We start from the raw sequence: 144179 nt of genomic DNA on the forward strand, positions 1-144179 counted from the left end.
AGGCATTAGCTACGAAACCATAGAGAACATACTTCACTAATTTCATACTCGAAAATATATAAATCAAGTGATATTTATATAGAGATGAAATCTGCATCAAAATTTTGCCAGAAGCGAATACAAATCATATTTTGGTCTTGGATTGTACAGATCGGTTGACAAGGACGATTTATTGTGGAAGAATGAATGACCCCTTTTATGCTTAAGAAATTAAAAGTGGAAATCTGTCCATATGCAACATTAGATATTTTGGAAAAAGCTTATGAGTACATTGCTACAAGACATTTACATTAAAAAAGGTGCACCAACCAGGAAAGAAAATGTTGTTGTTTAGTTAGCAATGTTTTACAAGCGCCTATATCACAAAAACAAGTAAATAGGTTAGGTTAAAGTGGCAGCCCGATTAAGTTTCAGGCTCACTTAGACTATTCAGTCCATGGTGATACCATAGACTGAATGAAGTGCCCATATGTAAAAGTACCTATTACATATGGGCACTTCTAGTTTTAACCACTGAACCATCTCAATTATTTTCTTTTGTTGAACCAAAAACAAGTAAATATTTGTCGACGAAATCAATAAACATTATTAGACATAATTAATTTTGTTGCTTGTTAAATTAAATTTCGTAGCTCAATGGAAAAAATTGGAGTTCGAAGTAGCAAAAATATGTTGAACGTAATACAAAGTTCCAGACCGGCATTTGTGTACATTAAAAATTTAGTTACTTTTATGCATCCTTTTTTTATATATTTTTATACCCTCCACCATAGGATGGGGGGTATATTAACTTTGTCATTCCGTTTGTAACACATGGAAATATTGCTCTAAGTCCCCATAAAGTATATATATTTTGGGTCTTGGTGAAATTCTGAGTCGATCTAAACATGTCCGTCACGCTAACTTTCAAACGAAACAAGCTATCGACTTCAAACTTGGCACAAGTAGTTGATATTGATGTAGGTCGGATGGCATTGCAAATGGGCCATATCGCTCCACTTTTATGTATAGGCCCCATATAAATGGATCCCCAGATTTGGCTTGCGGAGCCTATAAGAGTAGCATATTTCATCCGATCTGGCTAAAATTTGGTACGTGGTGTTAGTACACTGAAAAAAAAGCATGCACGGTTCCAAAGATTTTGTCTTTACTTAAAAAAATTTGGTATTGATTCCGAGCCAAAGAAGCGGAGAATACAAGTAAGAATACTTTTAAGACACAATTCTCTTTTAAATATGGGTTTTGTGTACTTGCTTCTAGGAAGCAAATTTAAATTTTTTCGGTTTCTCAGGTTTTTTTCTTCATATGCTATCAAAGTCCTTTAAAAACGAGTTAACGACAACTTTATTTTCCAAATTAAGACTCTACTTCCAGTAGGAATTATTCTATGTTTCAAATAAAAAACTTCTTTAAAATAAAGTATATTTGAACGATTTTTTGCTTTATAGTCAGGAGGCAAAAAGACAACAAACTTAAAGACAATTTCATTAAATTTAAAGGATTTTTCTGAATTATTAATGTCAAGTTGACTTTAGCCCAAACATTTTTATACCCTCCACCATATGTATATTAACTTTGTCATTCCGTTTGTAACACATCGAAATATTGCTCTAAGACCCCATAAAGTATATATATTCTGGGTCGTGGTGAAATTCTGAGTCGATCTAAGCATGTCCGTCCGTCCGTCTGTTCAAATCACGCTAACTTCCGAACGAAACAAGCTATCGACTTGAAACTTGGCACAAGTAGTTGTTATTGATGTAGGATGGATGGTATTGAAAATGGGTCATATCGGTCCACTTTTACGTATAGCCCCCATATAAAGGGACCCTCAGATTTGGCTTGTGGAGCCTCTACCAGAAGCATATTTCATCCGATCCGGCTGAAATTTGGTAAATGGTGTTGGTATATGGTCTCTAACAAGCATGCAGAAATTGGTCCACATCGGTCCATAATTATATATAACCCCCATATAAATCGATCCCCAGATTTGGCTTGTGGAGCCTCAAAGAGAAGCAAATTTCATCCGATCAGATTTGGCTTGCGGAGCCCCTTAGAGAAGCAAATTTCATCAATCCGATTGAAATTTGGTACGTAGTGTAAGCATATGGTCTCTCACAACCATTCAAGAATTGGTCCATATCGGTCCATAATTATATATAGGAACCCATATAAACCGATCCCCAGATTTGACCTCCGGAGCCCCTTGGAAGAACAAAATTCACCCGATCCGCTTGAAATTTGGTACGTGGTGTTAGTAAATGGTCTCTAACAAACATGGAAAAATTTATCCATGTCGGTCTATAGTTATATATAGCCGATCCCCAAAAATAATCTACCAAAATTTTATTTCTATAGAAAATTTTGTCACAATTTTATTACTATAGAAAATTTTGTCAAAATTTTATTACTATAGAAAATGTTGTCACAATTTTATTACTGTAGAAAATTTTGTCAAAATTTTATTACTACACAACATTTTGTCAAAATTTTATTACTATAGAAAATTTTGTCAAAATTTTATTACTATAGAAAATTTTGTCAAAATTTTATTACTATAGAAAATTTTGTCAAAATTTTATTACTATAGAAAATATTGTCAAAATTTTATTGCTATAGAAAATTTTGTCAAAATTTTATTACTCTAGAAAATTTTGTCAAAATTTTATTACTATAGAAAATTTTGTCAAAATTTTATTACTATAGAAAATTTTGTCAAAATTGTATACTATAGAAAATTTTGTCAAAATTTTATTTCCATAGAAAATTTTGTCACAATTTTATTACTATAGAAAATTTTGTCACAATTTTATTACTATAGAAAATTTTGTCAAAATTTTATTACTACACAACATTTTGTCAAAACTTTATTACTATAGAAAATTTTGTCAAAGTTTTATTACTATAGAAAATTTTGTCAAAATTTTATTACTATAAAAAATTTTGTCAAAATTTTATTACTATAAAAAATTTTGTCAAAATTTTATTACTATAGAAAAGTTTGTCAAAATTGTATTACTATAGAAAATTTTGTCAAAATTTTTATACTATAGAAAATTTTGTCAAAATTTTATTTCTATAGAAAATTTTGTCAAAATTTTATTACTACACAACATTTTGTCAATATTTTATTACTATAGAAAATTTTGTCAAAATTTTATTACTATAGAAAATTTTGTCAAAATTTTATTACTATAGAAAACTTTATCAAAATTTTATTACTACACAACATTTTGCCAAAATTTTATTACTATAGAAAATTTTGTCAAAATTTTATTACTATTAGAAAAGTTTGTCAAAATTTTATATCTATAGAAAATTTTGTGAAAATTGTATTACTACACAACATTTTGTCAATATTTTATTACTATAGAAAATTTTGTCAAAATTTTATTACTATAGAAAATTTTGTCAAAATTTTATTACTATAGAAAACTTTATCAAAATTTTATTACTACACAACATTTTGCCAAAATTTTATTACTATAGAAAATTTTGTCAAAATTTTATTACTATAAGAATTTTTGTCAAAATTTTATTACTATACAACATTTTGTCAAGATTTTAATTCTATAAAAAATTCTGTCAAAATTTTATTTCTATAAAAAATTTTGTCCAAATTTTATTACTATACAACATTTTTTCAAGATTTTAATTCTATAGAAATTCTGTCAAAATTTTATTTCTATAAAAAATTTTGTGAAAATTTTATTACTATAGAAAATGTTGTCAAGATTTTATTTCTATAGCAAATTTTGTCAAAATTTTATTTCGATAGAAAATTTTGTCAAACTGAATTATTTATGTTACGTATTTAATCGGCCTTTTTTGTTTAATATATACCCCGTATGGACTAACTTACAATTGAGAAGACAGTGTTAAGAAGTTTTAAGATACCTTGCCATCGGCAAGTGTTACCGCAACTCAAGTAATTCGATTGTGGATGACAGTCTTTAGTGCAAGTTTCTATGGAATCCATGGTGGAGGGTACATAAGATTCGGCCTGGCCGAGCTTGTGGCCGTATATACTTGTTTTTATCTAACACAGACTCCATATGGAATATATTACAATTTAGAGGACAATGTTTAGAAATAATCTTATATTGTGCCAACGGCAACTGTTATCACAACCCAAATAATCCGGTTGTGGATTACAGTCTTTTGTGGAACTTTGTACGCCATCCATGGTGTAGAGTACATTAGATTCGGTTGGGACTAACTTTCGGCCATAATACGTGTTATTAATATGATATTTTCTATTTTGTCACTCTAATGCAATAAATATGACTTGAATTTTGGATTAGTAACAACATACAATTTCACATGTTATCAATAACTTAAAATTGTAACACAAACATGACCTAGATCGTAAGATAAAAATTTAATTCATTAGTTCGAAAATATTCAGTACAAAAACAAGAAATGTTTCTCAGTAATTTGTGTTGATTTTGTGCTGATGCAAAAACAGACAAAAATATTTCTCGAATATAAGAGGCTATGTCAATTAGGAACAAAAATACCCTTTGGTATTTTTTTTTTCGTTTCATTTCATTTCTTGCCTTAGGCTTTTCGAAGACATGCTGTTTGTGACTACACAAGACCCCGGAAGAAACTAATTCATGTTAATAAATAATAAAAAAAATATATATACCCATTATTGTAACATATTTCATATTTAGACACATTCACATACATTCCAACCTAAATATATTTCGTATATACTAAATAAATAAATAAATTTGCTTAAAATACAAATAGAAAGCTTAAGCCATCATAATTCATAGAGAAAATTACTTCCTTCAATTTTGAGGGAAATATACAAGAATTTCTACCCCCCATTAAATTTTGTGTTAGCGAGAAAGGCCTTAGACTTTTTTTTTGGAAATATATATTTTTTTTTGTATCGCAAGGGGGTATATCATATATGTGGCAAAGGCAGTAGTAGGGGTGCAAACGAAAAAGAGAGAATCATAACAATTTATACATTCATTATTTGTTGTTTATTTTGTAGTTTATTTTTGCTAGTCCTTTTTAGTGGTTCGTTGATTCTAAGTACTTTTTTTTTGCTTTCAAATTTATCTATGTTTTTGTACTCGTATTTGCTCCTTTACTGTTATCGTGTGTATGTTCTCGTATGTTAGTGTATTTAGCTACAAGAAAATATTTCTTAAACTAGACAACAGCTTTCAGGAAAGACGACCATCTAGCCATCTAGGCAGCCAGAAAGGAACTCAAATATGCCATAGTAATAACAATAATACTAATGGTTATAATGAACATAAATAATCATTAATGAAGGCGAGAGTTTGTAGGCGATGATTGGTTGGATGGCCAAGAGAGAGAGGCAGGGAGAAAGCAAAATTTTCTATTTTAACTAGAAAAACATTTGTAGGACGTGCAAATCACAAACTAAACTAAAAGATTGTTGCCATTTTATGTACATAAACATACATAGAAGGGAGCTAACTAGGGTTGGCAGAGTGGGCTAAATTTGAATAGATTCTGTTAATGACTCCATAAGAAAATCTTGATTTTGTACTCTATACATATGGTGAGGAAAAAATAATTTGCATTTATAGCTTGGTCTTGGACCCAATATTATGATCGTTTCAGTGCATACACTCAAAAAAAAAAAGTGTACTTGGATCCAAAGATTTTGACCTTCCCTTAAGGATTTTGGTATTGATTCCGAGCCAAAGATGCGGCTTCTTTAAAATAAGTCTAGGACCACTAAAATTTAAATTAGGATACAAATCTCATTTATTAAATTTTCATTCTCTTTTCGCGGTACTCACATACAAACAAATGCCAGTTTAAAAATCCAAATTATAACCGATACTTCAAAGTGAAAAAGGTTTTCTTAATTCAATAAAAAAACTTTAAACCAAAGACGTTAAATCCTCAAAATAAGTCTTAGTCTATATTTAAATCGTTTTTATGTTAAATCTAAAGTTTCAATATTTCAGTTAATTTAAGGACAATTTTATTTAAATCAAAAATGTGTTTCTTTACTTTAAGGAATATTAGCCTTAGTTTAAAGACATGCGACATTAACGGAGGGAAGCAAATTTAACAAATTTTTGTCCTAAATTTAATGAAAAAAAATTGAAGCAAATTATTAACAGGTTGGATGATAAGTCCCCGGTCTGACACATAGATGGCGTCGCTAGTATTAAATGCATATTATATTTATATAGTACCAACCTTCAAATGATTCGTGTCAAAATTTGACGTCTGTAAGTCAATTAGTTTGTGAGATAGAGCGTCTTTTGTGAAGCAACTTTTGTTATTGTGAAAAAAAAAATGGAAAAAAGGAATTTCGTGTTTTGATAAAATACTGTTTTCTGAAGGGAAAAAATACGATGGAAGCAAAAACTTGGCTTGATAATAAGTTTCCGGACTCTGCCCCAGGGAAATCAACAATAATTGATTGGTATGCAAAATTCAAGCGTTGTGAAATGAGCACGGAGGACGGTGAACGCAGTGGACGCCCGAAAAAGGTGGTTACCAACGAAAACATCAAAAAAAATCCACAAAATGATTTTGAATGACCGTAAAATTAAGTTGATCGAGATAGCAGAGGCCTTAAAGATATCAAAGGAACGTGTTGGTCATATCATTCATCAATATTTGGATATGCAGAAGCTCTGTGCAAAATGGGTGCCGCGCGAGCTCACATTTGACCAAAAACAACAACGTGTTGATGATTCTGAGCGGTGTTTACAGCTGTTAACCCGTAATACACCCGAGTTTTCCGTCGATATGTGACAATGGATGAAACATGACTCCATCAATCGACATTCGGATGAGTGGACAGCGGCCGGTGAACCGTCTCCGAAGCGTGGAAAGACTCAAAAGTCCGCTGGCAAAGTAATGGCCTCTGCGTTTTGGGATGCGCATGGAATAATTTTTATCGTTTATCTTGAGAAGGGAAAAACCAGCAACAGTTACTATTAAATATATGGCGTTATTGGAGCGTTTGAAGATCGAAATCGCGGCAAACCGGCCCATATGAAGAAGAAAAAAGGGTTGTTCCACCAAGACAACGCACCGTGCCACAAGTCATTGAGAACGATGGCAAAAATTCATGGATTGGGCTTCGAATATTCTCCAGATCTGGCCCCCAGCGACTTTTTCTTGCTCTCAGACCTCAAAAAAATTTGGCTGCTATGAAGAGTTGATCGCCGAAACTGAGGCCTATTTTGAGGCAAAACCGAATATATACAATTTTGACAAAATTTTCTTAAAAACAAGTATATACAGCACTAAGTTCGGCCGGGCCGAATCTTAAATACCCACCACCATGAACCAAATATTAGGGTTTCCTTTGAAATTTCAGGAGGGCTTGAGGACTTGAGGACACTTCCCGAAGATAAATTTAAAGATTTCACCTATGAGGACTATATCAGATTCTGGATTTATAAGAACCATTTTTGTTTGAGTTTTAGAGGAATCATTAACATCTCTTTTAAGTGTGCAAGAAAATTATAAAATAACGTCTTGATTTGAAATCTTAAATCTGTAGAAGTCAAATCTAGAAATTTTACATTGAGTTTCAAGCAAATTTCATGATCAGTGCGCCTTCTACACCCTCAAGAAGTGAAGTCGGTCTATATGGAGGCATTACCAAATGGACCGATAAAAACGTAATCCGATACACGTTTTTGTGAGCCTAAAATACCAGAATATTTACTATTTCAGGCAATTGAGATAAAAACTACGGTTTCTAGAAACCCAAGGAGTTAAATCGGAAGATCGTTCTTATGGGGGCTATACTAAAATATGGACCGATACTCACCGTTTTCGGCACACCTCTTTATGACCCGAAAATACCTCTAGATTTCCAATTTCAGGCAAATAGGATAAAAACTTCGGATTCTAGAAGCCCAAGAAGTAAAATCGGGAAATCGGTCTATATGGGGGCTATACCAAAATATGGACCGATACTCACCATTTTCGGTACACCTCTTTATGGTCCTAAAATACCTCTAGATTTCCAATTTCAGACAAATTGGATAAAAACTACGGTTTCTATAAGCCCAAGACCCCAAATCGGGAGGTCGTTTTATATGAGGACCATACCAAAACATGGACCGATACTCACAATTTTTGGCACACGTATTGTGGCCCTACAATACCTCTAGATTTCTAATTTCAGGTAAATTGAATAAAAACTGCGGTTTCTATAAGCCCAAGAAATAAAATCGGGAGATAGGTCTATATGGGGGCTATACCAAAATATGGACCGATACTCATCATTTTCGGCACACGTATTTGTGGTTCTACAATACCTCAAGATTTCCAATTTCAGGTAAATTGAATAAAACCTGCGGTTTCTATAAGCCCAAGAAGTAAAATCGGGAGATCGGTCTATATGGGGGCTACACCAAAACATGGACCGATACTCACCATTTTTGGCACACCCCTTTATGGTCATAAAATACCTCTAGATTTCAAATTTCAGGAAAAGTGGATAAAAACTTCGATTTCTATAAGCCCAAGACCCCAAATTGGGAGGTAGGTTTATATGGGGACTATATCAAAACCTGGACCGATATAGCCCATCTTCGAACTTGACCTGCCTGCAGACAAACGACGTGTTTGTGCAATATTTCAGCACGATTGCTTCATTATTGAAGACTGTAGCGTGATTACAACAGACAGACAGAAAGACAGACGGACAGACGGACATCGTTATATCGTCTTAGAATCTCTCACTGATCAAGAATATATATACTTTATATAGTCGGAAATCGATATTTCGATGTGTTACAAACGGAATGACAAACTTATTATACCCCCGTCACCATTCTATGGTGGTGGGTATAAAAATTGGAATTAAAAATTATTAAATTATCTTTAGCGCTATGTATAGTTCTAGACAAACACAACTTAAGTAAAATGTACTCATTGGAGAACATATGAACTCAGTTTCAGCAAACTTCAACCATTTTAGGAAAATATGAACTATTTTCATATTTTTCTCTTTTCATAAAAAAAATGTAAAAATAAATTTTGTTTAATGTAATTATTTATCTAACATATTGTGGAGAAAAATTTGCAGGAATTCCCGAATTTACATTCCCGGGATTCCGTTTATGGACCTAGGATGAAAACATAGATTGTATTTAAGTTATATAATTGCAGATAAAAATAACTTTTTCTTCTTCACCTATTCAGACCAGAGTCGACATAAAAATATCCATATTTTGTATACAACAACCCCTGAAAAATTACTTAAAATAGAACAAAATATAACAATCACCCATGAACTAACTGGGGAGTATCTTACAAATTAAACTTAAATACAAAAAGAAAAACAAATAATTCAAATAATAAGTCAATGGAACTAGAATAGCATGCATTAGAGACAACACAAATACACATACAAATACAATATAAAATGCCAACAACAAATCTGAAACAAAACAATATGATTTATAAACCCCAAGGAGGGATAAAACCAATCACATCAATGACCATAACAAGACAAAAAAAAAAAACAACAAGAGAACACAAAAACGTTAACAACAATTTTGGCTTAAAGACAATGGGGGCCACCCGACAATCACAAAGTGTGATCGGGAGGAAACAATAACCATCTTCATATTGTACTATGGTCCATATGCGAGTAAATATTTCCGATTTTGGTTTCATCATCTCCATTCCAAATCATCAGCAAAAAACGGTTTGAAAAGGGAACCACATGCTGGGAAACAATCAAACATACGAAATAATCCCAAGTGGAGAGTTGAATGGTTTGGATCTATTTGTACGTGCTCAACATAATCAAACAATCATTTGAGGTAATTAGGGTATTTTTTTTCGGGGAACTATAGAAGATAGAGTACAAAGAATATATGTGTGTTGAGTTCAACTCATACACTGAAACAAAAAATTTACTTGGATCCAATGATATTCGTCTTTATTTATATTTCCCAATTTTTCGCGATTACCATATTGTTTTCAATAGATTTTTGGATGAGGAAGCGGTTCAATATGGTAATCGAAATATTGATATATTATTCAAAAAAGGTCGAAGAAATTTCTAATAACTTAAATACTTCAAAATAAAAAAAACCTTTTCTTAATAAAAAAAGTTTTTGAAAAAACCAAACAACAAAAAATGTTTTTTTTTTTTTACTTGAAGGAAAATTTGCACACATCAAAGACATACACCCTCAGAAACATCGCTTCAGTAACATACACCCCAAACACATTTTGCTTCAATCATATATATTTTCAAGATTGGTCCAAACAAATATTGCTTGTATTGTTCATATATGTTATGTTTCAACTTTAGGTATACACTGGTAGAAAAAAAATTAATGAAATTTTCTTAAGGCGTTAATGGTTACTTGCATTCTGTTACTTGCAGCATATTTTCTAGGTGTCTCTTTCTAAACACATATGTGTTTATAGGCTACTTTTAAATAAATATATGTTTGTATCCAAACATATTATATTTACAAAAATGTTATATGCCAAACATAATATGTTCTAACATATTAACATATATATGTCACAAACATGTTATGCTAGTTTATGAAAATTGTATGCTTGAACTTAAAAATAATGTGTTTAAAAATTTGAGTTCCAAACAACTAATGTTTACACCCAAACATATGAAAAACAGCCTTTTTCTTCCATGTACACTCTAAGAGAAGCACATTTCATCCGATGCGGCTGAAATTTGGTACATCTCATTTATTGAATTTGCAGTCTTTTTATACCCTCCACCATAGGATTGGGGGCATATTAACTTTGTCATTACGTTTGTAACACATCGAAATATTGATCTTAGACCCTATAAAGTATATATATTCTGGGTCGTGGTGAAATTTCAACCTAAATTTTATGACAAAAATTTTAAGAGCTAAGATTATGGACTTTCTTTTAATTAATATTTATTCATGTTAAATAAATTTGTCCCCAATATTGTCTAAATTTCGTGCCCTAAAATTTGGTTAACATAATCTTTCATATTAAGTTAATATTTTTTGTTCAGTGTACTTATATCTGACATTCATGCAAGTCTATTTTACTCTTAAGCAATCGAAAAGTTATGGACACATATTGAAGTAAGGACACAATAGATGGATTTGCAAAATCACTATTGTTCTGAAAGATTTATTTGCTGATGTGCTTGAATGAGGTTAGGTTTGGTTATTTGTTGATTTATTGTATTTATTTTTTTGGTTTGAAAGCTTTTGTTTTTGGAAGGTTAAATGATCTTCTTCTAAATTTCCCTAAAAGGCTATGTGGTCAGGTTATATTAACTTTAATTTGTATTAAAATATGCCAAACGAAATATTGATCCAAATATTATAAGAAAATTATTAAGATATTGTGATTTCCTTCCCAGCAAAAAACAAGTATATACGGCCGTAAGTTCGGCCAGGCCGAATCTTATGTACCCACCACCATGGATTGCGTAGAAACTTCTACGAAAGACTGTCATCCACAATCGAATTACTTGGGTTGTGGTATCTTAAAACTTCTTAACATCGTTTTCTAAATTGTGATTTAGTCCATACATGGTATATATTAGACAAAAAAGTTGTGTATAGTTAAGTCTACAAATAATTACGAATCGATATGGACTTTTTGTACGCAGAGAGCCAGAATTGAAATATGGGGGTCGCTTATATGGGGGCTATATACAATTATGAACTTGATATGGACCAATTTTTGTGTGATTGGGGATCGATTTATCTGAGGGCCATATATAACTATAGACCAATATGGACCTAGTTGTTAACGACCATATACTAGCACAATGTACCAAATTTCATCTCACTCGGATGAAATTTGCTTCTCCAAAAGGTTCCAAAACCAAATCTCGGGATCGATTTATATGGGGCTATGTACGATTATGGACTGATATGGACCACTTTTGGCATGGTTGTTAAATATCATATACTACCACCACGTACCAAATTTCAAGAAGATCGGATGAATTTTGCTTCTCCAAAAGGCACCGGAGGTCGAATTTTGGGATCGGTTTATATGGAAGCTATATATAATTATGGACTGATAGAACCAATTCCTGCATGGTTGTTGGATACCATATACTAACATCACGTACCAAATTTCAACCGAATGGGAACAATTTTGCTCTTCCAAGGGGCTCTGGAGGTCAAATCTGGGGATCGGTTTATATGGGGCCTATATATAATTATGGACCGATATCGACCAATTTTTGCATGGGAGTTTGAGGCCATATATTAACACCACGTACAAAATTTCAACTGAATCAGATGAATTTTGGTCTTCCAAGAGGTTCCGGAGGTCTAATCTGGTGATCGGTTTATATGGGGGCTATATATAATTATGAACCGATGTGGACCAATTTTTGCATGGTTGTTAGAGACCATATACTAACACCATGTACCAAATTTCAGCCGGATCGGATGAAATTTGCTTCTCTTAGAGGCCTCTCAAGCCAAATCGGGGGATCGGTTTATATGGGGGCTATATATAATTATGGACCGATGTGGACCAATTTTTGCATGGTTGTTAGAGACCATATACTGACACCATGTACCAAATTTCAGCCGGATCGGATGAAATTTGCTTCTCTTAGGGGCCTCGCAAGCCAAATCGGGTGATCGGTTTATATGCGGGCTATATATAGTTATGGACCGATGTGGACCAATTTTTGCATGGTTGTTAGAGACCATATACTGACACCATGTACCAAATTTCAGCCGGATCGGATGAAATTTGCTTCTCTTAGGGGCCTCGCAAGCCAAATCGGGGGATCGGTTTATATGCGGGCTATATATAATTATGGACCGATGTGGACCAATTTTTGCATGGTTGTTAGAGACCATATACTAACACCATGTACCAAATTTCAGCCGGATCGGATGAAATTTGCTTCTCTTAGGGGCCTCGCAAGCCAAATCGGGGGATCGGTTTATATGGGGGCTATATATAATTATGGACCGATGTGGACCAATTTTTGCATGGTTGTTAGAGACCATATACTAACACTATGTACCAAATTTCAGCCGGATCGGATGAAATTTGCTTCTCTTAGAGGCCTCGCAAGCCAAATTTTGGGGTCCGTTTATATGGGGGCTATACGTAAAAGTGGACCGATATGGCCCATTTGCAATACCATCCGACCTACATCAATAACAACTACTTGTGCCAAGTTTCAAGCCGATAGCTTGTTTTGTTCGGAAGTTAGCGTGATTTCAACAGACGGACGGACGGACATGCTCAGATCGACTCAGAATTTCACCACGACCCAGAATATATATACTTTATGGGGTCTTAGGGCAATATTTCGATGTGTTACAAACGGAATGACAAAGTTAATATACCCCCCATCCTATGGTGGTGGGTATAAAAAAAAAGCGTCGCCAAAAAAGTAATGAAAGTGTTCTTTTTGGATTCGGAAGTGGTGCAAAATTGACGCAGAAGCGATGCATTTAACATGGGCTTGTCATAGGACAAGCCTTTATATATAGCACCCAACACTTTTGACGGATGTGATATGGTATCGAAAATTTAGATCTACAAAATGGTGCAGGGTATAATATAGACGGCCCCGACCGACTTTAGACTTTCCTTACTTGTTTTTTTTTTTTTTTTTTTTTTTTTTAACAAACGAAGAGTCGATGTTCGTCTTTTATACCTTTACAAGGTATGTTAGAAGTAGAAGCAGTATTCATAAAAGCTTCAAGTAGAACGAGTAGTTTTTTTTTTTTTTGGGGTTTTAGAATAAAGAGTCATTTGTTTTAGGATTTTTAGTTCTGATACAAAAAGATCCCCTCTTTATAGTAAGAGCATAACATGATAGAAAATATTAACCTTAGACGATATTATATATAAAGAATAACAATATTTCATACATTTATCTAAGAATGATAATTAAATTAGAATTTTTATAGCATTCAAAAAACATTTTCGAAATATCTCAGTATTATACTCACCACTAGATTATTTAACTAAAACACGTAATATGTATTTGAGTTTGAAATTCCCCATGCAATTTCAAAACTCATCAAAAAAAAAAAATAAATAAATAAATATAATAAACAGTTAATAAAACATGCCACACAAAACGAACAAAATGCATATGCAAAGATAAAATAACACGAAAATTATAAACAAAATAAAAAACACAAAACACTAAAAAAAAATACAAACATTTAACGAGCAACAAACATTTGTGAGACAACACGCCGTGCAATACACCATACGTAATTCCACTAACTACGGCACTCCATAGTAATGGGCAATACTCACGGTCTGGTTATTCGTGGCTGTAGTATGCGAAGCGGTTTGTTGTTGAGCCGATTGCTGTTGATGTTGCAAGAAAACCAAAGGACCGATATTATGGGCAGGTGATCCCGTATTATTAGCCTGGGTGGATTTGCCATGAGGGCCCATTCCTTTTGGCTGTTGCACAATGGGTTGTGTTTTGCTGGAGGGGGGAGCCACACAACTATTATCAAATTGATAATACATGACATCAGTGGCTGGAGCTGCTCCGGCATAGAGATTACCATTACCACCACCACCACTTGGATTTGAGGCCGTTGCATTGGGTTTATAAAGATTACAAGGCATGGGGTCGGCAGTTTGAGCCCCGGAAATATGATAGGCGGTAGGTTGTTGTCCCGACTGTTGTGTTGCATTGGATGTGGTCTGTTGTTGTTGCTGTTGCTGTTGCGTTTGAGGCTTTACTGCATTCCTAACAAATTCTGGCATATGTGGCATTTTATAGTTGTATATGAACGGTGGCTCATATTCATTGTTTGTGGGATAGGCCAAGAAAAGATCCGATTTGGCTGGATGTAAACGTGAATTATAACCTATACCAGGATATGAAGGACCCATCAAGGGATAACCCATACTACCCAAAGGTGGATAATTACCACCTCCGGTTAATAATTGTGTTTTGGTTATGGGAGCCTGACCCGACAAACGTCGTGTGGGTACTCCCAAATCAGATTTGGCATCACGTTTTTTGGCATGTATCGATGCTGTCGAAGGTCCCTGATAATAATAGGGGGCAGCTGGAGTATTTGGCCATTCTACAAAATGATCCATTGTATGATAAGAAGTGTTAGTAAGAGAATTATTTGCAATACCCGTACCACCACCACCACCGCCGCCGCCATTACTACTATTGGCACTAATACTACCATTACTGCCCCCTGGGCCAACTATGGAACGACCCGCATTGTTGAGACTAAATTTATACTGATTATTCTCAAAAGTCGTATAATTCAATAGGCGATGACTGGGTATTGATTTTTCACCTCCACCACCACCATTGGCTCCCTCTTTATCCGATGATCGGTGTTTCGAGCCATTCCCTGTCTGTGTAGTCTATCCCAATTGGGGGTGGAATAGAAATTAAAGTAGCAGTGGGAGGATTTTAGTGTGCATGATGGTAGAGCGTAGTTGGTTAGTTAGTAGCATGGAATATAAAAATGTGGTCATATGAAAATAAAGTTAATTTAAAAAAGTTCTTCTCCCAAGCTAGGGATGGGGGTTAAGGGTAGATTTTTGTTTTTCATAGGAAAATTGGTGGGAAAAAAAGGTAAAACTAAACAATAGAGAGATTAAAATAGGGATTCATTTACCGTTACTAGATGACTGTTAACTGCTGAACCACAGGATGTATTAACGGATTGATGTTGCAGATGGGATTGTTGGTGTTGCATTTGCTGCTGCTGATGCTGTTGCTGCTGATGTTGCTGTTGTTGGTTAGTGGTTGTGTATTTGCTGTAATTTGGTTTGGTTTGATGGTTAGAAGTCTCCTGGCGTCTATTGCCATAAAATGAGTTTTGCCTTTGCTGTTGTTGTTGTTGCTGGTGCTGTTGATGTTTTTGATTACTCACAGTCTGTTGCATGAGGCTGTTGTAAGCTTGGGAATTACCACCTCCATTAATAGAGGATTTACGATGGCTACCGCTGGATGCCCCAGAGGACTTGTTAGTACCATACCGTGTACTATCACTTGATCTGTTTGATGATGTAATGGTGAATATGCCCATACCACATAAAGTTGGAAAAAGTGCGTCCAGTTCATTTGGTTTGTTTTGTAAAGGTTGGAAAGTCGGCGGGATAGAAACAAAAAATATGTGTGTGTGTGTTCAAATTAGTAAAGGTAAGAGGATAAATTTTTCATTTAGATGCCCATGCTTATGTACATGTGGGTAAATGGTCTATGTGCAATTTCTAAATTGGGATTTAGTGTTTTTATGGTAATACTCCTGTGTATATATATATTTCGCAATAACCAAAAAAAACAACAAAAAAACATTTACCTTTCAGATGAATAGGCATAATCCTGATCGGCTCCCAAACCAGAGTCTGTATGCTCATGTGATACCCTTAATGCTGAATTTTCCATTGGGCTTAAATTAGAACCGGTCGGTGATATGAAATCACCCATACTCATGCTGGACATCATGCTGTAGAAAAAAGAAAGATATTCTTTAACTTAATGTCGAACTTTTATTTTATATCAATTAAAAAATTTTGAAAAGGACTAAAATTATAAAGTATACATAAAAAAAACGTTTAGAAAATGGGCGTAGTAAACGTTTCTCTCTGAAAAGTTCAATCTTTTATGAAAAAAATGTGTTTATCTCAAAATTATTTTTGCCGTGTATAACAACATTTTTATCCTACACTAAAAAAAAGCATGCCCGGTTCCAAATATTTTGTCTTTACACTATTGATTTTAGTTTTTATACCCTTCACCATAGGATGGGGGTATATTAACTTTGTCATTCCGTTTGTAACACATCGAAATATTGCTCTAAGACCCCATAAAGTATATATATTCTGGGTCGTGGTGAAATTCTGAGTCGATCTGAGCATGTCCGTCCGTCCGTATGTTGAAATCACGCTAACTTCCGAACGAAACAAGCTATCGACTTGAAACTTGGCACATGTAGTTGTTATTGATGTAGGTCGGATGGTATTGCAAATAAGCCATATCGGTCCACTTTTACGTATAGCCCTCATATAAACGGACCCCCAAATTTGGCTTGCGATTGCTCTAAGAGAAGCAAATTTCATCCGATCCGGCTGAAATTTGGTACATGGTGTTGGTATATGGTCTCTAACAACCATGCAAAAATTGGTCCATATCGGTCCATAATTACATATAGCCCCCATATAAACCGATCCCCCGATTTGGCTTGCGAATCCTCTAAAGAATCAAATTTCATCCGATCAGGCTGAAATTTGGTACATGGTGTTAGTATATGGTCTCTAACAACCATGTAAAAATTGGTCCACATTTGTCAATAATTATATATAGCCCCCATATAAACTGATCCCCCGATTTGACTTGCGGAGCCTCTAAGAGAAGCAAATTTCATCCGATCCGGCTGAAATTTGGTACATAGTGTTGGTATATGGTCTCTAACAACTATGCAAGAATTGGTCCACATCGGTCAATAATTATATATAGCCCTCATATAAACCGATCCCCAGATTTGGCTTGCAGAGCCTCTAAGAGAAGAAAATTTCATCCGATCCGGCTGAAATTTGGTACATGGAGTTAGTATAGGGTCTCTAATAGCCATGCAAAAATTGGTCCACATCGGTTCATAATTACATATAGCCCCCATATAAACCGAACACCAGATTTGACCTCTGGAGCCTCTTGGAAAACCAAAATTCATTTGATTCAGTTGATATTTGGTACGTGGTGTTAATATATGGCTTCAAACACCCATGCAAAAATTGGTCGAAATCGGTCCAAATTATATATAGCCCCCATATAAACCGATCCCCAGATTTGACCTCCGGAGCCCCTTGGAAGAGCAAAATTCATCCTATTCGGTTGAAATTTGGTACGTGATGTTAGTATATAGTATCCAACAACCATGCAGGAATTGGTTCATATCAGTCCATAATTATATATAGACCCCATATAAACCGATCCCCAGATTTGACCTCCTGTTCCTTTTGGAGAAGCAAAATTCATCCGATCTGGTTGAAATTTGGTACGTGATGGTAGTAAATGATATTTAACAACCATGCCAAAAGTGGTCCATATCAGTCCATAATCATATATAGCCCCCATATAAACCGATCCCGAGATTTGGTTTTGGAGCCTCTTGGAGGAGCAAATTTCATCCGAGTCAGTTGAAATTTGGTACATTGTGCTAGTATGTGGCCATTAACAACCATGCCTAACAAGGTCCATATCGGTATATAGTTATATATAGCCCTCAGATAAATCGATCCCCAATCACACAAAAATTGGTCCATATCAAGTTCATAATTGTATATAGCCCCCATATAAGCGACCCCCATATTTCAATTCTGGCTCTCTACGTACCGTGCAAAAGTCCATATCGATTCGTAATTATTTGTAGACTTACCTACACATACCCTTTTTGTCTAATATATACCACGTATGGACTAAGAATTTAGAAAACGATTTAAAATACCACAACCCAAGTAATTCGATTGTGGATGATAGTCTTTCGTAGAAGTTTCTACGCAATCCATGGTAGTGGGTACATAAGATTCGGCCTGGCCGAACTTGCGGCCATATATACTTGTTAATTTTGATTGCACATTACTCAAAAGTACTATAAACTTTACCAAAAAACAACTTTTTAAAAATAGCGTTATGATGTTTTAAATGCATCAAACTTAATTTCATAGAATTCGGTCAAAGTTTTAAGACGTAAGAATTTATTTTCTGGTTGAATCTTAGAAGATACAGTGTATATTTAAGGGTTGATAATTTTGTAAAATATTACTTTTCGTTCAGACGGAGAATCGAACCGTATACAATACAGTTTGTATGGCAAACGCACTATCCGCTGGGTGAGGTTAGGTGGCGGCCCGATGTATCAGGCTCACTTAGACTATTCAGTCCATTGTGATAGCACATTGGTAACTTTTCTCGTATCACTGAGTGCTGCCCGATTCCATCCCAGTAAACAAAGCGTCGCCAAAAAAGTAATGAAAATGTTCTTTTTGGATCCGGAAGTGGTGCAAAATTGACGCAGAAGCAATGAATTTAACATGGGACGGAAGTCCTCTATTTCAACAGCCGTTGCACTGAATTTGCATCACTTCTTTTGGTGGGATCCGAATTCAATGTTTTGGATGTGAATTATGAAATTTTGTAATATTTTGAAAAATAAATAATTTTTAAATTTTTTTTTTATGAGTTTAAATGCATTCTTACGCTTATATGGAAGGCTTGACATCAAATATTTAAAAAAATTGCAATTTTTCAGATTTTTTCGACAAAATTTAAATGATTTGTACCATTTTAAGAATTCTTACTCTGTTTTTAACCTATTTGAAACAAAAAAGTTGAAATTTCCCATTAAAAGTCGTTTAAGATTTTCTTCTATGGAAACGCGATTGCCGAAACATTCTTACACAGTAACACATATTTCAATTTTTCTTAAAACTTCGCATTTTTCCATCAGTTAGGGTTCATTTTCACAAGGACATTTAATTAAAAAGTTAAAATGAGCCATAATTTTATTTTGGGGTCGATTTTCATGTTGCAGTTACATTTTATTGGGGCTCATATTTTGGTATGAAGCAACGCCTCAAATTTGTGGCCCTGTTCCATTTAAGTTTTGTGGCCCATTTTCCTGCGTCCATTTTCATACGGACAGAAGCCTCTCTATAGCTCTAATGTTATGCGTGTTATGTGGCATCGTCTGGTTTCAACAAGATGTCATGCAATGCGGGCTCTTGAATTTTGGGCAAAAAAATTTGATTACATCCCACGGTAGCGCTCACCATTCTCACATATGTTACGATTTGCATCATCTTTGAAGAAGTACGGCAGAATGATGCCACCGCACCAAACTGTGGCTCTTTCTGGATACATTGATAGATTTTGCAATGCTTTTGGCTGATCGTTACCCCAAAATCGACAATCGACTGCTTATTTATGTTCCCAAAAAGTCGAATAAATAAAATAAATCGAAGATGTGCGCCATGAACTTTCTTAACAGAACATGCATTTTAATATAAAATTCAATAATTTGTAAGCGTTGTTCATTTTAAAGACCCTTCATGGTTAAATTATAGGCCAAACTAAAGATGGTTGACATGGTAAAACAAAACATAAAACGTGCGTCAATCAATAAATCAGTTTTGCCAATGAGATAATAGCTAAAAATCACCCATTACACGAAACCTCAAAATGTATCTTATTTAAGACATAAAGTCGGAAAAGAACAGAGTTTGATATAAACGAAACGGACTGTGGAATGAACACATGTTTTAATTGCAAAAATAAAAATAAAAATTGTAACAATAATTTTTTTGTGGTAGTAAAGGACATTTAAAAAATTTACCAAAATAACAATGTTTGCTATACTCATTTTCCAAACGTTTTTTTTTTTTCATTGCATGTATTGGTTACACCACTTAATACTATATGAATAATTTCAACTCTAATACTCACCGAACCAGACCACTATTTCGATCACACTCCCTCGATGATATTGTACTGGCCGAACGTATTGAACCATTTTTGGCACCATTACTATCATTGGGATTAGAATTTTGGTAACATAAGCTACGGTATACGTAATATGATAACAACACAATAACTCAAAAAATATGCTGGCCTCCAAAAGGCCTAAGCTTCACGGCAATACTTACCCTCTAATACGATCTACACGATTTTTGCCATGACCACTAATGGAACCACTACCATTGGTAATGGTATTACCAGATCCTGTACTTTTGCCGCCCACACTATTTTTGCTATTGCTCTTGTGTATGCGTATATTCGAGTTGGAACGTTTCGATGTTGTCTCCACCACAGTATAGGGTATTTCACGTAATTGATCCTCGGTCATTCCAGCAGTGTCCACTAGATCAAATTGTAAATGTTTCGCCAACTCACTGTTCCAAATACGTGTGCGAGAATCCGAGGGTGATCTGTGGATAGAATGAACAAAAAATGAAAGGAAACTGGATTATGGCATCTTTCAGATCGTCCCCATACTTGTTCTTTTTGTGTCTCCTTGACTTATGATGGGAATGCGTGTCTGAATGCGAATCATTACTATGTAGACTACGTGCCACCATACTGCTCTTCGATACCGAAGCCTGTTGAACTGAACTTTGGCCTAGACTAGCTTCTTGTTGCCTCCTTTGCGCCTCACGCCATTGTGTACTTGAATCTACCAATTCTGAATGAGATCCCACAGCACTGGCACTACGTGCCGCCGACGATCGATGACCTGAATAGCTGCGTCCACGTGTACTTTCATGATCGGATCCACCAGAATCACGTCGATGACGTGACCTTCGATGCTTTCGATGATGTGAACGTCCCGAACGACCAGATCCACGTGATAATTCACTCTCATTATCTGAAGTTCGTCGATGGCGATGTTTGTGCCTGTGTAATTGAAAGAAGAAAGACAAAAAATGAAAAAATGCTATGCGTTTTCAACAACAAAGGAAGAATAAAGTTTTAAGGATGGGCATATTTTAAATAAGCGGTTTGACCCAGTGAATGAATATATATGTACACACTGAATAAATTCAAAGAGAACTATCTTTTATTTCTTGGATAACCGAATTTAATTCAGTTTAATTAAATTTAATTTAATTTAAATTAATGTAATTTAATTTAATTTAATTTAATTTAATTTAACTTAATTTAATTTAATTTAATTTAATTTAATTTAATTTAATTTAATTTAATTTAATTTAATTTAATTTAATTTAATTTAATTTAATTTAATTTAATTTAATTTAATTTAATTTAATTTAATTTAATTTAATTTAATTTAATTTAATTTAATTTGATTTAACTTAATTTAATTTATTTTTTTAATTTAATTCAATTTCGGGGGGTTTCCCAATAATTTTTGTATTATTCTAATTTTTTGTTTCTCAAATAATGTTTAGAGGATGGGCTCTTTTTTCCTTGGTGTGCTTGATTTTTTTTTATTTTATTTTATTTATATTTTTTTATTTTATTTATATGGTGTGTTTTTTTGGAATTTAACTTAAATTCAATTACCTTCGTGTTGAACGTGAATCATTGGATGAATGACTTTCCACTGAACTAGATCGATAGCGTTGCTGATGCGATGCTGACGATGATACATGATCACGCTGTGAAGATCGCGAATGCGAGTGATGATGATGGCTACTATTGCTGCTAACGCCATGGATAACACTACCTCCACCACCTCCTCCGCCAGCATTTACACCATTACCACCTGTGGTGCTGGCCGATCGTACAGAACGTGGACTGGACGGTTTATTGCCAAATAGCGAACGTTGTTGGGTCCTTGGCCATGGGGCACTACGGGTGCTACGCGGAGAATCAGGTGCCTGCATGTGATTGTTATTGCCACTGCCACCACCACCACCGACGTTGTTATTATAATTACTCTGACTATGCGGCATTGTATGCTGTGACGGCTGATGGTGATAGGGATTTATACCCAGACTAGTTGGTATACTGTATGTTGATCGATAAGGACTCTCGTAATTGCTGTAATCATAAAACGAAATAAAACTTGGAATGGTGAGAAAGAAGACACGTCAAATATTACAAGTAATCATATATTCGTCTATAGCCCATTGATCATAGAATCATGATCGATTTGTAGGCATTGGCTTGTTTCGCGTTCCAGACCAATAAAAAATTGATCAATTACATTGTCATAAAAAACAAATTGTTTAATCATAAATCTAAATTAAAGGTTGTTATGTACAAGTGTAGTCTAAATTGGCCAATATTGGAAATGATACCACCGGACCAGTGAGTATGTTTGACTAACTTGATGGTTTGCTCAACACATCAAGCTCCAAACATAGAATCAATTGGGAGGAGAATGCGCTATTTTGAGATTAACAAAGAAACAAATGCAAAACGATAACTGCATATCTCTTGACCACATTTCGATATAGTAAATTTTAAAATTATATGTTTATGTAATTGAGTAATTACGCGAACAATTTGTTTCTTTTCGATTTGAGTGGTGGTACAGTGGTTTTGTGGTTAATCATGAACAAGAAGGAACTAAATTTTGAGTGGCCTCGAATATCATTCATCGTCAATCAATCGTTGAAGTGTACAATCCTTTTATTCGCATATTTAGTTTTAATGTTGCTGTAGTAGGTACCTATTACGAATTTATAGGTTGGTGAAAAAACAAGATATGAAGAAACTCCGCATGATCCACTGGTCAACCAACTTCAGGGTTACTTTCCACTGGTCAACCAACTTCAGGGTCACTTTCTACTGAAACTACAAAAATTGGACATGGCTAAGAATTGTCGACTCTTTTCAATTATAAAAGGAAAGGAAATATATCTTATTTTCCATGAAAGATGTTCTAACCGGAAATGAATCACGAACAAGGAGTTAAATTTTTGGCGGATATGTTATATCACAACCCACAATTGTGACGCCGATAGTCACATCATTCGTTTTCGGCTTCACATTTAATTTTTTTTATTTTCCCTTTCTTTGATTTTTACCTGAAGTTGATTTATATTTTGTTTTGTAATTTGAATTTAAATTGTTTTGTTATCTTATATGACCTATGAATTAAAGTTATTTTATTTTTAACGAACAATGAAGTATTAGATTTTAAGTTAATACTCTAGTGTAAGTAATTGAAGTAAATAAGTTGCCGTTAGAAACAACAACATAACAGGTGACCATCACCTATTACGCAGGCTGGGGAACGGTATAAAAGGCCGGCAGCATGTGAGATCGGGGACAGTCAATCAACAGCAGCGAAGGAGATAACATCAACGAGGTAAGTGAGCACCACAGTAGATATTTGAAATCGGTAGCCTAATTTGTAGAGTAGTAATAATTCAGCTAGAGGTGTGCGACCACTCTGGCCACGTGATCCTACTCCTCCATACTCTTTCCCTATCCCATAGCTTGAGGTGTGCGATCACTCTAGCCACGTGTTCCTATTTTTCCTCCGTTCCTAGCCCATAGCTAGAGGTGTACGACTACTCTAGCCACGTGTTTCCCCCCGTTTCTCCTTTCCCTACTCCTAGCCACGAGCTCCTACCGTTCCTACCCCATAGCTAGAGGTGTGCGACCACTCTAGCCACGTGTTCCTACCTCTTCCCCTTTCTCTACCCCTAACCACGTGCTCCCACCTGCCCTCCTTTCCTATCCCATAGCTAGAGGTGTGCGACCACTCTAGCCACGTGTTCCTACCTTTTCTCCTTTCCCTATTCCTAGCCACGTGCTCCCACTTTTCCTCCTTTCCTATCCTATAGCTAGAGGTGTGCGACCACTCTAGCCACGTGTTCCTACCTCTTCCCCTTTCTCTACCCCTAACCACGTGCTCCCACCTGTCCTTTCCTATCCCATAGCTAGAGGTGTGCGACCACTCTAGCCACGTGTTCCTACCTTTTCTCCTTTCCCTACTCCTAACCACGTGCTCCCTCCGTCCCTCATTTCCTACCCCCCTAGCTAGAAGTGTGCGACCACTCTAGCCACGTGTTCCTACCTCATCCCCTTTCTCTACCCATAACCACGTGCTCCCACCTGTCCTCCTTTCCTATCCCATAGGTGGAGGTGTGCGATCACTCTAGCCACGTGCTCCTACCTCTTCCCTTTTCTTTACCCCTAACCACGTGCTCTCACTTTTCCTCCTTTCCTATTCTAAAGCTAGAGGTGTGCGACCACTCTAGCCACGTGTTCCTACCTTTTCCCCTTTCTCTACTTCTAACCGCATGCTCCTACCTTTCCTACCCCCTAGCTAGAGGTGTGCGACCGCTCTAGCCACGTGTTCCTACCTTACCTCCTTTCTCTACCTCTAACCACGTGCTCCTACTTTCCTCCTTTCCTATCCCATAGCTAGAGGTGTGCGACCATTCTAGCCACGTGTTCCTACCTCTTCCCCTTTCTCTACCCATAACCACGTGCTCCCACCTGTCCTGCTTTCCTATCCCATAGCTAGAGGTGGGCGACCACTCTAGCCACGTGTTCCTACCTCTTCCCCTTTCTCTACTCCTAACCGCATGCTCCTACATTTCCTATCCCATAGCTAGAGGTGTGCGACCACTCTAGCCACGTGTTTCTACCTTTTCTCCTTTCCCTACTCCTAGCCACGTGTTCCTACCTTCATCCATTCTCTAATCTTAACCACGTGCTCCCACCATACCTCCTTTCCTTCCCCTAGCTAGAGGTGCGCGACCACTCTAGCCACGTGTTCCTACCTTACCTCCTTTCTCTACCCCGAACCACGTGCTCCCACTTTTCCTCCTTTTCTTTCCCATAGCTAGAGGTATGCGACCACTTTAGCCACGAGTTCCTACCTCTTCCCCTAACCACGTGCTCCCTCCTGTCCTCCTTTCCTATCCCATAGCTAGAGGTGTGCGACCACTCTAGCCACGTGTTCCTACCTTTTCTCCTTTCCCTACTCCTAGCCACGTGTTCCTACCTTCCTCCATTCTCTAATCCTAACGACGTGCTCCCAGCTGTCCTCCTTTCCTATCCCATAGCTAGAGGTGTGCGACCACTCTAGCTACGTGTTCCTACCTTACCTCCTTTCCCTACTCTTAGCCACATGCTCCTACCTTTCCTACACCATAGCTAGAGGTGTGCGACCACTCTAGCCACGTGTCCGCATTTCTATCGAGTCTTTCCCTCTCTCACAGCTAGAGGTGTGCGACCACTCTAGCCACGTGTTCACCTTTCCCATTCATCCTCCCTTTTCCCACAGCGAATCCAGCCCACATAACCCTGCCTACCCACAGTCCTGCCCAGCACCCGACTAGAGGTGTGCGCGTTCACTCTAGCTCTAGTTGTACCGCAGTTACTAACACTCCGTAACGTCGCCGGCCCAGTGTTCCTCCAACCGATACAGCATCACTGCCGCTATCATACCAAATTAGTATTAAGCCCAAATTCTAAATACTGCACAATAAAGATATTTCACTGTAAACGAAATATCTTTCTCTTCTTTCCCCTGTTTAAAAATAAATATTTTCTGTGACGTACCCTGGCCATCGAGAGCCTTACCCCAGCTAGTAGTGGGAAAACCCGTCGTTACACAATTGACCACATATCTTGGTGAGATCTACTAACCAATATCCTTTTAAAATGGCCACTGCTAAGTAGCAAAAATTGTAAAAACTACTCAAATTGTCCTATATCTCGAATACATATGTATTGTCTGATAAATCATAAATGCTATTTTGTACAATTGCATTCAAATTGCTCTAGCTTTATATTTCCCATGTTTTTTTTACTAACATTGTGTTTCATCCCAGGACGTTAACCGTTTTAAATTTTAATTCTAGAGATTTTGTTGAAGTATAAAAAATTGTCTCCAAATCGATTAAGATATAAATATTTATATATGGGAATATAAACATTCATAATAACTCCCAACAAATTGGAAGGAGTTGAGATGGTAACACAAATTTTGGTCTACATAGTGGTAAAGGGTATAATATAGTCGGCCCCGCCCGACTTTAGACTTTACTTACTGGTTTTTACTAACATTGTGTTTCATCCCAGGGCGTTAGCCGATTTAAATTATAATTCTAGAGATTTTGTAGAAATACAAAAAAATGTTTCCAAATCGGTTAAGATTTAAATATTTGTATATAGGATTATAAACCTTCATAAGTCCCAACAAATTTGAAGGAGTTAACACAAATTTTCTACATAGTGGTGAAGGGTATAATATAGTCAAGCCCGCCCGACTTTATACTTTACTTACTTGTTTTTCTTTAGAAAAGATATACATAAATAAAATTAAATGGTTCTAAAAAACTTATACTGTGAACTTCTTCTCTCTTAAGGCCGGTACTATGTTCAATTTCAGCTGCAAAATCCCATACAAAACCAAAAATGCGAAAATATAGCGAAATTTTTTCCATTCGTGGTACTTTATTTAGAACAGAACATTTTCATTGCTTTTTGGGTTAAACTTTCCACGATTGTCGTTGAATTTTACAAACCAACTAAATAGCTACATTAAAGAGTAAAGATTCATTGTTTTTTGGCGGCCTATTAAAGATGCCTTAAATCACTGTGAACACGTGGTAACTTTTTTTTGCCATATCTGGTATGGCACCCGTTGAATGATAATTATTAGCCTGGTTACACAATAATTATGGTTGAATATTGGGTAGTTGTCTTGCATTCCACCCTGCCATTTTCTGTGGTCATTCATCGATGGAATGAAGGGGCAAAAAAAAGCGAACTTGCTTCAATTTTTCTTACTATTATTATGGCTACAATCTGGGATATTTTCGGTGCGGGTTGTTTTAAATATTTGTAATTTTTCAACCATTTGGCATGTTGTTGAAACGAATGAAATGTAACAAGAAAGTGCAAGGAGAAGTAAGCAGCTACAGCTCCAATCTGCCACTTAGTCTTCTCTCAATGATGGCTGTTCATTTCAGATTCGCGGTTTCTTCGTTAGTGTTTTTTTTTTTTTTTGCTCAACTTGTGTTTTACCTCATTTTCATTCATTCGTTTTTGCCTATGATTTATTCGAGACTATTTAAAGTAAATTTGTGTGCTTTGGTTGTTCTGTTGCATCAGGAAGTTACTCAAGGGAAATCTATAAGTCTGTTGTAGCTCTTCTTATTTTTTTCACATTGTTGTGGCGTCCACTTCTTTTGGCCAGTTGGTGATTTAATGTTATTGGTTTTTAAGTTATGGCCAATTTACATTACAATGCAAGCATACTTCCTCCCTCCATCATTGCATTGATGAACAATTTTCCAAAAAGAGAGAGGATATGCTGAATCACAGATCTTCAGTTGATGCTATGAAGAACTATTTTTGTATTTGGTTAGGGAGGAGGATATGATGTTGACGACTATAATCGACATTTTGTCCATGTCGACAAATCGACACATCAGTTAGAAATATAATCTCCGCCATAACAACAGGTGTTGCAGTTAGATGGAAAGATTGCCTTGTCAAATGTGATTTCAGCATGAAAATTATAAACGATTAGGATTATCAAGATGGATATTTGTGAAACGTTACTTTGATTGTATTGTATTTTCCATCAATAATGGTAGACGAGGTATTATGGGGTTGAACATTTGTATATAATCCCTAGAAACAGTCGTCTGATAGTCTTACTAAGGAACGAACTACAGATTGTATTTACAATCACAAAGTCTACTGCCCAAGTTTTCGATTATTTGTTCATTTCTATAGAAAACTTCGTCAAAATTTCATTTCTATAGGAAATTTTGTCAAAATTTCATTTCTATAGAATATTTTGTCAACATTTCATTTCTATGGGAAATGTTATTAAAATTTAATAAGAAATTTTTCGAAAATTTCATTTCTATAGGAATTTTTATCAAAACTTAATTTCTACAGGAAATTTGGCAATATTTTACTTCTATAGGAAATCTTGTCAAAATTTCATTTCTGAAGGAAATTTTCTCAAAATTTCATTTCTGAAGGGAAATTTTGTCAAAATTTTATTTCTATGGGGAATTTTTTAAAAATTTAAATTTTATAGGAAATTTTATCAATATTTCGTTTCTATAGTACATTTTATCAAAATTTCATTTCTATAGGAAATTTTGTCAAAATTTTATTTCTACAGGAAATGTTGTCAAAATTTCCTTTCTATGGGAGATTTTATTAAAATTTAATTTCTATAGGAAATTCTGCCAAAATTTCATTTCTATAAGAAATTTTGTCAAAATTTCATTTGTATAGAATATTTTGTCAACATTTCATTTCTATGGGAAATGTTATTAAAATTTAATAGGAAATTTTTCGAAAATTTCATTTCTATAGGAAATTTTGTCAATATTTTACTTCTATAGGAAATTTTGTCATGAAATTTTGACTGGAGGAAATTTTCTCAAAATTTCATTTTGGAAGGAAATTTTGTCAAAAGTTTATTTCTATGGGGAATTTTGTAAAAATTTAATTTTTATAGGAAATTTTATCAATATTTCATTTCTATAGGAAATTTTATCAAAATTTCAATTCTATAGGAAATTTTGTCAAAATTTTATTTCTACAGGAAATTTTGTCAAAATTTCCTTTCCATGGGAGATTTTATTAAAATTCAATTTCTATAGGAAATTCTGCCAAAATTTCATTTCTATAAGAAATTTTGTCAAAATTTCATTTCTATAGAATATTTTGTTAACATTTCATTTCTATGGGAAATGTTATTAAAATTTATTAGGAAATTTTTCGAATTTTACTTCTATAGGAAATTTTGTCAATATTTTACTTCTATAGGAAATTTTATCATGAAATTTTGACTGGAGGAAATTTTCTCAAAATTTCATTTTGGAAGGAAATTTTGTCAAAAGTTTATTTCTATGGGGAATTTTGTAAAAATTTAATTTTTATAGGAAATTTTATCAAAACGCCATTTCTATAGGAAATTTTCTCAAAATTTCATTTCTATAGGAAATTTTGTCAAAATTTAATTTCTGAAGGAAATTTTATCAAAACGCCATTTCTATGGAAAATTTTCTCAAAATTTCATTTCTATGGAAATTTTCTCAAAATTTGATTTCTATAGATTTTTTTTTCCAAAATTTAATTTCTGTAGGAAGTTTTGTCAACATTTCATTTCTATAGGAAATTTTGTCAAAATTTTATTTCTATGGGGAATTTTGTAAAAATTTAATTTTTGTAGGAAATTTTATCAATATTTCATTTCTATAGGAAATTTTATCAAAATTTCATTTCTATAGGAAATTTTGTCAAAATTTTATTTCTACAGGAAATTTTGTCAAAATTTCCTTTCTATGGGAGATTTTATTAAAACTTAATTTCTATAGGAAATTCTGCCAAAATTTCATTTCTATAAAAAAATTTGTCAAAATTTCATTTCTATAGAATATTTTGTCAACATTTCATTTCTATGGGAAATGTTATCAAAATTTAATAGGAAATTTTTCGAAAATTTCACTTCTATAGGAAATTTTGTCAATATTTTACTTCTATGGGAAATTTTGTCATGAAATTTTGACTGGAGGAAATTTTCTCAAAATTTCATTTTGGAAGGAAATTTTGTCAAAAGTTTATTTCTATAGGGAATTTTGTAAAAATTTAATTTTTATAGGAAATTTTGTCAAAATTTTATTTCTACAGGAAATTTTGTCAAAATTTCCTTTCCATGAGAAATTTTATTAAAATTCAATTTCTATAGGAAATTCTGCCAAAATTTCATTTCTATAAGAAATTTTGTCAAAATTTCATTTCTATAGAATATTTTTTCAACAGTTCATTTCTATGGGAAAAGTTATTAAAATTTAATAGGAAATTTTTCGAAAATTTCATTTCTATAGGAAATTTTATCAAAATTTCATTTCTATAGGAAATTTTGTCAATATTTTACTTCTATAGGAAATTTTGTCAAAATTTCATTTCTGGAGGAAATTTTCTCAAAATTTCATTTCTGAAGGAAATTTTGTCAAAAATTTATTTCTATGGGGAATTTTGTAAAAATTTAATTTTTATAGGAAATTTTATCAATATTTCATTTCTATAGCAAATTTTATCAAAATTTCATTTCTAAAGAAAATTTTGTCAAAATTTCATTTCTGAAGGAAATTTTATCAAAACGCCATTTCTATAGGAAATTTTCTCAAAATTTCATTTCTATGGAAATTTTCTCAAAATTTGATTTCTATAGATTTTTTTTCCAAAATTTAATTTCAACATTTCATTTCTATAGGAAATTTTGTTAAAATTTCACATCTATATGAAATTCTGTTAAAATTTAATTTCTGTAGGAAATTTTTTTATCATTTAATTTCTATAGGAAATTTTATTAAAATTTCAAATCTATTGCAAATTTTGTCAAAATTTCATCTCTACAGGAAATTTTGTCAAAATTTCATTTATATAAGAAATTTTGTTAAAACTTCGTTTGTATAGGAAATTTTATTAAAATTTCGTTTCTATGAGAAATTTTGTCACAATTTCATTACTATAGGAAATTTTGTCAAAATTTCATTTCTATAGAAAATTTTGTTAACATTTCATTTTTATAGGAAATTTTATCAAAATTTCCTTTCTATAGGAAATTTTATCAGAATTTCATTTCTTTATCAAATTTTGTTAAAATTTTATTTCTATAGGAAATTAGGTCAAAATTTCATTGCTATAGGAAATTTTATCAGAATTTCATTTCTATAGAAAATTTTATCAAAATTTCATTTCTGAAGGGAATTTTATCAAAACGCCATTTCTATAGGAAAGTTTCTGAAAATTTCATTTCTATGGAAATTTTCTCAAAATGTCATTTCTATAGAATCTTTTTCCAAAATTTAATTTCTGTAGGAAATTTTGTCAACATTTCATTTCTATAGGAAATTTTGTTAAAATTTCACATCTATACGAAATTCTGTTAAAATTTAATTTCTATAGGAAATTTTGTTATCATTTAATTTCTATAGGAAATTTTATTAAAATTTCAATTCTATTGCAAATTTTTTTAAAATTTCATCTCTACAGGAAATTTTGTCAAAATTTCATTTCTATAGGAAATTTTGTTAAAATTTCGTTTGTATAGGAAATTTTGTTAAAATTTCGTTTCTATAAGAAATTTTGTCAAAATTTCATTTCCATAGAAAATTTTGTTAACATTTCATTTTTATAGGAAATTTTATCAAAATTTCCTTTCTATAGGAAATTTTGTCAAAATTTCATTTCTATGGAAATTTTGTCACAATTTCATTTCTATGGAAATTTTGTCAAAAATGTCATTTCTATAGGAAATTTTGGTCAAATTTCGTTTCTATAGGAAATTTTGTCAAAATTTCATTTCTATAGGAAATTTTATCAAAATTCCATTTATATAAGAAATTTTCTCAAAATTTCATTTTTATGGAAATTTTCTTAAAATTTCATTTCTATAGACATTTTTTTCCAAAATTTCATTTCTATAGGAAATTTTGTAAAAAATTCATTTCTATGGAAATTTTGTCACAATTTCATTTCTATGGAAATTTTGTCAAAAATGTCATTTCTATAGGAAATTTTGTCAAAATTTCATTTTTATAGGAAATTTTTTCAAAATTTCATTTCTATAGGAAATTTTATCAAAATTTCATTTCTAAAGGAAATTTTCTCAAAATTTCATTTCTGTGGAAAAATTTGTCATAATTTCAGTATTAAATATATTTTGTTATACTCCAATTTCGCCATATGCTTTACTTTTAAAACAACATTAACTAGAACTTTAATACCAAATTCCAAAGAACACAGAAAATAAATTGAAACAGAAATTCAAGATTATCAAAATGAATTTCCTTTCTATGAATTTTGCCACTCAACCAGACATTTGCAATTTCTTCGCAAAAAAAAAAATCTCAAACCAAATTCGGCAAAACGATTGAAACCTTTTGTCTATTGTCTAGACATGACAGTAATATGTCATGGCACTGCAACAATTGAATTTCTTCCAAAATGACTTTGAGACACGAAATCGTAACTTCAGGCGTAACCACCGTACCCTATGTACCACTAGGCAGAAAAATAATAAAGGCAGAAACGAAATATAAAAGCCCCAAAATTCTTAGGAATAGGAAAACAATAAAATTCCATTCAAAATGAGAAAAAAAGGTAATAACAATAAACTAATAATTTGTTTTTGTGTATGGTTGTATATACGTACATATATGTGAGTGTTTGTGTGTGTGTGTACGTTTGTATCGTATAAACCTTCTTGGAACTAAAGAGAAAATCTCCCCTTTTATCGCATAAGAAAACGATTATGGCAATAGAATCGTAATGAATACAATTTCTTAGTTATTGTTCTTTTATTTTGGCAATTTGCCCTTAATCCACCCACGGTGAGCAAATGACTTACCTCACATTTTTGGCATTTAAGAATGCTGAACTTCCAAAGTCTGGCTTCTTGCAACCACTCAAAAAATCATCCATAATACGACGGGGCTGTCGCTTTGAGGGGACACGCACAAATGTGGGAGGTGAGCGATTAATAAAAAGGGCTTCTTTTGATGATTTCTCTTTGCTGTGGAAGAAAAATAATAAAAAAAGCAAAATTGAAAAACAACCATAAAATAGGCGTTTCATAAAAATATCGATAGTAAAATAAGTAAATCATAAAATGGATAAAGTGTTAACTAACAAATATAAATTTTTGGAAAACAATTAAAGTTGCTCAAGGACAAGCCTGTAACAGGTTCATACTCGTCAATGAATAAAAAGCTCCGGGTTTTCTACGAGTGTATAGTCAGAATCATAGAGTATCCTTTTTTATAAATTTTATAAAGTTGATTTTTCGTATTAATTCAATAACGAAAATTTGCTTCTTCGACGAAAGTTGTATAGTTTGACTATGGTATGCCAATGGTGAGGTCGGTAATGTAAAAAGTACTGGATTGGTTCCATATTCAACGGCTAATTTTCATTTAGAATTTGTCGGCATCATTTAAGGATTTTCTATATGCCAAGCATTGTTGCCAGTTGTTCGAAAACTCCCCAATTATAACTAAATTTCCTTACAAAAATCCCCAATAAATTTCTGACGACAATTTTTTGTTTTACCATTGACATTTAAATTTGTGGAACCGTCGATTGCTGTACTGGATTGATTTTAAGTTCAACATTTAGAATTTTGCGGCGTCATCCAGCAGGATTTTTTTCAATGCCAAGTAGGGTTGCCAGTATTTTGTTTACCCTGCGCCACACGGTGGAACACGGTATTATAAGTTAGTGTATATGTTTGCAACACCCAGCAGGAGACGAGATAAACACATGGTGTCTTTGTCAATAATGCTCAGGTAGGATCTCTGAGTCGATCTAGCCATGTCCTTCTGTCCGTTCGTCCATCTGTCTGTGAACACATTTTTGTGATCAAAGTCTAGGTCGCAGTTTTAGTCCAATCCACCACAAATTTGGTACAAGTTTCTGTTTTGGGTTAGAATAGAACTCTATTGATTTTGGAAGAAATCGGTTCATATTTAGATATGGCTCCCATATATATCTTTCGTCCGATATACACTTATATGGGCCCAGAAGTCTGAGTTTTACCCTGATTTTTTGGGAGCAACCGTTGTGCAATGGTTAGCATACCCGCCTTGCATACACAAGGTCGTGGGTTCAATTCCTGCTTCGACCGAACACCAAAAAGTTTTTCAGCGGTGGATTATCCCATCTCAGTAATGCTGGTGACATTTCTGAGGGTTTCAAAGCTTCTCTAAGTGGTTTCACTGCAATGCGGAACGCCGTTCGGACATTGAGCTTAACATGGAATCGGGCAGCACTCAGTGATAAGAGAGAAGTTCACCAATGTGGTATCACAATGGACTGAATAGTCTAAGTGAGCCTGATACATCGGGCTGCCACCTAACCTAACCTAACCTAACCTACCGTGATTTTCTGAAATTTTGCACAAGCATGACACTTGGTCGTGTAGTCACGTGAGCGAAATTTGATTGAAATCGATTCAGACTTAGATATAGCTTCCATATATATCTTTCGCCCGATATGGACTTACATGGCCCTAGAAGCCAGAGTTTTACCCTAATTTGCTTGAAATTTTGCACAAGGAGAACAATTAGTACTATAGTCAAGTGTGACAAATTTGATTGAAATCGGTTAAGATTTCGATATAGCTCCCATATATATCTTTAGCCTGATATGGACTTACATGACCCCAGGAGCCAGAGTTTTACCTTAATTTGCTTGAAATTTTGCACAAGAAGAACAATTAGTACTATAGTCAAGTGTGACAAATTTGATTGAAATCGGTTAAGATTTCGATATAGCTCCCATACATATTTTTCTCTGATTTGCCTGGATTTCTAATACATATCTATCAACTGATAAGTCATAAATACACTTTTGCGAAGCTGCCTCAAAATTGGTTCAGATTTACATGTGTTTTTACTATCATAGTGTTCCACCCCAGGGCATTAGCCGACTTAAATTTAAAGTCTACAAATTTTGATTGAAATCGTTTCAGATTTAGATATAGCTTCCATATATATGTTTTCCGATTTGGGCAAAAATGGAGCGAAAATATCCATATTTTCCTTATAAACTCGTCACTGCTAAGTCGAAAACTTGTAAAAATTACTCCGATTTTCTGGGACTTCTAAATAATACATATCTATGAACCGATAAGTCATAAATACACTTTTGCGAAGCTGCCTCAAAATTGGTTCAGATTTACATGTGTTTTTACTATCGTAATGTTCCACCCCATGGCATTAGCCGACTTAAATTTAAAGTCTACAAATTTTGTCCAGATCGGGTCAGATCAGGTTGGCTGATAAGTCCCCGGTTTAACAAAGAAAAACACATTTTTCGTTTTTATTATTCAACATAGTTCCCTTCAAGAGCGATAAAATGATTATAACGACCTTCCAATTTTTTGATACCATTTTGGTAGTACTCCTTCGGTTTTGCCTCAAAATAGGCCTCAATTTCGGCACCTCTTCATTGCAGCCAAATTTTTTTCCTGCGAGCATCCTTTTGAGGTTTGAGAACAAGAAAAAGTCGCTGGGGGCCAGATCTGGAGAATACGGTGTGTGGGGAAGCAATACGAATTCATGAATTTTTGCCCTCTTTCTCAATGACTTGTGGCTTGGTGCGTTGTCTTCGTGGAACAACACTTTTTTCTTCTTCATATGGGACCGTTTTGCCGCGATTTCTACCTTCAAAAGCTCCAATAACGTCATATAATAGTCACTGTTGATGGGTTTTCCCTTCTCAAGATAATCGTTAAAAATTATTCCATGCGCATCCCAAAAAACAGAGGCCATTATTTTGCTAGCGGACTTTTGAGTCTTTTCACGCTTCGGAGGTTCGCCGGTCGCTGTCCACTCAACCGACTGTCGATTGGATTCAGGAGTGTAGTGATGGAGCCATGTTTCATCCATTGTCACATATCGACGGAAAACTCGGGTGTATTACTAGTTAACAGCTTCAAACACCGCCCAGAATCATCAACACGTTGTTGTTTTTGGTCAAATGTGAGCTCGCGCGGCACCCATTTTGCACAGAGCTTTCGCATATCCAAATATTGATGAATGATATGACCAACACGTTCCTTTAACATCTTTAAGGCATCTGCTATCTCGATTAACTTCATTTTACGGTCATTTAAAATCATTTTGAGATTTTTTTGATGTTTTCGTCGGTAACCACCTCTTTCGGGCGTCCACTGCGTTCACCGTCCTCCGTTCACCACGCTTGAATTTTGCATACCAATGAATTATTGTTGATTTCCCTGGGGCAGAGTCCGGAAACTCATTATCAAGCCAAGTTTTTGCTTCCACCGTATTTTTTCCTTTCAGAAAACAGTATTTTATCAAAACACGAAATTCTTTTTTTTCCATTTTTTTCACAATAACAAAAGTTGCTTCACAAAAGAAGCTCTATCTCACAAACTAATTGACTTACAGACGTCAAATTTTGACACGAATCATTTGAAGGTTGGTTCTATATAAGAATAATATGCATTTAATACTAGCGACGCCATCTATGTGTCAGACCGGGGACTTATCAGCCAACCTGTTATGTATATGGGAACAATTTTCCGGTATGTTGAGGAGAAGGATACATTTCTTTGACAAAGCACGCTTAAAATGCACAAGAAATATAGAAGATTGTCCAACTACTTGAATACAGAACATTATTTAAAAAAATTGGTGTAAAGGAGACGCCCTCTCCCCGACATTTTTTAAGGCGGGCCGTTTTACATCTGCATATTCGCCGTGTTTCTATCTATAAACAAACAATCAAATAGTACGATTTGTTTGAAAGAATTCAAATATTTTCCAATTTATTTTCAGCAAAAAGGATATGGTTGACAAAGTTAATGCAAAATGTTCCTACAAATACGCTTCGGAAGCCGCGGCGAAGCGGGCCGGAATACACTAGTAAATTATATACTTTTGATCAGGGTGAAATTTTGAAACGATATCCGACCGTCAAACTATTGTGCAAAAATTTTGCACATGTTCGTGTTTTGCTCCAGGCAGGTCAAATTCAATTTTTTCCTTAAAAAAAAGATTTTGAAACACTGTACCCAAGAGAGGAAAGTCCACCTGCACTTCACCGTTCCCATCGACAATAGCCCACCTCCTCCTTAAACTATCCCAAGTACAAATGTATTGAAAATATGCATCACAAAAGTCACATTTCTTTTTTTGCTCTCAACTATGAAAATATTTTCGTTTGCTCATCCCGCCCAAACAAAAAAGTTGCTCCTTTTATTTTCTTAAGTAATTTAATTAGGAAATGCATGTTTCACTTTGTTGTTACAGTTGTCATGTTTCCAGGATTTACACATCCTTTATAATCTGCATACATATGTTCGTATGCGTTTGGTTATGGTGTTTTACACTCTCCATGGGTGAAGAGAGAGAGAGGGGGAGCGAGAGACCGGTGTATGAGTAGACTCTAACTGACTCTTATGCTTTTCTCACAGACTGACAGGCAGACAAACACATGGATGGACAGACACAGTTGTTGAAGTAAAGTTTTCACTTCAATTACCGAAGTTTGTCAAACAAATTATGTTGTTGGAAACTTTTTGGGCTTGGTATTCCTTAAATATATCATTAAGATAATTAACTGGGTAATGTTCTCTCTGTGTGGAAAATTTTGGAATCACAAAAAAATGGTTGTTGTCCGCATGAATGTTCTCTCAAAAAGATCAAGATAAATGCTAGTCTCAAAGGGAATTGCATTTCATTTAGGAGAAAAGGACTTAACAACCAAATTGATTGATGGATAATGGATAGGTAATGCATTGAAAATTGTCGAAAATGTATAAAGTATGTGGGATGAATTATGTTCATAGGGCTACCAGATGGTCTAGCTTCATTGGGTTTTATTTTTTTACAGAATTAAGTCATTGAAACTTGGTACAAACAGTTGTTATTGATTATATTAGAAATGGGCTTTATTGGACTACTAGACTATACCTAGACTCCATATAAACAGTCCCCACACATTTATCTTTCGGAGGCTCTTGAAAGAGCATATTGCATGCGAACCGGTCGAAATTTGTTACGTGACTTCTAACAACTATGAAAGAATTGGTCCATAATTGTATGTATCCCTCATATAACTCGATCCCCAATTTTTATACCCTGCGCCACACTGTGGAACAGAGCATTATAAGTTAGTGCATATGTTTACAACACCCAGAAGGATACGAGACGAGATGCTTAGGGTGGCCTCCTGAGTCGATATAGCCATATCCGTCTGTCCGTGAACACATTTTTGTAATCAAAGTCTAGGTCGCAGTTGTAGTCCAATCGACTTCAAATTTGGCACAAGTATGTGTTTTGGCTCAGAACAGAACCCTATTGATTTTGGATGAAATCGGTTCAGATTTAGATATAGCTCCCATATATATATTTCGCCCGATATGCACTTATATGGCCCCAGAAGCCAGAGTTTTACCCTAATTTGCTTAAAATTTTGCACAAGAAGAACAATTAGTACTATAGTCAAGTGTGCCAAATTTTATTGAAATCGGTTCAGATTTAGATATAGCTCCCATATATATCTTTCGCCCGATATGGACTAATGCGGTCCTAGAAGCCAGAGTTTTACCCCAATTTGGTTGAAATTGTGCACTAGGAGTACAATTAGTAGTGTAGTCAAGTGTGTCAAATTTGGTTGAAATTGGTTCAGATTTAAATATAGCTCCAATATATAGCTTTCGCCCGATTTACACTCATATGACCACGGGGGCCAATTTTTAACTCCGATTTAGTTGAAATTTTGCACAAGGAGTAGAATTAGTATTGTTGCTATGCGTGCCAAATTTGGTTGAAATCGGTTCAGATTTAGCTATAGCTCCCATATATATGTTTTTCTGATTTCGACAAAAATGGTCAAAATACCAACATTTTCCTTGTAAAATCGCCACTGCTTAGTCGAAAAGTTGTAAAAATGACTTTAATTTTCCTAAACTTCTAATACATATATATCGAGCGATAAACCATAAATAAACTTTTGCGAAGTTTCCTTAAAATTGCTTCAGATTTAAATGTTCCCCACATTTTTTTTACTAACATTGTGTTCCACCCTAGTGCATTAGCCCACTTAAATTTTGAGTCTATAGATTTTGTAGAAGTCTATCAAATTCTGTCCAGATCGAGTGATATTTAAATGTATGTATTTGGGACAAACCTTTTTCTATAGCCCCCAACACACTTGACGGATGCGATATGGTATCGAAAATTTAGATCTACAAAGTGGTGCAGGGTATAATATAGTCGGCCCCGCCCGACTTTAGACTTTCCTTACTTGTTTTTTATAATGTAGTGCAAACTTGGATCATCTCCAAAAAATTTTACATGGACTTGTCATAGGACGGAAGAAATCCATTTTTGGATTCTTTGCATTGCTTTAGAAGTTGGACCTTGGTAGTTCATTTGGATGAAGAAAAACTAAAAAACAAAAATTTTTTATCCAATTTCACTTTTTATTGTGATGAGTACAAATTGAAAAACTTCTTCGCTTCCGCCGGGGGTGGAACCTTGGTCCGTTGGCACCATAACAGAAGCTTTAGCGTTTGCTCAGCCATTGAACACGACGCACCAAAAGATCTATTCGAATGTTTGTGTTATGAACCGAATATGACCCCACGGCATGACATTCTAACTAGTGCTTGAGATGTTCTTTTTTATTACGAATGAAAAAACTAAAGAACGCTGGTTCAAATTTCACCAGCTTTAATTTTTTATCAAATATTTTTCTAGAAAAATATGTTTCTATGTTATAGATCGTTTTTATTTTGTTTTCGGCATACATTTTTTTATACCCTCCACCATAGGATGGGGGTATATTAACTTTGTCATTCCGTTTGTAACACATCGAAATATTGCTCTAAGACCCTATAAAGTGTATATATTCTGGGTCGTGGTGAAATTCTGAGTCGATCTGAGCATGTCCGTCCGTCCGTCTGTTGAAATCACGCTAACTACCGAAAGAAACAAGCTAGTAGTTGTTATTGATGTAGGTCGGACAGTATTGCAAATGGACCATATCGGTCCATTTTTAAATATAGCCCCCATATAAACGGACCCCCAAATTTGGCTTGCAGACCCTCTAAGAGAAGCAAATTTCATCCGATCCGGCTAAAATTTGGTACATGGTGTTAGTATATGGTCTCTAACAACCATGCAAAAATTGGTCCACATCGGTCCATAATTATATATAGCCCTTATATAAACCGATCCCCAGATTTGGCTTGCGGAGCTTCTAAGAGAAGAAAATTTCATCCGATCCGGCTGAAATTTGGTACAAGGTGTAAGTATATGATCTCCAATAAGTATGCAAAAATTGGTCCACATCGGCCCATAATTATATATAGCCCCCATGTAAACCGATGCCCCGATTTGGCTTGCGGAGCCTCTAAGAGAAGCAAATTTCATCCGATCCGGCTAAAATTTGGTACATGGTGTTAGTATATGGTCTCTAATGACCATGCAAAAATTGGTCCACATCGGTCCATAATTATATATAGCCCCATATAAACCGATCACCAGATTTGAATTCCGGAGCCCCTTGGAAGAGCAAAATTCATCCGATTCGGTTGAAATTTGGTACGTGATGTTAGTAAATGGTATCCAACAACCATGCAAAAATTGGTTCATATCAGTCCATAATTATATATAGCCCCCATATAAACCGATCCCCAGATTTGACCTCCGGTGCCTTTTGGAGAAGCAAAAGTCATCCGATTCGGTTGAAATTTGGTACGTGATGTTAGTACATGGTATCCAACAACCATGCCAAAAGTGGTCCATATCAGTCCATAATCATATATAGCCCCCATATAAACCGATCCCGAGATTTGGTTTTGGAGCCTCTTGGAGGAGGAAATTTCATCCGAGTCAGTTGAAATTTGGTACGTGGTGTCAGCATATGATATCGGTTCACATTCATGGTTGCCAATCGAGCCAAAAATAATCTACCAAAATTTTATTTCTATAGAAAATTTTGTTAAAATTTTATTTCTATAGCAAATTTTTGTTAAAATTTTATTTATATAGAAAATCTTGTCAAAACTTTATTTCTATAGAAAATTTAGTCAAAATTTTATTTCTATAGAATTTTTTTTTCCAAATTTTATTTCTATAGATTTTTTTCCAAATTTTACTTCTATAGAAAATGTTGTCAAAATTTTATTTCTATAGAAATTTTTTTCCAAATATTATTTCTATAGATTTTTTTCCAAATTTTACTTCTATAGCAAATGTTGTCAAAATTTTATTTCTATAGAAACTTTTTGTTAAAATTTTATTTCTATAGAAAAGTTTGTTAAAATTTTATTTCTGTAGAAAATTTTGTCAAAATTTTCTTTCTATAGAAAATTTTGTGAAAATTTTATTTCTATAGAAAATTTTGTTAAAATTTTATTTCTATAGAAAATTTTGTCAAAATTTTATGTATAAAGACAATTTTTTCAAACTGAATTATATACGTATTTGATCGATTTTTTTTTTTTTGATTTAATATAACCACGTATGGACTTACATACAATTTAGAAGACGGTTTTAAGACACCTTGCCATCGGCAAGCCTTACCGCAACGTAAGTAATTCGATTGTGGATGGCAGTGGTTAGAAGAAGTTTCTACGCAAGCCATGGTAGAGGGTACATAAGCTTCGGCCAGGCCGTACTTGTTATTTTGTTATTTTCGCCATATATAAAAAACTATATTTTTTCCATTAAAACTCAATATAAAAATTCTTGTAATTTGCCAAAATAACTTCCATGGAAGTGAAAAGTTGAACGGCACAGGTTCAAATTCCAACGGGGATGAAAATTATTTTTATTTTTTTTACTTAAAATATCCCAATTGCGTACTTTCTAATAGTTGTCCAAAAGAACTAGATCGGAAGTGGAAAAAATCAATTGGGGATCCCTCGTTGCGCTCTAAAAGAAATGTTGTCCAAAAGGAAAGTTTAAAAATCGATTAGGGGTTCCGGGATGGGCTTGTGGACCAATTTCCAATTTTTTGCCTGGGAAGTCTATAATTTGATTCAACATCTTTATACTTGATATGCTTTTACAACCGCCCTATTTGTAATAAGCACTTATTGTCAACCCATGGATGCTAAAGAAAACACGTATTTTACTCTTAAAATTGAAAATAATCGCAACAAAAAAAGTTTATAGTTGTCACAGCTCCTCCTCTTAAGGAAATTTCTCCTTGTTATGCATGATATTGTCAAGTATCTCAAATGACTTTCAGTATAAGGAAAAATTTCTCACATAATACCAAAAATATCACCTTTAAGTTTTTCATCTTCGTCCTTTTGTCAAAGTAAATAATTTGCATCTTCCACAGCACTTTGACATGTTGACATGATATCAAGGTTTCTGTACTCAGCTAACAATTTTAAGAAAATTTCCGCGAAAACTTTTCGTAAATACATTAGAGGATCTACCCATACACTCCCCCAACCCTCAAACGCTATGAAATATCTTAAATAAGAGCTCCTCTGTGCGGTTGTACTAAAACTTACCTGCATTTCAGTCTCGAGCCCAATTGAAAAATATCTGAAGTATTTGTTGGTGAATTTGGTAAAGATGGTGGTACACGCATCAGACGAAAAAATGCATGATGCTCCACACAGCAACGCCACAAATGTTTACAGGCTGATTTGCGAGGTGTCTCAAAGCCATAAGTACTCAACTCGTTCTAAAGAAGAAATAGAAAAGAAGAAAAATATGAAAGATATTAAGGGAATTCAGTTTTTTTTGGAAAATTCTTCACATCAACAATACTTAAACTATAAAAAATCTTATCATAAAAAGTCTTTTTGGCTTCTTAGCTGTATAACAAGCCAGATAGCATCGAAAGTTTGCGTACAAGAAAGCTGAGTTTTGAGTAATGGTAACCTTTGAAAAATATCCAAAAGTTTATGACAAGAAAATTTATTACCCTTAAACGAAGGAAATTTCGCAACTCTAAAGTTGAAGACGAAAATGAAAATTTATCATGGGACATATCAAACTATTTCTTCAATTTAAAATGAGAAGAACACTATTACATCTTTAGTTGAAAGACCAAAGGACAACATTTAACAAATGTTCGTACATGATTAAAGATATTTTAAGACACATTTTTTCAAGGATTAGATTGAAGGCATGGGGTCGCACAGGATTTGGAAAATTTTATTCCATTTTCCTGGACAAACGTGTTTCTTCTGAAAAGTTGTCTTTTAATAATTAACTATAAATGCATATTATAAATTATATTGACATTAATTTATTAAACTAAATTCAAATCAAAAAGATGCGATGCTTTGTACACAGAAAAAAAGTAAACTACATTATGGGAAAAATGAATTATCTCGTGCGAAAATTGAACTAAATTGTATTCCAAAATTTTGAGATTCATTAAATTAACGAAAATTTTCCGACATTTTTGGATTTTTAATTACCATTTACGAAATGCAACTTTCTCGAAAAGAAAAAATGAACTAAGAATAAAGAAAAAACCTTAGGCGGCAGATCATTCTCATTTTAAATACGCTGTAGTTCATATTTACTATTTTTGAGAAGTGTACGAAAAACTTCTTCTGTTTTAGTTCGAATTGAACTAATTTGTATATCATTGGAATTTTACTGCATTTAGTTCATAACATTTTTGAGACATGCTTGGAATAAAGAAAAAATCGTTGGGCTGGGGAAAATTTCTTACAAAATTTTAAAACTAAACTAAAACAAAATAAAATGTTTGGAATAAATATTAGTTCATTTTAGCAGCAGTTTTAGCAGCAGTTTGAGCAGCAGTTTTACATCAGATAATTTTTCTGTGTAGATACAAGTGTTTTTTAACCAGGATATGCCAAATAATGACAACTAGAAATTTCAACTCAGTCTGCAAGGAATGTATTGCATTTTTCAGGATTTGGATGGAATTTTGGATTTTTTTGGGCGATCGCGAGTTAATCAAATTTTCGCGGGAATTTTGGATATTTTGTGTATTGAATAAATAAAGCTCCTTTTCAAGATATAATCTCTTTTCGTTGTAGGAGGCATAGTTTAGGAGATATGAGAAAACAAATTTTTATATAAAAATAAAGATTTTTCAGGATTTAAATGGAATTTATGATTTTTTTTGGTGATCAATCACGAATTAAGCTCCTTTTCGACGGAATTTTAAATTTTTTGTGTGGTAAATAAATTAAGCTCATTTACGTTCTAGGATGCATAGTTTAGGAGATATTACCAAAACAAATTTTTCATAGAGAAATTTTGTAGTTTTTCAGGATTTGTTTGGATTTTTGACGCATAGCTTAGAAGATATGAGCATATAAAAATTTTGATTTTTTTCAAGAATTGGATGGAATTTTGAATTTTTTGGGAGGTGAACAAATTATGCTCCCATCGCTCTAGGAGATATGGGCAAAATAAATTTTTCATAAAAAAATTTTGTTTTTTTCAGGATTTGGGAAATTTTGGACGAACTAAGCAACTTCTCATTGTCGTACACACAAAGAAATTTTTTTCTAAATTAATCGCGAAATTAATTGATCCAATTAATTTTGTAATTTAAATGTCTTCAATCACAGAAATGATAATATCAATTTAAAAATTTATTGAAGGTCAATTAAAAATTTAATTGATCCAATTAAAAAATTAATTGATACAATTAATTTTTGTGATTGATTTTTGTTTCAATAAAAACAAATTTGAATCAACTAAATTTTTAATTGAATATTTTTTAAAACTCAATTAAAATTTTATTTGGAAAAATTTTCGTGAAATTTTTTTTGTGTAGGCATAGTTTAGGAGATATGAACAAAATAAGTTTTTCGTATACAAATTTTTTGAGGAGATATGAATGAATAAATTCTTCATATAAAAATTCCCATTTTTTTGAAAATATGAGCAAAATAATTTTTTATAGATTTGAATGGATTATAAGGATTTGAATGGAATTTTTGAAAATACATTTGTTCCCCTGGAATGTAGTATTTTTTGGGGGTGATTACTAATTAATATTTTTTTCACTTTAGGACTCACAATTTAGTAGATATGTGATAAATAAATTTTTCATATAAAAAATTAAAATTTTTTTTAGGAATTGGAGGAATTTTGATTTTTTGGATGGTGATCACATTAAGCAGACAAAGTAACATTTTCGCATAAAAATTTTGATTTTCCAGGATTTGGATTGAGTTTCGATTTTATGGGGGTGATCATGAATAAGGACCATTTCACTGGCATGTAAGATTTTTTGGGAGTGATCACGAATTAAGATTTTTTCACTGTGGGACGACTAACAGTTCAGGAGATATGTGCAAAAAAAGATTTTCATTTTTTTAGGAATTGGATGGATTTTTTTTGGGGAGATATGAACAAAACAAATTTTTCATATAAAATTTTTGATTTTTCAAGACTTGTACAGAATTTTCGATTTTATGGTGGTCATTATGACTAAGGCCCCTTGTCGTTGGAATTTAGGTTTTTTGGGGGTTATCACAAATTAATGGCGATTTCGATTGGGAAAAAAGGGGCAACATCCTCGAAATTGATTGCAAAATATGAAGGATACTATCATAGATTTTGGACCCTGTATCCTTCAAAATATTATGAATTAACAATAACTTTGGAATGATACTGTCATTTGGGCGAAAATACAATGAAGAAAAAAGTAATGTAGCACCAAGGCAACATATTTTTTGCGAATCGAAAACGCCATAAGCTTTTTTAAGCACAATACATTTTTCATAAAGATATTTTGATTTTTTCAGGATTTGGTCTAGACTTCAGAATTATTGGGGGGTGATCATGAATTAACCTCCTTCTCAATATAGCACACATAGTTTAGGCTCCTTTTTGCTCTAGGAGAAATTTTTGAATTTTCAGGATATTGACGGAATTTTCGTTTTGCTTAATTGGAGTTTTTAGGGGTAATCGCGGAATTTGGGTTTGATCACGAATTTACCGCTTTTTCAATGTGCAAAACATTCTTTAGGAGATATGAGAAAAATATGGTTTTCATATAAAAATTATTTTTTTTAAGCTTGTGTGGAATTTTAGATTGGCTAGTAAACATTTCATCTTTGAAGAACTCGATGAAATTTGTGACTTTTTGGAGAAAATCACGAATTAAGGTTCATCTTGAATTTACTTGTACAATCATTGAACTTTATACCCACATTTAGTTCATAAAATGTTTGAGATATACTTGAAAAAAGTAAGATTTCATTAAGCTGTGGAAAATTTCGAAAAAAAATTATTACAAAAAAATAATTTTTTGCAATAAAACTAAGTTAAATTTAGCGTTAGTTTAACTACGGATTATTTTTTTTTTTTTTTGGTGTACGGTCCGCACTAGCAACGAAATCATAATTGTCTTTTACGACAAACATTTTCAAACTGTATAATCCCTCAAGGAGATGTTCTGACGATTTAACACTTGGCGATTTCTTTCTTGTAAAAAATAAGGTCTATCCTAAGAGTTCAGAGTCGATTCAATACCTCAAAGATAGAATTTCCAAGACGCAATAACCTGATAGTAGGAAAATATATTTAGAAGCCAACAGAGGTAATTACTTCTATCATTTACGACAAACAAACCATCGCGAATAATGTCGATAATATTTTCTATAGAGATTGCCGTTGGCGTTGAGAACTAGAAATTAAGACCGATTAAATACGTACATATATAATTCAGTTTGACAAAATTTTATATGGAAATAAAATTTTGGCAAAATTTCTATCGAAATAAAATCTTGACAAAATTTTGTATAGTAATAAAATCTTGACAAAATTTTGTATAGAAATAAAATTTTGACAAAATTTTGTATAGTAATAAAATTTTCACAAAATTTTCTATAGAAATAAAATTTTGGTAGATTATTTTTGGGGATCGGCTATATATAACTATAGACCGATATGGACCAATTATGGCATGATTGTTATCGGCCATATACCAGCGGATCGGCTGAATTTTACTCTTCCAAGCGTCTCCGGAGGTCAAATATGGGAATCGGTTTATATGGGGGCTACATATAATTATGGACCAATATGGATCAATTCCTGCATGGTTGTTAGAGACCATATACTAACACCACGTACCACATTTCAACCGAATCGGATGAATTTTGCACACCCATGAGGCTCCGGAGGTCAAATCTGGGGATCGGGGAAAGTTATCCGATGTGACCCAGTTGCAATACCATCCGACCTACATCAATGACAACTACTTGTGCCAAGTTTTAAGTCGATAGCTTGTTTTGTTCGGAAGTTAGCGTGATTTCAACAGACGGACGGACATGCTTAGATCGACTCAGAATTTCACCACGACCCAGAATATATATACTTTATGGGGTCTTAGAGCAATATTTCGATGTGTTACAAACGGAATGACAAAGTGAATATACCCCCCATCCTATGGTGGAGGGTATAAAAATCGATCAAAAAGGCTCGGAAGTGGAAATCGTACGTGGAGTTGAATGGGGATTGATTTTTAGTCGATATCGTCTTTTGTAATGCAAATTATCAAATCAAAAACATTCTATTAAATTGCAATAAAATAAATTAAATTAATTTCAATTACATCCCAGCAAAAAAAGAGCTTCCAAAAAAGTAGTTTGGATCCCCAATCTGTGATCCGGAAGTAGTGCAAACTTGGATCATCTCCAATGAATTTTACATGGGCTTGTCATAGGACGGAAGTACTCCCTTTTTGGATCCTTTGCATTGCTTTAGAAGTTGTTCTCTGGAAGTTAATTTGAATGAAGAAATTTACAAAGCGAAAAAAATGTTTTTTCAGCCAATTTCACTTTTTTTCATCCATATGTTTTATTACACTATTATTTTCCTATTATCTAATTTTTACAATTCGAAAAACTTTTTCGCTCCGACCAGGGATTGAACCTGGGTTTACTGGCACCATAACAGAACGCCTTAGCACACTCAGCCACAAACGCCATTGAACATAAAGCGTCGAAAGGTCAATTCAAATGTTTGTGATATGATCGTAATACGACACCAAGGAATAACATTCTAATTGCTTCTGGAGATGATCTTTATTAGTATGAACGAAAAAATAAGAAACGCAGGTTCAAATCTCACCAGCGGCAATTTTCTTATCAAATATTTTTCTAAAAAAATATTTTTTTATGTTATGCATCATTTTTATTTTTTATTTTCGGCATATATTTTCGTATAAATATATTTTTTCCATTAAAAAATCAACAAAAAATTAAAAATTCTCGTAATTTGCAAAACCTTCTCAAAAGAACTTCCATGGAAGCGAAAAAGTCAAATAGCACAGGTTCAAATCCCAGCGGGGATGACATTTATTTTTTATTATTATTATTATTTTACTTTTTTATTTATTTTCTATTTTTTTAAAAATTTTTTATTAGTTTTCTATTATTTTGTAAAATTTAATTGTTCAAAATTTGCACATAAAATAGCCTGATTGCGTTCTTTCTAATACTTGTCCACAAGGACTGCATCGGAAGTAAAAAAAAATCATTGGGGGATCCCAAGATGCGCTTTAGAAGAAATGTTTGTGTACTTGTCCAAAAGGACTGCATCGGAAGTGGAAAAAAATCATTGGGGGATCCCGCGATGCTCTTTAGAAGAAATGTTTGTGGACTTGTCCAAAAGGACTGCATCGTAAGTTGGAAAAACTCGATGGGGGATTCTGGGATGGGCTTTAAAAGAAATGCTTGTGGAACAACTTCCAATTTTTTTGCTGGGATTTAAATAAATAATTCGAAAATTTTTGATTAGTTTCAATCTATAGTAGTTTTGGACAATTTTACATCCCGTCTTGTCAACTTCAAAATTTCTTTTAGCCTAAGGGTAACCAAACTCTATGCATCACCATTTAACCACAAAGATAATAGAAGAAGTAGAAGTGAAAACTCTATAGATAAGAAATAATTTACATACATTTTTATCACTTATCCTTAGCATAAAATAGCGTCCTTTGTAATAGACTTTAGCTATGCGTGGCCAATAATAATGAGCCACTGTTGTTTTGTTCCTCAGCACCACAATTCCACTTGGCGTTAGACCAAGAAAGTACTCCACACTGTCTTCACCCTGCAAAGAAAAAAAAATGAAACGAGAAGTTAAGGATAAAAGTAGCTCAACTTTCGAAAAGAATGACAAAGAGGTAAAACTTAAATATGCATTATCCTTAGTAAAGGCGAAAATATCTCCATAAATTCTTGTATTTTGCATTAGCATAGACCAACACAAAGACCCAAGCCATTGTGGGTTGTGTAAAAGTTTCATGGGATCTCTTTAACACTGTTCACCACCGCACAGCCAGCACTAGCTACTTAAGAAGCCTTTGTGTGAAAAAAATGCATTTTTATTTAAAACAGCTTCATGAAACACGTAATTGAGTTTCGAGGAAAGTTTTCATCGCATTTCATGAATTAAAGCGCTAAGAAAGGGAATTCTCCGGTGAAAGCATTTCAAATTTATTTATTTACTACAAAATTATTCTATTTTTGTCGTGGGACTTTAAAAACATCAACATACACTCATAGAAAAAATCATGACCGGCGTGGACATTTCGAAACGATCCGTTCACGAAAGTGAATCAACACACATGTGCTGTCAAACTGAGAAGAAATGGGGTCAATATGACAATGGAAAAATGACACCATACGTTGCCAAAACAGCAACCAGCGTTCACGATCTGAAAACGTAATGGTTGCGAATTTATAAACAAAATTAAAAAAAAAAAAAAACAAGTAAGGAAAGTCTAAAGTCGGGCGGGGCCGACTATATTATGCCCTGCACCACTTTGTAGATCTAAATTTTCGATACCATATCCCATCCGTCAAATGTGTTGGGGGGCTATACATAAAGGTTTGTCCCAAATACATACATTTAAATATCACTCGATCTGGACTGAATTTGATAGACTTCTACAAAATCTATAGACTCAAATTTTAAGTCGGCTAATGCACTAGGGTGGAACACAATGTTAGTAAAAAAAATATGGGAAACATTTAAATCTGAAGCAATTTTAAGGAAACTTCGCTAAAGTTTATTTATGATTTATCGCTCGATATATATGTTTTAGAAGTTTAGGAAAATTAGAGTCACTTTTTCAACTTTTCGACTAAGCAGTGGCGATTTTACAAGGAAAATGTTGGTATTTTGACCATTTTTGTCGAAATCAGAAAAACATATATATGGGAGCTATATCTAAGTCTGAACCGATTTCAACCAAATTTACCACGCATAGCTATAATGCTAAATCTACTCCCTGCGCAAAATTTCAACTAAATTGGGTCAAAACTCTGGCTTCTAGGACCATATTAGTCCATATCGGGCGAAAGATATATATGGGAGCTATATCTAAATCTGAATCGATTTCAACCAAATTTGGCACGCATAGCTACAATGCTAAATCTACTCCCTGTGCAAAATTTCAACTAAATTGGGCCAAAACTCTGGCTATTAGAACCATATTAGTCCATATCGGGCGAAAGATATATATGGGAGCTATATCTAAATCTGAATCGAGTTCAACCAAATTTGGCACGGATAGATATAATGCTAAATCTACTCCCTGTGCAAAATTTTAACCAAATTGGGCCAAATCTCCGGTTTTTGGGACCATATTAGTCCATATTGGGCGAAAGATATATATGGGAGCTATATCTAAATCTGAACCGATTTCAATCAAATTTTGCACACTTGACTATACTACTAATTGTACTCCTAGTGTAAAATTTCAATCAAAGTCGGCCAAAAATCTGGTTTCTGGGGCCATATAAGTCCATATCGGGCGAAAGATATATATGGGAGCTATATCTAAATCTGAACCGATTTCAATCAAATTTTGCACACTTGACTATACGACTAAGTGTTATGTTTGTACAAAATTTCAAGCAAATCGGTGTAAAACTCTGGCTGCTGGGTCCATATTAGTGCATATCGGGCGAAAGATATATATGGGAGCTATATCTAAATCTGAACCGATTTCTTCCAAAATCAATAGGGTTCTATTCTGACCCAAATTAGGAACATGTGCCAAATTTGAAGACGATTGGACTTAAAGTGCGACCTAGACTTTAATCACAAAAATGTGTTCACAGACAGACGGACGGACGGACGGACGGACAGACGGACATGGTTATATCGACTCAGGGACCCACCCTGAGCCTTATTGCCAAAGACACCATGTGTCTATCTCGTCTCCTTCTGGGTGTTACAAACATATGCACTAACTTATCTCTTTATACCCTGCGCCACATTTCTGCTAGCGTGACTCGAACCTGTATTTTCTGCACCATATGCGTTAACAGTCGCTTTAGCACATTGCACTATCGAGGGAGTTGCCATATTAACGTCTAACGATTATTTAAAGACTTCTCATGGCCAAAGAAAAACGGATACCGTTCATGAAATCGTGAACGCCCATGGACGAAATTGTAAACATTCCGTTTTGATTTTTTGTGAATGTTTCCGTTTCATTTTGTCACTGTCCCTTCACGACTATGGAACGTAATTTTTTCTATAAGTGTACAGAAGTAAGTTCAGCGGGGCTGAATTCTAAATACCCACCATCTATGATTTGGAATCTAAATCTCGTAGATCTTTACTTCATTTTTCTAAAATCAATTTACATATTCACTGCGCTTTCTATCCCGACAAGAAGATCGGGAGGCCGATGTATACAAGGCTATATCAAACTCTTGCCAATATAAATCAAATTTGAAATATCTTTTTATGGACCCCAAAATTGTGGTGTCTATAGGTCCACGAAATAAAATCATGATATGGGTCTATATGGCTATGCCAAATCTGTTTGACAAGGGACATCTTTTTTATATCCGAATGGTGTTTCACATTACGGTGAAACAATTTAGGAAAGCTTTGAAATACTCGGAAATGTCACCAGCATTAGTGGAAGGGGATAATCCACCGCTGGAAAATTTTTTGGTATTCGGTCGAAACTGAGATTGAATCCACGACCATCTGTATGCAAGGCGAGTATGCTCTCCAGCAGCGGTGCCAACTCTGACGATTTTTCGTCATTTTGACGATTTTTGATGGTAAATTTGGCCTCTGATGATTTGACGACGATTTTAAACAACGTAACTGACGATTTTTTACTCGACACAAGTGTTTTTTTTTAACGTTTTTTATGACGATTTGACGATTTTCAAAGTGAGATAAGTTGACGATTTTCATAAGGTGTAATGTAAACAAGCTTTTTTAATCTCAAAATATGACAATTTATATGTAGCTTGCTCCCAACCCTCTCCAATGCAGAAAGAAATTTCAAAGCAATTAATTTTGTGTTTGTGTTTTGCCTCAGAATAGAACCCTAATGATTTTGGAAGGAATCGGTTCAGATTTAGATATAGCTCCCATATATATATTTCGCCCGATATGGACTTCTATGGCCCCAGAAGCCAGAGTTTTACCCTAATTTGCTTATAATTTTGCACAAGACGAACAACTATACTATTGTCAAGTGTGCCAAATTTTATTGAAATCGGTTCAGATTTATATATAGTTCCCATATATATCTATCGCGCGATATGGACTAATACGGTCCCAGAAGCCAGAGTTTTACCCCAATTTGGTTGAAATTTTGCACTAGGAGTACAATTAGTAGCGTAGTCAAGTGTGCCAAATTTTATTGAAATCGGTTCAGATTTAGATATATCTCCCATATATAGCTTTCGCCCGATTTACACTCATATTACCACAGAGGCCAATTTTTAACTCCGATTTAGTTAAAAAGGAGTAGAATTAGCATTGTAACTATGCGTGCCAAATTTGGTTGAAATCGGTTCAGATTTAGATATATCTCCCATATATATGTTTTTCCGATTTCGACAAAAATGGTCAAAATACCAAAATTTTCCTCGTAAAATCGCCACTGCTTAGTCGAAAAGTTGTAAAAATGACTCTAATTTTCCTAAACTTCTAATACATATATATAGAGCGATAAATCATAAATAAACTTTTGCGAAGTTTCCTTACAATTGCTTCAGATTTAAATGTTTCCCATATTTTTATACCCACCAACATAAAGGGTGATTTGTTAAGAGCTTGATAACTTTTTTTTTAAAAAAAACGCATAAAATTTGCAAAATCTCATCGGTTCTTTATTTGAAACGTTAGATTGGTCCATGACATTTACTTTTTGAAGATAATTTCATTTAAATGTTGACCGCGGCTGCGTCTTAGGTGGTCCATTCGGAAAGTCCAATTTTGGGCAACTTTTTCGAGCATTTCGGCCGGAATAGCCCGAATTTCTTCGGAAATGTTGTCTTCCAAAGCTGGAATAGTTGCTGGCTTATTTCTGTAGACTTTAGACTTGACGTAGCCCCACAAAAAATAGTCTAAAGGCGTCAAATCGCATGATCTTGGTGGCCAACTTACCGGTCCATTTCTTGAGATGAATTGTTCTCCGAAGTTTTCCCTCAAAATGGCCATAGAATCGCGAGCTGTGTGGCATGTAGCGCCATCTTGTTGAAACCACATGTCAACCAAGTTCAGTTCTTCCATTTTTGGCAACAAAAAGATTGTTAGCATCGAACGATAGCGATCGCCATTCACCGTAACGTTGCGTCCAACAGCATCTTTGAAAAAATACGGTCCAATGATTCCACCAGCGTACAAACCACACCAAACAGTGCATTTTTCGGGATGCATGGGCAGTTCTTGAACGGCTTCTGGTTGCTCTTCACTCCAAATGCGGCAATTTTGCTTATTTACGTAGCCATTCAACCAGAAAAGAGCCTCATCGCTGAACAAAATTTGTCGATAAAAAAGCGGATTTTCTGCCAACTTTTCTAGGGCCCATTCACTGAAAATTCGACGTTGTGGCAGATCGTTCGTCTATTCATGATGAAATGTCAAAGCATACTGAGCATCTTTCTCTTTGACACCATGTCTGAAATCCCACGTGATCTGTCAAATACTAATGCATGAAAATCCTAACCTCAAAAGAATCACCCTTTAGAATGGTGACGGGGGTATAATAACTTTGTCATTCCGTTTGTAACACATCGAAATATCGATTTCCGACTATATAAAGTATATATATTCTTGATCAGGGAGAAATTCTAAGACGATATAACAATGTCCGTCTGTCCGTCTGTCTGTCTGTCTGTTGTAATCACGCTACAGTCTACAATAATGAAGCAATCGTGCTGAAATTTTGCACAAACTCGTCTTTTGTCTGCAGGCAGGTCAAGTTCGAAGATGGGCTATACGGTCCAGGTTTTGATATAGTCCCCATATAAACCAACCTCCCGATTTGAGGTCTTGGGCTTATAGAAATCGAAGTTTTTATCCAATTTGCCTGAAATTTGAAATCTAGAGGTATTTTATGACTATAAAGAGGTGTGCCAAAAATGGTGAGTATCGGTCCATGTTTTGGTATAGCCCCCATATAGACCGATCTCCCGATTTTACTTCTTGGGCTTATAGAAACCGAAGTTTTTATCCTATTTGCCTGAAATTGGAAATCTAGAGGTATTTTCGGGTCATAAAGAGGTGTGCCGAAAACGGTAAGTATCGGTTCATATTTTAGTATAGCCCCCATCTATCTCCCGACTAAACTCCTTGGGTTTCTAGAAACCGTAGTTTTTATCTGATTTGCCTGAAATTGGAAATATTCTGGTAAAATTGTAGATATTCTGGTCCATTTGGTAATGCCTCCATATAGACCGACTTCATTTCTTGAGGGTGTAGAAGGCGCACTGATCATGAAAATTGGTTGAAACTCAATGTAAAATTTCCAGATTTCACTTCTACAGGATTAAGATTTCAAATCAAGACGTTATTTTATAATTTTCTTGCACACTTACATGAGATGTTAATGATTCCTCTAAAACTCAAACAAAAATGGTTCTGATAAATCTAGAATCTGATATAGTCCTCATAGGTGAAATCTTTAAATTTATCTTCGGGAAGTGTCCTCAAGTCCTCAAGCCCTCCTGAAATTTCAAAGGAAACCCTAATATTTGGTTCATGGTGGTGGGTATTTAAGATTCGGCCCGGCCGAACTTAGTGCTGTATATACTTGTTTTTTAATAACATTGTGTTCCACCCCAAGGCATTAGTCGACTTAGAGTTAAGTTCTATAAATTTTGTAGAACTCTAACAAATGTTGTCCATATCGGATCAGATTTAAATATATGTATATGGCAACATAAATCTTTATATATAACACCCATCACATTGTACCGATTTGATATGCTATCGAAAATGGGGATCTAAAAATGATGCAGGGTATAATATAGTCGGCCACGCCCTACTTTTGCTTTCCTTACTTGTTTTTATATGTCTTTCTGAAATTTCCCGATCAATCTAAGCATTTTGTAGTTAACGATACATTTCTTATTAGTAACGACCGTTTTCATTGTATTAGTGAACATATTTCGTTAAATTTATTCAAAATCTTTCGTTGGCTCAATTTTAATGAGATTTACTGTTTGTAAACTTTGAAATTTTGTTCAGCATATCCCATAAATATATGCCTCATGTCTTGGCTTCAAACAAATCATGCGGAACTGATGGACCAATAAAAACGAATAGATTTATAAGCTGCTTCCACATAAATATTGTATGTGTCCCATTGTATCGTTATCTTTCCACTTACCCACTCCCCATATTTAAGGCTATTAAGTATTTTGTTTCCTGAGAAATGTTGGGAAGTTATCAGGTCTAATGTTCTAAGTGTTTTCTGTTCAGTTAGAACAAATGATAGATTGGCTACTAGACCAATTACAATAATTCACTTGCAAGGACCACATAACTATGTGTATGTGTCCCTTTAATCTGCTGGTCAAAGCGTTTCCTGGACCAGTTCAAAATAATCAACGCCAGATTACAACACTTGATCTATGCTTATCCTGACAATAATTTCTCAAGAAATTAATTAGCCTTTAATAGACAGACTATGGTATGTTATAAACAGCTGGATGGTTGCCACCCTTACCACCGGGGATTGTTACACAATACCAATGAATATTTTCCCATTTTCTTTCCTTGCCTTCCTCATCATAGTCATAAATATGCCTTTGGTCATTTGTTTAGTAGGCTGTTGTTGCTGTTGTTGTTGTCCTCTTAACTGTTCCGTAAATCAAATTAATTGCTTTTTTCCATTAACAAACAACTTTGATCTTTGTTGTTGTTTTTGTTTGCGTTTTTTTTCGAAAAACTTGAATTGTCATTAAATCTCAATGAACAAACATAATTCTTGGCATATGACTACACTGAAAGAAATACACCACAGGAAAATATCTAGTTAAACTAGCCTCAGTTCCCTGTAGGGTTCGCCGTTTTTTGAATGTAGACACAAAAATACATTCCATTTGCTCATTGATCATTTTTTCTCTGAGTGTATTTATTCCTTATGTTTTGTTTTTAACTGAATTATTTCAGGCGAAACAGTCCTCGTGGCCACCACCACATTCTTTCCTTCCTCACCGCCATACATTCAGTATGCTAGCGTGTAAAACATAATTTATATTTTATTACAGTACTTAATCTTGAAAACGAAGAAGAAAATATCTCATAAACCTTATGCCCAAAAACAGGCTGAGGGGCGAAAAAAATTTAAATTTACTTAACAATGTGCTTGGTGTTACTTTGCCAATGACCACCAATGACAGTGCTAGACCGGCCCTATTTCACATATATTTCAACCAAACACCCCCACCGCTCTCCATTCATGTCTTCTTCGTGATTATCCTTAATATTCGAGAAGCGTTGGAATTTTGTCTCCTTTTACAAATTTATGAAAATTGTAAAAGTAATAAATTTCATCGATGGCAACACCATGATAATATTTATTTTAGTAAACATATACATACATAGTTGTACAATGCTCCGTCCCTATTGGAAGCAGGATCATAACCGAAGGACCAGGTTTTCAATAATTCTTACCATACACATGGACAATATGTATATGAGATCATTATTATGTACTTTACTGAGATTGTTGATGTGTAGGTATGAGAGAGCTAATGCCTGGTACTATTGAAGATGGTGGTGGTGGTGGTTCTATTGTTCACTTATTTGTTATTTATTTACATGTTTTTATTATACAAATAAAGAGGCAACATTTCCTTATCGTCGCAGAACTAGTAAACAAATCCCCCATTCCCCGAAAGTAATTCCTAACCGACTGTCGAATAAATCAGTCTCTACTGCACAGTGGAAATTTAAGAGTTCAGGAAGGGGAAAGGTGAACTTTTTCACGGTACTAGATGCTAACTTTCTGCAATGAATGCTCTAAGAAGCGAAAGTGGATCTACAAGTCTTTTGAATGGACAAAAACCTAATTGACCATAGGAGCCACCATAGTGCAATAGAAATGAAATTTTGACAAAATTTTCTATAGAAATGAATTTTGACAAAATTTTCTATAGAAATGAAATTTTGACAAACTTTTCTATAGAAATGAAATTTTGACAAAATTTCCTATAAAAATGCAATTTTGACAAAATTTCCTATAGAAATAAAATTTTGACAATATTTCCCATAGAAATCAATTTTTGACCAAATTTCCTGTAGAAATGAATTTTTGACAATATTTCCTATAACATAGAAATGATTTTTTTTGACAAAATTTCTTATAGAAATGGAATTTTGGCAAAATTTCCCAAAGAAATAAAATTTTAACAAAATTTCCTATAGAAATGAAATTTCGACAAAATTTTCTATAGAAATGAAATTTTGAAAATATGTCCTATAGAAATAAAATTTTGACAAAATTTCCTATAGAAATGAAATTTTGACAAAATTTCTTATAGAAATGGAATTTTGACAAAATTTCCTATAGAAATGAAATTTTGATAAAATTTCCTAGAAAAATGAAATTTTGACAAAATTTCCTATAGAGATAACATTTTGACAAAATTTGCTATAGAAATGAAATGTTGACCAAATTTCCTATAGAAATGTAATATTGACAAAATTTCCTATAGAAATGAAATTTTGACAAAATTTTTTATAGAAATGCAGTTTTGACAAAATTTCCTATAGAAATGAAATTTCGACAAAATTTATTATAGAAATGAAATTTTGACAAAATTTTCTATAGAAATTAAATTTTGACAAAATTTCTTAGAGAAATGAAATTTTGACGAAATTTCCTATAGAAATGAAATTTTGACAAAAATTCCTACAGAAATGAAATTTTGACAAAATTTCCTATAGAAATGAAATTTCGACAAAATTTTCTATAGAAATGAAATTTTGACAAAATCTCCTATAAAAATGAAATTTTGACAAAAATTTCTTATAGAAATGAAATTTCGACAAAATTTTCTATAGAAATGAAATTTTGACAAAATTTCCTATAGAAATGAAAATTTGACAAAATTTCATACAGAAATGAAAATTTGAAAAAATTTCCTATAGAAATGAAATTTTAACAAAATTTCCAAAAGAAATGAAATTTTGACGAAATTCCTATAGAAATAAAATTTTTACCAAATTTCCTATAGAAATAAAATTTTGAAAAAAATTCCTATAGAAATGAAATTTTTACAAAATTTCCTATAGAAATTAAATTTCGACAAAATTTTCTATAGAAATGGAATTTTGACAAAATTTCCTATAATATGAAATTTTTACAAAATTTGCTATAGAAATGATATTTCGAAAAAATTTTCTATAGAAATGAAATTTTGACCAAATTTCCTATAGAAATGAAATATTGACAAAATTTTCTGTAGAAATGAAATTTTGAAAAACTTTCTTATTGAAATGAAATTTTCTATAGAAATGAAATTTCGACAAATTTTTCTATAGAAATTAAATATTGACAAAATTTTCAATAGAAATAAAATTTTGACAAAATATTTTATAGAAATGCAATTTTGACAAAATTTCTTATAGAAACGAAATTTTGACAAAATTTTTTTATTGAAATGAAATTTTGACGAAATTTCCTATAGAAATGAAGTTTTGACAAATTTTCCATAAGAAATTAAATTTTGACAAAATTTCTTATTGAATTGAAATTTTGACGCAATTTCCTATAGAAATGAAATTTTGACAAAATTTCCAAATGAAATGAAATTTTGACGAAATTCCTATAGAAATAATATTTTTACCAAATTTCCTATAGAAATAAAATTTTGAAAAAATTTCCTATAGAAATGAATTTTTGACAAAATTTCCTATAGAAATGAATTTTTGATAAAATTTCCTATGGAAATGAAATTTTGAAAAAATTTCCTATAGAAATAAAATGTTGACCCAATTTCCTATAGAAATGAAATTTTGACGAAATTTCCTATAGAAATGAAATTTTGTCAAAATTTCCTAACGAAATGCAATTTTGACAAAATTTCTTATAGAAATGAAATTTTATTAAAATTCCATATAATATTAAACTTTTGACAAAACTCCCTATAAAATTTTGACAACATTCTATACAAAAATTAAAATCTGAGAAAAATTTCCTATAGAAATAAAATTTTGACAAAATTTCCCATAGAAATGAAATTTTGACAAAAATTCTTATGGAAATGAAATTTTGGCAAAATTTCCTATAGAAATGACATTTTGACTAAATTTCTTATAGAAATGAAATTTTGACAAAATTTCCTATAGAAATGAAATTTTATTAAAATTCCCTATAATAAAATTTTGACAAAAAATAAAATTTTAAAAAATTTCCTATCGGAATAAAATTTTGACAAAATTCTATACAAAAATTAAAATCTGAAAAAAATTTCCTATAGAAATGAAATTTTGACAAAATTTCCTATAGAAATGAAATTTTGACAAAATTTCCCATAGAAATAAAATTTTGACAAAATTTTCTATAGATATGAAATTTTGACCAAATTTCCTATAGAAATGAAAGTTTGATAGCATTTCCTATAGAAATGAAGTTTTGACAAAATTTCCCATAGAAATGAAATTTTGACAAAATTGCATATAAATGGACACAGGTTCAATCCCAGCTTCGACCAAATACCAAAAAGTTTTTCAGCTATGGATTACCCCCTTTCAGTAGCGACATTGCTGAGTGCTTCAAAGCTTCTATAAGAGGCCGTTCGGACTCGGCTATTGAGGTTAACATATAATCGGTCAGCACTCAATTATGAGAGAGATGTTCACAACAATAGACTGAATAGTCTAAGTAAGCCTTAAAGAACGGTCTACCGCTATACATAACCTTACCTGGAACTCTTTGATAAATATAGGGTGTATGATATATAATGCAACAAAGTAAACTGAAGTATTTTATTTAATTGTTTAACTTTGGCATGAATTATGCGCTTCAAACGGCCTTTGGTTCTGCGGTATTTTGGTCCATTCCCGCACATGGACTTTAGATGATCGATACTTTTGTATTTTTTCAGGGCCAAGATTACTCTCCGTAATTCCCAGGCACAAAAGTCCATCGGATTGTGATTAAGGAATTTTGGGGGCCAGTATAAATGAAAGGTGGAACAATTTTAAAGCCATGCTTTTTGACGCGTGATGAGTGTGCTGAAATTTGGTCTCCTTCCGAAACGTTTATCTGTCTAGGGATTCAATACTATCTTTAGGACATTTTTCCGTGAATATTCGATATTTATATTCACACTACGGCCTGGTTGTTATGCCGGCCAACACCATTACCATCGGCGGCGCTCGACTTCTGGTGGCCAATAAACCTGATTATTTGGTTTACTCACAAACTGCTTAACTTCGAAAGGCTGCTCTCATCGGAGGTAACCAAATTCTGTAAATCGCACGTTTTTTGTGCATCAGTAGGTTCTTGTTCCGATAGACTCACCTCCGGAATCGATCTATCCCTTGGAGTCCGTCCGTCCATGTATTTATTGTCCGCTCGTAATTATTAACCGATTTAGATGAAATTTCGTACGGGGTGTTATTTTTTTTTTTACTCGAGGACGAACACTTTTGAATTTTCCCAGCATGGTGGTGTGTATTAAAAACTTCGGCCGCCCCGTCTTTTGACCATATATACTTATTATTATTAAGATTTTCTATATAAGAGTCTAAAGGCTTAATTTCTTGGCTGGTTGGATATGATTTTCGAATAGTTCGTTGATAGTTTCTATTTAGTTGACATCTGTTACAGGATATTTTTGTTAGACACGGACATGGACATTAATACTAATGTCATAAATTAAAGATTATTTAATAGCTGCATAAATCTTTGCCACAAAGTTCTCTAACCACTGTACTATGGCGAGACAAAAATTCTTCAAAGAGGGTAGAACAAACAAATATGTTTGAGGGGATAGAGTCACACCCGCCCACACAAAACAAACCAAGGAAAGGCCAGGATAAACGTTTTCAACTCCTTTTGTTTTTTTTTTTTTTTGCTTATGTATATTTTAATGTGTTAGTGTGTAAGCATTCGCTATAAACTACACAGCCCCCTGTACCTCAGCCCGTGCAGTCAAGGTCCTAAGTAAAATAGGAAAACTAACACAAGGTGATTTATACGATATGGTTGGTCTAATGCCATATCATGAGCAACCATAAAAAATGTAAATGAACCAAAAATTTCAATAGACCCCATTAATCCTGGCTTTCATGTGTGCTAGTGTGTGTATCATGGGTGCGTGCCTTTGCCATTTGTGTGGCCATTGAAAACATTTTGTGGACTTCCTTTTTTGTGGCCAAAATATATTTCGTTTTTTGTTGTTGTTGTTTTGCTTTGTTTATTCTGTTTGTTTACTTTTTGCCTGGGAAAAGTGTTAAATGGCAAAAATGTTTCGTGTATTTTTCTATTCATTCATATGGAAAAGGAGACCAATAGACATTACTCAAAAATGTCGCTACTTGCAGACATATTTCTTCAAGTAAAAGCTCACATTAGGGTAAATGCTTTGTAATGGCATTCCATATGGTAAATTTTAGGAATTAGTTAACATAGTTGAACTAATGCTCTAAACATGCTCTTAATGTTGAAAAATGTTATTGGTTTAATAATGAAACCACAAACACACACACACACAAGAGTTTAAGGGAGTATCTGCAGCAAAATACGGGGAGAGGGTTAGAATACCATCAGGGTCCATTAACTTGAGAATCATTTGAAATGAGGGATAAATATGGGGTAATTATTTCTTAATACCCTTATCAAAGGTGTATACTAATTTTTAGATACAATACACGATGTATTAAGAGTCAATATACAGGGTAGCTGATAGGAAGTTTACACTGCATTCAACGCTGGTAAAAATTCCGTTCAAGAATTATGTTGGTCCCTTTGGAGGCATACCCTTGTCCTGTGATCGCATATTACAACTTCTTCCCACTAGAATATATTAAAATTTGTTCGAATTGGCCACTTTTGGCACGTTACACGTAAAAGCAAAGCCACGTTACACGAAAATGAATCTACAGTATTTTGATTTATTTCACACAAAGCGCCGTCTTGAGCTGGTAGACTCCTTCGATTTTTTACTATCAACTGGATTACTCACCAAAATCCTTCATTCGGAAAAATCCAACGGATTGGGATCAGTAGATTTTGGTGACCCTTTGTGCAGTAGAAATGAAGAAATCAACCTTTTTTAAGCCATTCTGGGTCCACGCGTGCGGAGAGTGATGGTGTTGAGTCCTGTTAAAATGTCCATGGTCTACGGCGGCCCATACCATACCATCGGTTGAGCTTGACTTGTGGTGGTTAATCGAAGTTGTATAGAAAAATAATTTTGACAAAATTTTATATAGAAATACAATTTTGACAAAATTTTGTATAGTAATAAAATTTGGACAAACTTTTCTATAGTAATGAAATTTTGACAAAATTTCCTACAGAGATCACATGTTAAAATATTCTATAGAAATAAAATGTTGTTGTGTTACCATGGTCTACGGCGGCCCATCATAACCATCGGCTGAGCTTGACTTGTGGTGGTTAATCGAAGGTGTACATTTTCAGCTGGCCTCTCTAGTAAGTAGTATCTATAATTCAGTTTTTTTTCCCAAAACTGACCAATCGTTTCCGCGATTTTTCTAGAAGTTCCAGAAGTCATATCGGAATAACGGTCAATATGGGGACTATACCACAATTTGGACCGAAAACCCAATACTCGGCACATTTATTTGAGGACCTGCTGCCACAGTTTGTAGAATTCTACCAAAAATAGTTTACTGTTTGGTAGATTGGAAGAAGTTTTTTTTCAATTTTCTATAGAAATAAAATTCTGACAAAATTTTCTATAGAAATAAAATTTTGAGAAAATTTTCTACAGAAATAAAATTTTGACAAAATTTTTCTATATACAGTTTTGACAAAATTTTCTATAGAAATACAATTTTGACAAAATTTTCTATAGAAATAAAATGGTGACAAAATTTTCTATAGTAATAAAATTTTGACAAAATTTCCAACAGAAATCAAAAGTTAACAAAATATTCTATAGAAATAAAATTTTGACAAAATTTTATATAGAAATACAATTTTGACAAAATTTTGTGTAGTAATAAAATTTGGACAAAATTTTCTATAGTAATAAAATTTTGACAAAATTACCTACAGAGATCAAATGTTAACAAAATATTCTATAGAAGTAAAATGTATATACCATAACCATCGGCTGAGCTTGACTTGTGGTGGTTAATCGAAGGTGTAAGTCAGCTGATCTCTCTGGCAAGTAGTATCTATAATTCAGTTTGTACCCAAAACTGACCAATCGTTTCCGTGATTTTTCTAGAAGTTCCAGAAGTCAAATCGGAATAACGGTCAATATGGGGACTATGCCACAATTTGGACCGATACACCCCATACTCGACACATCTATTTGAGGACCCGCTGACACAGTTTGTAGAATTCTACCAAAAATTGTTTACTGTTTGGTAGATTGGAAGAAGTTTTCTTCAATTTTCTATATTAATAAAATTTTAACAAAATTTTCTATAGAAGTAAAATTTTGACAAAATTGTCTATAGAAATAAAATTTTGAAAAAATTTTCTATAGAAATACAATTTTAACAAAATTTCCTATAGATATAAAATGTTGACAAAATTTTCTATAGAATTAAATTTTGGTAAAATATTATACAGAAATAAAATTTTGACAACATTTTCTAAAGAAATGATTTTTTTTTTGACAAAATTTTCTATAGAAATAAAATGTTGACAAAATTTTCTATAAAAATAAAATTTTGTATAAAAATAAAATTAAAAAAAATCTATAGAAATAAAATTTATACAAATCCTTCTATAGAAATAAAATGTTGACAAATATTTCTATAGAAATAACATTTTCTAAAAAAATAAAATTTAAAAAATAATTCTATATGCTCAAAAAATAGTTTACTTCGATCCAAAGATTTTGACCTTCCTTTAAGGATTTTGGTATTGATTCCGAGACAAAAATGCAGGTTCGTGAAAATAAGGAAATTTTCTATAGAAATAAAATTTTCTATAGAAATAACATGTTGACACAATTTTCCATAGCAGTAAAATGTTGACAAAATTTTCTATAAAAATAAAATTTTGACAAAATTTTCTATAGAGGTAAAATGTATACAAATATTTTTATAGAAATAAAATTTTGACAAAATTTTCTATAGAAATAAATTTTTAAATTTTCTATAGAAATAAATAAAATTTTGACAAAATTTTCTATAGAAATAAATTTTTAACAAAATTTTCTATAGAAATAAAATTTTGACAAAATTTTTTATAGAAATAAAATTTTTAAAAAATTTTCTGTAGAAATAAAATTTTGACAAAATTTTCTATAGAAATAAAATTTTGACAAAATTTTCTTTAGAAATAAAATATTGACAAAATTTTCTTTAAAAATAAAATATTGACAAAATTTTCTTTAGAAATAAAATATTGACAAAATTTTCTATAGGAATTCAATTTTGACAACATTTTCTAAAGAAATAAAATTTTGACAAAATTTTGTATTGAATCGGATAAAAATTGCGGTATCTAGATGCTCAAGACCCTATATCGGGGGGGGGTCAGTTTATACGGGGGCCGTACTTGACCTGCCTGCAGACAAAAGTCTGAGTCTACTCAAAATTTCAGCACAATAGTTGCATTATTGAAGGCTGATTACAAAAGACAGACATACCGTCATCATTATATAGCTTTTATAGTCTATAATCGATATTTATATGTGTTACAAATTGAATCACAAGCTTATTATACCCCTATTATCATTCCATGGTGGTGGATATGGAAACTTTGGCGCCACGCTGTAGAGTTCATTCTTACTGATGACAATGTACGAATTTTTTTTTTCTGATTAATTAGCATTGAACTTATTCGTGCGGTCATTGAAATTTAGTATATAAAAGTTTTGAGACATTCTTGGCATTAGTAAAGTTTCATTGTGTTAGAAATTAAAAAAAAATTAAAAATAAATTAAAACAAAATTAATTTATTCCAATAAACATAACTTAGTTTTGGGATCCCTTTAACAATGTACTTTTCCCCAGTTCAGGATAATGCATGTCTATTTTGTTTTTTTTTTTTTTTTGGATTGTAACTTACATCTACCATACTTACCAATACCGGATGAAGATCGACACCATACATATCATGCCATTTTACTTTATCCAAATAATTGAGCTCAGCAGCAGCTGGTGACATACCCTTCAACTGCTGATGTAATTCTGAGACTCGATTTTCCAATTCACTACTTTGATTTGGTAGTAAACGAAATTCGGATACATAACCTTTGGAATGGCGTCTTTGGTCATAATCACCCAGTTCAGCTGCAATGGAAATGAGAAGAGAATTTACACAATAAAGTAAATATTGAGAATTTAAGTGACCACCGTATGATAAGGATGTCATATGAAGGTATCTGATAGCTAAATTAAATATATATTTAAAATAGATATTTAAACAAGCATACTCTGAAAAAATATGGTCGTCAGAATACAAACAAAATAGCACCTATATTTTTTCCATTTAAAATTTTAATGGAATTTTAAAAAATTTTCTAAATAAATAATTAATTGATTCAACAAATTCCTCTCTTCTGTGAATCTGAATCAATACCAAAATAATAATTGACAAGACCAAACGGGACAATCACTTTTTTTCAGTGTATGTTATGCTTCATTCGACTTACATTGCACCACAAATGCTCCCAATTCAGCTGCCAGCTCAAAGGCCACTGGTAATCTTCCTTGTAGCACATCTTGTTTAACTTGAAGGAATAATTGATACCTGTAAATAAGATATAAATAAACAAGGACATACACATTAGTATCAGGGTAAGTGGAATGTATGGTTAGTAGTTTCAAATAAGTAATTAAATAAAAATAAATATACACGAAGTAGGAAAAATGAATGCGGTAAAGTAGTTGCCCAGCAAACAATTTGGGAGTGTGTCAAAAGAAAATAAAAAAACTAATTGGTTTTTATACCCTACGGAGATCAAAGTGAAACTTCTCAAACTTGGACACTCTGAAAACCGGCTACCTCCCAAAAGTGGACAGTTGTCTGGGGACGTTCACATTAAAATTAACCTCTCATACCTGAATACCTCACAAATGAGGACAAAATTTAGACGACCGTGGGTGTACACTTTTTATAGGTTTCATTGTATAAAATAATCTATAGATGTCCATTTGTCTATTATAGTCATACATCCAACAGTTCTTACAAAGAGTTCTCGACCGGATCAATTTAAACATGGATTTTCTTTGAATATTTTTGACTCGTTACGAAATGTGCAAAATATTGTAAAGATCGTCTTTTTATACCATCCACCATAGGATGGGGGTATATTAACTTTGTCATTCCGTTTGTAACATATCGAAATATTGCTCTAAGACCCCATAAAGTATATATATTCTGGGTCGTGGTGAAATTCTGAGTCGATCTGAGCATGTCCGTTCGTCCGTCCGTCCGTCTGTTGAAATCACGCTAACTTCCGAACTAAACGAGCTATCAACTTGAAACTTGGCACAAGTAGTTGTTATTGATGTAGGTCGGACGGTATTGCAAATGGGCCATATCGGTCCACTTTTACGTATAGCCCCCATATAAACGGACCCCCAAATTTGTCTTGCGATTGCTCTAAGAGAAGCAAATTTCATCCGATCCGGCTGAAATTTGGTACATGGTGTTAGTATATGGTCTCTAACAAACATGCAAAAATTTGTCCATATCGGTCCATAGTTATATATAGCCCCCCATATAAACCAATCCCCAGATTTGGCTTGCGGATCCTCTAAGAGAAGCAAATTTCATCCGATCCAGCTGAAATTTGGTACATGGTCTCTAACAACCATGCAAAAATTAGTCCATATCGGTCCATAATTATATATATTGCAAATTTCATCCGATCGGGCTGAAATTTGGTACATATATATATTCTGGGTCGTGGTAAAATTCTGCGTCGATTTAAGCATGCCCGTCTGTCTGTTGAAATCACGCTAACTTCCGAACGAAGTAAGCTATCGAATTAAAACTTGGCACAAGTAGTTGTTATTGATGTAGGTCGGATGGTATTGCAAATGGGCCATATCGGTTCACTTTTACGTATAGCCCCCATATAAACGAACCCCCAGATTTGCCTTGCGGAGCCTCTAAGAGAAGCAAATTTCATTCGATCTGACTGAAATTTGGTAGATGGTGTTAGTATATGGTCTCTAACAAACATGCAAAAATTGGTCCATATTGGCCCATAAAATTCATATAGCCCCCATATAAACCAATCCTCAGATTTGGCTTGCAGATCCTCTAAGAGAAGCAAATTTCATCCGATCCAGCCGATATTTGGTATATGGTCTCTAACAACCATGCAAAAATTGGTCCACATCGGTCCATAGTTATATATAGCCCCCATATAAACCGATCCCCAGATTTGTCTTGCGGAGTCTCTAAGAGAAGCAAATTTCATCCGATCCGGTTGAAATTTTGTACGTGGTGTTAGTATATGGTCTCTAACAACTGTGCAAAAATTAGTCCACATCGGTCCATAATTATGTATAGCCCCCATATAAACCAATCCCCAGATTTGAACTCCGGAAGAGCAAAATCCATTTGGAAGAGCAAAATCCATGATGTTAGTATATGATCTCTAACAACCAAGCAAAAATTGGTCCATATCGGTTCATAATTAAATATAGACCCCATATAAACCGATCCCCAGATTTGACCTCCAGATCCTCTTGAGGGAACAAAATTCATCCGATCCGGTTGAAATTTCGTACATTTCGGTAGTATATGGCCGATAACTACCATGCCAAAATTGGCCCGCATCGATCTATATTATATATAGCCCCTAAATAAACCGATCCTCAATCACAGAAAAATCACGATTGCCACTCGAGCCAAAAATAATCTACCAAAATGTTATTGTGATAGAAATTTTTGTCAAAATTTTATATATCTATAGAAAAATTTGTCAAAATTTTATTTCTATAGAAATTTTTTTCAAGATTTTATTTTTTTAAGAAATTTTGTCAAAATATAATTTTTATACAAAATTTTTTCGAACATTTATTTCTATAGAAAATTTTGTCAGAATTTTATTTCTGTAGAAAATTTTGTCAAAATGTTATTTCTATAGCAAATTTATGAAGCATTTCATAGTTGGAGAGGAATATTTTGCAAAATCTTCCAATACATCAAGAATTCTACCAATCTACCAAACAGTAAAAAATCTGCCAATTTGCCATCGGCCGTACCCCAAGTAATTCAATTGTGGATGACCGTCTTTGGTAGAGGTTTCTACGCAATCCACACTGAAAAAAATATTGACGTGATATTAAAGATTACGCAACCTCAATTTTGGGATTCGCAATTTACATACTATTAAGGACAAATTTCTTTAATATAATTACATTTTAATAAAAGAAAGTTTATAATCTTTGCATCAAATTTTTTTTTTCATTAAATATAGGACACACAATTTTTATGTTAGCCTGATATCAATGCAGGCTGGTTCAATGTCCAAATCATTTAAACTAGAAGTTATTACAATATTTATTCGAGCTTATTGGACAGGAAGATTAAGGGAATTGACATCATTAAGTTACTGAAAAGAAAATGCCAGATACCCATCTCGCAAGCCCGACTATACATATATGTTTCAGTGTTGGCCACTACACATTTCCATAGTCTTTAGCGAGATCTGGCCGGGTGAGATGATCCAATTTGGTTCTTTTATGTTAATTTCTTATGAAATTTACATACGAGAATTATTTTTCCCAAACTCAACCATTTTTCACCCGCACTGTGCATCATCTTTTCGTATAACTTTACAATCCCTTAATCTTATTTTTAGATTTCGATTTGTTACTACACTAATGTACCAACAAATCGAAATCTATTTTTAAAGACATTGCTGAATTCACCTGATTGGCGAACGATCACACAATGTCTCGTTTCTAGTCAACAACAATTACTGTGATAACTATATGAAACTGGTTTCTAAGGACACAACAACAATTCTAACGACAATATTAGTAATGTTTTTTCCTTATTTACGACGGGCTCCTCGTAGCTTACTATTTTTATGTTAGCCTTTTTGAAAATTTGTGTGCCTTCGTTTATTTTTAAGCTGGCATGAAAATTCGATAAATGAGATCTGTATCCTAATTTTAATTTTATAGATTCTAGATTTAAACCCAGATAGGTCGCAAAAAGATTTCCTTATTTTAAAGTACCCCCATCTTTGGCTCGGAATCAATATCAAAATCCTTAAAAGAAAGTCAAAATCTTTGGATCCAAGTAAACTTTTTTTTTTTGAGTGCATAGTGGAGGGTACATAAGATTCGGCCTGACCGAACTTACGGCCACATATACTTGTTTTTTTTTTTAATATTTTCTCAGATACTATATAGGGTACCAAATAGCTATAAAAATCAATAACTTTACATTGATATAAATATTGATCTTATATGAAAGATTAAACAACCTTAATGTTAGGACACTCAATTTACACGATATTAACGCAATTCTTTTAATATAAGTTTCTTAAAATAGTTTCTGAATATGAATTTAGTCTTCTTCGTTGCTGGGTTTATGATTTCACATTTCACAAATATTTTTCATTATAGGATATTTATCTTATTTATCTTATAGAATGGTACAATTTCGTAACAACTTCCATAATCCTTTAAATTATATTGAAATATGTGATTTAGCAGACGCCAATATTGATGTAAGATAAGAATTTGTTTGTGTTCCTGTCGACCACACAACAAAATCCAAATTAAAACTATTTTATATATAAGCAAAGGACATAACCTAAACAAGGTTGTCCATTGGTTTATTTGTGGGTTCTTGTGTGTGAACATATTCTTTGCTCTGCTATATGCTAACATAGATTTAACATATGTGTAAAGTTAATATTTATACAGATTCTATTATACGGAGTTTAACTTTTGAGCAGACACTTAACAAATATCCTTTTGGAAATGCTTCAATAACATTGAATGCAAGAGCAATGGTGAACCAAAGTAACCCAAAATAACTTGACATTATCCCTTCCATGTTAGTTCACATTTGCATTGCTAATGTATTATCTACAACACTAATATTGTCAGTATACAGTATGTCAAGAAAGTGTTTTGACAATAGGATAAAAATTATGTTTTGTTCCAAAATTAAATATAATGAAATTTAAACAAAAAAAACCAAACATTTTATTCAATTTTTTATTCAACTATTTATTTATTATTATATTTTATTTTATTATTTATTATTTATTTTATTTAGGTTTTGTTATCTGGATTCATTACTACCACCATTTCTAATACAGTACTTTGAGGGTTTGTCAGGACTTGTGCTAAATTTTAATGACCCCCATAATTTTTGATCTGTTTGTCTTAGTTCTATATATATATCTAACCAAACTCCTAGAGACATTTTGATGGCGTTCGTAATTCTAACATAACGGTCATAGTCATATCGGGAAAACGATCACGTGCTACTGCTTCCAAGCAAAAAAAAGCGTCGCCAAAAAAGTAGTGAAAATGGTAATTTTGGATCCGGAATTGGTTCAAAATTGACGCAGAAGCGATGAATTTAACATGGGCTTGCCATAGGATGTATGTCCACCATTTAAATAGACGTTGCACTGAATTTGCCTCACTTCTTAAGGTTTGATCCGAATTCAGTGTTTTGGATGTGAATTAGGTTAGGTTAGGTGGCAGCCCGATGTATCAGGCTCACTTAGACTATTCAGTCCATTGTGATACCACATTGGTGAACTTCTCTCTTATCACTGAGTGCTGCCCGATTCCATGTTAAGCTCAATGTCCGAACGGCGTTCCACATTGCAGTGAAACCACTTAGAGAAGCTTTGAAACCCTCAGAAATGTCACCAGCATTACTGAGGTGGGATAATCCACCGCTGAAAAACTTTTTGGTGTTCGATCGAAGCAGGAACCGAACTCACGACCTTGTGTATGCAAGGCGGGCATGTTAACCATTGCACAACGGTGGCTCCCAAAATTTTGTAATATTTTGCCAAATAAATAATTTTTATAATTTTTTATGCATTCTAACGATTGTCTGCTACGTTTGACCTCAAATATTTTCAAAAATATGCACTTTTTTGTAGATTCAATTTAACATTTTTCACCAAAATTTTAATAATTTGTACTATTAATTTAATTAATAAATTCTTACTCTTTTTTAACAAACAAAAAAAGTTAAAGTTGCCCATTAAAAATATGAAAAAGCGGGTTATAAAAAATTGTATTAAAAGAACTTCCTGTGTACTTAAAATAGAGAACATCTTTGGGAGAACATTTTCGGAAGTGCTTTTAAAGTTGTGCCTTAGGAACATCTTCCAAATTTTTTTATGGGTGCTTCAGCAAATGATTGGGAACAATGATTGATGCGAAATCTGACCAAGCTTGGAAAACAAAGTCGCGAATTTGTTAACGACACTGAGTTGCTGGAAACAAGAAAGGGTACGATGGAAAACGAGGTGGAGCACAATATGCTGAAAATTGGCTTATGTCGATATAAGATAGGGGAAACTATGTCTATATATATCTGTATCTATCTATATATATTCAAAGTATGTTTGTTTATTTGTTTGTATGTTCCGGGTAAGCTCGGGAACGGCTGAACCGATTTACTTGAAACTTTCAGAGATCGTAGGGGGCGCTCATGGGATGAAAATAGGGCACATAATTTTTTGATACTTGGTCGCGGAGGGGGACCTCCCTTTTGTCTGAGTTTTTGAAAATTGGACCAAAGTTGACCGATTTGCTTGAAGTTTTCATTGAAGGTTGGGGTTGGCATCTACACTGTTAGAAAAATATGTTTTTCATATGTTCCGATATAAACAAAATGTGTTTCGGGCACAATTTTTAATCACAATATATTTAAGAGCAAACATGTAATGTTCCTAAACTAACACTAAATGTTTGGGACACATATGTTAATATGTTAGAATTTATTATGTTTGGGGCATGAATGTTTCATAAAAATAATATGTGTGAATGTAAACATATATAAATTTACAAATTTCGAGTAAACATATATATGTTGTGATATTTCATTCAGAGAGCGACAGAGAGAGAGTTAGTATAGATGAGTTTAACATGGAATCGGGCAGCACTCAGTGATAAGAGAGAAGTTCACCACTGTGGTATCACAATGGACTGAATAGTCTAAGTGAGCCTGATACATCGGGCTGCCACATAACCTAACCTAACCTAGTATAGAGAAAGAAATAGAGATGGAAACCGGGAGAGTTGACGAAAGATATCAACATAACACAGCGAAAGAATCAAAAGAGAACAATTTCTGTGAAACCGCTTGTATGTTGTTTCGGAAAACTGTTTTATGATAAGGCCAAACATTTGATATGCTTAAGTCTAAAAATTATTTAATTTGAATAAAGAGAATAGACATTCGGAATCAAGAAAATATACATTTGAAAAACAAACAGCATATGTTTTCGCCTTGAGAGCAGCATTTTATGTATGTGTGGACATGTGTTTTGTTTATCATTTTGGCATTATGGGCACAATTTTTTTCTTGGTTCGTTAAAAGAAATCAAGGGTCTTCATAAAAATAACGAAAGGGCACTATACTCTTTTTAGAGTTGGGACAGTAAAATAAAATAAGGAGGAAATAGTGAAAAATTACACAGTAAAATGTATAAAAACAAAGTTTAGTTCCTCTTTATTAATAAGTAGTCCACGAGGAGTTGACGGACACCTTCAAATATAAAAGCGGGCATTAAGTTCGAGTTTTGCAGCTAAAACAATTTAAAAAGTTTTTTTCTTTAAAATGAATTATTAAAGAAAAACAAAGACAGTTTTTTGTTACAAAATTGTTACTTTTGCAATAAAAAAAATAATATTTTATCCAAAAATCAGTCAATTTCGTTTATATCAAGCACTGTTACTGACTATAAATCTTTAATAACCCACATTTCGAAGTTTTATTATAAAAATTTAATATAGTATAAATATAAATGTGTAAATTAAAAAAAAAAAAAAGTGTTCGGTCGGAGCAGGAATTGAACCCACGACCCTTTGCATGCAAGGCAGACATGCTAACCACTGCTCCACGTGGCAAACAAATGTATGTTTCTGTTAAATATTGTTATGTTTGCATAGGCTCGTGGGCGCTGCAAACTATGCTATATAAATGTAACTTATAACGATAATTATTTACTGGTGACTATAACAGCTACATAGCCCAGTGGATAGTGTGTTGGCTTACAAACTGTATGGTCCTCGGTTCGATTCTCCGTGCAGGCGAAAGGTAAAATTTAAAAAATTTATAAAAGTGAATAATTTCTTCAACATTATTTGTATTACAGAAAAAGGTGACAAGAACTAAAAAATTTCGTGGAAGTGAAAATTACGAGTATGTTAGGGAATGAGCACAATCGTCTTTGTGAAAAATTCTTCCAAGCATATACTATTTTTGGGCTCAAAATGCTTCCAAACATATAATATGTTCACATAAAACAAACATATTAATATTTCGGCAGTATCCAATAATATATGTGCTTCCTGCAAAATATGTTTGGAACATATGTTAAAGAAGCGAGTTTTTTTGAGGGTGTAGACAAAGATCCGCTACTTTATTTTTCAATAATAGGTCTGAGATTTACAGATAACAGGCTGAACCGATTTACTTGAAACTTTCAGAGATCGTAGGGGGCGCTCATGGGGTGAAAATAGGGCACATAATTTTTTGATACTTGGTCGCGGAGGGGGACCTCCCTTTTGTCTGAGTTTTTGAAAATTGGACCAAAGTTGACCGATTTGCTTGAAGTTTTCATTGAAGGTTGGGGTTGGCATCTAGACAAAGATCCGCTACTTTATTTTTCAATATTTGGTCTGAGATTTACAGATAATATGCGATGAGATTATAAAATTAATATGGGGTACCTGATGTGTTCATATGTGGAAGGGGAGGGGGACCTCCCCTTTGCCACAATTATTGAAAAGTGGATCAAAGTTGATCTATTTGCTAAAAATTTTCATTGAAGGTTGGGGTTGGCCCCTAGACAAAGATCCGCTACTTTATTTTCCGATATTTGGTCGCGGAGGGGGCCCTAAAGGGTGATACGGTCAAAATTTGTTCAATATAAACTTGACGTATTTCTTTCAATTTTGCATTTAAAAAACCTGAACACCCCTCATTTTGAAGGTTTGTGTATGTAGAATGTTGCTCCTATTTTGATTTTGGAATTCACTCTTCAGTTGTCAAAATGCCGTCCAAGGAAGAAGAGCAGCGTATCAAAATTTTGCTCGCGCATCGCGAAAATCCGAGCTACTCGCACGCAAAGCTGGCAAAATCGCTAAAAGTTGCCAAATCAACAGTTACAAATGTAATTAAAGTGTTTGGTGAACGTTTGTCGACAGCCAGGAAGTCTGGATCGGGGGAAATCGGAAGCCGCTGAGACGACAAAGAGAGTTGCCGGTAGTTTCAAGCGAACTAACCTCTCTCTCCGAGATGGCGCAAATAAGCTGGGTGTATCGTCTACAACCGTGCATCGAGCCAAAAAACGAGCCGGACTATCGACTTACAAGAAGGTAGTGACTCCAAATCGCGATGATAAATAAAAGACGACGGCCAAAGCGCGATCCCGGAGGCTGTACACGACGATGCTGACGAAGTTTGACTGCGTGGTAATGGACGACGAAACCTACGTCAAAGCCGACTACAAGCAGCTTCCGGGACAGGAGTTTTATACGGCAAAAGGAAGGGGAAAGGTAGCAGATATTTTCAAGCACATAAAACTGTCAAAGTTCGCAAAAAAATATCTGGTTTGGCAAGCCATCTGTACCTGTGGCTTGAAAAGCAGCATTTTCATAGCTTCCGGGACTGTCAACCAAGAAATTTACGTGAAAGAGTGTTTGAATAAACGTCTGCTGCCTTTCCTGAAGAAACACGGTTGTTCCGTACTGTTTTGGCTGCATTTGGCATCTTGCCATTACGGTAAAAAGGCCATGGAGTGGTACGCCGCCAACAACGTGCAGGTGGTTCCCAAGGACAAGAACCCTCCCAACACGCCAGAGCTCCGCCCAATTGAGAAATACTGGGCTATTGTCAAGCGGAACCTAAAGCAGACCAAAAAACTGCTAAGGACGAGCAGCAGTTCAAGGCAAACTGGCTTTCTGCGGCGAAGAAGGTGGACAAGGTGGCTGTACAAAATCTGATGGCAGGTGTCAAGCGTGAGGCCTAACTGAATATTTTTCCTGAATTTTATACTAATTGAACTTGAAAAAGAAATTTAATTTGATTTTTTAAATAAACGATTTCACCGATTTACACGTGTTTACACGTGTTTTCCCTTCCGACTTTTTGAAACTTGGAACAAAATTATCCGATTTGCTTGAAATTTTTAGGGAGGGCTGAAGGGGGGGCGTCTAAACAAATAACTGCTACTTTATTTTTCGATATTTTGGTAGGGGTGGGTGGCCTCTTCTTTGCCCGACTTTTTTAAAGTACAGTGAAAACAAAACTAAATCCTCCGACTGACATTTTATGGAAAAACTGGGCGAGGTTATGAAATTTATATCAGGTTATTAATATTTTTTTATTTGGTCGGGGAAAAATAAAAGGGCATAATGAGACATGGGCAGAGGTGCCGCCCCTTGCCCCCCTTTTTCAAAATTGGGCTTATAATTTGCTGGACATTTTCCGGAAAGTTTATACAAGATACGCTACATAACTTTTCGATATTTGGTCAGGAAGGGGGGACCTCCTCTAAAACTGAAAAAGTTAAAATTCTCAAGTTTTCTTGAAATTTACAAAGGCTTTGGGGGAAGGTTATGAAATCAATATGGTGTATGGTGTTGTTTGGGTATTTAGTCGGGGATGGAACCTTCTCCTTGCCCCACACTTGAAGGAAAGTTTCTAGATTTACTTGGAATTTTCAGGGAAGGTTAAGGGTGCTATCCACTTCGCTGTTTGTCGATATTTTTATCGGGTCCCTTAAAAACAATTAGCAAAATTTAACCTTCTCAGATTTACTTGACATTTACAGGGAATGTGGGAGGAGCTAATTAAATTAATACAGGGTACACGATTGTTCGATATCTGGTTGGGGAAGGGCAATAGTGAAATAAACTTTGTCGATTTACTTGGAATTTATAGGGACCGTTTGGTAGTTTGTGAAATTAACATAGTGTACGTGATTTTCCGATATCATGTCGGGGTGGGCATTTGTATGCACAGAAAAAAATTTCCGTAGTAAAACTAACGCTAAATTTAACTAATTTTTATTGGAAAAAAATTTTTTGCTTGTAGTTAAATTTTATTATTTTTATCGAAATTTTCCACAGCTTATTGAAATCTTACTTTTTTTAAGTATGTCTCAAAAATTTTATGAACTAAACGTGAGTATAAAGTTCAATGACCGTACACATAAGTTCAATATGAATTAAAACAAATGAAAATTTTCGTACGATTCCCAAAAATAGTAAGAATGAACAACTGTATGTTTAAAATGGTCATGATGTGGCGCCAATGATTTTCTTCTTTACTTTTAGTTCATTTTTTCTTCTATGAGATGATGTAATTTCGTGAGCTGCAGTTAAAAAGTACAACAGGGCATTAATTTCCTGGTTATAACAACGCTTTGTGGAAATCTCAAAATGTGGAGTAAAATTTAGTTCAATTTTCGTGCGTGGTAGTTCATTCTTCCTATAAAACAGTTCACTTTTTTTCGGTGTGTGTTCTGTTTAAATTTCTTTGCCATGATTACACGAAGTAAATGTTTGACTTCTCTTTTCTACTCTCATATTGTAACACCTACAGCAATTGAAACTTGAGTTTTAAATATATTTCCAGAGTGCTTTCAGTATCGAATTTGTTCTATACTTTACAACAAATAATTTATGGTCACGTACACTCCACAAGTGAAATCCTTTAATACGGATGCCTTCAATGGCTTCTTACATTGTCGAAGAACCACAAATTATTGCTGTCAATGTAGCATTTAAATTAATGTCCTTTTTAGTCACCATCATCATCGACATTCCAAGAACTATGAAAACCGCCTACAAGCTATTAAATATCCTGAAAGGAGTTGAGACACAACTACCCAATGGCACAGATGCACATCTCAAGAAAATCGCCCACTCCCTCCCGCATTAATGTGTATGGACTTAATTTGTTCGTTTGAGATTTTGCAATGGTAAATGGAACGAATATGCTGTTTCATTGGAGAACTTTTCAATAAACGAATACAAATTCATTGGTTTTATGTTAATGACACGGTGTCATTGTAGGCGTCATTACTTGTACAATAACACATTTAATGGCTCTCTTAATGGCAATTTATAGAACATCAATATATTTAAATTGTGGACTTAATGTGAAATATCATGCCATATTAATTTGATATGTCTGCGTATTATGACCGACCCAGAAATATTCAATTTGTTTTTTTCTTTCTTTCTTTCACAAATTTGGAAATATTCTAGCAATCTTATGTGAACACCAATGACACGAATGTGTTCATATGAGGACATGTACATATGTGAAAGGTTCAATTTAACTTTTCGGGTTTTCCATTTCGATTTCCCATTCATGAAAAAAATTTGTGTTTTCTTTTTAAGTTTGTCAATAAACCGCAGACTTTGAACAGGAAACAAATCACAAGTAGAACTTTTATTTTCAATACATAAGACTTGTTGTCTTTTAAAGTACTGGGTAGCCAAACACGAAATGAAATGAAATTTGCTATAGAAATAAAATTTGACAAAATTTTCTAATAAAAATGAAATGAAAATTTTCTATAAAAATGAAATTTTGACAAAATTTTCTATAGAAATAAAATTTTCACATTTTCTATAAAAATAAAACTTTGACAAAATCTTCTATAGAAATGAAATTTTGACAAAAGTTTATATAGAAATAAAATTTTGACAAAATTTTCTGTAAAAATTAAATTTTGACAACATTTTCTTTAGAAATGAAATTTTGACAAAATTTTCTATAAAAATTAAATTTTGACAAAATTTTCTAAAAAAAAATAAATTTTGACAAAATTTTCTATAGAAATAAAATTTTGACAAAATTTTCTATAGAAATAATATTTCACAAAATTTTCTATAGCAATAAAACTTTGACAAAATTTTCTATAAAAATAAAATTTTGACAAAATGTTCTATTGAAATAAAATTTTGACAAAGTTTTCTATAGAAATAAAATTTTGGCAAAATGTTCTATAGAAACAAAATTTTGAACATTTAGAAATTAAATTTTAACAAAATTTTCTATAAAAATAAAATTTTGATAAAATGTTCTATAAAATAAAATTTTGACAAAATTTTCTATAGAAATAAAATTTTTACAAAATTTTCTATAGAAATAAAATTTTGACCAAATTTTCTATAGAAATAAAATTTTGACAAAATGTTCTATAGAAATAAAATTTTGACCAAATTTTCTAAAGAAAAAAAAAAATTTTGTCAAATTTTTCTATTGAAATTAAATTTTAACAAAATTTCCTATAAAAATAAAATTTTGACAAAATGTTCTATAGAAATAAAATTTTGACAAATTTTTTATTGAAAAAAATTACAACATTTTCTATACAAATATCATTTTGACAAAATTTTCTATAGAAATAAAATTCTGAGAAAATTGTCAATGGAAATAAACTTGGTTACAAAGTTTTCAATTGAAATAAAATTTTGACAAAATTTTCTATAGAAATACAATTTTGACAAATTTTCAATTGAAAAAAATGACAAAATTTTCAATACAAATAAAATTTTGACAAAATTTTCTATAGAAATAAAATTCTGAAAAAAATGTCAATGGAAATAAAATTGGTTACAAAGTTTTCCATTGAAATAAAATTTTGACAAAATTTTGTATAGAAATACAATTTTGACAAAATTTTCTATAGAAATACAATTTTGACAAAATTTTCTATCGAAATAAAATTTTGACAAAATTGTCTATAGAAATAAAATTTTGACAAAATGTTCTATATAAATAAAATTTTGACAAAATTTTCTATAGAAATAAAATTTTGACAAAATTTTCTATAGAAATAAAATTTTGACAAAATTTTCTATAGAAATAAAGTTTTGACAAAATTTTCTATAGAAATAAAATTTTGACAAAATTTTCTATAAAAATAAAATTTTGGCAAAATTATTTTTCATAGAAATAAAATTTTGACAAAATTGTCTATAGAAATAAAATTTTGACAACATTTTCTATAGAAATAAAATTTTGACAAAATTTCCTATAGAAATAAAATTTTGACAAATTTTCTATTGAAAAAAAATGATAACATTTTCTATACAAATAAAATTTTGACAAAATTTTCTATAGAAATACAATTTTGACAATATTTTCTATTGAAATAAAATGTTGACCAAATTTTCTAAAAAAATTAAATTTTGTCAAAGTTTTCTATTGAAATAAAATTTTGACAAAATTTTCTATAAAAATAAAATTTTTACAAAATTTTCTAAAGAAAATAAATTTTGATAAAATTTTCTATGGAAATAAAATTTCGACGTAATTTTCTATAGAAATGAAATTTCGACATAATTTTTAATAGAAATAAGATTTTAATTAAATTTGTTATAGAAGTAAAAAGTAAGAAAAATTCTTTTGGAAATAAAATTTTAACAAAGTTTTCTATAGAAATAAAATTTTAACAAAATTTTCTATAAGAATGGAATTTTGACAAAATTTTCTATAGAATTAAAATTTTAACAAAATTTTCTATAGAAATAAAATTTTACTTAAATTTCTATAAAATTAATATTTCGACATAATTTTCTATAAAATCAAGTAAGGAAAGTCTAAAATCGGGCGGGGCCGACTATATTATACCCTGCACCACTTTGTAGATCTAAATTTTCGATACCATATCACATCCGTCAAATATGTTGGGGGACTATATATAAATATTTGTCACAAATACATGCATTTAAATATCACTCGATCTGGACAGAATTTGATAGACTTCTACAAAATCTATAGACTCAAAATTTAAGTCGGCTAATGCACTAAGGTGGAACACAATTTTAGTAAAAAAAAAATATGGGAAACATTTAAATCCGAAGCAATTTTAAGGAAACTTCGCAAAAGTTTATTTATGGTTTATCGCTCGATATATATGCATTAGAAGTTTAGGAAAATTAGAGTAATTTTTACAACTTTTCGACTAAGCAGTGGCGATTTTACAAGGAAAATGTTGGTATTTTGACCATTTGTGTCGAAATCAGAAAAACATATATATGGAGCTATATCTAAATCTGAACCGATTTCAACCAAATTTGGCACTCATAGCTACAATGCTAATTCTACTCCCTGTGCAAAATTTCAACTAAATCGGAGTTAAAAATTGGCCTCTGTGGTCATATGAGTGTAGATCGGGCGAAAGCTATATATGGGAGCTTTATCTAAATCTGAACCGATTTCAACCAAATTTGGCACGCATAGCAACAATGCTAATTCTACTCCCTGTGCAAAATTTCAACCAAATTCGGTCAAAAATCTGGCTTCTGGGACCATATAAGTCCATTTCGGCCAAAGATATATATGGGAGCTACATCTAAATCTGAACCGATTTCAATCAAATTTTGCACACTTGACTATACGACTAAGTGTTATGTTTGTACAAAATTTCAAGCAAATCGGTATAAAACTCTGGCTGCTGGGTCCATATTAGTGCATATCGGGCGAAAGATATATATGGGAGCTATATCTAAATCTGAACCGATTTCTTCCAAAATCAATAGGGTTCTATTCTGACCCAAATTAGGAACATGTGCCAAATTAGAATGCGATTGGACTTAAATTGCGACCTAGACTTTGATCACAAAAATGTGTTCACAGACAGACGGACGGACATGGTTATATCGACTCAGGGACCCACCCTGAGCATTATTGCCAAAGACACCATGTGTCTATCTCGTCTCCTTCTGGGTGTTACAAACATATGCACTAACTTATAATACCCTGTTCCACAGTGTGGCGCAGGGTATAAAAAAATTTTGACAAAATTTTCTATAGAAATAAAATTTTGAAAAAATTTTCTATAGAAATAAAATTTTGACTAATTTTTCCGTAGATGTAAAATTCTGTCAATACTTTTTTATAGGAGTAAAATTTTGGCAAAATTGTCTATAGCAATAAAATGTTGACAACATTTTCGATGGCGATGAAATTTACTATAATGTCTATAAATGTCTTTAGTCGATACAATTTATGCTAGAGGGTAAGATTCAGTCTTTCCGAAATTTCGTTGGTTTTTTAATCTTAGCTGGCTCATTTTAATAAAATTGACTATGTGTGACCGTTGAAAATTATACCACTATTTGGACACTAAGATTTTTTTTGGCTCTTCTGCCGTTTGCTCTTAATAAATCTCAATTTTGAAAATGCTAATTCTAGCCGGAATCAATTTATTTGGGTATGGTTATCACATACTTGATAAACGGCATATTTTATATTGTCCTCTTATTTTTCCATCGCGCAAAGGATAAAAATCATATTTACTCTAGCAACATGCGAATGTGTGAAATGCAATTTTTCTGCAATATTTTTTGATTATTTCCATTTGTATGTTAGTATACCGCATGAAATTCAATGGTTGGTTGGATCCTTTAATTTCCTAGTCCATATGCCCATGTGAATGTTGCTGATGTCTAGTTGATGTCCGCTTGTCTACTATTCCGTGTGTTTGCTTTCTAAAACGAGTGCATCAACATTTCAATTGCAATCGCAAACATTTCATTAAACATCTGTCGCCTGTAAATATCACCATTGATGTTAAATGTTTGCACTTCATGGTGATTCCCCCTTATGGGATTGGGATCTCTATGGCATATCAAATGAGATATGAGGGAGATGGTGATGATGCAATGGTAGAATATTGTGACAACCGTATGATTTGCACACAAAGATTTAATGAAATGACCAGAAAATGTGATGATATTTTGACCACTAGTTTACCTTAATTTTTCATTTTCTCTATTGAATTGTGAGAATCTAATGGGAAATTGAATATTTTAAAATGACAAGTCGTGAGATAAATCCACAAATGCTATCAGCTATTCATATCGCTTATTTAAGAAATTCATCAAAGTCGAGCATTGCGTATTAATTTCTAAGGCTTTAATTTTACATAGAATCTTGATGCTGGGGACAAGAGAGTTTAAAATCTGGCAAATGTAAAAAAAACCATGGCCGAAAGAGAATTTTCTCTAACGAGTTGAACAGAGAAGTTTGGTAAATTGGAAGTGGCAGAAATCTTGACTCAGCATTATAAATTTACTACAGCAACGAATTTACGGCTTAAGTGTAATATGCACACATTTCTGGGAATAAAGGTGATTTAAATTATCATACCGATGATTCCAAATTGGTGGTAAATGTTTGTGTCTACTCAAAATAACCGATCCGGTTGAAATCTGATACGTGGTATTAGTATATGGTCTCTAACAACCATGCAACAATTGGTCCATATCGGCTCATAATTATATATAGTCCCCATATAAACCGATCCCAAGATTTGACTTCCAGAGCCTCGTGGAGGAGCAAAATTCATCCAATCTGGCTGAAATTTGGTACATAGTGTTAGTATATGGCCTCTAACCAATATGCAAAAATTGGTCCATATCGGCCCCATATAAACCGATCCCCAGATGTGACTTGCGGATCCTCTCAGAGAAGCAAATTTCATCCGATCCGGCTGAAATTTGCAACGTGGTATTAGTATATGGTTTCTAACAACCATGCGAAAATTGGTCGATATCGGTCCATAATTATATATAGCCCCCATACAAACCGATCCCCAGATTTGAACTCCGGAGCCTCTTGGAGGAGCAAAATTTATCCGATCCGGTTGAAATTTGGTACTTGGTGTTATTATATGGTCTTTAACAATCATGCAGAAATTGGTCCATATCGGTTCAAAATTATATATAGCCCCCATACAAACCGATCCCCAGATTTGACCTCCAGAGCCTCTTGGAGGAGCAAAATACATCCGATCCGGTTGCAATTTGATACATGGCGTTAGTATATGGTCTCTAACAACCATGCAAAAATTGGTCCATATCGGTTCAAAATTATATATAGCCTCCATATACACCGATCTCCAGATTTGACCTCCAGATCTTCTTGGAGGAGCAAAATTCATCCGATCCGTTTGAAATTTGATACGTAGTGTTAGTATATGGTCTCTAACAACCATGCAAAAATTGGTCCATATCGGTGCATAATTATAGATAGCCCCCATATATAAACCGATCCCCAGATTTGACCTCCGGAACCTCTTGGAAGAGCAAAATTCATCCCATTCGGTTGAAATTTGGTACACGGCACTAGTATATGGCCGCTACTAGCCATGCATCAATTGGTCCATATCAGAGAATGAAGCCGCCGAGTCGCGCCGCCGATTTTAGCCGCCGCCGACCCGTTTTTAGCATTCGACGCCGCCGCCGAATATGTCGACTCATCTCGACTCAAATTTAGCCGCCAATTAATCTAAAATATTGATTTATATCAGAAAAATTTAATAATATTTGTTATAGTTTTTGCCTAAATTTTGAACTTTCCACTTTCAATCAATTAGTATTAAGTTGCTATAATAGTTTTACAAAAATTTAGCTCAAAAAATTTGAATGAAATGTAAATTTGATTGTAAGATTGGTTGTACAACTAATCTCATTACAATTCGGAAAACTTCAAATTGATTTTATAATAGATAATTTTGCGCCGCCGAACAAACAATTTTTTATCGGCTTAGCCGTCAAGCCGCCGCCGCCGGAGTCAAAAATTTAGTGTTAGCCGCCGCCGACAAAAATGGGTCGGCTTCATTCTCTGGTCCATATCGGTCAATAATTATATATAGCCGATCCCCAATCACACAAAAATTGGTCCATATCGCCAAAAATAATCTACCAAATTTTATTTCCATAGAAAATTTTGTCAAAATTTTATTTCTATAGAAAATTTTGTCAAACTGGCTTTTTTATACCCACCACCATATTATGGTGACGGGGGTATAATAAGTTTGTCATTCCGTTTGTAACACATCGAAATATCGATTTCCGACTATATAAAGTATATATATTCCTGATCAGGGAGAAATTCTAAGACGATATAAGCATTTCCGTCTGTCTGTTGTAATCACGCTACAATTATGGCGCTATCGTCCTGAAATTTGGCACAGATTCGTCTTTTGTTTGCAGGCAGGTCAAGTTCGAAGATGGGCTATATCGGTCCCAGGTTTGATATAGTCCCCATATAGACCGACCTCCCGATTTAGGGTCTTGGCTTATAAAAAATGTAGTTTTTATCCAATTTGCCTGAAATTCGAAATCAAGAGGTATTTTGAGACCATCAAAAAGTGTACCGAAAATGGTGCCTATGGGTCCATGTTTTGGGATAACGCCCATATGGACCGATTTCCCGATTTTTCTTCTTGGTCGTCTAGAAAGTGTATTTTCTATCCGATTTGCCTGAAATTTGAAATCTAGAGGTATTCTAGGACCATAAAGAGGTGCGCCGAAAATAGAGTGTATCGGTCCATGTTTTGATATAGCCCCCATATAGACCGATCTCCCGATTTTACTTCTTGGGCATCTATAATCCGTAGTTTTAATCCAATTGACCTGAAATTTAAAATCTAGAGGTACTCTAGGATCCTAGAGACGTATACCGAAAATGGTGAGTACCGGTCCATGTTTTGATATAGCGGCCACAGAGACCCGATCTCCCGATTTTACTTCTTGGGCATCTATAATCCGTAGTTTCAATCGAATTTACCTGAAATTTGAAATCTAGAGGTACTCTAGGATCCTTAAGACGTATACCGAAAATGGTGAGTACCGGTCCATGTTTTGATATAGCGGCCATAGAGACCCGATCTCCCGATTTTACTTCTTGGGCATCTATAATCCGTAGTTTCAATCCAATTTACCTGAAATTTTAAATCTAGAGGTACTCTAGGATCCTAGAGACGTATACCGAAAATGGTGAGTACCGGTCCATGTTTTGATATAGCCCCCATATAGACCGATCTCCCGATTTTACTTCTTGGTCTTTTAGAATCCGTAATTTTTACCCAATTTGCCTCAAATCGGAAATCTAGAGGTATTCTAGGACCTAAAAGAGGTGTGTCGAAAATGGTGAGTATTGGTCCATGTTTTGATATAGCCCCCATATAGACCGATCTCCCGATTTTACTTCTTGGGCTTCTAGAATCCGTAGTTTTTATCCAATTTGCCTGAAATTGGAAATCTAGAGGTATTCTAGGACCATAAAGGGGTGTGCCGAATATACTGATTATCGGTACAGTTTTTGATATAGCCCCTTATAAACCGGCCCTCCGATTTGGGGTCTAGATTCTAGAACTACAATTAGATGTGCTGAATACTGTGTACACATAACAAAGTGTATATGATTTAGTTTTATCGGTGCATTTGGTAAGGCCTCCATATAGACCGATTTCACTTATTGAGGGTATAGAAGGCGCACTGATCATGAAAATTGCTTGAAACTGAATGCAAAATTTCCAGATTTTACTTCTCGTAGTCGCTTAAATAATTGGGATGAAAATACACAGATTTCAAATCAAGTCATTATTTCATCATTTTCTTGCACTTACAAGAGATGTTTATGATTCCTCTAAAACTCAAACAAAAAATGGTTCTTATAAATTCAGTATCTCATCTAGATTTCATAGGTATTTAAGATTCGGCCCGGCCGAACTTACTACTGTATATACTTGTTTTGTTTAATATATACCCCGTATGGACTAACTTACAATTGAGAAGACTGTGTTAAGAAGTTTTAAGATTTAAGGCAAGTGTTACCGCAACCCAAGTAATTCGATTGTGGATGACAGTCTTTAGTAGAAGGCCGAACTTACGGCCGTATATACTTGTTCAATTATAAAATTGTACTAAATAAAATCAATCAAATCATATAAAACTTTTTTCTCAAAAACTTACCTTGTAATTTCCTCCACTAATTTGCAGGGATCGGCAGCATAGAATTTAACACCAAAATATAAATCGTATGCATCAGCTTTTGGCTTCAATTGGCGGGAGATACGAGAAGCTGGATCCAACCAATGCTGCATTATAGCCCAAATGGAAAAGAACACATGCCACCAAAAATCCATAGGCAAGCAAAAAGGACAAAAATTGATAAAAATGTCGCCGGCGATTTCGAATACGAGAACCAATCCAATTCGTGGTCCAAGGAAGATATGTCAACAAATGGCATGAGAAAAAGAAAAGAGAAGAGAGAGAGGGAGAGAAGAAAAAGTAAATTGAATATAAATTAAATAAAACTTGTGGATGTTCTTATGAGTTTGTGTATGGGTGGGGGTGCGAGAGTTTTAAAATAATTCCCAGAATGCAACAACCAGAACATAAACAAAAGTAAGAAAATGAAACTTTCACTCACACTTACAAAAACCCATGGCCCATGGAAAACAAAGGAACCAAGGATTCGAAACTGTTTAAAATTCCGAAAAAGTTGTGGTGAAAATCCTTAGTAATAAATTGCTAACATCCGGAATGAAAACCAGAAAAAAATACAATCGAACCAACTAAAGAGCTACTCGCATTCAGTTTTGAATCGCTGGTTTATGCTGAACATTATCAATGGGTAAAAGCATTTCCATGGCTATTAGGAATTGCAAAAGAGATTGCATTTTTTTTTTAATTCTAAGCAATAAACAAACCTAAAGTATATTGATAATATATATCCTCTAAATTCGTTGGTTTCCTTCAAACAAACAATATGGAAAAATTGTCAAATTTTATTATGCAAATTTTGTTTTTTTTTTTAATTTTTCTCCAATGGCATCCCTAAACCGCAAGGACATTGCTACCCCTAAGCCGTTACAAATTCCAGCGAACGTTCTCTGGTCCAGTTGTGTGGGTGTGTATGTGAAAAGTTAAACGGTTTCTTTCAATACAACATGACCTTCAACAAAACGTGTTTAGGACAATTTCATCCATTCATCCCCCGCCAGTCCCTATAACCTCCCTCTGGCAATACTTTTGCAGCATCATTGAACGTAAAAATTGTTCGAAACAACAACGATGAGTTAAAAACCAAAGTCATTTACAAAAAAGGGGCAATTTGAAAAGTTCTTGCCTTTTTTGGTTTCCTCCGCAAAACGGTGAATGTGCAAAAGACAAGGGACAGATAAGGAAGAAAACTTTTCCTGTTCTTGTATAAAATTTATTGAAAACCAAAAAATATATACACATTTCTCTTGAATTGCATGGCTCAACTGATGCCTGTCATAGATTACGGAGTATTTAGGAAATAGAAAAAGGGAATTTTTTATTAACAGTTAGGAAAAGAACTAATTTAAACTTTAATCCCTAAAACCAATTGTGCTCAGTTTTGTCCTATAATTCATTGATACATAAAATAGGTAACACAGAAAAAATGTTTTTGTGTTCAATCACGATCCAAATAATTTTTAATTGAAATGTCTTCAATCACAGAAATGGTAGTATCCATTAAAAAATTATTTGATCCAATTAAAAAATTAATTTATACTATTAATTTGTATACCCTCCACCATAGGATGAGGGTATATTAACATTGTCATATGATTTCTAACAACCATGCAAAAATTGGTCCATATAGCCCTCATATAAACTGATTCCCAGATTTGACAGCCGGAGCCTCTTGAAGGAGAAAAATTCATCCGATCCGGTTGAGATTTGGTACGTAGTGTTAGTATATAGTCTGTAACAACCAAGGAAAAATTGGTCCATATAGGTCCATAATTGTATATGACCTCCGGAGCCTCTTAGAGGAGCAAAAATCATCCGATCCGGTTGAAATTGGGTAAAAAAATGGTCCATATCGATCCATAATTATATATAGCCCTCATATAAATCGATCCCCAGATTTGACCTCCGGAGCCTCTTGGATAAGAAAAATTCATCCGATCCGGTTGAAATTTAGTGCGTGGTGTAAGTATATGGTTTGTAACAATCATGCAAAAATTGGTCCATATCGGTCCATAATTATATATAGCCCTCATGTAAATCGATCCCCAGATTTGACCTCCAGAACCTCTTGGAGGAGCAAAATTCATCCCATTCGGTTGAAATTTGGTACATTGCGCTAGTATATGGCCGCTAACAGCCATCCAAAAATTGGTCCATATCGGTATATAGCCGATCGCAAATCACACAAAAATTGGTCCATAGAAAAATTTGTCAAAATTTTATTTCTATAGAAAATTTTGTCAAACTGATATATATTTTATATAATTTTGTCAAACTGATATACGTATTTAATCGGACCATTTTTAAAATGTCAATTAAGTCTTTAATTGGAAAAATGTTCGTGAAATTTTTTTCTGAGTTATAGTAGACGCCAGTGAACGCCAGTGTTTGTGTATTGCACCATAAATCGTTATAATGATACTGAATGCGAGAACAAGACCTAAAATGATCGCATGAATGCGTGCAACATTCCACTGTGGGCAAAATACAATAAGACTTTCATAATACCCTTCACCACTGCTGTGGTACAGGGTATAATAAGTTTGTGCATTTGAAGGACCAGGCCCATCGTTTAGTATACCGATCGTCTTAGAATTAAATACTGAGTCGATCTGAGTGAATCTTCTAATTACGTACATCCGAATATTTAGTGGGTTTCGGAAAACTTGCACAATATCAGCCAAAGCGGTTCAGATTTAGATTTAGCTCCTATATATACATTTCGCTCAATATACATTAATTGGCCCTGGAGACCAGATTTTTGCCTTTATTACCTGCACAAAGAATACAATTGATGGTATTGTCCAGTATCCTTAATTTTGATATAGCTCCCATATATCATTCGGCCGATTTAGATTCATATAACCAACGGAGACTAAATTTTATTTCGATATATTGTGGACTGAGATAAGACTTCAGATTTCACAAATTTAGTTCAAATTGGATAAAATTTGGATATAAATCCCATATATACGCCCGATTTGGGGAAATAGTGTAGAAAATTTCATATTTCACACCCATTTCAACGGGATTTTAATCCAATTGATTTTACACAGAAAAAATAATTTTATCCAAATCGGTTCAGGTTTAGATAAAGCGCTCTATATTCTTCCGATTTAGGCAAAAATGGCACAATGTCAGCGAAGGTGTCCCCAGACTTTCCACAGAATCGAATAAGATTTAGATAAGGTTCTGGCTGTGTAAATGTTGCTCGATGTGGTCAAATATTGTCACAAACCATAAAATTAAGCACCTCCCTTGGCGAAATCTAGCTAAAATCCTTGTGAAAAGTCCACTGCAATAATTTTAAAAAGTCCTCAATTTTCCAATACCTCTAATACATGCATATCGCAGGATAAATCATAAATGCACTTTTGTGCAATAAATTGACTTTGGCTTTATATTTTTAATGTTATAGCTTTATATTTTTTACTTAACTCTGCATCCTTTCAGGGTATTAGCAGATTTAAATTTAAAGTCTAGAGATTTTCTATAGAAATTTTTTCAAAATTTCATTTATATAGAAAATTTTTTTATAATTTTATTTGTATAGATAATTTTATCAAAATTTTATTTCTATAGAATATTTCGTCAAAACTTTATTTCTAGAAATTTTTGTCAAAATTTTATTTCTATAGAAATTGTTGTCAAAATTTAATTTTTATTGAAAATTTTGTCAACATTTTATTTCTATAGAAAATTTTTTCAAAATTTTATTTGTATAAATTTTTTTTTTCAAAATTTTAATTCTATCGGAAATTCTATCAAAATTTTATTTCTACAGATTTTTTTGTTCAACATTATCAACATTATTTTGTTCAATTTTATCAAAAATTTTGTCAAAATTTACTTTCTATAGAAAATTTTGTCAAAATTTAATTTTTATAGAAAATTTTGTCAAAATTTAATTTTTATAGAAAATTTTGTCAACAATTTTATATCTATACAAAATGTTGTCAAAATTTTATTTCTATAGAAAATGTTGTCAACAATTTTATTTCTATAGAAAATTTTGTCAAAATTTTATTTCTATAGAAAATTTTGTCAAAATTTTATTTCTGTAGAAAATTTTGTCAAAATTTTATTTCTGTAGAAAATTTTGTCAAAATTTTATTTCTATAAAAAAATTTGTTAGCATTTAATTACTATAGAAAATTTTGTCAAAATTTTATTTCTATAATTTTTTTTTTTAATTATATTTTTATAGAATAATTCTATAGAAATAAAATTTTGTCAAATTTTCATTTTTATAGAAAATTTTGTCAAAATTTTATTTCTATAGAAAATTTTGTCAAAATTTTATTTCTATCGGAAATTCTATCAAAATTTTATTTCTACAGATTTTTTTCAACATTTTATTTTTATCGACAATGTTGTCAAAATTTTATTTCTATAGAAAATTTTGTCAAAATTTTATTTCTATAGAAAATTTTGTCAAAATTTTATTTCTATAGAAAATTTTGTCAAAATTTTATTTTTGTAGAAAATTTTGTCAAAATTTTATTTTGATAGAAAATTTTGTTAAAATTTTATTTCTATAGAAAATTTGTCAAAATTTTATTTCTGTAGAAAATTTTGTCAAAATTTTATTTATATAAAAAAATTTCTTAACATTTCATTTCTATAGAAAATTTTGTCAAAATTTTATTTCTATAAAAAAATTGTTAAAACTTTATTTCTATAGAAATAATTATATCTATAGAATAATTCTATAGAAATAAAATTTTGTCAAATTTTAATTTTTATAGAAAATTTTGTCAAAATTTTATTTCTATCGGAAATTCTATCAAAATTTTATTTCTACAGATTTTTTCAGCATTTTATTTTTATCGAAAATGTTGTCAAAATTTTATTTCTATAGAAAATTTTGTCAAAATTTTATTTCTATAGAAAATTTTTTCAAAATTTTATTTCTGTAGAAAATTTTGTCAAAATTTTATTTTTATAGAAAATTTTGTTAAAATTTTATTTCTATAGAAAATTTGTCAAAATTTTATTTCTGTAGAAAATTTTGTCAACATTTTATTTCCATAAAAAAATTTGTTAACATTTCATTTGTATAGAAAATTTTGTCAAAATTTTATTTCTATAAAAAAATTGTTAAAACTTTATTTCTATAGAAATAATTATATCTATAGAATAATTCTATAGAAATAAAATTTTGTCAAATTTTAATTTTTATAGAAAATTTTGTCAAAATTTTATTTCTATCGGAAATTCTATCAAAATTTTATTTCTACAGATTTTTTCAGCATTTTATTTTTATTGAATATTTTGTCAAAATTTTATTTCTATAGAAAATTTTGTCAAAATTTAATTTTTACAGAAAATTTTGTCAAAATTTTATTTCTATAGAAAATTTTGTCAAAATTTTACTTCTATAGAAAAGTTTGTCAATATTTCATTTTTATAGAAAATTTTGTCAAACATTTATTCTACCAAATCTACCAAACAGTAAAAAATCTACCATTTTTGTCAACATTTTATTCGTACAGAAAATTTTGTCAAAATTTTATTTCCATAGAAAATTTCGTCGAACTTTTATTCTATAGAATTATAAATAAATTGTCTAATTTTTATTTCTTTAAAAAATTTTGTCCAAATTTTATTTCTATAGAAAATTTTGTCCAAATTTTATTTCTATAGAAAATCTTGTCAAATTTTTATTTCTATAAAAAATTTAGAAAAATTTTATTTCTATCGAAAATCTTGTCAAAATTTTATTTCTATAGAAAATTTTGTCAAAATTTTGTTTCTATAGAAAATTTTGCCAAAATTTTATTTCTATAAAAAAATTTATAAAAATTTTATTTCTATCGAACATTTTGTCAAAATTTTATTTCTATAAAAAAAAATTAAATTATATTTCTATAGAATAATTCTATAGAAATAAAATTTTGTCAAATTTTCTTTTTTATAGAATATTTTTAAAAATTTTATTTCTATAGAAAATTGTGTCAAAATTTTATTTCTATCGGAAATTCTATCAAAATTTTATTTCCACAGATTTTTTTCAAAATTTTATTTCTATAGAAAATTTTTTCAAAATTTTATTTCTATCGAAAATTTTGTCAAAATTTTATTTCCATAGAAAATTTTGTCAAAATTTTATTTCTATAGAAAATTTTATCCAAATTTTATGTCTATAGAAAATTTTGTCAAAATTTTATTTCTATAGAAAATGTCGTCGAAATTTTATTCTATAGAATATTTTGTCTAAATTTTATTTCTATAGAAAATTTTGTCCAAATTTTATTTCTATAGAAAATTTGTTCAAATTTTAATTTCTATAGAAAATTTTGTTAAAATGTTATTTCTATAGAATATGTTGTCAAAATGTTATTTCTATAGAAAATGTTGTTAAAAATATTATTTCTATAGAAAATTTTATTCTACCAAATCTACCAAACATTAAAAAATCTACCATTGTTTGTCAACATTTTATTCCTATAGAAAATGTTGTCAACAATTTTATTTCTATAGAATATTTTGTCAAAATTTTGTTTCTATAGAAAATTTTGTCAAAAGTTTATTTCTATAGAAAATTTTGTCAAAATTTTATTTCTATAGAAAATTTTGTCAAAACTTTATTTCGATAGAAAATTTTGTCAAAATTTTATTTCTTAGAAAATTTTGTCAAAATTTTATTTCTATAGAAAATTTTGTCCAAATTTTATATCTATAGAAAATTTTGTCAAAATTTTATTTCTATAGAAAATTTCGTCGAAATTTTATTCTATAGAATATTTTGTCTCAATTTTATTTCTATAGAAAATTTTGTAAAAATTTTATTGGTATAGAAAATTTGGTCAAAATTTTATATCTATAGAAAATTTGGTAAAAATTGTATTTCTATAGAAACTTTTGTTAAAACGTTTTTCTTTAGAAAATTTTGTGAACATTTTATTTCTACAAAAAATTTTGTCAAAATTTTATTAGAACATTTTGTAAAAATTTTATTTCTACACTAAATTTTGTCAAAATTTTATTTCTATAGAAAATTTTGTCAAAATTTAATTTTTGTTGTTTTGATTTCAGCTTAAAACCATTGCATTGACTACACTAAAAGAGTAGCTTAACCAACAGAGGAAAAGTATGCAGGCTGCAGGATGGTTGGACGGACGGCCGTTTCGGAAGTACCACATTCCTCATCAGCATCCTCTACTTGCAGCAAAACTATCGACCAATTATCAGAATAAATTCGGGTTATTCACTAAACGCGAAGTAAATGTCACTCGAACCTCCCGAAAAAAGGTTTTCGATAGTCGGCTTTGCCTAAATACATTTTGTATATATCGTCTCACATCGATAGATTCCTTTTCCTTGTTCTGCAAAATTGACATACTCGTCTCACTGAATGCATCCAGCATGGATAGCTCTCTTAATCGAGCTAGAAGTCGTAGTCCTTAAGTTCTAACCTTATTAATTTTTTCTAGTCTATTCAGCGAGGTTTATCTCTTGGCCGTAAGTTTTCGATGCCATTGTCCAAGAAAACTACATTGGATGGCATAAACAAAAGCAATCCAAAAGGGAAAGTTTGTTTGTTGTCTGTTAAATGCTGTTTAATATGTTTTCCAAATAAATATTATTTTTTTATCAGGGTTGTGGGTTGTGAACTTAGCTTTACGAGCTTACAATTTGCCCCTTTCTGCCGGACAAGTGGAAAGATAAAAACTTTACTTTTCATTTCCATTAATTACGCCTGATCACATGCCTCCAACTCTCAACACTCAATATCCTGGTTGGCAGAAACCAGTTATGCAGTGAAAATGATGAAGCTTCACTCAACCATGGCCATTCGTTAGCTAACCATGAAAGGCTTCAAGGGAATTATTTTATATGCAAAAGTCCTGCTATTGTCCCGCCATTGGTATGGCATAATTACGGAATATCCTTTAAAATGTTCACAAACTCTTCAGACCCCAAAGGAAGGCCAACTAAATGTGGCCAGATGTTGGTTATTTGGTTTGATTTTATTGTAGGGAGGCGAGAAAAGGAAAGATGGCCTCACAAGGAATTTTTCTAGTGAGAGATCTGGAAGTTTCTTGATTGTATATTTCTACCGTGTATTGTAAATGTATTTATTAATAGCTTTATTTGAATTGATGTTTATTTTTGTTAACGCTATGAACACCGTTTCCTGTAAGCATCCCCCTGATTATGTGTGTATGGCTGTGTTCATTATCCTTTCGTATTTACCGTTTGATTTTCCTCGTCTATATAGCGTATACCAAAGAATGATGTTTCAATTAAATTCAGTCTGGCAAAGACAACATCCAACAGAGCCTGTCCGGGTAAATCATCCTGAAATGATAGGAAAAAGAAAAAAAAAACAGAGCAATCAATAAAGAGAATATTTAATAGATTGAGAAAATGACCTGCAAATATCGATGAACGAATGAAAGGGAAAGATAAATTACTTGTCCACAGGGTTATTTATAGAGCAAATCAATCTGGTTCAATTATGTTCTAAAGGTAGTTAATGGAAATCTTTCAATGAAGAAAAACTCCCCTGTGGCTTGAAGAAGAAATCCGCCTTTTATATAATTATTGATTTGTTTAAATATAATTACAGATACAAACTCAAATTGGGTTAGAGCATTTGTTATGTTATGTCGGAAGCATTGCATAATGGAGTAAAATAATCTAAACTTCAATGTAATGTAGAAAAGAGTTCATCAATAAACTGATGTAAAAATTTAACTTATTTTTATTAAAAGAAAAATATTTGATTTTACTATAACTTTATTTTTCGTATCATTTTATTTATATTTCGAACATTTCCACAGCCCAATACAATTTTTCTTATACCAAGTATGTCTCAATAATTTTCGAACTAAAATTTGTGAACGTGGGTAGTGAAATCTATGACCATACAAATACTTTCCATGCCAACTAAAGCAGAAAAAAATGTCGGTCCAGTTTGGAAACTACGGATATACATCAAGAATTCTTATGTCAAGATATTCGGAATCGCACATTGCAAAATTTTCTTTAATCCAAAAAATATAAAGTGCAAGATTGGTAAGTTAATTCCGAGAGTATTTCGATTTTTTGGTTCTAAATAAATTGTTGGGATTATTGATTCCCAATATAGGACCATTCTTACTCTGTTTTTAACCTATTTGAAACAAAAAAAGTTAAAATTACCCATTACAAGTATGAAAAACAACAAGTTATAAAAAATTTAATTAAAACAACTTCCTGGGTAGTTAAAATAAAGAACTTCATTGGGAGTGCATCTTCTGGAAGTGATTTTAAAGTTGTGCCTTTGGAAGAACTTCCAAATTTTTTTGCTGGGTGGGTAGGTATATACTATGCTTCACTATTGGAGATTAGTGTTTCAACTTTCTTGCCAAAAAGGAGAGTCGGCAGAGTTCTCTCCACTTTGTGGTTGGCATTGTAAAAGAAAAATCACTTTTAATTTTATTTTAACTATGTAGGATGTTCTTTGAAGTCAAGCTCACGTTTTTCGTATTTTTATACCCTCCACCATAGGATGGGGGTATATTAACGTTGTCATTACGCTTTTTAACACATCGAAATATTACTCTAAGACCTCATAAATATACTGTGTCGTGGTGAAATTCTGAGTCGATCTAAGCATGTCCGTCCGTCCGTCTGTTGAAATCACGGTAATTTCCGAACGAAACAAACTATCGACTTGAAACTTGGCACAATTAGTTGTTATTGACGTAGGTCGGATGGTATTGCAAAAATCTGCCATATCGGTTCACTTTTACGTATAGCCCCCATATAAACGGACCCCCAGATTTGGCTTGCGGAGCCTCTAAGAGTGGCATATTTCATTCGATCTGGCTTAAATTTGGTACATGGTGTAAGTAGCAACCATGCAAAAACTTGTCCATATCGGTTGATAATTATATATAGCTCCCATATAAACCGATGCCCAGATTTGGTTTGCGGATCCTCTAAGAGAAGGAAATTTCTTCCGACCCGGCTGACATTTGGTACATGGTATTAGTATATGGCCTCTAACAACCATGCAAAAATTGATCCATATCGGTCCATAATTATATAGCTCCCATATAAACCGATACCCAGTTTTGACCTCCGGAGCCTCTTGCAGGAGCAAAATTCATCCGATCCGGTACGTGGTGTTAGTATATGGTCTCTAGCAACCATGCAAGAATTGGTCCATATCGGTCCATAATTATATATTTTGGTTTGCGGATCCTCTAAGAGAAGGAAATTTCTTCCGACCCGGCTGACATTTGGTACATGGTATTAGTATATGGTCTCTAGCAACCATGCAAGAATTGGTCCATATCGGTCCATAATTATATATAGACCCCATATAAACCGATCCCCAGCTCATGCTGCGTGACAAGGCTGTTATGATGGCAAATGTTCGATGGGTTGTAACGACACCAAGCAAATATGGTCCCATTTCAACTTAAACCGCACACTAGATATGCTAATGGTCTCGAGAAGTCAGATATCACTCCTGATACCTGCTGTAACGGGTCGCTGCCTGATAGGCGATTTTGCAAAAACTATTGGCGCGAAGTATAATGACTATTGTATGAGCTGTCATGATGCGGAGGAAAAGGAATCAATTAAACACCTCTTGTGTGAGTGTCCTGCATTTTGTGTAAAGCGCAATCAACTTTTAGGAGCATATAGCTTCAGATTACTGGCGGATCTGAAAAACGTTAACTTAAGCAGTCAGCTAATGTTTTTGGAACAATATAGTTGGTTCAACAAAGAAAAATAATCAAGAAGGTTAAGCGGTTAAAACTAGAAGTGCCCATATGTAATAGGTACTTTTAGTTAATGTGGTATCACAATGGACTGAATAGTCTAAGTGAGCCTGAATCTTAATCGGGCTGCCACTTTAACCTAACCTAAACCGATCCCCAGATTTGTCCTCCGGATCCTCTTGGAGGAGCAAAATTCATCCGATCCGGTTGAAATTTGGAACGTGCTGTTAGTATGTGGTCTCTAACAAATACGGAAGAATTGGTCCATAATTATATATAGCCCCCATATAAACCGTTCCCCAGATTTGACCTCCGGAACCTTTTGGAAGAGCAAAATTCATCCGATTCGGTTGAAATTTGGTACGTGAATTTAGTATATGGTCTCTAATAACCATGCAAAAATTGGTCCATATCGGTCTATAGTTATATATAGCCGATCCCCAATAAAACAAGAATTGGTCCATATCGGTTCATAATTATGGTTGCAACTCGAGCCAAAAATAATCTACCAAAATTTCATTTCTATAGAAAACTTTGTCAAAATTTTATTTCTATAGAAAATTTTGTCAAAATTTTATTTCTATAGAAAATTTTGTCAAAATTTTATTTCTACAGAAATTTTTGTCAAAATTTTATTTCTACATTCAAAAAAAAGTTTATTTGATTCAGAGATTTTGATCTTCCCTTAAGGATTTTGGTATTGATTCCGAGCCAAAGATGCGGCTTCTTTAAAATAAAGAAATTTTTTAGCGCCCATCTTGCTTTAAATCTAGGACCAATAAAATTAAAATTAGGATACAGATCTCATTTATCAAATTTTCATTCATAACTCAGTTTGACAAAATTTTCAATAGAAATAGTATTTTAGCAAAATTTTCAATAGAAATAAAATTTTGGCAAAATTTTCAATAGAAATACATTTTTGGCAAAATATTCAATAGAAATAAAATTTTGGAAAAAATTTTCCACAGAAATAAAACTTTGACAAAATTTTCTATAGAAATAAAATTTTGACAACATTTTGTATAGAGATAAAATTTTGTCAAAATTTTCTATAGAAATAAAATCTTGAAAAAATTTTCTATAAAAATAAAATTTTGACTAAATTTTCTATAGAAATAAAATTTTCACAAAATTTTCTACAGTAATAAAATTTTCACAGAATTTTCTACAGTAATAAAATTTTGACAAAATTTTCTATAGAAATAAAATTTTGACAAATTTTTCTATAGAAATAAAATTTTGACAAAAATTTTCTATAGAAATAAAATTTTGGCAAAATTTTTCTATATTAATAAAATGTTGACAACAATTTCTCTAGAAGTAAAATGTTGGTAGATTATTTTTGGCGATATGGACCAATTTTTGTGTGATTGGGGATCGGCTGTATATAACTATAGACCGAAGTGAACCAATTTTTGCGTGGTTATTATAGACCATATACTAACACGACGTACCAAATATTAACCCGATCGGATGAATTTTGCTCCTCCAAGAAGCTCCAGAGTTCAAATCTGGGGATCGGTTTATATGGGGCTATATATAATTATGGACCGATATGGACCAAATTTTGAATGGTTTTTAGAGGCCATATACTAACACCACGTACCAAATTTCAACCGGGTCGGATGAAGTTTGCTCCTCCAAGAGGCTCCGGAGGTCAAATCTGGGGATCGGTTTATATGAGGGATATATATAATTATTGACCGATGTGGACCAAGTTTTGCATTGGTGTAAGAGACCACCCATGTACCAAATTTCAACCGGATCAGGTGAATTTTGCTCTTCCAAGGGGCTGCGGAGGTCAAATCTGGGGATCGGTTTATATGGGGGCTATATATAATTATGGACCGATGTGGACCAATTTTTGCATAGTTGTTAGAGACCATATACTTACACCATGTACCAAATTTCAGCCCAATCGCATGACATTTGCTTCTCTAAGAGGCTCCGCAAGCCAAATCTGGCGGTCGGTTTATATGGGGGCTATACTTAAAAGTGGTCCAATATGGCCCATTTGCAATACCATCCGACCTACACCAATAACAACTACTTATGTCAAGTGTCAAGTCGTTAGCTTGTTTCGTTCGAAAGTTAGCGTAATTTCAACAGACGGACGGAAGGACGGACATGCTTAGATCGACTCAGAATTTCATCACGACCCAGAATATATATACTTTATGGGGTCTTAGAACAATATTTCGATGTGTTACAAACGGAATTACAAAGTTAATATACCCCCATCCTATGGTGGATAGTATAAAAATTTAAATACCATTAATCATTGTGATTTTTGATTTAATTATAAAATTGGTTTAACCAATTAGATTTTTTAATTGCCCAGCAAAAAAAGCGTCGCCAAAAACGTAATGAAAATGTTCTTTTTGGATCCGGAAGTGGTGCAAAATTGACGCAGAAGCCATGAATTTAACATGGGCTTGTCATAGGAAGGAAGTCCTCCATTTCAAAAGCCGTTGCACTGAATTTGCATCACTTCTTTAGGTGTGATCCGAATTTAAGGTATTGGAGGTAAATTAAACAATTCTGTGATATTTTTTCAAATAAATAAATAATTTTTATAATTTTCAATGGATTATAACGCTTGTCGGAAACGTTTGACCTCAAATATTTTCAAAAATTGTTCAGATTGAATTTAGCATTTTGTTTTCGACAAAATTTAAATGATTTGTACTATTTTATGAATTTTTACTCTGAAAAAGTTAAAATTACCCATTAAAAGTATTTAAAAACCAAGTTATAAAAAAATTTAATTAAAATACCCAGCAAGTACACCCAAAGAAGCAATATGTTCACCTCAAACATGTTTCAAGAGCAAAATATTATTTTTGGATGGTAACATTTTTGTAACATTTTTATCGCAACCATGTTTTTTTTCTCGTAAATTTTGTATCTGTTTTCGGAAAAAATGTTATGTTTGGCTAGAAAACAACATTTTTGAGATAAACATTTTACATGGTCACCATCCAAAAATAACATTTTGCTCTTGTAACATGTTTGAGGTGATCATATTCCTTCTCTGTGTGTAGTTGAAATAAAGACCATCATTGGGAGTGCATCTTTTGGAAGTGCTTTTAAAGTTGTGCCTTTGGAAGAACTTCCAAATTTTTTGCTGGGTGATTGAAATTTTAATTGGACAGTTTTATACCCTCCACCATAGGATGGGGGTATATTAACTTTGTCATTCCGTTTGTAACACATCGAAATATTGCTCTAAGACCCCATAAAGTATATATATTCTGGGTCGTGGTGAAATTCTGAGTCGATCTAAGCATGTCCGTCCGTCCGTCCGTCTGTTGAAATCACGCTAACTTCCGAACGAAACAAGCTATCGACTTGAAACTTGGCACAAGTAGTTGTTATTGATGTAGGTCGGATGGTATTGAAAATGAGCCATATCGGTCCACTTTTACGTATAGCCCCCATATAAAGGGACCCTCAGATTTGGCTTGTGGAGCCTCTAAAAGAAGCATATTTCATCCGATCTGGCTGAAATTTGGTACATGGTGTTCGTATGTGGTCTTTAACAACCATGCAATAATTGGTCCACATCGGTCCATAATTATATATAGCCACCATATAAACCGATCCCCAGATTTGGCTTGCGGAGCCTAAACGAGAAGCAAATTTCATCCGATCCGGCTGACATTTGGTATATGATGTTGGTATATGGTCTCTAACAACCATGCAAAAATTGGTCCACATCGGTCCATATTTATATATAGACCCCATATAAACCGATCACCAGATTTGACCTCCGGAGCCTATTGGAGGAGCAAAATTCATCCGACCCGCTTCAAATTTGGAACGTGGTGTTAGTATATGGCCGCTAACAACCATACCAAAATTGGTCCATATCGGTCTATAATTATATATAGCCGATCTCCAATCACACAAAAATTGGTCCATATCGGTTCATAATCATGGTTGCCCCTCGAGCCAAAAATAATCTACCAAAATTTTATTTCTATAGAAAATTTTGTAAAAATTTTATTTCTATAGAAAATTTTGTAAGAATTTTATTTCTATAGAAAATTTTGTAAAAATTTTATTTCTATAGAAAATTTTTCAAAATTTTATTTCAATAGAAAATTTTGTCAAAATTTTATTTCTATAGAAAATTTTGTTAAAATTTTATTTCTGTAGAAAATTTTGTCAAAATGTATGTCTACTTTGTCAAACTGAATCATATACGTATTGGATCGATCTTTTTTTTGATTTAATATATACCACGTATGGACTTACATACAATTTAGAAGATGGTGTTAGGAGGTTTTAAGATACCTTGCCATCGGCAAGCGTTACCGCAACTTAAGTAATTCGATTATGTATGGCAGTGTTTAGAAGAAGTTTCTACGCAATACATAGTGGAAGGTACATATGCTTCGGCCTGGCCGAACTTACGGCCGTTTTAAGTTGTTTGGTACTACTTTTTCCTGAGTTGAAATCAAAATTCAATCAAGAGTAGTTAGTAGGTATCCATCTAACTATCAGTATCTTCAGATCAGTCTTAAATAGGGAAGAAGATAATTTTGTTGGAAATTAGACTTCAGTAAGATGACTTTTCCCTTAGATCACCATTTGTGCTAAGCACACACATATTAATTGCATCATCATCATCATCATGTGCTGTCAAACCATGCTAACAAATCACATTTATCTGATATAAATTTAGAATCTTGATTCTCTCTCTCTCTCTCTCTCTCTCTCTCTCGATCTATTCAGTGTAGATGGTTTAACACCATAGGCTATGACTCTACAAATAACCGATTGTTTGCAATTAATTACAACTTTCAACTACTTCACTTCTTTGTTAAGAAGATTACATATTTATTATTTATAGGAAAATCTAAGGAAAAAAAGGAAAATAAACAAAACATCATAGCAAATTCTAATGAAGAGGAAAACACAACATGAAATATTCAATAATTCCCACTTGAGGCACTTCCTACAAATTCTAATTGCTGTTATTTTTCAATCGTTTTATTTACACGACTGTCTATAAGCATCCATGATATATTTCACAAAGCATATCTTGTGGGATTCTTGCATATAAATATGCGTCTGCCATAAACTAACAACCAGTGGCTAAAATTACAAAGAAATCTACAAAATTATATGTTGGCTAGTGTTTTTTTTTGTTTTTATTTTACTGCTTTTGCTCTTATTTGCTTTGTTTTAATAGTGGAAATTGTTAAATTAACAACATCATAGCCTTAGGTCAGAAATTAATTTATATGTTCGACCTGAACCAAGAGCCACCACCACCACCATCCACAATCGATGGTCATTTAGCAAGGAGTGGAAGTTGTTGTTGCTGCAATCATCCATACCGGAGCCACTACTGACTACTGGTCTTGTTCGTTGAGTGAACATGTGAATATGATTTTAGACATAAACACAGAATGGAGGTAGAGATTTGTGTGAATATAGCTGGGACTTATAATGATTGTTGGTTATAAAAGAGGAAAAGATTTGAACTTTATTAGCAAAGTTAAGTGAAAGGGTCAATGGTACAACAACTTTGATATGAAATAAATGAAAAAAAGCATATAAGGCCGTAAGTTCGGCCAGGCCGAAGCTTATGTACCCTCCACCATGGATTGCGTAGAAACTTCTACTGGATGACAGTCTCCACGATCGATTTACTTGGGTTGCGGTAACTTTTGCCGATGACAAGGTATCTTAAAACTTCCTAATACCGTAATATATACCACGTAGTCCATACGTGGTATATATTAAACTTAAAATGGCCGATTAAATACGTATATAATTAAGTTTGATAAAATTTTCTATAGAAATAAAATTTTGACAACATTTTCTATAGAAGTAAAATTTGGACAAAATTTTCTATAGAAATACGATTTTAACAAAATTTTCTATAGAAATAACATTTTGACAAAATTTTCTATAGAAATAAAATTTTTACTAAATTTTCAAAAGATTTAAAATTTTGAAAACATTCTCTACAGAATTAAAATTTTGACAACATTTTCTACAGAAATAAAATTTTGCCAAAATTTTCTATAGAAATAAAATTTGACAAAATTTTCTATAGGAATAAAATTTCGACAAATTTTGCTAGATTATTTTTGCTCGAGTGGCAAGCATGATTATGAACCGATATGGACCAATTTTTGTGTGATTGGGGATCGGCTATATATAACTATAGACCGATATGGACCAATTTTGGCATGGTTATTAGCGGCCATATATTAACACCACGTTGCAAATTACAACCGGATCGTATGAATTTTGCTCGTCCAAGTGGCTCCGGAGTTCAAATCTGGGGATCGGTTTACATAGGGACTATATATAATTATGGACTGATATGGACCAATTTTTGAATGGTTCTTAGAGACTATATATACTAATATCATGTACCAAATTTCAGCCGAATCGGATGAAATTTGCTTCTCTTAGAGGCTCCGCAAGCCAAATCGGGGGATCGGTTTATATGGGGGCTATATATAATTATGGACCGATGTGGACCAATTTTTGCATGGTTGTTAGATACCATATACTAACACCACGTACCAAATTTCAGCCGGATCGGATGAAATTTGGTTCTCTTAGAGACTCCGCAAGCCAAATCGGGGGATCGGTTTATATGGGGGCTATATGTAATTATGGACCGATATGGACCAATTTTTGCATGGTTGTTAGAGACCATATACTAACACCATGTACCAAATTTCAGCCGGATCGGATGAAATTTGCTTCTCTTAGAGCGATCGCAAGCCAAATTTGGGGGTCCGTTTATATGGGGGCTATACGTAAAAGTGGACCGATATGGACCGATTTTTGCATGGTTGTTAGAGACCGTGTACTAACACCATGTACCAAATTTCAGCCGGATTGGATGAAATTTGCTTCTCTTAGAGCAATCGCAAGCCAAATTTGGAGGTCCGTTTATATGGGGGCTATACGTAAAAGTGGACGGATATGGACCAATTTTCGCATGGTTGTTAGAGACCATATACTAACACCATGTACCAAATTTCAGCCGGATTGGATGAAATTTGCTTCTCTTAGAGCAATCGCAAGCCAAATTTGGGGGTCCGTTTATATGGGGGCTATACGTAAAAGTGGACCGCTATGGCCCACCAATAACAACTACTTGTGCCAAGTTTCAAGTCGATAGCTTGTTTCGTTCGGAAGTTAGCGTGATTTCAACAGACGGACGGACGGACGGACATGCTCAGATCGACTCAGAATTTCACCACGACCCAGAATATATATACTTTATAGGGTCTTAGAGCAATATTTCGATGTCTTACAAACGGAATGACAAAGTTAATATACCCCCATCCTATGGTGGAGGGTATAAAAAAGTTCTGCCAATCAGAAATCTACAAAGAAAAAAACTTCATATCATACCTTGTAACATTACTAAAATTTTAAGAAAAAACTCATTTCAAAATTGAGGATAATCGTATGAAAATCGCAAAATATACTGCTTACTCTAAACCATCGCTAAATGGATTCACAATGAGGTTGTTCACCAATTAACTCATAACAAGTTCTTTCGAACCGAATCCCACTCTCCCAAGCAAACATATGTACAACAAGTATATACAGCAGTAAGTTCGGCCGGGCCGAATTTTAAATACCCACCACCATGAATCAAATATTATAGTTTCCTTTGAAATGTCAGGGGGATTTTACACTACTCGAAGACAAATTTAAAGATTTTACCCATAAAGACTATATCAGATTCTGAATTTATAAGAACCATTTTTGTTTGAGTTTTAGAGGAATCGTTAACATCTCTTGTAAGTGTGCAAGAAAATGATGAAATAACATCTTGATTTGAAATGTAGAATCTGCAGATTTTCACCCCCATTATTTAAATGATTACGAGAAGTAAAATGTGGAAATTTTACATTCAGTTTCAAACAATTTTCCTGATCAGTGCGCCTTCTATACCCTTAAGAAGTGAAATTGGTCTATATGGAGGCTTTATCAAATGGACCGATAAAACTAAATCATACACATTGTTATGGGTCTAAAGTGCCAGTATATTTTCAATTTGTGGCAAAACGGATAAAAACTACAATTTATAGAAACCCTAGGAGTTAAATCGGGAGTTCGGTGTAATGGGGGCTATACCAAAACATGGAAGGATACACACAGTATTCAGCACATCTAATTGTAGTTCTAGAATCTAGACCCCAAATCGGAGGGCCGGTTTATAAGGGGCTAACAGGTTGGCTGATAAGTCCCCGGTCTGACACATAGATGGCGTCGGTAGTATTAAATGCATATTATTTTTATATAATACCAACCTTCAAATGATTCTTGTCAAAATTTGACGTCTGTAAGTCAATTATCGTCTTTTATGAAACAAATTTTGTTATTGTGAAAAAAATGGAAAAATAGGAATTTCGTGTTTTGATAAAATACCGTTTTCTGAAGGGGGAAAAACGGTGGAAGCTAAAACTTGGCTTGATAATGAGTTTCCGGACTCTGCCCCAGGGAAATCAACAATAATTGATTGGTATGCAAAATTCAAGCGTGGTGAAATGACCACGGAGGACGGTGAACGCAGTGGACGCCCGAAAGAGGTGGTTATCGAGCAAAACATCAAAAAAATCCACAAATTGGTTTTTGAATGACCGTAAAATGAAGTTGATCGAGATAGCAGAGTCCTTAAAGATATCAAAGGAATGTGTTGGTCATATCATTCATCAATATTTGGATATGCGGAAGCTCTGTGCAAAGTGGTTGCCGCGCGAGCTCACATTTGACCAAAACCAACAACGTGTTGATGATTTTGAGCGGTGTTTGCAGCTGTTAACTCGTAATACACTCGAGTTTTTCCGTCGATATGTGACAATGGATGAAACATGGCTCCATCACTACACTCCTGAGTCCAATCGACAGTCGGCTAAGTGGACAGCGACCGGTGAAACGTCTCCGAAGCGTGGAAAGACTCAAAAGGATGCGCATGAAATAATTTTTATCGATTATCTTAAGAAAGGAAGAACCATCAACAGTGACTATTATATGGCGTTATTGGAGCGTTTGAAGGTCGAAATCGCGGCAAAACGGCCCCATATGAAGAAGAAAAAAGTGTTGTTCCACCAAGACAACGCACGGTGCCACAAGTCATTGAGAATGATGGCAAAAAATTCATGAATTGGGCTTCGAATTGCTTCCCCACCCACCGTATTCTCCAGATCTGGCCTCCAGCGACTTTTTCTTGTTCTCAGACCTCAAAAGGATGCTCGCAGGGAAAAAAATTGGCTGCAATGAAGAGGTGATCGCCGAAACTGAAGCCTATTTTGAGGCAAAACCGAAGGAGTTCTACCAAACTGGTATCTCAAAAAATTGGAAGGTCGTTATAATCGTTGTATCGTTCTTGAAGGGAACTATGTTGAATAATAAAAACGAATTTTGACAAAACAAGTAAGTAAAGTCTACAGTCGGGCGGGGCCGACTATATTATACCCTTCACCCCTATGTAGGCCAAAATTTGTGTTACCATCTCAACTACTTTGCTAGAAGCTATATATTTTAAAGGAGACAATTTTTGTACTTCCACAAAATCTCTAGAATTAAAATTTAAATCGGCCAACGCTATCCAGTTAATTGGAGGAAACTTCCATTGAAAATGGGTCTAAAATCTGTAACAGTCAACCATAACATATTTTCCCAACTCTGGTGTACGTATATATGGGAGCTATATATAATATGAACCGATTTTGACTAAATTTGACATGTATAGTTAGAATAATAATTCTGCTATCTATGCGAAATTTCACGTAAATGGGAGTATAACTTTGGCCCCCTGGTCATATGAGCGCAAATCGGACGGAAGATATATATGGGAGCCATATCTAAATCTGATCCGATTTGGCTGATCAACATAAAATATTTGGATGTACGGTATTTCACGAAAATCGGTAGATAAACACGCTAACTATGACCAATTCGAGGATAAATATATATGGCAGCTATATCTAAATCTGAACCGAGTTTTTCCAAAACCAATAGCGATTGTCTCTGTCCCAAGAAATGGCCCTATGCGAAATTTGAGGACGATCGGACTTAAATTGCGAGCTGTACTTTGTGCACAAAGTTACATATACAGACAGACGGACGGACAGACAGACGGACATCGCTAAATCGACTCAGAATTTAATTCTAAGCCGATCGGTATACAAAAGATTGGTCTATGACCACTATTTCTTGGCGTTACATACAAATGCACAAACTTATTATACCCTGTACCACAGTAGTGGTGAAGGGTATAAAAATGTGTTTTTCTTTGTTAGACTGGGGATTTATCAGCCAACCTGTTATATCAAAAACTGTACCGATACTCAATATATGCGGCGCACTCTTTTATGGTCCTAGAATACCTCTAGATTTCCAATTTCAGGCAAATTGGATAAAATCTACAGTTTCTATAAGCCCAAGAAGTAAAATCGGGAGATCGGTCTATATGGGGGCTATATCAAAACATAAACCGATACTCACCATTTTTGGCATACCTCTTTGTGGTCCTAAAATACCTCTAGATTTACAATTTCAGGCAAATTTGAAATAAAATCGAGAGATCGGTCTATATGGGGGCTATAAAATACCTCTAGATTTCCCTTTTCAGGGTAATTGATTAAAAACTATGGTTTTTATAAGCCCAAGACCCCATATCTGGAGAACGGTCCATATGGGGGCTATATCAAAAACTGGACCGATATAGCACATCTTCGAACTTGACCTGCATGCAGACAAAAGACGACTTTGTGATAAATTTCAGCACGATTACTTTATTATTGAAGACTGTAACATGATAACAACAGACGGACAGAAGACATGGTTAGAATTTCTCCCTGATCAAGAATATATATACTTTATATAGTCGGAAATCGATATTTGGATGTGTTACAAACGGAATGACAAACTTAATATACCCCAGTCACCATTCTATGGTGGCGGGTATAAAAATATGGGTCTAAAACTGCTCCTTCTGGGAGTTTTATAAGAATGCACTAACTTACCCTGTACCGGTACCCTGTGCATATTGTACTCGTATGTGCATATTATACTCATATGTTAACCGTTGTAAATTGGCGAAATATTATATAATTAAATTTAAAACAAATTGACATTTCAGAATAAATTTAATGTCTTCAACATATTACCAACTTAGCTAAGAAGCAATTTTCAAGTTTAAACTACTTGCTACTTGAATAAATAAATGCAATTTCTAAGGTTTTTGAACTTTGACATCGAGTTGCCACTCAGAAAAATGCAAATGTTGTATTGTGCAATAACACAGCCAACATGTTGAAGGATATTCACATTCTGCCCTTTCTATAGCGGGGTAAGTGAGGAGAACACGACAGAATAACAGCAGCGCATGAATAATGAACATTGAAAGTACTTCATATGAATTCAAATGTAAACTTTTATGAATGAATTTTGTTACGTGGTATATTGCGATGAACGGAACTTTTAGGAATGGTTAAAAAAGCAATGATGTTTAAGGAATTTTTTGTTAAATTAGTTTTATTTGAATTTTGATTTTGTTATTAATTTTTATTGTAATTTGAGTCTTAATTCTAAGGCTATGTGTAATGTAATTTTAATTTGGTTTTGATAAAGCTTCATTTTAAATGAATTTATTTTAATCTTAATCATAATTTGATTTTAATTTTAATGTCAATTTTAATTCCAATTTTAACTTTAATATCAATCTTAATTTTGATAAAGCTAAAATTCCATTTTTTTTTTAATCTTAATTTTAATTGTAATTTTGATAAAGTTACATTTCAAATGAATTTATTTTAAATTTAATCTAAATTTTGATTTCAATTCTAATATTATTTTTTGATAAAATTAAATTTTACATTAAATTTGTTTTAATCGTAATTTTAATTTTGTTTGGATAAAGTTAAATATTAAATGAAAATTATTTCAATTTTGATTTTAACTTTAATGTTAATTCTAATTTGTATTCTAATTCTAATTTTGATTTTAATGTTAATTTCATTTAAATTTTAACTAATCCCAGCAAAAAAATTTGGAAGTTCTTCCAAAGGCACAACTTTAAAAGCACTTCCAGAAGATGCACTCCCAATGAAGTTCTTTATTGTAACTACACAGGAAGTTCTTTTATTTAAATTTTTTATAACTTGTGGTTTTCATAATTTTAATGGGTAATTTTAACTTTTTTTGTTTCAAATAGGTTAAAAACAGAGTAAGAATTCATAAAATGGTACAAAATCATTTAAATTTTGTCGAGAAACATGCTAAATCCAATCTGAAAAAATTGTGAATTTTTGAAAATATTTCAGGTCAAACGTTTCCGATAAGCGTTAGAATCCATTAAAAATTATAAAAAATTATAAAAATTATTTATTTGACAAAATATCACAGAATTAGTTAATTTACATCCAAAACATTGAATTCGGAGCACACCCAAAGAAGTGATGCAAATTCAGTGCGACGGCTGTTGAAATGGAGGGCTTCCGTCCTATGACAAGCCCATGTTAAATTCATCGCTTCTGCGTCTATTTTGCACCACTTCCGGATCCAAAAAGAACATTTTCATTACTTTTTTGGTGACGCTTTTTTGCTGGGATGTTAATCTTAGTTATAATTTTTAATTTTGATAAAGTTACATTTTAAATTAATTTTTTCTACCCTCCACCATAGGACCCCCTGTATATTAACCCCCTATATATTAACTTTGTTATTCCGTTTGTAACACATCGAAATATTGGTCTAAGACCCCATAAAGTATATATATTCTGGGTCGTGGTGAAATTCTGAGTCGATCTAGATATATCCGTCCGTCCGTCTGTGGAAATCACTCTTACTTCCGAACGAAACAAGCTATCGACTTGAAACTTGATGTTGGTCGGATGGTATTGCAAATCGGTTGACTTTTATGTATAGCCCCCTTATAAACCGATCCCCAGATTTGACATCCGGACCCTCTTAGAGGAGTAAAATTCATCCCATCCGATTGAAACCTTGGTAAGTGGTGTTAGTATATGGTCTCTAATAACCATTCAAAAATTGGTCTATGTTATATCGATTCATAATTATATATAGCCCCCATATAAACCGATCCGCAGATATGACCTCTGGAGCCCCTTGGAGGAATAAATTTCATCCTCTCTGGTTGAAAATTGGAACGTGGTGTAAGTATATAGTCTCTAATAACCATGCACAAATTGGTCTATATCGGTTCATAATTATATATAGCCCGCATATAAACCTGTCCCCAGATTAGACCTCCGGAGCCTTTTGGAGAAGCAAAATTCATCCGATCCGGTTGCAATATGGTACATGGTGTTAATATATGGTCTTTAACAACCATGCAAAAATTGGTTCATATCGGTCCATAATTATATATAGCCAATCCCGAATCATACAAAAATTGGTCCATATCTGTTCAAAATCAGGTTGCCACTTAAGCCAAAAATAATCTACCACAATTTCATTATTATTATTACTATAGAAAATTTTGTCAAAATTTTATTTCTATAGAAAATTTTGTCAAAATTTTTTTTGTATAGAAAATTTTGTCAAAATTTTATTGCTATAGAATATTTTGTAACAATTTTATTTCTACAGAAAATTTTGTCAAAATTTTATTTCTATAGAAAATTTTATTTCTATAGAAAATTTTGTCAAAATTTTATTTCTATAGAAAATTTTGTTAAAATTTTATTTCTATAGAATATTTTGTCAAAATGTTATTTCTATAGAATATTTTGTAAAAATTTTATTTCTATAGAATATTTTGTAAAAATTTTATTTCTATAGAAAATTTTGTCAAAATTTTATTTCTAAAGAAATGTTGTCAAAATTTTGTCAATATTTTATTTCAAAAGAAAATTTTGTCAAAATTTTATTTGACCTGGCCGAACTTACGGCCGTATATACTTATTTTTATTTATATTTACATTTTAATTCTATTTTTAAGTTTAATATTAAATTTATTTTCATCTTAATTTTATTTTAGATTTTAATTGTAATTTTGTTAATGTTAAATCTGACATTGAATTAACTTTAGTCTTTAATTTTAATTTTTGTTTAAGTTATAGTTAAAATTTATTTGAAATTAAATTTATTTTAACTTCAATTTTAATTTTGTTTTTGATAGAGTTTAATTTTATATTTTAATTTGATTTTAATTTTGATAAAGTTTAATTTTAATTATAAATGTTTTTTGTTGTTTAATCTTAATTTAGATTTTAATTTAAATTTGGATTTTTATTTAAATTTAAATTCTAATTTTAAGTTCAAATATAATCTTAATTTTGTTAAATTTTAAATGGATTTATTTTAATCTTGATTTTTTTTTCAAAAAATTTTAATTTAAATTTTATTGCTATAGAAAATTTTGTCAAAATTTTATTTCTATAGAAAAGTTTCTCAAAATTTAATTTCTGTAGAAAATATTGTCAAAATTTTATTTCTATAGCAATGTTGTCAAAATTTTATTTCTAAAGAAAATATTGTCAAAATTTTATTTCTATAGAAAATTTTGTCTAAAATATATTTGGCCTGGCCGAACTTACGGCCGTATATACTTATTTTTATTTAGATTTACATTTTAATTCAATTTTTAAGTTTAATACTAATTTTAACTTTATTTTTAATTGTGAAACAGGTAAACGTTAAATTAAATTTATTTTCATCTTAATTTTATTTTAGTTTTTAATTATAATTTTGTTAATGTTAAATCTTACATTAAATTAGTTTTAGTCCTTAATTTTAATTTTTGTTTAAGTTATAGTTAAAATTTATTTGAAATTAAATTTATTTTAACTTCAATTTTAATTTTGTTTTTGATAGAGTTTAATTTCATATTTTAATTTGATTTTAATTTTGATAAAGTTTAATTTTAATTATAAATGTTTTTGTTCTTTAATCTTAATTTAGATTTTAATTTAAATTTGGATTTTAATTTAAATTTAAATTCTAATTTTAAGTTCAAAAATAATCTTAATTTTATTAAATTTTAAATGGATTTATTTTAATCTTGATTTTTAATTTAATTTATTCAAAAAATTTTAATTTTAATTTTCTTGCTATAGAAAATTTTGTCAAAATTTTATTTCTATAGAAAAGTTTTTCAAAATTTAATTTCTGTAGAAAATATTGTCAAAATTTGATTTCTATAGAAAAGTTTTTAAAAATTTCATTTCTATAGAAAATATTGTCAAAATTTTATTTCTATAGAAAATTTTGTCAAAATTTTATTTCTATAGAAAATTTTGTCAAAATTTTATTTCTAAAGAAAATTTTGCCAAAATTTTATTTCTTTAGAATATTTTATCAAAATTTTATTTCTATAGAATATTTTGTCAAAATGTTATTTCTATAGAAAATTTTGTCAAAATGTTATTTCTATAGAATATTTTGTAAAAATTTTATTTCTATAGAAAATTTTGTCAAAATGTTATTTCTGTAGAAAATTTTGTCAAAATTTTATTTCTATAGAAATTTTTTTTTTCAAAAGTGTTACCGCAACCCAAGTAGTTCGACAGTCTTTAGTAGAAGTTTCTACGCAGTCCATGGTGGAGGGTACATAAGATTCGGTCTGGCCGAACATACGGCCGTATATACTTAATTTTTATTTTAATTATTATTTTAATGTAAATGTTTAATTTTAAAATTAATATTAGTATAGATTTAAACTTTTAATTATAATGTTAATCTTTGATGAAACTTGTTTACTTATTTTAATTTTAATTGTAATTTTTATGTTAATTTTAATTGTGATTTTAATCTTAATTTAATTTCAATTTTAATTTAATTTATATTTAAATTAAAATGTTCGTTTTTTTTCAATTTTGCTTATGATAGAGATGAAATTTAGTTTAATCTTAATTTTTATTTTAAGTTTAATATTATTTATGTATTTTTAGTTTTTATTTTTAAGTTTTATTTTGATAACGTAATTTTTACATAAATTAATTTTGGTTTAGTTGCTTTTGATAAAGTTAAATTTTCGATGAAATTTATTTTAATCTTAATTTTGATTGTAGTTTTTTTTTTTTTGTTTTAATTTTTAATTTCGATTTTAATTTTGATTGTGGTAAATATAAATTTTAAATGAATTTATTTAAATCTTGATTTTGATTTTAATTTATTTTAACCTTGATTTTGATTTAAATTTAATTTTAACTTTAATTGTAAAGGGTGATTCTTTTGAGGTTAGGATTTTCATGCATTAGTATTTGACAGATCACGTGGGATTTCAGACATGGTGTCAAAGAGAAAGATGCTCAGTATGCTTTGACATTTCATCATGAATAGACTTACTAACGAGCAACGCTTGCAAATCATTGAATTTTATTACCAAAATCAGTGTTCGGTTCGAAATGTGTTTCGCGCTTTACGTCCGATTTATGGTCTACATAATCGACCAAGTGAGCAAACAATTAATGCGATTGTGACCAAGTTTCGCACTCAGTTTACTTTATTGGACATTAAACCAACCACACGAATGCGTACAGTGCGTACAGAAGAGAATATTGCGTCTGTTTCTGAGAGTGTTGCTGAAGACCGTGAAATGTCGATTCGTCGCCGTTCGCAGCAATTGGGTTTGTGTTATTCGACCACATGGAAGATTTTACGCAAAGATCTTGGTGTAAAACCGTATAAAATACAGCTCGTGCAAGAACTGAAGCCGAACGATCTGCCACAACGTCGAATTTTCAGTGAATGGGCCCTAGAAAAGTTGGCAGAAAATCCGCTTTTTTATCGACAAATTTTGTTCAGCGATGAGGCTCATTTCTGGTTGAATGGCTACGTAAATAAGCAAAATTGCCGCATTTGGAGTGAAGAGCAACCAGAAGCCGTTCAAGAACTGCCCATGCATCCCGAAAAATGCACTGTTTGGTGTGGTTTGTACGCTGGTGGAATCATTGGACCGTATTTTTTCAAAGATGCTGTTGGACGCAACGTTACGGTGAATGGCGATCGCTATCGTTCGATGCTAACAAACTTTTTGTTGCCAAAAATGGAAGAACTGAACTTGGTTGACATGTGGTTTCAACAAGATGGCGCTACATGCCACACAGCTCGCGATTCTATGGCCATTTTGAGGGAAAACTTCGGAGAACAATTCATCTCAAGAAATGGACCGGTAAGTTGGCCACCAAGATCATGCGATTTGACGCCTTTAGGCTATTTTTTGTGGGGCTACGTCAAGTCTAAAGTCTACAGAAATAAGCCAGCAACTATTCCAGCTTTGGAAGACAACATTTCCGAAGAAATTCGGGCTATTCCGGCCGAAATGCTCGAAAAAGTTGCCCAAAATTGGACTTTCCGAATGGACCACCTAAGACGCAGCCGCGGTCAACATTTAAATGAAATTATCTTCAAAAAGTAAATGTCATGGACCAATCTAACGTTTCAAATAAAGAACCGATGAGATTTTGCAAATTTTATGCGTTTTTTTTAAAAAAAAAGTTATCAAGCTCTTAACAAATCACCCTTTATTATTAATTTTACTTTTCATTTAATTTTATTTATTGTATTCTTACCCCCATTTTCAAGAAGCTCCGTTAGTGCTACGTTATCTAACGAACTTTTAAACCGTGATATCCATATGCCAGTTAGAAACCTAACTGCTGAAAATTTTTCAGTTAAAGTTAACCGGAGAAATGATATTTCCATTTTTCTTTCTGTTAACTGCCAGTTAAAACCTAACGGAGCTACATGAAAATGGCCGTTAATAATATATTAATTGCTTGCATCTAAGATTCTTAGTTTAAACAGTTTAATTTTATTATTAATTTCAATTTCATTTTCTTTTCTATTTTAATTTTGACTTTAATTTTAATAATAACATTAATTTATACATCTATAAACTTATATTTTTATAGAAGGCTTTTGCTAATAGTTTTCCTGCCAACACATTTTTCTTAAAACAAACCCTAAAAATTAAATTTATTTTACGACAATTATAATATTATAGTTATATAGTTATAGTTTAACAAAAATTAGCTTACTATTAAATAAAGAACATATTAGTTAGAATACTGAATGAATGGCAAACACTTTAATATTAATTTAATTTTATTAATTATTAATTTTAACTTTAATTGTATTTTTTTCTTTCTAATTTAATTTTATATTTTAATTAAATTTTTAAGTTTTAATGATAAATTTAATTTGAATATTAAACTGAATTTGTTTTTTAAAGTTAACTTTAGTTGTAATTTAAATAATGTTACATCTTAAATGAAATTTAAATATAAATTAATTACAAATTGAATAAGTATGACATTTTAATACAATATTTAATTTATTTTCATTTATTTATAATTTAATTTAATTTATTTTAAATAAATTTTGCACCACTTCTTATACCATAAATACTTTCCTCGTCGTCTTCACTTCAATGTCATATTATTGCCTTGGCATTCAACAAGCTTAAGTTCCTACCCAGATGCCTTAGCTTGGGCAACAGTAAATCTCCTTTCAGAGCATTATAAATTATATCATTTAGTTTGTTTGGCTCACACTGTACCCTTACATTTGTAAGACCAGTTAGTTAACAAAAATATTCCATGTTCTGCTTCTGTCGCTTTTCCAAGTATTTACTTAGTAATTTTTCTTGAATGCTTCGTTCCCAGCCGCTGCTTGAAACTCACGGTTTATTTATCTCACAATGAGATTTGCATCATGCAAAAATTTTCCTCAATTTAAACATGAATGCTAGAGATGCATTCATAACGGTTGCATTTCTTCTGCACCATTCTTGAATTGTTTCTTGCATTTCAGTGAAATGTAGTCTGTAGCCGCATATTTACATAAATATCATTTTTAACAATGAATTCTCTTTAAGATGTCTTTATATGTAAATTTGATAACTTTTTACAGTAAGAGATGATGTAAGTGAAATTATATTAGAGATCAAGGTCGAAATATATTTACGCTATTTTCTGTTCATAAATGAATGTAAAGAATTGTATTGATTTGGGGGGCGTAAATTAAAAATGCGGAATTGTTTGCAAATGTTTGAAAATCATGTGCCATCGATCGGAAGAAGTGATAATCAGAAGAGCAATGTCTTGGCTATACGACGGTTAGAGTAGAACTTCCAAGTTGATTGTTGCCAAATAAGTTTTTAAGGGTTTTGCGACATATGACCAACTTCAGCTTGCTATTTATTCAACTGTCAGTTCATTTTATTGTTTATAGGTTAGGTTAGGTTATGTGGCAGCCCGATGTATCAGGCTCACTTAGACTATTCAGTCCATTGTGATACCACAGTGGTGAACTTCTCTCTTATCACTGAGTGCTGCCCGATTCCATGTTAAGCTCAATGACAAGGGACCTCCTTTTTATAGCCGAGTCCGAACGGCGTTCCACATTCCAGTGAAACCACTTAGAGAAGCTTTGAAACCCTCAGAAATGTCACCAGCATTACTGAGGTGGGATAATCCACCGCTGAAAAACTTTTTGGTGTTCGGTTGTAGCAGGAATCGAACCCACGACCTTGTGTATGCAAGGCGGGCATGCTAACCATTGCACCACGGTGGTGAAATTTAAATCGTCGAACTTAGATGTGTATTTCTAAGTTGGATTATTACGAATTTTAAGTGCGGTGATATAACAACTTCCTCCACTGAGCTGCCTACTCCAGGGCCCAGTGGTGGGCTTTCGACTTAAGTTATCACTTTGAGCAATGACCAAGAGTTAGGCCCTATTAGTCGACCTGTAGATGGGACGACAGATAGCAACACCTCTTTGACAAGTCGAACCTTTCCCAAGGTAACGACATCAAAAGGTGATCATCCCTCTAGAAAGAGGTTATGGGTCGCGGAAATGGGTTTTTTATCCTAAGGAAATTAGCACGTTGTGGGCTCAGCAAAAAGTTCCTTAAAATGATCACAAGGAATTCTTGAAGTTGAAACAAGTAAAGGGTGATTCTTTTGAGGTTAGGATTTTCATGCATTAGTATTTGACAGATCATGTGGGATTTCAGACATGGTGTCAAAGAGAAAGATGCTCAGTATGCTTTGACATTTCATCATGAATAGACTTACGATCTGCCACAACGTCGAATTTTCAGTGAATGGGCCCTAGAAAAGTTGGCAGAAAATCCGCTTTTTTATCGACAAATTTTGTTCAGCGATGAGGCTCATTTCTGGTTGAATGGCTACGTAAATAAGCAAAATTGCCGCATTTGGAGTGAAGAGCAACCAGAAGCCGTTCAAGAACTGCCCATGCATCCCGAAAAATGCACTGTTTGGTGTGGTTTGTACGCTGGTGGAATCATTGGACCGTATTTTTTCAAAGATGCTGTTGGACGCAACGTTACGGTGAATGGCGATCGCTATCGTTCGATGCTAACAAACTTTTTGTTGCCAAAAATGGAAGAACTGAACTTGGTTGACATGTGGTTTCAACAAGATGGCGCTACATGCCACACAGCTCGCGATTATATGGCCATTTTGAGGGAAAACTTCGGAGAACAATTCATCTCAAGAAATGGACCGGTAAGTTGGCCACCAAGATCATGCGATTTGACGCCTTTAGACTATTTTTTGTGGGGCTACGTCAAGTCTAAAGTCTACAGAAATAAGCCAGCAACTATTCCAGCTTTGGAAGACAACATTTCCGAAGAAATTCGGGCTATTACGGCCGAAATGCTCGAAAAAGTTGCCCAAAATTGGACTTTCCGAATGGACCACCTAAGACGCAGCCGCGGTCAACATTTAAATGAAATTATCTTCAAAAAGTAAATGTCATGGACCAATCTAACGTTTCAAATAAAGAACCGATGAGATTTTGCAAATTTTATGCGTTTTTTTTTTAAAAAAAGTTATCAAGCTCTTAACAAATCACCCTTTATATAGGGCCGAAAGTTCGGCCAGGCCGAATCTTACGTACCCTCCACCATGGATTGCATGGTGGAGGGTTCAACCGTCGAACTGAACGGACGTGTTTTCTAATAGCGGAGTATTTCAACGTAATAAGTACTTATTAAGCAACGAAATTCAAAGCCATCCACTGGGTTGCTAACTTCAGAGCCCAGTGGACGGGTAACGACTGAAGTTATAAATTTGGGCAGCGACCAAGAGTCAGGCCCAATTAGTCGACCTATAGACGGGTCGACTGGCGGTGACACATTAGCAAGTCGAACCTTTTCTAAGGTGAGGACATCAAAAGGAGGCAATCCCTCTCGAAAGAGATTCAAGGAACGAAGAAATGCTTTGTTTATCCTAAAGAAATTAGGATCAGTCGACCCGAGCCCGTTGTCGGCTAAGCAAAGCGATTCCTTGAAATGGGCTCAAGGAATTCTTGAAACTGGAAAAAGGGAACGATCACCGGATGAGCTGCCATCCTCTAAACGGGATCAAAGATCGTTTGCCTCAGTTGCAAAAGACAGCCTTGTGATGGCTATCGTTAATAAAGGAGAATTCGAGGTATGATTCCAAGACAAAAATGGGGGAAAATTGAGAACGCGATGTCTGGTGTCTACTCAGAGGTGTGAAAAAAGTTTCCCGGACCAAGTCCTCGACGGCAAGATGCTGGATGGTATCGAGGACGATATAAGTTAATAGCTTTTGCGGACCAGAGGTCTATGGATTGCTTTAAAGCTGCATTGATGCTAATTGGTGAAGTTTGGGAAGGAGCCGCTTTGGAGTTAGTCGATAAAAAAGGCATACCGGCTAAAACTAGAGCACATGCATGGATACCGGCAAACCCTCCTGATATATAATTATGGACCGATGTGGACCAATTTTTGCATAGTTGTTAGAGACCATATACTTACACCATGTACCAAATTTCAGCCGGGTGGGATGAAATTTGCTTCTCTTAGAGCCTCCGAAAACCAAATCTGGGAATCGCTTTATATGGGGGCTATATATAATTGTAAACCTATGTGGACCAATTTTTTCATAGTTGTTGGAGACCATATACTTACATCATGTACCAAATTTCAGCCGGATCGGATGAAATTTGCTTCTCTTAGAGTCTCCGCAAGCCATGGGTTTATATAGGGGCTATATATAATTATGGACCGATGTGGACCAATTTTGGCATAGTTGTTGGAGACCATATACTTACACCATGTACCAAATTTCAAGCGGATCGGATGAATTTTGCTCCACCAAGAGGCTCCGCAAGCCAAATCTGAGCGTCGGTATATATGGGGGCTATACATAAAAGTGGTCCGATATGGCCCATTTGCAATACCATCCGATCTACATCAATAACAACTACTTGTGCCAAGTTTCAAGTCGATAGCTTTGTTTCGTTCGGAAGTTAGCGTGATTTCAACAGACGGACGGACATGCTTAGATCGACTCAGAATTTCACCACGACCCAGAATATAAAGGGTGATTTGTTAAGAGCTTGATAACTTTTTTTAAAAAAAAAACGCATGAAATTTGCAAAATCTCATCGGTTCTTTATTTGAAACGTTAGATTGGTCCATGACATTTACTTTTTGAAGATAATTTCATTTAAATGTTGACCGCGGCTGCGTCTTAGGTGGTCCATTCGGAAAGTCCAATTTTGGGCAACTTTTTCGAGCATTTCGGCCGGAATAGCCCGAATTTCTTCGGAAATGTTGTCTTCCAAAGCTGGAATAGTTGCTGGCTTATTTCTGTAGACTTTAGACTTGACGTAGCCCCACAAAAAATAGTCTAAAGGCGTCAAATCGCATGATCTTGGTGGCCAACTTACCGGTCCATTTCTTGAGATGAATTGTTCTCCGAAGTTTTCCCTCAAAATGGCCATAGAATCGCGAGCTGTGTGGCATGTAGCGCCATCTTGTTGAAACCACATGTCAACCAAGTTCAGTTCTTCCATTTTTGGCAACAAAAAGTTTGTTAGCATCGAACGATAGCGATCGCCATTCACCGTAACGTTGCGTCCAACAGCATCTTTGAAAAAATACGGTCCAATGATTCCACCAGCGTACAAACCACACCAAACAGTGCATTTTTCGGGATGCATGGGCAGTTCTTGAACGGCTTCTGGTTGCTCTTCACTCCAAATGCGGCAATTTTGCTTATTTACGTAGCCATTCAACCAGAAATGAGCCTCATCGCTGAACAAAATTTGTCGATAAAAAAGCGGATTTTCTGCCACTGATTTTGGTAATAAAATTCAATGATTTGCAAGCGTTGCTCGTTAGTAAGTCTATTCATGATGAAATGTCAAAGCATACTGAGCATCTTTCTCTTTGACACCATGTCTGAAATCCCACGTGATCTGTCAAATACTAATGCATGAAAATCCTAACCTCAAAAGAATCACCCTTTATATACTTTAAGCGGTCTTAGAGCAATATTTCGATGTGTTATAAACGGAATGACAAAGTTAATATACCCCCCCCCCCCCCCATCCTATGGTGGACCATATTTCCGCCAAATGTGAGAAAAGCTGATTGGAATAGGTATAGGCATTCGATCAGTATGTTGATACCGAAGAAACCAGAGACTAATATTAACAATATGCAGGATATCGAACACGCGTGGGAGCGGATTACAAAGGCCTTCAACGCCCTAGAGGAAAACCAAAGGGAAATCTCTAGCGACATGTTGGTCTACGGAGTAATTAATATGAGGAAATCCTGCAGGAACTTCTTTAACTGGCCTCCATCCTATGGTGGAGGGCATAAAAAGGTAATGATTGCCGGGTGAGTTGCCAGCTTCTAAAAGGGATCAAAGATCGTTTGCCTCAGTTGCAAAAGACAGTTTTGTGATGGCTGTCATTAACAGGGGGCAATTAAAGGTATGGTTCCACAACACAAATGGCAGGAAATTGGGAATGCTTAGTCTGGTGCCTACTCATACGAGTTGAAAAAGTTTCCCGGTCCAAATCCTCGATATCAAGAGACTGTTTGGTACCAAGGAGGATTTAAGCTAATTTCATTAGAGGATCCGAGGTTTATGGATTGTATTGAAGCTGAAGTTAATGCTAATTGGTGTAGTTTGGTCTTAGTCGAGAAGAAATTCACACCGGCTAGACCTAAAACAAATGCTGAAGGTACTGCAACTTACTAATCCTGAATCTATATTAAACATACTATAGAAATGTAATCCAGATCTTCCAATCGTTGTTGGGAATGTTGGTCGTTCAGATGAGGTGAATGGACCAAGACGGCATGCGGAGTTTATATTGACCACATCTAGCCAAGTTCTAGAAGCGCGTGTGTTATGGCTTCCAATATATTCAAATTAAGGTATACAAAAGTGATTAGCTGAGGTATTCCGAAACCCATCTGAGCCAGAAATGAACAGATTTTCTTAAGAATTCGAGATAGATGCCAGATATGGACGAACTTCGCATGAGAAACGTGATTTCTACAGCCTCTAAACTCACCAAAGCTAAAACGAGAGTAGTTGTAGGAGTCGCCGAGATAAGAGAGGAGAACATTCTTGATTACTTAAACGAAACGACTGATGTGAAAGTGGTTCCATCAGATAGACCTTCGTCATTGTAATACTGCTTGTGCTACCTTAAAAGTTCTCTTGATAAAAAGGAACATCGATATGGTTATAAACCAAGGAACTTATGTATATAGATCTACGGGTTTCAAACTATTTCAGTATACCGTAAAATACATAAATCTAGAATTTTATCTTCGGTCTACATGGGACACGATTGGGAAATGCCTCCATATGCCGCTAAGACATTGGTTGAGGTGTCATTGGAAACAAAGACAAAACTCATTATGGGATTCGATGCAAATGCGCATAAAATTACATACCTATAAAAAACAACTTTCAAAAAAAAAATTCTGTCAATATTCCACATATGTATATGGCCTTAAAATAAAATTAAAAAAAAAAACAAGTAAGGAAAGTCTAAAGTCGGGCGGGGCCGACTATATTATACCCTGCACCACTTTGTAGATCTAAATTTTCGATACCATATCACATCCGTGAAATGTGTTGGGTGCTATATATAAAGGTTTGTCCCAAATACATACATTTAAATATCACTCGATCTGGACAGAATTTGATAGACTTCTACAAAATGTATAGACTCAAAATTTAAGTCGGCTAATGCACTAGGGTGGAACACAATGTTAGTAAAAAAATATGGGAAACGTTTAAATCTGAAGCAGTTTTGAGGAAACTTTGCAAAAGTTTATTTATGATTTATCGCTCGATATATATGTATTAGAAGTTAAGGAAAATAAGAGTAATTTTTACAACTTTTCGACTAAGCAGTGGCGATTTTACAAGGAAAATGTTGATATTTTGACCATTTTTGTCGAAATCAGAAAAACATATATATGGGAGCTATATCTAAATCTGAACCGATTTCAACCAAATTTGGCACGCATAGCAACAATGCTAATTCTACTCCCTGTGCAAAATTTCAACTAAATCGGAGTTAAAAATTGGCCTCTGTGGTCATATGAGTGTAAATCGGCCGAAAGCTATATATTGGAGCTATATCTAAATCTGAACCGATTTCAACCAAATTTGGCACACATAGCTACAATGCTAATTCTACTCCCTGTGCAAAATTTCAACTAAATCGGAGCAAAAAATTGGCCTCTGTGGTCATATGAGTGTAAATCGGGCGAAAGCTATATATGGGAGCTATATCTAAATCTGAACCGATTTCAACCAAATTTGGCACGCATAGCTACAATGCTAATTCTACTCCCTGTGCAAAATTTCAACCAAATTGGGGTAAAACTCTGACTTATGGGACTGTATTAGTCCATATCGGGCGAAAGATATATATGGGAGCTATATCTACATCTGAACCGATTTCAACCAAATTTAGCACGCATAGCTACAATGCTAATTCTACTCCCTGTGCAAAATTTCAACCAAATTGGGGTAAAACTCTGGCTTCTGGGGCCATATAAGTCCATATCGGGCGAAATATATATGGGAGCTATATCTAAATCTGAACCGATTTCTTCCAAAATCAATAGGGATCTATTCTGAGCCAAAACACATACTTGTGCCAAATTTCAAGTCGATTGGACTAAAACTGCGACCTAGACTTTGATTACAAAAATGTGTTCACGGACAGACGGGCATCGCTATATCGACTCAAGAGCCCAACCTGAGCATTTTTGCCAAAGACACCATGTGTCTATCTCGTCTCCTTCTGGGTGTTGCAAACATATGCACTAACTTATAATACCCTGTTCCACAGTGTGGAGCAGTGTATAAAAAAATAATTTCGATTGTTCGAAATATTTCAAATAAATTGATGTGGGCCCAGCCCATCTGCTAGTCTAACATTCTAGGAAACATAAAAAGATAGCCGTAATTGGAAATTGAGTTTCATTTACAATCATGCTGTACATTGATCGAATGAATAACGCAATGGAAACTAATTTGCGTAAAAACTTGCTTAGTTACAAAAATGTGAAGTGTTTTAAAAAATTTAGTTTAGGCGGAGTCGAGCAAAATTTTTACGACTCCAACTCCGACTCCAGAAAAATCTTCAGACTCCGACTCCAAGACTCCGGCTCCACAGCCGACTAACCACGTAGTTTACAATCTCTCCTTTACCAGAACTTTGGTCACTAAAAACATAGAAAAGGTTTGGGACGTCACTTTGGTTTCGCAAGAACTGGTAGATATTTGCTATTCGTATCTCCAAGACCATATTTCCGACAAATGTGAGAAAAGCTGATTGGAATAGGTATAGGCATTCGTTCAGTATGTTGATACCGAAGAAACCAGAGGCTGATATGAACACTATACAGGATATCAAACACGCGGGGGAGCGGATTACAAAGGCCTTCAACGCTCTAGAGAAAAACAAAAGGGAAATCTCGAGCGACATGGTGGTCTACGGTGTAATTAATATGAGGAAATCCTGCAGGAACTTCTTCGAAAAAATCAACATCAGCAGTGGCTAATGCCGCAGTGATAAAAGTTACATTTCCAACAACTTCAAACTTTCTCCAAATAGCTTCAACGCCGTTCGAACTTCCATAGAAAGGAGGTCTGTTGTCACTGTACTAAACATAGAGCCGGACAGCACTCACTAATAAAATATAAGTTCACCACTTGTGGCATCACAATGGACTGAATAGTCTAACTTAACCGAAACCCTATATTAATACAAACTTGCTCTGATTTTTTATCACGTCATTTCAAAACCCATTTTAGTCAATATAAACAAAAGGAATTTTAAAAGTACTGTCGTCATAACGCAAAATTTGTGTGTCCCAATACAAAAGCTCAAGTCTTTATTTCGAACTCATTTCTCTGGAAACGTTGAACAAAACCAAGTCCTTTTCTTAGATTCTAGAAAATTTGCATGTATAGTAAGAAGAGAAGAGAATTAAAAAGTAAATGACTTTTAAAGGATCCAAGGTAGGCTAGAACAAAGGAATGTAAGCAAAGCTGAAACAACAACACTAGCATCAGCAATTGTTGTTTATTATGTTATATAAAAGAAATACTCTCAGACTACTTGTATTGCCGGCAGACAGAGGGACTAAAGCAATTTTTTTGTTTGTTTGTTTACAAAACCCACTGTATATGGCAAGTGTTAAATAATGGGTGGTAGTTGAAATTCTCGTTTCCGTCGACGGTAGGCTATTTATGAAAATGTATCTTGGCGGAGGATTGGAGATGAAGAATTCTATCTTTGCCCTTTGTTAACGTACCTTTCTCCGAATACTTATGATATTGTAATTGAAACAAATTCAAGGCAAAAATATGTCTGCTAGGATGAGCCAAACAATCCACGTGTGAATGTCAAATATGAGAACACTTGAAATAACATTGGCCTTAATCAGGTCAGATATAAAGAAGGTATGGCTAGGCTAGGTATAGTGGCAACCCGCGATTTCAGGCTCACTTAGACAACTCAGTCAATTTTGATGTGAAAAGTGGTGAATTTTTCTCTTATCACTGAGTGCTGCCCGATTCTATAAACATTTTATTTATATAGAAAATTTTGTCAAAATTTTCTTTCTATAGAAAATTTTATCAAAATTTTATTTCTATAGAAAATATTATCAAAATTTTATTTCTATAGAAAATTGTGTCAAAATTTTATTTCTATAGAAAATTTTGTCAAATATTTATTTCTAAAGAAATTTTTATCAAAATTTTATTTCTATAGAAAATTGTGTCGAAATTTTATTTCTATAACAAATTTGTCAAAATTTTAATTCTATAGAAAATTTTGTCAAAAATTTTCTGCTATAGAAAATTTCGTCAACATTTTATTTTTATAGAAAATTTTATCAAAATTTTATTTCTATAGAAAATTATGTCAAAATATTACTGCTATAGAAAAATTAGTCAAAATTTTATTTTGTCAAAATTTTATTTCTATCGAAAATTTTGTCAAAATTTTATTTCTATAGAAAATTTTGTCAAAATTTTATTTCTATAGAAAATTTTGTCAAAATTTTATTTCTATAGAAAATTTTGTCAAGATTTTATGTCTATAGAAAATTTTGTCAAAACTTTATTTCTATAATAAATTTTGTCAAAATTTTATTTCTACAAAAAATTTTGTCAAAATTTAATGTCTACAGAAAATTCTGTCAAAATTTTTTTTCTATAGAAAATTTTTTCAAAATTTTATTTCTTAGAAAATTTTCTCCAAATTCTATTTCTATAGAAAATGTTCTCAAAATTCTATTTCTATAGAAAATGTTCTCAAAATTCTATTTCTATAGACAATTATGTCAAAATTTTATTTCTAGAAAGTTTTGTTAAAATTTTATTTCTATAGAAAATTGTGTCAAAATTTTATTTCCATAGAAAATTTTGTCAAAATTTTATTTATATAGAAAATTTTGTCAAAATTTTATTTCTATAGAAAATTTTGTCGAAATTTAACTGCTATAGAAAATTTTGACAAAATTTTATTTCTATAGAAAATTGTGTCAAAATTTTATTTCTATAGAAAACTTTGTCAAAATTTAATGTCTATAGAAAATTTTGTCCAAATTTAATTTCTAAAGAAAATTTTGTTAAAATTTAATGTCTATAGAAAATTTTGTCAACATTTTATTTCTATAAAAAATGTTGTCAAAATTTTAGTTATATAGAAATTTTGGTCAAAATTATATTTCTATATAAAATTTTGTCAAATTTCTAGTTCTGTAGAAAATTTTGTCAACATTTTAGTCCTATAGAAAATGCTGTCGAAGTTTTATTTCTATAGAAATTTTTGTTAAAATTTTATTTCTATAGAAAGTTTTGTCAAAATTTTATTTCTATAGAAAATTTTGTCAAAATTTTATGTCTTTAGAAAATTTTGTCAAAATTTTATGTCTATAGAAATTTTTGTCAAAAATTTTATTTTTATAGAAATTTTTGTTAAAATTTTATTTCTATAGAAAATTTTGTCAAAATTTTATTTCTATAGAAAATTTTATCAAAATTTTATTTCTATAGAAAATTTTATCAAAATTTTATTTCTATAGAAAATTGTCAAAATTTTATTTCTATAGAAAATTTAGTCAAAATTTTATTTCTATAGAAAATTTTGTCAAAATTTAATGTCTATAGAATTTTTTTTTTCTAAATTTTATTTCTATAGAAAATTTTATTCCTATACAAAATTTTGTCGAAATTTTATTCCTATAGAAAATTTTGTCAAAACTTTATTTCTATAGAAAATTTTGTCAAAATATTACTGCTGTAGAAAAACTAGTCATTAGTCAAGAGTAGTCATTTAGAATTTTGTCACAATTTTATTTCTTTAGAAAATTTTATCAAAATTTTATTTCTATAGAAAATTTTATCAATATTTTATTTCTATAGAAAATTGTGTCAAAATTTTATTTCTTTAGAAAATTGTGTCAAAATTTTATTTCCATAGAAAATTTTGTTAAAATTATATTTCTATAGATATATGTATATTTTTTATTTCTATTTGTTAAAATTTTATTTCTATAGAAAATTTTGTCAAAATTTTATTTCTGTAGACAATTTTGTCAAAATTTTATTTCGATAGAAAATTTTGTCAAAATATTACTGCTGTAGAAAAACTAGTCATTAGTCAAAATTAGTCATTTGGAATTTTGTCAAAATTTTATTTCTATAGAAAATTTTATCAAAATTTTATTTCTATAGAAAATTTTGTCAAAATTTTATTTCTATAGAAAATTTTCTTAAAATTTTATTTCTATAGAAAATTTTATCAAAATTTTATTTCTATAGAAAATTTTGTTAAAATTTTATTTCTACAGAAAGTTTTATCAAAATTTTATTTCTATAGAAAATTTTGTCAAAATTTTATATCAATAGAAAATTTTGTCAAAATTTTATTTTTATCGAAAATTATGTGAAAATATTACTGCTGTAGAAAAATTAGTCAAGATTAGTCATTTAGAATTTTGTCAAAATTTTATTTCTATCGAAAATTTTGTGAAAATATTACTGCTGTAGAAAAATTAGTCAAGATTAGTCATTTAGAATTTTGTCAAAATTTTATTTCTATAGAAAATTTTGTCAAAATTTTATTTCTATAGAAAATTTTGTGAAAATATTACTGCTGTAGAAAAATTAGTCATTAGTCAAAATTAGTCATTTAGAATTTTGTCAAAATTTTATTTCTATAGAAAATTTTGTCAAAATTTTAATTTCTATAGAAAATTTTGTCAAACTTTTATTTCTAAAGAAAATTTTGTCAAAATTTAGGATCTATAGAAAATTTTGTCATAATTTTATTTCTATAGAAAATTTTTTCAATTTTTTTTATAGAAAATCTTGTCAAAATTTTATTTCTACAAAACTTGTCAAAATTTGACTGCTAAGAAAATGTTGTCTTAATTTTATTTCTATAGAATTTTTGTCAAAATTTTATTTTATAGAAAATTTTGCAAAATTTAATCGCTATAGAAAATTTCGTCAAAATTTTATTTCTATAGAAAATTTTGTCAAAATAGTACTGCTGTAGAAAAATTTGTCAAAATTGTATTTCTATAGAAAATTTTGTCAAAATTTTATTTCTATAGATTTTTTTTTAAATTTATATCTATAGAAAATTTTGTCAAAAGTTTTTTTCTATGGAAATTTTTGTCAAAATTTTATTTCTATAGAAAATTTTGTTAAAATTTTATTTATATAGAAAACTTTGTCAAAATGTTAAATCTATAGAAAGTGTTGTCAAAATTTTATTTCTATAGAAAATTTTGTTAAATTTTATTTCTGTAGAAAATTTTGTCAAAATTTTATTTCTATAGAAAATTTTGTCAAAATTTAATGTCTATAGAATTTTTTTTTTCTAAATTTTATTTCTATAGAAAATTTTATTCCTATACAAAATTTTGTCGAAATTTTATTCCTATAGAAAATTTTGTCAAAACTTTATTTCTATAGAAAATTTTGTCAAAATATTACTGCTGTAGAAAAACTAGTCATTAGTCAAGAGTAGTCATTTAGAATTTTGTCACAATTTTATTTCTTTAGAAAATTTTATCAAAATTTTATTTCTATAGAAAATTTTATCAATATTTTATTTCTATAGAAAATTGTGTCAAAATTTTATTTCTTTAGAAAATTGTGTCAAAATTTTATTTCCATAGAAAATTTTGTTAAAATTATATTTCTATAGATATATGTATAGATTTTATTTCTATTTGTTAAAATTTTATTTCTATAGAAAATTTTGTCAAAATTTTATTTCTGTAGACAATTTTGTCAAAATTTTATTTCGATAGAAAATTTTGTCAAAATATTACTGCTGTAGAAAAACTAGTCATTAGTCAAAATTAGTCATTTGGAATTTTGTCAAAATTTTATTTCTATAGAAAATTTTATCAAAATTTTATTTCTATAGAAAATTTTGTCAAAATTTTATTTCTATAGAAAATTTTCTTAAAATTTTATTTCTATAGAAAATTTTATCAAAATTTTATTTCTATAGAAAATTTTGTTAAAATTTTATTTCTACAGAAAGTTTTATCAAAATTTTATTTCTATAGAAAATTTTGTCAAAATTTTATATCAATAGAAAATTTTGTCAAAATTTTATTTTTATCGAAAATTATGTGAAAATATTACTGCTGTAGAAAAATTAGTCAAGATTAGTCATTTAGAATTTTGTCAAAATTTTATTTCTATCGAAAATTTTGTGAAAATATTACTGCTGTAGAAAAATTAGTCAAGATTAGTCATTTAGAATTTTGTCAAAATTTTATTTCTATAGAAAATTTTGTCAAAATTTTATTTCTATAGAAAATTTTGTGAAAATATTACTGCTGTAGAAAAATTAGTCATTAGTCAAAATTAGTCATTTAGAATTTTGTCAAAATTTTATTTCTATAGAAAATTTTGTCAAAATTTTAATTTCTATAGAAAATTTTGTCAAACTTTTATTTCTAAAGAAAATTTTGTCAAAATTTAGGATCTATAGAAAATTTTGTCATAATTTTATTTCTATAGAAAATTTTTTCAATTTTTTTTATAGAAAATCTTGTCAAAATTTTATTTCTACAAAACTTGTCAAAATTTGACTGCTAAGAAAATGTTGTCTTAATTTTATTTCTATAGAATTTTTGTCAAAATTTTATTTTATAGAAAATTTTGCAAAATTTAATCGCTATAGAAAATTTCGTCAAAATTTTATTTCTATAGAAAATTTTGTCAAAATAGTACTGCTGTAGAAAAATTTGTCAAAATTGTATTTCTATAGAAAATTTTGTCAAAATTTTATTTCTATAGATTTTTTTTTAAATTTATATCTATAGAAAACTTTGTCAAAAGTTTTTTTCTATGGAAATTTTTGTCAAAATTTTATTTCTATAGAAAATTTTGTTAAAATTTTATTTATATAGAAAACTTTGTCAAAATGTTAAATCTATAGAAAGTGTTGTCAAAATTTTATTTCTATAGAAAATTTTGTTAAATTTTATTTCTGTAGAAAATTTTGTCAAAATTTTATTTCTGTAAAAAATTTTATCAAAATTTTATTTCTATATAAAATTTTGTCAAAATTTTATCGCTTTAGAAACTTTTGTCAACATACAAATTTTATAGAAAATTTTGTCAACATTTTATTTCTATAGAAAATTTTGTCAAAATTTTGTTTCTATAATAAATTTTGTCAAAATTTCTACAATAAATTTTGTCAAAATTTTATTTATAAAAAATTACAATTTTTCGTAGAATTATACCAACTACCAACGTAGAATTTCAGTTACGAAATTAATTGCATATTTTTCAAGTTCAATTAAGATTTTCATTAAAAAATTATTTGAATTTTTTTTTCTTTGCGTTTCTCGCAAACATTTTCTACAATACCCAGATAAAAGAAGCTATGAAATAATCTTCTTTTGCTGAATTAAGCCCATGTCAATGCATGCTTATGTGCTATAGAAAAATAAATCCTGAAATATTTTACCAGTTTAACATAAATACTTCAAATATCTTATTGAGACATTCAACCTTAGTCAGCCTTTGATAGGTTTCTATTCATTTTATAATCTCGATTATCCTTTCTTTTATGCAGACAGCCTAGTAAAGCGGAGATGAGGATGGGAAAAACCCTTCAGACAGTTTCGTTACGAAAGCCATAAAATTTCTCTTACGTTCCATCTAAAAGCCAGATGTACAATATATATGTACAAATAAAGGCTAGATATGGTCATAAAATAGAAATAGTTATATTTACCTTGCCTTGAATTTATTCAAGGTTTAAGCTATGTATGACCAATTCTTCCCAATAGACATTGAGACATAATACCACCGTTGTTGGATTATGCAGAAAGCGGCGCTTCACCGCATGTTCTCTATGTTTTTTTTTTTTCTTGCAAAATAGAACAGAAAAAGCAAAAGCTTCTAAATCCTATCTGGAGATTGTATTCAAAACTTTCCATTTGACTAGGCAAACAAACATGACCATCGTCGTCATAAAGCACTCGAAAATGCAACAACATTTATTTCTTTATTTATTTATATGACCGCCTCACTGGATGTATCCTTTTCAAATAAACAAACAAAAAAACGAGTCATAGGAGACATTCATCCAGGTTCGTGCTTTATGGAATTCTCAGCGAGGACTAACCACACACACAATACAATAATGTCTTGAATACCTTTAAGGAAAAACAAATCCACATTTTATCTTGTCCTGCCTCTTCTTTTTCCATCTTCACTTTGGATTTGTTTATGTTATGTCTGATTTTGGTTAAATTTCTGAATGGCGTCTCTATAGGTGGCAGTGGCTGTCTTCGAATTGTCTGTCTGGTCTACTCGTATCTATTCCTACCTTCATATGTCTGTATGAATTGTCTACGTGTGGTTTTCTATTTGACTTTGTAAAAAATCTATGGGAATTTCTTTCGGCTCTGACATCTGTTCAATGTTTAGGAATTTGATATATTTATAGTTTGATTGAATTCCATTGTTTGCTATTGCAAAAGGGTTATAGCATAGGAGTAAAATATTTGATGATTTTTGATTTTTCTACGAAGTAATGATTTTTCAATGAAAAATATATACTTTTACGAAAAATTCACTTTTCTTCGAAAATTGATTTTTCTATGAGAATTTGTTTTTTATTTGATTTTTCTATGAAAAATTTATTTTTCCATTAAGAATTTATTTTTCTATGAAAAATATATTTTTCTATGAAAAATATATTTTTCTATGAAAAAATGATTTTTTATTTTCTATGAAAATTTCAGTTTTGTATAAACATTGTATTACCAAAAATTGATTTTTGATTTTGCTATCGAAAATTAAGAAAAAAATATATTTTTCTATGAAAAAAAATATTTTTCTATGAAAAAAAATATTTTTCTATGAAAAAAAATATTTTTCTATGAAAACAAAAATATTTTTCTATGAAACAAAATTTTTCTATGAAAAATTATTTTTCTATGAAAAATTTACATTCTAATTAAAAATTTATTTTCCAATTAAAAATTTATTTTTCTATGAAAAATTTATATTATATATATTTATATTTTGAAAAATTTATTTTTCTATAAAAAATTGATTTGTCTATGAAAAATTAATTTGTTTATCAAAAATTGATTTTTTTTATCAAAAAATTGTTTTTTATGCTTTCACTTTGAAAATTTTGTTCTTTTCTGAAATTTGTATGCTATGAAATGTTGAGTTTTGTATGAATTTTTTTTTCAGAATACTTATTTTTGATTTTTCTATCAACAAATAATTTGTGTATAATTGAATTTTATATGAAAAATTAATTAATTAATTTTTTATGAAAAATTGATTTTTCTATGAATAATTTAATTTTCTATGAGGAATTTAATTTTCTATCAAAAATTGATTTTGCTATGAAAAATTGATCTTTATATGAACAATAGATTTTTCTATGAAAACTTAATATCCTCATAAAACTTTTATTTCTTAATGAAACATTGATTTTTTTATGAATGATTGATTTTTTACAGAAATATCATAAAAAAAAATTAAAAGAAATTAATTTTTCTATGAAAAATGATTTTGCTATGAAAATTTAATTTTATATAAAAAATGTTCTATGGAAAATTTCATTTTCTATGAGAAATCTAATTTGCTATGAAAAATTTATTTATTTCTATAGAAAATTTTGTTTCTATAAAAATTTTGTCAAAATTTTATTTCTACAATAAATTTTGTCAAAATTTTATTTATATAATAAATTTTGTCAAAATTTTATTTCTATAGAAAATTTCGTCAAAATTTTATTTGTATAGAAAATTTTGTCAAAACTTTATTTCTATAGAAACTTTCGTCAAAATTTTATTTCTATAGAAAATTTTGTTAAAACTTTAGATTCTATAGAAAATTTTGTTAAAATTTTATTTCTATAAAAAATTTTGTCAAACTTTTATTTCTATAGAAAATTTTGTCAAAATTTTATTTCTACAAAACTTTTGTCAAAATTTTACTGCTGAAGAAAATTTTGTCAAAATTTTATTTCTATAGAATATTTTTTTAAAATTTTATTTCTATAGAAAATTTTGTCAAAATTTTATCGCTTTAGAAACTTTTGTCAACATACAAATTTTATAGAAAATTTTGTCAACATTTTATTTCTATAGAAAATTTTGTCAAAATTTTGTTTCTATAAAAATTTTGTCAAAATTTTATTTCTACAATAAATTTTGTCAAAATTTTATTTATATAATAAATTTTGTCAAAATTTTATTTCTATAGAAAATTTTGTCAACATTTTATTTGTGTAGAAAATTTTGTCAAAACTTTATTTCTATAGAAACTTTTGTCAAAATTTTATTTCTACAATAAATTTTGTCAACATTTTATTTCTATAGAAAATTTTGTCAAACTTTTATTTCTATAGAAAATCTTGTCAAAATTTTATTTCTACAAAACTTTTGTCAAAATTTTACTGCAAAAAAAAAATGTTGTCAAAATTTTATTTCTATAGAATATTTTGTCAAAACTTTATTTCTTTAGAAAATCTTGTCAAAATTTTATCGCTAAAGAAAATTTTGTCAATATACAATTTTTATAGAAAATTTTGACAAAACTTTATTTCTATAGAAAATTTTGGCAAAATTTTGTTTCTATAATAAATTTTGTCAAAATTTTATTTCTACAATAAATTTTGTCAAAATTTTATTTCTACAATAAATTTTGTCAAAATTTTATTTCTATAGAAAATTTTGTGAAAACTTTATTTCTATAGAAACTTTTGTCACAATTTTATTTCTATACAAAATTTTGTCAAACTTTTATTTCTATAGAAAATTTTGTCATTTTTTTTTATAGAAAATCTAGTCAAAATTTTATTTCTACAAAACTTTTGTCAAAATTTTACTGCTAAAGAAAATGTTGTCAAAAGGTTATTTCTATAGAAAATTTTGTCAAAATTTTATCGCTATAGAAAATTTTGTCAGCATACAATTTTTATAGAAAGTTTTGTCAAAATTTTATTTCCCTAGAAAATTTTGTTAAAATTTCATTGCTATAGAAAATTTTTTCAACATTTTATTTCTATAGAAAATTTTGTCAAAATTATTATTATTTCTATAGAAAATTTTGCCAAAATTTTATTTCTATAGCAAATTTTGTCAAAATTTTATTTCTATAAAATATTTTGTCAAAGTTTTAATTATATAGAAAATTTTGTTCTTTTCTGAAATTTGTATGCTATGAAATGTTGAGTTTTGTATGAATTTTTTTTTTTCAGAAAACTTATTTTTTATTTTTCTATCAAAAAATAATTTGTGTATAATTGAATTTTATATGAAAAATTAATTAATTAATTTTTTAGGAAAAATAATTATTTTAGGAAAAATTGATTTTTCTATGAATAATTTAATTTTCTATAAGAAATTTAATTTTCTAACAAAAATTGATTTTGCTATGAAAAATTGATCTTTATATGAACAATAGATTTTTCTATGAAAACTTAATATCCTTATAAAACTTTTATTTCTTTATGAAACATTGATTTTTTATGAATGATTGATTTTTCACAGAAAACTCATTTAAAAAAAAAATTATAAGAAATTGGTTTTTGTATGAAAAATAAATTTTTCTGATTGATTGAATGATTTTGCTATGAAAATTTAATTTTATATGAGAAAATTAATTTGCTACGAAAAAATTATTTTTGTATCAAAAATTGATTTTTCTATGGAAAATTAATTTTCTTAAAAAAAAAAAAACGATTTTTCTATGAAAAATTGATCTTTATTTGAACAATAGATATTTCTATGAAAACTTAATGTCCTTATAAAACTTTTATTTTTTATGAAAAATAGATTTTTATGAATGATTGATTTTTCATAGAAAACTCTTTTTAATATACAAAATTGTTTTTTGTTTTATAAGGTCATTAATGTTTTATAAGGACATTAATTAATTAATGTCCTTATAAATCTTTTATTATACCCTTCACCACTACTGTGGTACAGGGTATAATAAGTTTGTGCATTTGTACACACAAAAAAAAATATCAATTAATTTGATTGTCAATACAATTAAAATTATGTTTAAATTTGAGCTAACAACGTAGTTTGTAAATACAATTACGATTTTAGTCACTTTAGCAACCAATTTTGTTATATCAACAAACATTTTGTTATATCAACAAAAATTTTGTTGAACTTAAAAAATTTCTGTAACAACAATTGATTGTTAGCTCAAAAATTATAATATTATTTTCTGTGTATATAACACCAAGAAATAGTGGTAATAGACCCATCTTTTAGTATACCGATCGGCTTAGAATTAAATTCTGAGTCGATTTAGCGATGTCCGTCTGTCTGTCCGTCCGTCTGTCTGTATATGTAATTTTGAGCACAAAGTACAGCTCGCAATTTAAGACCGATCGTCCTCAAATTTAACATAGGGCCGTTTCTTGGGACAGAGACAATCGCTATTGGTTTTGGAAATAATCGGTTCAGATTTAGATATAGCTGCCATATATATTTATCCCCGATTTGGTCATAATTAGCGTGTTTACCAACCGATTTTCTTGGAATACCGTACATCCAAATATTTTATGAATCTCGAAAATCTTGCAAAATATCAGCCAAATCGGTTCAGATGTAGATATAGCTCCCATATATATCTTTCGTCTGATTTAGACTCATACGACCACAGAGGCCAAAGTTTACTACCGATATTCGTGAAATTTTGCACAGAGGGTAGAATTGACATTCTACCAATGTTTGGTTCGGTTCAAATTTAGATATAGCTCCCATATATATCTTTCGTCCGATTTGAACTTATATGGCCTCAAAATCCAGGGTTTTGCCGTGATTTGCTTCAAATTTCGCACAAGGAGTACGTTTAGTAGTATCGGTAATTGTGCCAAATTTGGTTGAAATAGGTTCAAATTTAGATATGGCTCCCATATATATCTTCCGTCCGATTGGATAGCGTTACTGGATAACTGGATAGCGTTAGCCGATTTAAATTTTAATTCTAGAGATTTTGTAGAAGTAACAAAACTGTCTCCTTTATATATCTTCCAGCAAATGTGAAGTAGTTGAGATGGTAACACAAATTTTGGCCTACATAGGGGTGAAGTGTATATTATAGTCGGCCCCGCCCGACTTTAGACTTTACTTACTTGTTTTTTTTATGAAAAATAGATTTTTTATGAATGACTGATTTTTCATAGAAAACTCATTTTAATATAAAAAATTGTTTTTTTTTATAAAAAATTTATGAATAATTTATTTTTCGGCGAATAATTTTTTTAAATTGATTTTTCCATGGAAAATAAATTTTCTACCAAAAGTTGATTTTTTATTGAATTTTCGATGAAATATTGGCATTTGACTATTCGAATTTTACAAAAGTCGATTGAGTTTCGTGTTAAAAATAAATTTATCTAGCATATTCTCTAGATCGCTCTTTCTAAACACATATATGTTTATAGGCTATTTCTAAATTAATATATGTTTGCATCTAAGCATATTATATTTAGAAACATTTTATGTCCTAAACATTATATGTTCTAACATATTAACATATATGTCCCAAACCTGCTATGCTAGTTTGTGAACATTATATGCTTGCACTTAAAAATATTGTGTTAAAAAAATTGTGTCTTAAATATATTGTGTTAAATATAATTTTTACACCCAAACATATGAAAAACAGTCTTTTTCGTTCTTGTATATATTATTCTAAATCGTTGTGCTAAATATTAATCAGACAAAGGTATCCATAGTAATGGGCGACTTATCTTAGAGCACATTAACAAATACAATTTTCTACAAGAAATTTATTTTTCGATCAATTAAAAATTGTTTATAGAAAATTCATTTTTCAATAAAACTTAATTTTTCTCTGATACCCCTTTATTTTTGTTATTCAAGTAATATCCATGAGTAATTGTTAAGAAATTTAAATCCAAAGACATTATTTTGGTTTATTTGTAAATTCCTAACTGTCGGCAAATATTTCAAGAACTGAAATATCTGTGGTGCATTGCATAAATAAAGAAATTAAGAATTTTTTTTTCAATTTATTTTTTATTAAAAAAGAATTTTAATATATATAAATTGTCTCACTCACTGACAGGTTGATCCTTCGATAGTTATCAACCAATCTTGATAATTCAAAAGATATTACAAAAATAAATCATTTTAAAAATTGAATATTAAAAATACATTAATTTTCAATTTTTATAAAATCAAATGCCCTCCCAAAGATGGTTTGGGGATTGATGGTCTTCTTCATTGAGTTTTCTGAACTTCAATAATTAACATTCATCGTATTCACCGTAGCGTAGTCGTTGAGAATGCAAGAAATAAATATTTGCTGATATTTACGGAGATTGCTTCCTTGCTTGTGCATGGCTGCGATATCTGGTTGAGGGTATCCCTATTGGTTGCTGAATGTCCGTCCGTCCATCCATCTGGTTGCTTTCAAAGACTGTCATGAAAGCAAATTCCTTACAAATTGAATGTGCCAAATGAAGTTGGTGGTGGCGATGGTGATGGTGACCAACTAGTGATGATGAAAACCTCATGCAAGCCAAGTCCAGACAAGGAAGCTTTAAATAGCAATTGCAAATTGTATGCCTTTCTCTAACTAAAGAAAAAAAATAAATGTAAAGCCAAGGCTAGAACGCGAAGTGAAGTTACCACCAGTGCCACTACATAACCAAAGTATGGTCATCTTGACCGCAAATGCAAATTTAATTATCTTCCGCATTGTTATAAGACTGATGACTACGAAGGTCCATTGAATATAGGAAAGCACTCTCGGAAAGTCTTCACAATTTCTAATGCCATAGTGAGGTGTGTGTGTCTGTGTGCGTCTCCTTTAAATAAACGTGGGCGCAGGTTGAACAAAAATAAATAAAAAAAATCCTTTCCAATTTGTCTTGCCATCATAACATCTCGGTTGTCATAGTAGTGGTGGCTCAGACATATGAAAGACATGATTGGTATGAATAGAATACGTGACACATGGATGAGGAAAAAAAAAATCTACCAAGCAACCAATTTACTTAGCACCCCTCTGATTATAGCGCTACAGTCAGAAGCAATTGCAAATTCATAAAATAAAATTAAGTGTGACATCCTTGTCCAACGATGCAGCCAACCATTGACAAAGAGTTTCGAACGAATCAAGGTTGTACAAGGGGTACAAATGGGAAATAGTGATGAAGCTACTGATAGAATAATTGAAAATCAAAATAATTGGAGTGTTGCAAAAGCAAAAATTTAGAAACGCAATTATGGAAATAGGGAAAAATAAAATAATTTGAATTTGATGTAAAGGATCGCATTTAGAGATGAAAAGGGAGATAAGATTGTAAGCAAAGGAGGAAAAGGTGAGTGTTTGAACATAAGTAACGTTTGTCAGTTGCATTCTAAAACAGAAGAAAATGTTGGCAAGGTTAGGTTAGGTTAGGTGGCAGCCCGATGTATCAGGCTCACTTAGACTATTCAGTCCATTGTGATACCACATTGGTGAACTTCTCTCTTATCACTGAGTGCTGCCCGATTCCATGTTAAGCACAATGACAATGGACCTCCTTTTTATAGCAGTGAAACCACTTAGAGAAGCTTTGAAACCCTCAGAAATGTCACCAGCATTACTGAGGTGGGATAATCCACCGCTGAAAAACTTTTTGGTGTTCGGTCGAAGCAGGAATCGAATCCACGACCTTGTGTATGCAAGGCGGGCATGCTAACCATTGCACCACGGTGGCTCCCAAATGTTGACAAACACACACCCAAAAACACGGGGGCACTAAAGCCCATTTATTTTAGCTCATGTAAATTACTATGCCTTACACTGAAAAAAATAATATTGACCTAATATGTAATATTATGGAAACTTTATTTTGGTACATGCAAGTTGATGGAGCGCAAATTAGAATGGCGGTTTTGATAACAGATGACATAGTTCCGATTACGAACTATGCATTAGACAATACTGAAACTATATTCATGTCTATACCTCGTTGCATACACAGAAAGACATTTCTTGAAAATTTTTCCTATTAAAGTCTTAATTGAGTTTTAAAACATATTCAATTAAAAATTTAATTGATTCAACAAATTATTTAAATTGAAAAAAAAAATCAATCACAAAAATAGTATCAATTAGTTTTTGAATTGGATCATTTAATTTGACTTTCAATTAGTTATTTAATTGATACTATCATTTCTGTGATTGAAGACATTTCAATTCAAAATTAATTGGATCAAATAATTTCGTGATTGAATCAGAAATTTATTTTTTTGTGTGTAGCTTTCATTTTCAGTATGTGTCATTAGGATTATTTTCCTTTATTCCTGGATACACAAAAGTAGTAGACTTTTTACTTTTCGTACATTGGAAGAATTATTGATGTTTTGGTAGACCTAGCCAGATATTCCTTAGAGGTACTTCAATTTTCTATAGAAATAAAATTTTGACAAAATTTTCGATGGAAATAAAATTTTGACAAAATTTTCCATGGAAATAAAATTTTGACAAAATTTTTTATAAAATAAAATTTTAACGATATTTTCTATAGAAACAAACTTTTGACAAAATTTTCTATAAACTAAAACTTCAACAAAATTGTCTGCAGATATAAAGAAAAAATCTATATAGAAATAAATTTATTACAGAATTTTCTATAGAATAAAATGTTGACAAAATATTCAATAGACATAAAATTTGGTGAAAATTTTCTGTAGATATAAAATTTTAAGAAAAACTATTAAATAAGTACAATTTTGACAATAATTTCTATAGAATTATTGATGTTTTAGTATATTTTGCAAGATATTCCTTAGAGGTACTTCAATTTTTTACAGAAATAGAATGTTGATAAAATTTTCTACAGAAATACAATTTGGACAAAATTTTGTTATCGAAATAAAATTTTTACAAAATTTTCTATAGAAGTAAAATTTGGACAAAATAGTCTATAAAATAAAATTTTTACGAAATTCTCAATAAAAATAAAATTTTAAATAAATTTTCTATAAAATAAATTTTTAACAAAATTTTCTATAGAAATAAAAAAATTTACAGAAATAAAAATTTTACTGAATTTTCTATAGAATAAACATTTTGACAAAATATTCAATAGACATAAAATTTTGTAAAAATTTTCTTTAGATATAAAATTTAAAGAAAAACTTTTATAGAAATGAAATTTTGAGAATATTTTCTACAGAAGTAAAATTTTGAAAATATTTTCTATAGAAATAAAATTTTGACAACATATTTATAGAACTGTTGTTGTTTTGCTAGAATTTGCAAGATATTCCGTAGGGCACCTCAATTTTCTACAGCAATAGAATGTTGACAAAATTTTCTTTGGAAATAAAATTTGGACAAAATTTTCTATAAAATAAATTTTTAACAATATTTTCCATAGAATTAAAAAAATCTATAGAAATAAAATGTTTACTGAATTTTCTATAGAATAAAAATTTGGACAAAATATTCAATAGACATAAAGTTTTGTAAAAATTTTCTTTAGATATAAAATTTTAAGAAACACTTTTATAGAAATAAAATTTTGAAAATATACAGATATAAAATATTGAAAATATTTTCTATAGAAATACAATTTTGACAACATTTTTTATAGAATTGTTGTTGTTTTGCTAGAATTTGCAAGATATTACGTAGGGGTACCTCAATTTTCTACAGAAATAAAATGTTGATAAAATTTTCTACAGAAATAAAATTTGGACAAAATTGTCTATAGAAATAAACTTTGGACAACATTTTCTATAGAAATAAAATTTTGACAAAAATTTTCTATAGAAGCAAAATTTGTACAAAATTTTCTATAAAAAAAAAATTTACGAAATTCTCAATAGAAAATAAAATTTTGACAAAATAAAATATAAAATAAATTTTTAACAAAATTTGCTATAGAAATAAAATGTTTACTGAATTTTCTATAGAATAAACATTTTGACAAAATATTCAACAGACATAAAATTTTGTAAAAATTTTCTTTAGATATAAAATTTTAAGAAACACTTTTATAGGAATAAATTTTTGAAAATATACCGACATAAAATTTTGAAAATATTTTCTATAGAAATAAAATTTTGACAACATTTTTTTTATAGAATTGTTGTTGTTGTTTGCTAGAATTTGCAAGAAATTCCGTAGGGGTACCTCAATTTTCTATAGAAATAAAATTTAACAAAATTTTCGTTAGAAACAAAATTTTTGGCAAAATTTTTTTAGAAGCTACATTTTTACAAAATTTTTTATAGAAATACAATTTTGGCAAAATGTTCTATAGAAAAGAGAGATGCTTGTACAAAGATTTATTTGGGCAAAAGCCGACTATCATAAACCTTTTTTTCGGAAGGTTCAAGTGTGCTTCTCTTTGGGTTTAGTGATGTACCAGAATTTATTCTGATTATTGGTTGATAGTTTTGCTGCAAGTAGAGGATTTTGAAACAGCTATGTGCTAGAACGTGGACAGCTTTATTAATATATTGCAAATGGAGAATGAAAATTCGATGTGATCGGTATGCACATTTTTAATTTAGAGAGACAAAAAAATATTTACGTGATATTAAGGTTTACTAAATATTAGAATGCGCAGTTTACAAAATAATGAAATTTTAATTAAAATAAAGTTTATAACTTTTGTTTCAAAAGGTTTTTATACCCTGCACCACACTGTGGATCAGAATAGCTCCCATATATATATATATATATATATATATATATATATATATATATATATATATATATATATATATATATATATATATATATATATATATATATATATATATATATATATATATATATATATATATATATATATATATATATATATATATATATATATATATATATATATATATATATATATATATATATATATATATATATATATATATATATATATATATATATATATATATATATATATATATATATATATATATATATATATATATATATATATATATATATATATATTATATATATATATATATATATATATATATATATATATATGTATATATATATATATATATATATATATATATATATATATATATATATATATATATATATATATATATATATATATATATATATATATATATATATATATATATATATATATATATATATATATATATATATATATATATATATATATATATATATATATATATATATATATATATATATATATATATATATATATATATATATATATATATATATATATATATATATATATATATATATATATATATATATATATATATATATATATATATATATATATATATATATATATATATTTCGCCCGATATGGACTTATATGGCCCCAGAAGCCAGAGTTTTACCCTAATTTGCTTAAAATTTTGTACGAGAAGAACAATTAGTACTATAGTCAAGTGTGCCAAATTTTATTGAAATCGGTTTAGATTTAGATATAGCTCCCATATATATCTTTCGCCCGATATGGACTAATACGGTACCAGAAGCCAGAGTTTTTCCCTAATTTGGTTGAAATTTTGCACAGGGAGTAGAATTAGAATTGAAGCTATGTGTGCCAAATTTGGTTGAAATCGGTTCAGATTTAGATATAGCTCTCATATATAGCTTTCGCCCGATTTACACTCATATGACCACAGAGGCCAATTTTTAGCTCCGATTTAGTTGAAATTTTGCACAGGGAGCTATGCACAGGGAGCTATGCGTGCCAAATTTGGTTGAAATCGGTTCAGATTTAGATATATCTCCCATATATAGCTTTCGCCCGATTTACACTCATACGACCACAGAGGCCAAGTTTTTGCTCCGATTTAGTTGAAATTTTGCACAGGAAGTAGAATTAGCATTGTAGCTATGCGTGCCAAATTTGGTTGAAATCGGTTCAGATTGAGATATAGCTTCCATATATATGTTTTTATGATTTCGGCAAAAATGGTCAATGTTGGTAACATTTTCCTTGTAAAATCGCCACTGCTTAGTCGAAAAGTTGTGAAAATGACTCTAATTTTCCTAAACTTCTAATACATATATATGGAGCGATAAATCATAAATAAACTTTTGCCAAGTTTCCATAAAATTGCTTCAGATTTAAATGTTTCCCATATTTTTTTACTAACATTGTGTTCCACCCTAGTGCATTACCCGACTTAAATTTTGAGTCTATGGATTTTGTAGAAGTCTATCAAATTCTGTCCAGATCGAGTGATATTTAAATGTATGTAGTTGGGACAAACCTTTATATATAGCCCCAAACACATTTGACGGATGTGATATGATATCGAAAATTTAGATCTATAAAGTGGTGCAGGGTCAGAGAATGAAGCCGCCGAGTCGCGCCGCCGATTTTAGCCGTCGCCGACCCGTTTTTAGCAGTCGACGCCGCCGCCGAATATGTCGACTCATCTCGACTCAAATTTAGCCGCCAATTAATCTAAAATATTGATTTATACAGAAAAATTTAATAATATTTGTTATAGTTTTTGCCAAAATTTTGAACTTTCCACCTTCAGTCAATTAGTATCAAGTTGCTATAATAGTTTTAAAAAAATTTAGCTCAAAAAATTTGAATGAAATATAAATTTGATTGTAAGATTGGTTGTACAACTAATCTCATTACAATTCGGAAAACTTCAAATTGATTTTATAATAGATAATTTTGCGCCGCCGAAAAGACAACTTTTTATCGGCTTAGCCGTCAAGCCGCCGCCGCCGGAGGCAAAAATTTAGTGTCAGCCGCCGCCGACAAAAATGGGTCGGCTTCATTCTCTGTGCAGGGTATAATATAGTCGGCCCCGCCCGACTTTAGACTTTCCTTACTTGTTTTTATTAAGTTTTGGACACAAATTTTGGAAATTTGCGTCCCTCCGTTAAAGTTTTTTTGTTTTTGAGCTAAGACAAAGAAACACATTTTTCTTCAATTTTATTGATCTTATATTTAAAGCCAGATAGGTCGCTAAAAATGTCTTTATTTTAAAGAAACCGCATCTTTGGATCGGAATTTACACCAAAATCCTTAAGGGAAAGTCAAAATCTTTGAATTAAACTAAACTTTTTTTGAGTGTATCAACATTCTGTAAAAAAAAATTCTAAACTAAAATATTCCATTTCACATTTGAATGTAGCCCCGATATACATTGAACTCAGGTTTTATTATTTGAGAAGCGTAAAAAAAATGTTGCCATTCGCTTTTCTTCACTATATTTACGATAAAAGGTCTCATATTTTGATGTTACCCCAAAAATAGCAAAATTTA

General features: G+C 31.8%; 1 protein-coding gene across 1 annotated transcript; it reads right to left on the minus strand.

Annotated features, from left to right (window-relative positions):
* Nucleotides 1-16156: 16156 nt before the first annotated feature.
* Nucleotides 16157-108113, minus strand: LOC142233256 (uncharacterized). Its single transcript, XM_075304108.1, has 17 exons — nucleotides 108092-108113; nucleotides 102239-102300; nucleotides 95453-95464; nucleotides 94543-94647; nucleotides 86311-86435; nucleotides 66000-66097; nucleotides 65429-65637; nucleotides 48868-49020; nucleotides 42468-42643; nucleotides 32811-32975; nucleotides 22207-22495; nucleotides 22016-22077; nucleotides 20987-21385; nucleotides 20638-20919; nucleotides 20438-20551; nucleotides 16296-16442; nucleotides 16157-16241 (listed from the first exon to the last, which is right to left on the minus strand). Exons 1-17 carry the CDS (start codon nucleotides 108111-108113, stop codon nucleotides 16157-16159), a joined length of 2505 nt encoding a protein of 834 aa, XP_075160223.1.
* Between the last annotated feature and the right edge of the window lie 36066 nt (nucleotides 108114-144179).

The sequence above is a fragment of the Haematobia irritans genome, chromosome 1 (assembly GCF_050003625.1).
Source record: "Haematobia irritans isolate KBUSLIRL chromosome 1, ASM5000362v1, whole genome shotgun sequence".
NCBI lineage: Eukaryota > Metazoa > Arthropoda > Insecta > Diptera > Muscidae > Haematobia > Haematobia irritans.

What these genes read in the sequence shown, in the direction of transcription:
- LOC142233256 (XM_075304108.1), bottom strand. Translation starts at nt 108,113, where the DNA reads ATGCACAGGGTACCGGTACAGG. An exon ending in GCACAGGGTACCGGTACAGG is followed by an intron (nt 102,301 to 108,091) that starts GTAAGTTAGTGC and finishes TTCTGACCTAAG; the next exon opens with GCTATGATGTTGTTAATTTA. An exon ending in CGTGTAGATCGTATTAGAGG is followed by an intron (nt 20,552 to 20,637) that starts GTAAGTATTGCC and finishes CGTATACCGTAG; the next exon opens with CTTATGTTACCAAAATTCTA.